The sequence below is a fragment of the Orcinus orca genome, chromosome 11 (assembly GCF_937001465.1).
Source record: "Orcinus orca chromosome 11, mOrcOrc1.1, whole genome shotgun sequence".
In the NCBI taxonomy this organism is placed as follows: domain Eukaryota; kingdom Metazoa; phylum Chordata; class Mammalia; order Artiodactyla; family Delphinidae; genus Orcinus; species Orcinus orca.
In genome coordinates, this window is record NC_064569.1 from 97,698,216 (window position 1) to 97,838,144 (window position 139,929).

A 139,929-nucleotide genomic window follows, 5' to 3' on the forward strand; every position below is an offset into this window, starting at 1 on the left:
CTCAGAGCCCTCTGACCCTTCACTGTCCCTAAACCCAGCCTCCAATTATTCCCCACATGTTGTGGTCTGCAAGCCCTGAAAGTTCATTGTTTTTGTTTTGGGTTTCTTTTTTATTTTAGCTGCACCGAGCAGCATGCATGAGGAATCTCAGTTCCCCCACCAGGGATTGAACCCACACTTCCTGCAGTAGAAGCACAGAGTCTTAATCCCTGGGTCACCAGGGAAGTCCCTGAAAGTTCATTCTTATCTCTTCCTTCCCTCTGCCACGGGCAACTCTGGCCTCGCCCGTTTCAGTAGCTTCCGAATTGGTCTCTGGCTGGGGGTTTTGCTTCAACCATCCTCTGCATCAACCCTCTGCTAAGACCCCTTCAGTGGCTCAGGGTTCCTCGTGCGGGCTCACTGATCTCATGGCCTCACCCGCTCACCTAGTCACACGGGGCAGCCTGCATCCCTGGCTACCCTCCCATCTCCCAGGTGCCTGCGTCCTCCCTGGCTTTCTCCCCTTCCGTCCTGAATCTTCTCCCTCAAGAGAATAAGGGCATCTGTGTCCCTTCATCTCCCGCACCTTCTCCTTCTCCTGCTCCCCTCCCATCTTGCTGGGTTCCTAACTTCAGGGCGTGCACGTTCCCCTGGATCACCAGCTCCTGGAGGGCAAGGCTCTGCCCCTGTGGTCAGTGCATCCCTGCAGGAGGACAGCCCTGGCACCGCTCGGCCAACAGAAACCTTTGCTGATGGGAACTGGAGGAGTTACAGAGTGCTGTGGGGCAATGAGCCAGCCCAAGGGAGGTGGAAAACCCTGTTAACCACACATGTGGACCTAGACTCCCTGGCTCCTCCCCAGCTGACCTCCTCTGATAGTCCTTATCTGCTGGTGAAGGACCCCACCCGGCCTGCTGGGCCCAGTGGGAAACAGCCTTAACTCTTCCCACGCCAAGCCTGGGGCTCGTTCCACCTATGAGCGTCTCCAGAAACCGTTCACGTCCCTCCTAAGTCACCGGGACCTCGGAACTGGTCTCCCTGCCTCTGGCTTTACTCCTTCCCTGCCCACGGGCACACGTCACCCAGAGTCCACTTCGTAGAGCCCGGATCCACCACGTCACCTCCACCTTAAACCCCTTCCCCGCCTTCCAGCCCTTACAGGGCCTGCCTTGTCCTCTTGTCTCTCTCCTCCCTGGAGCTCCCACACTGTCCCCTCTGGTCCTGCTTTTCCCTCGGCCTGAACACCTACCCCTGATTCCATAGCAGGGCTCTTTCCTGTGTCTCCACATCACTCTTAGGGAAACGTCCTGAGCTCCCCTAGGACAGGGTACTATGTGCGGGTATTGCCCACCATACTGCAGGCTTCTAGAGGGCGGGGATAGGTCACAAGTGTTCCCTCAGCCCCAAGCCTGGCTGTGGCTAAAAGCTCAGCAAGTGAAATGACCTATCTGGGCGGCTATCTGATGCACATCGGCTGCGCAAAGGTGGTGGCCCTGGCTGCCTCGCTGCCCCGTGGGGCCCGGGTACGGTCACCAGAGCCGGCTGAGCCCAGGGCTCAAACGTGTAGAACAAAAGGAGGCAGAGTGAGCCCTCGGTCCGTCCCGGCGGCGGCACTGGGGAGCGGAACCACCGCTTCACTCTGAGAGTGAGTGTGACGCGCACCGTGGGAACGGCCGATGGCCCGCGGGCTGGAAGCGGTGACCGCAGAGCCCGAGACGGCGCAGACCTCTGGCGGCGGGCTCCGCAGGCCAGGGGCGGGCGGGGGGCGGGGGCCGGCGCTGGGGCCGCGCCCTCCCGGCCACTCCCCGGGGCGAGCGGCAGCGGCGACCAGGGCGGCTCCCACACGCGCTGCGCCCGCGCCCGGCTGCCGGGGTCCCCGCGCGCCCCATGTCCTCCGCGCCGCTGCGCTCGCCCGCCCTGCGGCCCCACAGGATGAAGAAAGACGAGTCGTTCCTGGGCAAGCTGGGCGGCACGCTGGCGAGGAAGAAGAAGGCCAAGGAGGGTGAGTGCGCCGGCCGCAGGCCTCCTGCCGCGCACGCGCCGCGCCCCGCCCCGCGGACCCAGGCGGGTGGCCGACCGCGCCCGCGCCCGCGCGCATGCCGCCCCGAGTCCCGCCGGGGCCCGACTGAGTGGCAGCCGGGACCACGCGGCCCGAGACCCGCCCGGCCCGCGCAGCGCGCAGCCGTGACCTTCGGGACAGCCCATGACCCTCGCTCGTTCCTCCTCCGAGACCTTTAAACGCCGGCCGGGAACCAGCCGCGAGGCTGGCCACCTCCCTTCCCCGGCGGCTCGTCGAGCCCCTTTGGGGCTCCCGGCGCCATCTAAACGCGCATCGTCAGCTCCTGCTGAGGGCAGGATGTTGAGCAAATGTGGGGCGAGTCCCCGATTCGCGGAGGACAGGCCCGTGCCCACCGCCGCCTGAGTCGCCGTTTCTTGAGCGCCCTTCCCCGCCCAGCTCGTTCAGCCCTTGTGGCCACTCAGTCGATGAGCATTTATTGGGCACCAGTGCCGAGCGGGCAGGGCCCGGGGCGCGCTGGTGTTCGTGGTGCAGTGCTCTGCCCGGGACGCAGCCCCAGCCCCGGGGAGGGGAGAAAGGAAAGGGATGCCGAGCGGGCAGGCCGGAGGCTGCGAGGCCCACCGGCGAGGACTACGGAGCCCCCTCCATTTTTGACTCCGCGTGTCCACGAAAATGATTCTCAAAAACTTCCTACCACGTCTTACCTTCTAAAAGTTTTCTTAGAGTTGTGAGGGGTGCGACTTCCGGCCTCTAGATTGTGTCTTTAAATCCGGCTGTTTCCTGGGCCTCTCCCAGGGCCGCATTACTGAATTTTTCCTTTGTTCTGGCCCAGAGATTCCTCCCCTGGGCCAGATTCCCTGTGGGTAAGAGGGTGAGTTATACTGCTATACTGCGGTGGCTGTGAACAGGCTGGTGGGAGCTGGCCTCAGGCGGGACATTAGACAGGAGAGGATCCGGAGTCAGGGGTGTGCAGTGAGTTCCTTAAACCATGGGTCCCCAACACCCGGGCCGCGGACTGGTACCGGTCCCCGGCCTGTTAGGAACTGGGCCTGGGCCCAGGGCTCAAACGTGGAGAACAAAAGGCAGAGTGAGCCCTGGGTCCGTCCCGGCGGCGGCACTTGATCAGCCTCTCCCCGTCGCTCGCATTAGCGTGTGAACCATCCCTTCCCCCTCCCCGCGGAAAATTGTCTTCCACGAAACGGGTCACTGGTGCCAAAACGTTTGGGGACCGCTGCCTGGAACCACTTGAGCCTGACCTGTGCGTTAGAAAGTCTTCCTGTACCTGGAGGATGAGTGTACCCCCCAGGGACGTGTGTACCCCAAGGACATACTTGCGAGGCACACGTGTCCCCGTATTAATTTCTCCCATTGAGGTGTGTATTCCTAGGGATACCCGTCCGCCCAGGGATATGTGTGTGTGTGTGTGTGTGTGTGTGTGTGTGTGTGTGTGTGTGTGTGTGTGTGTGTGTGTGTGTGTGTGTGTGTGTTTGGGGGGAGGGGTGCCTATGCATTTCCCACCAGGGATGCTGTTACCAAATTAGATGATTCAGTTCCATGAGGGCAGGGCCTTTCACCTTTAGTTTATCAGTGAAAAAATGTTGCCTGCCTTATCGGTAAACAAAGGATGTTGCAGCCTTTGAGCCCCTACAGCCATCCCGGAAGGTGAGCCCTGAGGAAATTCAGGGTGGAAACAAGAACCGCCAAGCCCTCATGCACTGCAGCCACCCCGCCCCCCGCCCCCCCCCCATCGATGCACCCGAGGGGACTCAGGATGAGAGCACAGGATGCTGGCCCCAGGTAGCTGAGGTGCATATCAAAGGAATGATTTCAGTGAGCCCAGACCCTTGCATCTTCCCATACACAGAAAAGTGCTAAATTCTTTGAGATATTTGGTTTTCTTTAATTAACCGTAATCTTTTGATGCTCCGATTACCTGGTCTTTGTTGCGAAAACCTTCTACATATCCTGGTTCCTCCTTTGCCTCTTTGGAGCGGTCCCTCAGAGCTATCTGAGATGCTGTGTCCCGGGCTTAAGTCCTCAGTTTTGTCCACCGAATAAAACATAATTCTCAACTTGCAGGTTGTGCAGTTTTCTCAGTCGACAAGTTGTTCCAAGCAAATGAGCCCCTCCTCTCTGAAACCTGACGTTTAGGATCCAGACTGGTTTGTGTTAATCTCTTTCAAGTCACACCTCCGAAAAGATGGTAAATGGCCTTCACCCTTCCCTCGATCATTCCAGCTGCCTCTGACCTGCGGTCTCACTTGCAGTCCTCGTCACCCTCACCAAAGTCATTTCAGTTCCTCTTTACACCTTACGACAATTATAAACACAAATGTCATACTCTTTCCAATTCATTCATTGCCTGCTGTGAGACCCTAGGAAGAAAAGATAGATAAGGCCCTCGCTTTCATGGAACAGGGAATCAGTCGTAATAAATAAAACAGACCAAACATGCTGTAATGATATGTGCTAGGAGGAAGATGTAACAGTGCAATCACACGGGTGCCCACGGAAGGCCTCAAAGCAGGTGGTGTTTGGGTTGAGACCTGAAGCAACCAGGAAAGCAATCTCTCACAGAATAGCAAGTCATCAGAATGTCCCGGAGATGACAGCTTTTTATAGGTGACATTTAATGTGCTCTTGAAATACGAAGAGCACATTCCTGAACTCATGGACCGGCCCCAAGCTCCAAAGCGACGTGCTTGCCCTTGCCTTCATGAGCTAGCCAGCGCCTAGAAAATCGAGGGCCTAGAAAATCGAATCACAATAGTCAGAGTCATCCTGTGATGAATAAAATAGGCACAGAAACAGCAGGAGAGAGATGCTTGCACAGTACAGCGCCCTCGCTAGTGAAAGCCCCGAGCCCTAACCACTGGACAGCCAGGGAAGTCCCAGCTGTTGTTGCTTTGGTGTGTGAGTTAGCTGGGTCCCCTGCCTCGTTTCTCAAGATTGGGGTGCCTGGCACCCTCAGGGGTCCCCCCATACAAACAGAAGGTCACAAACACGAATTGGGCTCACACGCAGGAGTTCAGGGGGGACTGGCCTTGGAAGGGCTCAGTGGCTTCTGTATGGTCTTGTGGGAAGTGGGGAAGGAGTCAGGAGCGGGAGGCCGAGGTGTGAAGGCTGGAGAATGAGGTCCTCAGTGACTGAGAATTGCCAGTATCCCTGCGGGCCTGTTGCCTTGGCAACCTGCCCTCCCTGCCATTCATGTGGTTCACAGCTGGAGCAGTTCCTGGCCCAGCTCGGGCCCCTGTGGGGAGGCGCTCATTTGCCTGCCAGGGACCCATCAGACGAGGAGGCTTCGAGGTGTGCCGGGCGCTGCCAGCTGCGCAGTGGGTTTCGTTTCCTTTTTGTTAGAAAGTCCACGGTGAACTCAGGAGCGTGGGTGGGGGTCGGGGGAGGATGCTGGGATGAGGTCAGCATTGCCGACAAGTTAGAGATCTGGGGGCACCGGGGGCATTCGCCCCCTCCCGGGTCGGCAGAACTTGTGGCTGTGAGAGGCACGGAGGGACGCGTTGGGGTGAATGTCCTGTCACCTTCCAGGGGAGGTCATGTTAGGAAATGTGTCCTGAGGTTTGGAGGAACCCATGCAGGAAGTGCCCGTGGACTAACGCTGATGTCCTACGGTAGGGAACCAAGTCGTGTCATGTGTCCGGCCCGGTTTAGAAAACGGAACTGTGACGAAGTGTGGGGTGTTGGGAAGAGTGGCAAGGAACCTTGAAAAACCCCAGCGCTCCCCTTAGGAGGCCTGGGGACTGTTAAGAGCCGCTCGTTAAAGTGGTTCGGTTTTACTGGAGCTGCACAGAGCAGGCGCAGAGGAAAACTCCCCACGAGGGCCCCCTGGTGGCCACGGGTGACAGCCCCACAGGTCCAGCGGGCCAGGAGTGGGGCGAGGGGCCGCCCCAGGGACGGATGCCCCAGCTGCTGTGTGAAGTCCTTAGAGGCGGGTGGCCAGCTCTGGGACGGGGAGGCCCTGGATGGAGGGGCGGGATGGGGTCCACTCCACCCATTTGTACGAGAGGCCCCTGCCTGCCCTTGGCCTCCACCCGCTGCCCAGACACCAGTGACCGGCACCGGGCTGCACAGCGCCAAACCTGCCACAGCCGAGCCTGGAGGCTCTGTCCCTCCTGCTTTTCCGAGGAAAGCAAGCATTAAGGACGTTCCTGTTCCCTGATCGCTTTTTTTTGTTTTTGTTTTTGTGGTACGCGGGCCTCTCACTGTTGTGGGACGCGCAGGCTCAGCGGCCATGGCTCACGGGCCCAGCCGCTCCGAGGCATGTGGGATCTTCCCGGACCGGGGCACGAACCCGCGTCCCCTGCATCGGCAGACGGACCCTCAAGCCCTGCGCCACCAGGGAAGCCTTTTTAGTTTTTTGAATTTGATTTAATTTAATTTATTTTTTGTACAGCACGTTCTTGTTAGTTATCTATTTTATACATATTAGTGTATATATGTCAATCCCAATCTCCCAGTTCATCCCCCAACCCTTTCCCCCCTTGATGTCCATAGCTTTTTTTTTTTTCGTAAATATATTTTTTAGAGCAGTTTTTGCTTCTCATTCCCTAATGACTTACGACGTGGAGTGTCTTTTTCTAGGCTCATGTGTCATCTGTGCCTCTTCTTTGGTGAAGTGTCTGTTCAGATCTTTGGCCCATTTTCTAATCAAGTTTGATTTCTTTTAGTTGAATTTTAGGACTTCTTGGCATATTTTGGATACAAAACCTTTGCCAGATGTGTCTTTGGCAAACACCTTCTCCCTCTCTGCAGTTTGTCTTCTGGTTCTCTTGACCCGGCTCGTCTTCCGAGCACTTGACGCAGAAATGGAGGTAAATGAGCAAGGTATTGACTGAAACCTCATAAATTTTTTGGTGTCTAAACAGACACCAGTGGGCTGCGACCTTGAACCGAGGGCTGAAGGTATTAAGTTTCTTTCGTGGGCTTTAAATAACTTCCAGGAGAGAATCTCGGTTTAAACCACAGTGTTAACCCCTGTGCGTTCCCTGCGGTTCTCCCCGTCCTCTCGAGTGACCAGCTGCGTAGACGCCGTGTTGTCCCCAAATACCATCCCACTTCAACCCTGCTCTGTAATGAGAGCACCTGGACAGAGGTGCCTGCAAGGTGGGACTTTTCCCCTCATGTTATTATTTATTCATTTATCTATTTATTGATTATGTATAGGATAAAATAGATCAGTATTTTAAAAAATTTTTATTGAAATATAGTTGATGTACAATGTTGTGTTCAGTGCAGGCGTGCAGCACAGTGACTCAGGTATTCCCCTCATTTTACAGTTGAGGAAACACAACCTTGCCCCGTAGCCACTTCATGGCAGTTTAAACCAGTGGCTCTCAGGTGGGGATGACTTTGCCCCCAGGGGACACTGCCAGTGTCTCATCTTGGCTGGGGTGGGGATGCTAGTGACATCTAGTGCCTGGGGGCCAGGAATGTTGGTAAACATCCCATAGCGCACTGGACAGCCGCACACAATGTCTGATAACAGTGCCGAGGTGGGGAAACCTGGTGTGTCTCTCCTGAGGCGTCTCCAGAGCCAGGAGGAGGTTGACCAGCCTCAGGGCGTGGGGCAGCTCCTCAGGGCCCTCGACCGCCAGGGTCTGGAAATGCCCCCCAGAGCCTCCCCCGCCACCCCGTGAACCCGTTCTCCGCGCGGCGCCTGGGGCTCTCAACTCAGTTTCTCGAGGGGGAGAATCCGCACGGCTACCCCGGACCGGGCACACTAGGCCGGGCACACGTGGCTGGGGCAGCCGGTTCCAGGCAGGTGTGGTCCAAACATGGAGTCACCTGGTGAGTGGGGGTCCTGGGGGGAGATGCGATGTCCTTGGCAGACACCCCTCTCTGGAGATGGAGAGTGAGAAGAAATGGAAAACTTCCGTGAAGGTTCAAAAGAAGTGCAATGAAACCCTCCATAATTGCTTCAGCGCAACCTTGTAAATCAACTGTACTCCAATAGAAATTAAAAAAAAGATAAAACATAATTGTTTCGAGTGGTAGATAGGAAGGAGAAGGTGAAGGCCCACTCGGTCCCGTCCCAGGACGGCAGAGGGAGGAGGTGCCCGTGAGCTCCGAAGACCTAAGGACACAGGGAAAAGAATCTTTGCCTGGCAGGCTGGGGGCTGGTGGCAGGCGGTGACCTGGGCCAGGCCTGTCCTTAGGAGCCTGTGGGTGCTGTGAGGAGGGGGCAGGCCGGTGTGGTGATGGACACCCAGGGGAGACACACATCCGGGATTTGGGGGTTCTGGGTTCTGGCTAGAGGAAGTGGTCCCCCGGTTGCGTGTAAAGACTGGCTAGGAATTAGAAGAGGAGGGGCCCTGGAGGAGACCCCAGCTAGTCCCGCTGGGGAAGTGCAGGCCGTTCAGAGTGGCTGGACTGTGGTGTGGTGTGTGGGCCGTGGTCAGCCTCAGGGCAAGCTGGAGCGGTCACTGGGCCCTGTCATCCCCGCACGTGGGAGCAGTGGGCACCAGTTACCAATCTCAGCTACTTCAGAGAGGCTGGTGTCGAATGGACCGGAGCGGGGTGACCGGCGGGGAAGCAGCTCCAGCGTAGGTGCAGGCAGGGCGGGCTTCCTGGAGGCAGTGTGCTGGGCTGGGAGCAGCAGGATTCCCGAGACGTGAGGAGGCGACAGCTGCAGGGTGAGATGCAGAGGCAGCAACCCAGAGGCCACTCTGAGATGGAAGGAACTGCGTAGAAACAGATTAGATGCGGGCCGGTTCTCCAGGCCCCTGACCCTGATCCCACTTAGTTACTCTTGGGGCCGAGGCACCTGGGGAGGCGTAGAGTTCTGACTGTTTGGGGTGTTTGCATAGAGAACTTTCTGGGGCACATAGAGACTTTGAGGTGATTTCCACATCCTCTTTAAGCAGATCTCAGCACATCCTCCCACTTACTTTTGAAAATAAAAATGGGATAGTATCCTTCTTTGCTGCAAGATGTAGGGAAAGGATTTGTAATGAGTTTGGTCTCCTTTGGCCAGGGAGGTGGGCCTTTTTGGGGATCCTTTGCCTTTCCAGTCCCTCGTTGCTCACGTGATCCCCTTGATGATCTACCCTCAGGAAGTTGACTACCCATCACGGATAAGGTGGGTTGGACTCCTAACTTACAAGAAGGGAAAGAGGGTGGCTGGAAAGAAGGGGAGGGAGGTGAGCAGGTGAGGGACCGGGGCCATGTACACGATGGGTTCTAGAATGTTCTATGGGAAGAGAAGTCAGTGTAGGTCCTATTTGAATCCAGCGGGCTGTGAGGTTCTCTGCAGACCCTGCCGTGTTTCTTGCTGCAAACCCTAAGACATCTTCTTTGAACAGGGCTGCCTCTGTCCTTGGGGGCTGCTCTTGGTCAGAGAGGGAGGTACAGTCTGTCGACTCCTGTAATGCAGTCCTGAGGAAGTCACTGGAAACCACTGTTCTGTTTTCCTGTCTCTGGCTGAGAGGAGGTGGCTTTCAGGGGGCTTGGTGTGGCTTTGTCAAGTTTCCTTTGATTATTATTCTGATTATAATCTTCAAATCCAGCACTTCTCCTTGTTTGTTCCACTGTTGTCCAGATGCACCCGGGGCGTTTCAGAGAGAAACACGTAGGCACGTCAGCGTGTCCCACACTGGGCTGTTTTCCTGGCCATCTACCGAAATCTCTCGGAAACTTTGCTTCAGTAGAGAATGGAAATGGTGACACTGGACCCGGACTGATGACCTTATGTTCCTTACCTTTCAGGAACAGCTAACTCTCTGTGGTCCTCCTAGCATCTTGGTTATACCTACGTGGTCCCAGAGAGTCAGGTCGCCTTGGCAACTTCACACTCGTTAGAGGAGCTCCCCTTTGAATTCCTGTTTCCACCCCATGGAATTAATATTTATCACACATCCCGAAGTTGCTTACCCTCGCGTTCCCTGTCCAGTCGTCAGAATAATTAAGGGATGGTTAGAAGATGTAAGTGGGTAGGCGCCTGTTGTGAGCGGATTTTAAATGCTCTATGTGATTGATTTCTCCCCTGTTGTGGTTGGCAGAGGGCAGGTCCCTTTACCCGGCTGTTTTCTTATTTTCCATCGTAGGAAAGAGGTACCCAAAGAAAGCACATTTTCTCCTTGCATTAGCCGTACACTTGACTTTTTAGGTTTCAGATGAAAAATGGCTTTACTTCCTCTTGAGTATATTTATTATTTTCTGAATTATGTAGAGGCTGAAGAAACATATTAGTAAGTCTAAGAGTACCTTATAAACATATGTTGGCCTAGTGGTGTTCATCTGCTAGTCTGTACTCAGTGCTGTTGGGGTAAAAGAATATAAACACGAACTACAATCAGTTCTAGAAGCTTTTGGTGGCTTTTGCCTCGTTGAGATGCTACTATTTTTTTTTTTAAAGTATAGTTGATTTACAATGTGTTAATTTCTGGTGTTCAGCAAAGTGATTCAGCTATATCTATATATACACACACACACACACACACACATATATATATATATACACACACTTTTTCGGATTCTTTTCCATTATAGGTTATTATAAGATATTAAATATAGTTCCCTATACTATACAGCAGGTCCTTGTTGATTATCTATTTTATATATAGTGGTGGGTATATGTTAATCCCAAACTCCCAATTTATCTCTATTCCCCCCTGCTGCCGCCTTCCTCTTTGGTAACCATAGTTTGTTTTCTATGTCTTCGAGACTCTTTCTGTTTTGTAAATAAAGTTCATTTATATCCTTTTATTTTAGATTCCACGTATAAGCCATACCACCTGGCATTTGTCTTTCTCTGTCTGGCTTATGTCACTTAGTAAGATCATCTCTAGGTCCATCCACGTTGCTGCCAATGGCATTATTTCATTCTTTTTTATGGCTGGAGATGCTGCTTCTTGGTAACATTAAAGGTTAAAAGAAGAAATGGAATGAGCAGCAGATTCCGGCATCGCTGGTCTCTGGGGCTCACGGCACCGAAGTGTCACGTGATCGGCCCTGGGAAGCCAGTGGTCCTTTCGTTTTCTACTTCCTCTGGGTGTCAGGCCGTGGAATCCCCTTTTGCTGCTATGTGTTTCGCCCTCTGAGTGTTAAAGCTTTGGGGCCTCACTTCCTCACTTGTGAGGCGGGGAAACGTGGGGGAGATACCAGCTCTGTGTCTCCGAGCCCACGAGGGCTCGTTGTGTTCCAGAAAGGCAGCATGTCTCTGAGGGAGGCTACACACCGGTGGGTAGAGCCAGGTCTCCGCTCCCATCCCTGCTCTGTGGGTCTGTTACTCCGCCTCTCTCAGCCTCTTTGCCTGTCCAGCCCACGTGGATCACGTGGCACTTAGGTGATGTGGGGATAAAATGTGATGAAGGTCTTATCAGCAATTGAGTGCTCAGTAAGTGTCAGTTATTGATAATGTTGACAAGTGAGATATTGACACAGAGCTGGTCAGTGGTAGGGCAGGGCTGGCAAACCGTTTCCACCAGAGAGCTCGACCGATAATGGCTGCCTGCCCCTGTGTTAAGAAGGATTCTGAGGCTGCATCTGGATGGGGGGGTGGGGGGGAAGAACACTGGGACTAATTAGGCAAGCCTGCCGTGTATATGGAGGGTGAATTGCTGGCTGATTGTCATCCCCAGAATAGAAGCCTCTTCTCGCTCGGGTCCTGTATCATGTCGGCAGCTCTGGCTGCTTCTTTCGCATTGCGTCTCATGAAGGCGCTAGTTGGCGGGTAGTAACAGAGTGACACAAATACTTTAAATTATTTGCATCTGGGGAACGTTGGGATCCTACTTCTTGTCCTGGACCACTGTGACCAGGAAGCACTGTGCACGCTCCCTTGAAGTGTGCACTGCAGAGAAACGGAAGTTCCTGCGTTTGCAGAGCAGCAGGCGTTTGAGCTGGGACGCGGTGGTCCTGGAGTGTGACACCAGCTCAGCAGGCATCCTCGCCTACCTCACCCACCTCGGCCTCTGTCCTTGTCAGCAGCCTGAGGAAGCAGAACATTGGGCAAATCTGAGCAGTTTCTTACGCTTGCCCGTTAGTTAGCAGTTGAATGCTTGCTCGTTAAGCTTAGGCGTTTTGAGATGATGGCCCTTGGTCTGGGTCTTTGAGCCTTTACTTGCTGGTAAAGCAGAGCGGGTCAGGAATGTTGGTTTCCACAAGTGAGACCATCTTAATAGGTGACGCCTGTCATTTTCATAACTTAGGCGTTTTCCTACTTTCATTTGAATAATTACAGTTCCAAAGGATCTAGCTTTTACTCCAATATTAAGTGATTAATAAGTTAAAGAGGGGCGGAACATTTCCTAAGTCCTAGGGCTTGCTCAGACCCAGCACTCCCGGAAGCAGCTGTCTGGTTCGATGGAAGCCCAGCCGCCCTCAGTGTTTGCTGCTTCTCCCATTACCGTGGAGTCTGCTAGAACCATCCAGGCGCTGCTTTAAGTATGTGGACAGAGCATCCTTTGAGCAGGCTGGGGAAGGGGGCACCGTGCTTGTGGTGTTCGAAATGCATTGTTGGTATAAATGGACTTTGAGGGACGTCTTTCCCAAAACCTCACTGGAAGTGTCTTCATCCCTCTATTTTCTCTTGTTTTGAAAATTAGTATTATCTTTCAAAGTAAGACCTGAACGAATCCATACGTGATATATACAAGCTTAATAGATGATCACCTAAGAAGCAGTGAGGGAAAAGTTAAAAGAAAAAACAAAACAAAACCAAACCACCCAGACTGGAGTCTACAGTGGTCGTGCTCCTGGCCAGGGCTTGTTGGCACCCGTGGTGTTCCAGGCACGGCACTAACCTCCACTCGTTTAATCCCCACCCAAAGCCGAGAAGTGGGTACTGCGTGGTTATTCCCATTTTGCAGATGAGCAAACAGAGGCCCAGAGAAGTGAAGTCCTTTGCAGGAGGTCACTCTGCTGGCCGCTGGCCAGCCGCTGGCCGGTGAGATTAAAACCTCGGCAGTCTTTGGTTCTTAATTGCCACCAACCTTGTCAACTGGAACAGTGATTCAGATGCGAGTAGGCTTCCCAGCTGGCTCACAGTAAAGTCATTATCATTCCTGGCATTTGAGATGCACTCAGCCCTGGTGGGAGAAGGTGCTCCCGAGGAGACGAATGAGATCCATTTTGTGCTGAATGGACTCGTTGGCATTTGCAGAAAGAAAACAGAACCCCGGCGACTCGCTGCTGCTCCGGGACCTGGTCCAGGTCCCCGCTGGTCCTCCGTTGGCCGCCCAGCGCTCGGCCAGTCTCCTCCGTCTTCCTTGGCGCGGGGCCCTCACGTGTGCTGTTCCCTCTGCCCCATCGGCTTAAATGTCAGCGTCCAGCAGGTGGGGGCCCTGCGCTGCCCCATCACCCACCACGTCCTGTGCCTTCCTGCCAGAGGTGGTAGGCTCTGTGACTGTCTCCCGCTAGCCTGGGTCCCCCGGCCCGGGGTGTCGACATCTCTTCTCCAGAGATGATAAGAAATGCTCTCAGCCACTTAACGTGGTCTTTGTGTATTTGCTGAGTGAGCAAGAGGCAGTGTGCAGTGGTTACGGCCACTGAACTTGGGACCCGCCTTTGAGGGTTGCAACTCATCCTGCTGCGCTCTGGGGCTTTGACCTGGGGGAAGGTACTACCCTGAGCCTCAGTTTCCTCTTCTGTGAAGAGTACTTAACTCATAGGGTTATTGGGGAATTGAGTGAGTTATTAAATGGAATGATGTAAATTCAGCTGGGCCTGATCAGGCGATAGCATGGGAGAAAATATTCCCATGATTCGGGTACCAATTCCACTTCTGATCACCAGCTGTGATTCTGACACCAATGCCGACGTGTGTGGGTTTTCTGTCCACGCCAAGTGATTCTCTGACTCTAGTATCAATTCGGTTCTGACACTATCTATCCAGAGATGGCATCAGATTCCACAAGTTAAGGACTCAGTCCCACAAGACTGCCCTCCACTTCGGATGCTAATCCCAAGTTCAGGTTATTTACTACCTGTGCTTCTGACCAACTGGGTATAAATCAGAGGTTTCCACGACCCCGTCCTTGGGTTTGATTAATTTGCTAGAGCGGCTCACAGGACTCAGAGAAACATCTTACTCACTAGGTTACCGGTTCATCATAAAAGGATAGAACTCAGGAACAGGCAGCTGGAAGAGATGCACAGGGCGAGGTGTGGGGAAAGGGGCGCCCTACTCACCCAGTACCTCCTTTGTTCACCGACCCAGAGGCTCTCTGAACCGAGTCCTTCTGGGCGTTTATGGAGGCTTCATTCCGTAGGCACGATTGATTAATTCATTGGCCATGAGAGATTGCCCAGATCAATCTCTAGCCCCTCCCTCCCCCTTGGAAGTTTGGGGGAGGGCTGGAAAGTACCAACTCCCTAATCACATGGTTGGTTCCCCTGGCAACCAGCCTCCATCCTTAGGTTACCTAGGGGCTTTCCAAAAGTTACCTCATTCACATAAGACATCTTTATCACTCTCATCACTTAGGAAATGCCTAGGGTTTCAGGAGCTAGGGCCAGGAATTCGGATGAAGATCAAACATATATATTTCTTATTATAAATCGCCATTATCCCAATTTTCAAAATACATGTCTGATAAAGGACTGGTGTCGAGGATATATAAAGGACTCCTTCAACCAATAATAGAAAGACAACACGATAAAAGAATGAAGGTTTGAACAGACGCTCCATCAGAGAAGATGCACACGTGGCCAGCATGCGTCTGGAAAAGCCCTTGGCCTCGGCGTCGTTAGTCGCCTGGGGAATGAACCACAGATTAGAAGCAGGGGCACATACTCCACACCTGCCAGCATGGCTGAAATGATCCCGCCGGGACTCGGCGAGGATGTGGGGGAACTGGAACGCTCATACACGCTGGGGGGAGGGGTTTACGGTGGTGCTATCGCTCAGGAAGTCAGTTCGGTCGTTGCTCGAAAAACTAAACCTACGTACATCCTCCCTGTGACCCAGCAATTCCAGTCTGAGATACTTAGTTAAGAGACATAGAAACCTGTGTCCATACGAAGCCTTGTACCAGAACGTTCATAGCAGCTTTACTCAGGATAACTAAGACCCGGAGACAGCTGCCCATCAACAGGAGAATGGAGAGGTGGGCGGGGCTACTGGGCCTTGAGAAGCAGCAGGTACCAGCACACGCGACACAGTGACTCTCAAAACTGCTGTGCTAGCAACAGAAGCCAGACCCAAGGAGCACGTGCCGCGACTCCGTTCCTCAGGAGGAGCACGTGCCGCGACTCCGTTCCTCAGGCGGAGGAGCACGTGCCGTGACTCCGTGCCTCAGGGGGAGCACGTGCTGTGACTCCGTCAGGAGAAGGAGCTCTCGATGGACGCAGCTAATCTCTGGTGGTCGCCTCTGGAGTGGGATGGGGCCTGGCTGCGGAGGGGGGGGACAGAATCTTATGAAAATGTCCTCTATATATATATTTTTTTTTTTACGGTACGCGGTCCTCTCACTGCTGTGGCCTCTCCCGTTGCGGAGCACAGGCTCCGGACGCGCAGGCTCAGCGGCCATGGCTCACGGGCCCAGCCGCTCCGCGGCATGTGGGATCTTCCCGGACCGGGGCATGAACCCGTGTCCCCTGCATCAGCAGGCGGACTCCCAACCACTGCGCCACCAGGGAAGCCCCTGTCCTCTATCTTGATAGGGGTTTAAGAGACACAGGGGCCTGCATTTGTTAAAACCCCTTGAATGTGCACTTCAATGTATGCAAATTTTAACTAGAAAGAAGAAAAGGATTATAAATAAATACTGTACTCTAGTTAGTGATGTGTATATTTAGGGGGAGAGGTATCCCTGTCTGCAGTTTTCTTTGAAATACATAAGAATTAAAATGGTGTGGCAGGGCCCCAAAGATGTCCACGTCGCAGTACCCAGCGCCTGTGACTGCATCACCTTAACGTGGTACAAAGGACTTAGCAGATGTGATTAAGTGAAGGAAGCTGAGATGGGGAGACGATCCTGGATCATCCAGGTGGGCATAGGGTCCTCACAGCGGGGAGGCAGGAGGTCGGTGTAAGGGAGAGAGGTGTGTCGATGGAAATAGAGGTTGGAGTGATGCAGGGCCTCAAGCCAAGGAACGTTGGCACCTCTAGAAGCTGGAAGAACCAAGAAGCAGATTCCGCCTCCACCCTCCAGAAGGAGCACAGCTCTGCTGACACCTTGATGTTAGCCAATGAAACCTAGTTTGGATTTCTGAGCCCAGAACTATAAGATAATAAATTTATATTGCTTTAAGCCGCTGCATGTGTGGTCATTGGTTAAGGGAGCTGTAGGCAACTAATAGATAGATTCCTGGATAGACAGAGGGATGGATGGGCACATAATGAAACAGTTACAGAAAAATGTTAGTGGTGGACTCCAGGCAGTGGGTGTACAGGCGTTCGCGGTCAGGTTCTTTACATGTTTCTATACGTTTGAAAATTGTAATTGTAAAAATTGGGGAAAATGCCTGGGTTAGGCACGTAATAAGCTCTACATAGGTGTTAGCCGTCATTCTCATCATCGTTACCATTACGGCCACTCCCCACTTTATCCATCAAATACAGAAGAAGTGCAGAAAGAGAAGGCCATGGGCTGGTGGTAACCGGACAGCAATAATAAAATATAATAAGACCATCATGACCTATTTGGATAGTTGCTTCCATTTAAGAAAACTTGAGAGAAGAAATCAAGTGAAGGGATGGGAACTCAGGAGCCAGAGCCCAGTCAGTGTCATTTCTCCCAGTTGGCCGATTGGGTCCAGGTTGCACACAGGTGCAGGGATGGGACGGAAGACGGTGCCCCGGGAACTGCGCCTCCGTCCTCAAACTCCCTGAGCTGCTGCTGCTTCTGAGGATGTCTGCACTTTGTTAGGGCAAGAGAGTGTTTTAGTTAAGTTGATCTAGAAAACATATTATTAGCATAATGAGATTTTAATGATTTGAAATTTTGTTGGAGCCGCACACAATTTCAATCTTACTGTGTGCAGCTCGGCTTGGTTTTGTTTTATTTTTTGCTCAGGCCCCACGGCAAGGACACATTTCTACAATGATTATTTAGCTTTTCTTTCTGAGAGCCCTATGTGCAGACTGCTTTTAATTTTCTTGTTCTGAAAACCCCTCGGAAGAAAAGAATATCCTTTTCGTAAACACTTGGCTGGCTCGATCAGAAGCAGAGTGTGAGTGTTGCCACTGAAGAGATTTATGTTTGTTTAAGGGTTATGCCAGGTCTCTGCTCATTATTCTTGATGGCCAGGAAGCGGAGACGACCCAAATGTCCATCAGCAGCTGAATGGAAACACACAGTGTGGCCTATGCACGCAGTGGAATATTATTTGGCAATAAAAAGGAGCGATGTACTGACACAGGCTGCAACAGGGATCAACCTGGAAAACATGATGCTCAGTGAAGGAAGCCAGACGCAGAAGGCCACATGTTGTGCACCTCTGTTCGTATGGAGCGTCCAGAGTAGGCAAATTCACAGAGACGGAAACTGGACTCGTGATTGACAGGGGCCGTGGGCAGGAGAGACGGGAGTGACTCGTGATGGATCCAGAGTTTCTTTCTGGAGTGATGGAAACGTTCTTAAATGGGTTGTGGTGATGGTTACAAAACTCTGAATATACCAGAAATCATGGAGCTGCACACTTTAAAAGGGCGAATCGCATGGGGTATGAATTCTATCGCAATAAGGCTGTTAAAAAAAATAGTGTCTGGCTGAGAGCCTGAGCTCAGAGCTTGTCCTGCCTCCCTCCAATCACAGATCAGTTTCCCTGCATGTTTCCAAGGTGGGATCCTTAACCTGGGGGGGAGGATGGGGTATCCTCCAGGAAGCACGTTGACTTTTTCTATTTGATTCTGTTTCATTTCGTTAGAGAAATGTGCTGGTCACAGCTTTCAGAACTGATTTTATGACCCACGGGGTCAAGAGGATAATTTTCAAACGTTGCTCTGAGAGATGCAGGGAAGGGGAATGAGTCGGTGGGTGTTAAGGGGCCCGAGTACTTTTGAGGGATTTATCGTTGGCTCTGGTGTTCGGTGCTCCAACCCGGGTTCTCAGCTCTCTGGTTTGTTCATTGTTATTCGTTAATTGTTCAGCCTTCCAGGCACATGGTCATTCATCAGCGCATTTACTGAGCTCCCTCAAGACCAGCTACCGGGGTGGGACGGGCGACCAGTGGAGTGGCCCTTCCCTGGACGCTGGCCCAGCCCTCGTGGTGTTAATGTCCCCCCACCTCGCTCTTGCTGTCCGCTCTTTATTCCCCACTGAATGACCTCGGCCCTCTCGCTGAAAACCAGTTGGCCATCGGCTGTGAGTGTATTTCGGGCTCTATTCTAGTCCATTGGTCTGTGTGTCTAGCCTATGCCATCATCAGACTGTCTGCAGCTTTGTAGTACATTTCCCCCACTTTGTCCTTCTTTCTTTTTCCAGATTGCTTTGCCCATCCAGGGTCCTTTGAGAGTCCGTATGAATCTTAGGGTGGACATTTTGTTTCTGTCGAAATTGCCACTGGGATTTTGACAGGGATTGCATTGAATTTCGAGACTGGGTTGTATCGTTGTCTTAACAGTGTTACGTCTTCCAGGCCATGAACACGGACGTCTTTCAATGTATTTCGGTCTTTCTCCCTTAGCTTCCTTTCGTGGGGTTACGTAGTTCTCAGTGTGCAAGCCTTTGCCTGCTTGGTTAGACGTGTCCCTGGGAGGTCTGTGTCTTTGGATGCTGTTATAGATGGACCTGTTTTGTATGCCGGGGGTTTACCTGAGCTGCAGCCCGAGCAGTGCCTGGGTCCTGCACTTCAGGGCCGCTCTCTCTTGCCCACTCGCCTGGTTCTTGCCACTTTGCTGGGGCCTCACCCTCGTGGTTGGATGTCGTTGACAACCAGGGGAGGTCGTGCCCCTGGCTGCGCTTGGCCGATGGCGGCGGGGATGCGGGGCTGACTGCAGGAGAGGGTGAGCCCAAGTCCCTGGAGGTGGACCAGGTCAACTCTCAAGTGGCTACCTGGCAAGTCTGGTAGAGGCCGGGCGTCCGGGCCCAGAGGATGGTGAAGTCATGAAGCTGAGGCAGGCTGTCTTGGTGACACGTTATCTCCTTATGCAGCCCCTGGGATACACCTGGTTAAAAGAGGGGTGCACAGGGCACTTACCACCCTGGTCGTGTCAGCCGGAGTGGTGTGCTAACAGGACGGTCCTGCAGAATCCCTGGCGGGACCACAGGGTGTTCTCATCGGCGCTGCTGGGGACTGGAAGGCGGAGGCTGAAACCGAGCAGGACCCTGTGGGCTCCTGGGCGCGGAAGCCTTTCTGTACCCACCCCCCGCCCCGTTTCACGTAGGCAAGACTCCAGCCTCCAGGACCTCCCCTGAGTTCCAAAGGGCAGGTTCGAACAGTTGCCAATGAAGGGAGGAGCAGCTAAGAAACCACGTGGGGCGAGACTAACGGGACCAGAGAAGCGCCCTTGATTAGCAACAGGGTTTCGTACCCAGGAAGCCGCGCAGGGTCCTGCTCGCTTTCAAGGCCAGAGTCTGCTGACCGGGCCTCAGGAACCTTATCAGTGAGGGCGGGGGGTGGCGGCCGGATCTCCGATGACCCTGAGGGTTAAGCGAGGTCCTACACGGAAGGCTGGAGCACAGCCCGACCGTAGGGCGGCCTGGCGGGAGCTGTGGTTTCTCTTCCTTCTCATTTTGGTTGCCTCCCCCTCCCCAGCACGCTCCCCAGCACTGCACACTATCGACTCCTCCGTGCTCACAGCAGCGTGTTGGGTGTGTGCATGTTGTGATCCCATTTTGCAGATGAGGAGAAAGGACAAGAGAGGAGGGGGCCCCACGGCTTGTCCGGGAGGAGCTGGGATGCATGCGAGCCTCTGCCCACTCCTCGCTGTGGACGACACCTTGGAAGCTCAGGAGAGCTCCTGGGCCCCCGGGCACTCCAGGGTGTGGTTATAACGACATTTGGGGGAGTGACTGCGAGAGGATGGGCCAGACTTGTGGTTCTTCTGCTGCCTTCTATAGGGACTACTGTGAAAATGCCATGAGTCCTTCCTTCCTTCATTCATTCACTCATGCTTTAGTTGAGCAGCCTTGGGAATAGAGCCTGGAATGTGCCGGCACAGCCCCTGTTCCAGGCGGTCCCAGAACAGACAGACCAGACCCCCCCCCCACCCTCATGCTCCCCAGGGACGAGGGGACCTTAGCACACGTAGTGGGTCCAGTCCTGGCCTGGGGTTGGGGAGGCAGGTGCCCCTGCAGGGGTGGTACTTGGGCTCTGAGCTGGAGGTTGAGTTGCATTTAGCAGGAAGGGTGGGGACAGACAGAGGGAACAGCTCGTGGGAAGGCTGACAGGCGAGTGGGGAAGAAGGTCGTGAGTTGTGCCCCCCCCCCCAAGTTCAGGCTCTGAAGTCCTAACCCCTGCTGCCTCAGTGTGACCTTACTTGGAGGTAGGGTCTCTAAAGAGGTAATTAAGTCAGAGTTAGGTCATAGGGTGGGCCCTCACCCAATGTGAATGATGTCCTTATAAAAAGGGGAAGTCGGGACACAGACGCACATGGAGGGAAGCAATGAGGACACAGGGAGAAGGCAGCCGTCTGCAAGACCAGCAGAGAGCCCTCAGGAGAAACCAGCCCTGGATCTTGGACCTCCAGTCTCCGGACTGTAAGACAATTCACTTCTGTTGTTGAAGCTGCCCAGTCTGTGTACTTCCTTACAGCAGCCCTAGGATAGGAAGACAGTGTCTGGTTGGAACATGGAGGGAGTGGCCAGGATTGTGACGGGCGAGTCCCGGGCCCCTCTCTCCACCGTTGGCAGAGGTGGTACTGTCTGCTCAGCTCGAGGATCAGTGCCAGGCCAGTCACGCACCATGGGGAGGCCTGCTCCGTCCTGGGCCTCTTTCAAGATGTATTTGTTTCTACAGAAGATGCCTGGCAAAGTAGCCAAGTCACGGAGCTTTGCTGCGGCGTGACAGGAGGGCAGCAGGGCTGCTAACCTGGGGGCGTTCGGTGCCGGAGGGGTTGCTGTTTGGAGCAGGGTGTGGCCCTGGTCATGGGTATCCATCTCCCCACTGACACTCAGGGTCCTTCCCGTCCCAGAGATGTGTGAGAGCAGCCTCTTCCGGAAACCCACCAAAGAGAGACAAAACAAAACCTCCAGACCAAGACAAACCAGGTCTGGGGCCTTGCATTTGAATGGGGTGAGACCTAAAAGAAATCCTTTTGACTTCCTTGTGCCAGAGAGGCGCTGGTCAGGATCGTTTCGGTGGTAAGTGACAGAGACGCAGTTGCATGATTTCAAGGCAGAAAGGTTTGGCTTAGGTAAGCGAGCCTTAGAAGAGACAGAAGGGGCTGGTCTGGGGAGGCCTGGCTCAGAGATTGGCCCTGGTGCGACCCTGTCCTGCATGGGTAGCTCACATCCCCCCAGCATCGGGGGCCCCGCCTCCCCTCCCCCACCCCCGAGTCAGGTCACAGGTGCACCCCCAGCATCGTGTCCTATCTTGTGGGTGCCATCCTGTCGCTGGGGCGGGCAGTGGGCTGTGCTTCAGATTGGATGACTCAGCACCGAGGTCTCCAGCTGCAGGTCCAGCTCTCTGGCTCCAAGGCTGTGCCCTGTGCTATGCCTCCTCCCCAAAGAAATCAAATGAGAATTGAGTCTCATTTGCAGATGAGGAAACTGAGGCCCCGAGAGGGGGCGGGAGCGAGGTGTCTTGTCGAATGGGCTTCTCACTGTAGGTCCTGCGTGAGCTCAGTGTACGCAGGTGTCAACATGAAGGCCACCAACCGTGAACGTGATAGATGATCAGTGTGAAAGGGCATCCCTGGGCTTCCCTGGTAGCGCAGTGGTTGAGAGTCCGCCTGCCGATGCAGGGGACACGGGTTCGTGCCCCGGTCCGGGAAGATCCCACATGCCGCGGAGCGGCTGGGCCCGTGAGCCATGGCCGCTGAGCCTGCGCGTCCGGAGCCTGTGCTTCTCAACGGGAGAAGCCACAGCAGTGAGAGGCCCACGTAACGCAAAAAAAAAAAAAAAAAGGGACTCCTTTTCTCCCGCCTTTCCTCATTTCAGGCACTGGCCGAGAATGGAAGGTCCATTTGTCAGGGTAGCTCTGGTCTGATTCAGTTTGGAAGTTGTTCCACACTTTGAACTGGGGTAAAAATCTCCACGCAGGGAAAATGTGAGCAGGGGACACACAGAGTGCAGAGGCCGACTTGATTTCCCCAGCGGTAGACGGCCCTCTGAGGCTGCGCGCCCACGGCTGTGGTGGCCCCGATTGCTTGTACTGTCCTCGGTGTTGGAGTGAGACAAGTGGAAGCACGATTTCGGAGCGCGTTGCAAGGAACTCTGGGGACTGTGGAAACCCTGGAGATTCGAGCTGGAAATCAGACTCACGTTGGTGCTTTGTTTCTATTAAAGGCAGCAGATTTCTGCCCAGGACGCGGACTCAGCGGCCTGGAACGCGGAGCGAGTGGAGCTCAGCGCCTGAGCGGTTGGCACTTGACTCAGCCTCTGCTTGTCTCTGACGGGGATTGGATCTTGATGTTCCCACCGTGAACGAGCCCAGCGCAGAGTTTCACGGGCATGCAAGGCCCTGGCTGTGTGCCCGGCGCTGGCCTTGCCCAAATTCCTTCCTCCTCCTCCCAGCCATTATCCATAGAGGGGTCTGCAAACTTTTATTGCAAAGGGCCAGACAGTGTGGCAACTATTCAACTCTGCCCTTGTAGCCAGCAGGCAGCCGTGGAAATACTAAACCGATGGGCCTGGTCATGTTGCAATAAAGCTTATTTACCAGATTAAGCCAGGGACCAAAACTGGCCATGGTTTGCTGACCCCTGGTCTATGGCATAGATTCTACTCCCTGGATTTGGGGTATGTTTTTAGTCCCTTCTTTCTTTTTTTTTTTAATTAATTAATTTTGGCTGCGTTGGGTCTTAGTTGCAGCATGCAGGATCTTTCGTTGTGGTCTCTTTGTTGTAGCGCACGGGCTTTCTAGTTGTGGCGTGTGGGCTTTCTAGTTGTGGTGTGCGGGCTCAGTAGCCCTGCGGCATGTGGGGGACTTTCCGCCAGGGAAGTCCCTGTTTTTAGTCCTTTCTGCTTTGTTAAACTTATTTAAAAAGAAGTCCCCGGGACTTCCCTGGCGGTCCAGTGGTTAAGACTTTGCCTTCCAATGCAGGGAGTGTGGGTTCGATCCCTGGTCGGGGAGCTAAGATCCCATATGCCTCGTGCCAAAAAACCAAAACATGGAACAGAAGCAATATTGTAACAAGCTTAATAAAGACTTTAAAAATGGTCCACATTAAAAAAAAAAAAAAGAAATCCCCCAACCCCCCTGCCCCACAGCGATGTTCCTCACGCTTTACTCTGTGTGCAGATTGACGGGAAGAGGGTTACGAGAGCTGAGATTGACGGGAAGAGGGATACAAGAGCTGAGATTGATGGGAAGAGGGATACAAGAGCTGGGTCACTTGTCCCCTCTTAGCTCGGTGACCTTGAGCTGGGCTCAGCCCATTCCCTTCTCTGAACAAGGGGATTGATGGCAACGCCTCCCGCACCGATCTCCTGGATTGCTTGAAGAATTACACTCGATAATGTGTGCGAAAGGGCCTTGTGAGCTGTCAGGTGTCTTCGAAGTGTGCACACATGTGTCGCCAGGTGCACGTGTGGAGGAGCACATTGGGCAGAGGCGTGAAAAGAGAATCCGAGGCCGGGGCAGGCGGGGCTTTATTTCTGCTTGTGGCACGCTCACGCCCCTTTCGGGGGCCAGGTGTCTGGCTTTTGCTGTCTAATCTGCGGAATCGAGTCCCCGGCGGCCCGTGTTTCTCCCCCGTGTCGCCGCCTTCGAGCTCCATCTGTGCTGAGTAACGGCCACGCAGGGAGAAGCATAGATCTTCCATGACACTTTAGCCATAAAGGTCCTTCTGTCGGTTAGTAGGAAAGGTCTCGTGTGACAGGTGCCATGTAATCAAAGACACGTGCTTCGTGGCTGCAAGTTCCCTGCTGCAAAATAGATATAATTCTTATGAAGCGAGAGAGATGGCCCAAAAGAGCAGTTCCACCACTTGGGCTGTTTATAGGCGCTGGGGGGATTAATGACAAAGCGGACAGTGTTCTGCTGGCCCAGCTGGAGCTGGATATAGCCTGTGACTCCATCCCTGGGCTTTTGGCCACAGGCTTGACCTGTGCCAGGTCAGCGAGCACGTGAGCAGATGATGGTAGCGCGTGGGCGTGGCCATGCGAGCGTCCAGCTCTACCCCAGCGGGCAAGGGAGACAGGCAGCTACCCGCTTCCCCTCTCAAGGGCAGAAACCCTGTGGGTGGTCAGCTCTGCACTTAATAAATGAAGCTCAGGCCAGGAAGCGCTTCTTTTTTTTTTTTCTCCCCCTGCCCCGGCCACGCCGCGCTGCATGTGGGATCTTAGTTCCCTAACCAGGGATTGAACCTCTGCCCCCTGCAGTGGAAGCTCGGAGTCTTAACCCCTGGACCGCCAGGGAAGTCCCCAGGAAGCACTTTGCTTATGTGAATGTTGTCAGCAGACCAAGAAGGGCCCGGAACGGAGCATGAATGAAGATCTGTGTTATGGGGTTGAATTGTGTCCCTCCAAGAGCTGTTCAGTTCCTAATCCCCGGGGCCTGTGAATGTGACTGTTTTAGGAAATAGGGCCTTTGCAGATGTGATTAAGATGCAAGTAAACATGAGATCGTCCTAGAGTAGGATGGGCCCTAATATGACTGGGACCCTTAGAAGAGGAGGGGGAAAGACAGTCCCACGAGGGGAGGAGGCCGTGTGAGGACAGAGCAAGGTTAGGAGTGATGCGGCCACAAGCCAAGGACCGATGGCCATAGCCAGACACTAGGAAGAGGCAGGAAGGGTCCTCCCCAGGGCCTCCAGGGGGGTACAGCCCTGCCCACACCTTGATCCCAGACTTAAGGCCTCCAGACTGTGAGTGAGAATGTCTGTTGCTTTAAGCCACCCAGTCTGTGGGCGTTTGTTGCAGCAGCCCCAGGACACGAACACAGTCTCAGCTGGCCTCTGACCTTCCAGTTGCCTGGTTCTCCAGCCAGTGCAGCTGTGAGTGAAATTCGAAGGTCGCAGGGAGAAGTCAGGTTAACCTGGAGGCATTGCACGAAAGTCCCTTCGCCTGAGAGGTGGTGTGAATGGGGGCCGGCAGGCCGTGCTTGAGTTGCGCAAATGTTGCTGGGTAGACCCAGGGGAGACGGAGGACTTCAGCCTACTTTCCTCACCCGGTTCCGAGAATGCAGAAAGAATTCCTGTTCCTGCCATCACCCCAGCCCTAAATCCCCCACGCCTTGAAAATATTAAAAGATTGTGTTATGGTTTTCGTTAAGCATTGAAAAGTCAGCCATCTTTGTCTGTAAAGGTCCAGATACTTGAGACTGTGAGCCATCTGGTTTCTATAGAAACGACTCAACTCTGCCCTTGTAGCATGAAAGCCACCATAGACGATACATAAATATACAGGTGTGGGTGTGCGCCAGTAATAGCTCATTTACAAAAGTGGGTGGTGGGCTGGATTTGGCCCACGGCTGCACTTTGCCAATCCCTGGTTTAAACCAACAACGGAAAAAACCCCGTTCTAGTTTCTAGAATGTTCTTACAGAGACGGCCATTTAACGTATGCTGTTCTTGCTACCTGTGCCTTTTACAGGGACCCCCTGAAGTGAGTATCAGAGCGTAATGTGGACATTATGGACCAGCAGCCACAGTTACTTTCCATGTGAGAGGAGGGAGGACCTGGTACCCAGGAGGGACTGGGTGTGTCTTTTCCCAGGCTCCCTCCTTCTTGGGAAATCGGGCGTTAAAAAATAGATCGTGACACAGCCTGACTAGCAGTGGCCCCGAAGTGAAAATAACCCATATGTCCATGGATGGAAGAAATTAAGCAAAATGTGACTTATCCATACAAGGGAATATGACTCAGCCTTAAAAAAGGAGGAAATCCTGACACAGGCGACAACAGAGATGAACCTTGAGGACGTTATGCTGAGTGAAATGAGCCAGTCACAAAAGGACAAAGACTGTGTGATTCCGCTCACGTGAGCACCAAGAAGAGTCAAGTTCATAGACACAGAAAGTAGAGTGGTGGTTGCCAGGGGCTGGGGGGGAGGGGGAGAGGGGAAATGATTGTTCAATGGGGACAGAGTTGGGAAGATGACGCGTTCTGTAGATGGGTGGTGGTGATGGCAGCACAGAAGTGTGAATGGACTTAATGCCACTGAACTGGCCACTTAAAAATGGTAAATGTTATGTATATTTTACCATGATATTTTATTTTATTTTATATTATTTTATTTATGATTTTTTTGGCCACACCGTGAACTTTGCCGAATCTTAGATCCCCGATCAGGGATCGAACCCATGGCCCCTGCAGTGGAAGCGCGGAGTCCTAACCACTGGACCGCCAGGGAAGTCCCTACCGCAGTGTTTTTAAAAATGAAAAAGTATTGTGAAATATATTGCACTTACAAAAGCGTCTGCATGTGTGCAGTGTGAAGTATAATGGAAAAGTACCCACGGTCCTCCCACTTGGCTTAGATAACGCTGTCTGCACCCCTCCCCCTCGGGGCCTCTCCCTCCCAGCAGAGGGGACCCACTGCCTTTAGCACCTGTGCCTTTCCTTGCCGTGTGGTCACACATGCACATGCTCTTCTACGTTTTGGGGCTTTGCCTGACTTTGAACCTTACGTGCCTGGAGCCACTCTGTGCACGCCCCCCAAGACTCTCGAGGTCGCCCAGGGCTCAGCCCAGCTCCGCCCGGCAGCCACGCCGCCCACCTTGGCACGCAGTGTCACATCCCTCCTTGGACCGCTATCACTGTGGAGCTCAGGAGAGGGTGATGCGGTGCCTGGGCTGCACGTGGATTTGCTCCGGCTGAGTTTTGATCTGAGGCAGGGGGGCAGGCGGGGACGGAGCTGACTCTGATGCTCGATGCCCGGCTCCTGGCTCTCCTCCTGATCTCCCCTGGTAAGTTACTGTACCTCTCTGTGCCTTCGCCAGTTTTCCGAAGCGGGTGATGGGACAGCATCAGGGTGTGCGGGTGACCATGTAAGATGCCCAGAGAGGCAGCTGGGTGAGCTCGGGCGGCGGAGTGCTTGTTGGACGGGCCCCATGCTGGTAGTTTCTCTTCTTTTGTTTTTTTTTCCGGCTGTGCCTCTCGGCTTGTGGGATCTTAGTTCCCCGACCAGGGATCGAACTGCGCCCCCTGCATTGGAAGCTCAACCACTGGACAACCAGGGAAGTCCTCTCTTCTCACTTTTTTGCTGCTTGTCTCAACCTGGCAAAAATGCTCGGCTTGTAAGCTCATCGTTCCATTTGAGGGAAAATTAAACACATTTAAGAGCAAATTAAATTAGGGGATTTTGATCGTTAGCTGAGTTAATTATTTTTGGAAAAAATGTAATGTACCAAGCAGGATATAGCACATGGTGGCATGCTCAAATATTTGTTAGAACAAAGGGTAATTTTACAAGTCAATCAAGTCTTATATAATGGGATTATTTGACTCTAAAACTAATGAAGTGGCAGTAGAGCAGTAACGGCTGCTAAAGATCGTCTGTGTGCTTGTAGAATGTCCGGAGACAAGAGAAGACGCTCGTGCTGGATCTCAGCCCAGAGCGAGGCCCAGAGTGAGCTGGCACGCTGTGTCCCAGGAGGGGTGCAAGGGGCATCTATGCCCGTGGTCCGAAGCCTGAATTTTTCAGTACTATGAGCAGACCTGTCTCGGGGCCGCACCTGCCTTAGCCACACTCAGGAGCCAGTGGTAGAACTGGGATGCCGACTTCGTAGGTTTTTTTTTTTAAATTAATTAATTAAATTTATTTATTTTGGGCTGCACGTGGGCTTTTTCTAGTTGCGGCGAGCGGGGACTACTCTTCGTTGCAGTGCGCGGGCTTCTCATTGTGGTGGCTTCTCTTGTTGTGGAGCACGGGCTCTAGGCACGTGGGCTTCAGTAGTTGTGGCGCGTGGGCTCAGTAGTTGCGGCTCACGGGCTCTAGGCACGCGGGCTCCAGTAGTTGTGGCGCACGGGCTTAGTTGCTCCGCGGCATGTGGGATCTTCCCGGACCAGGGCTCGAACCCGTGTCCCCTGCATTGGCAGGTGGATTCTTTTTTTTTTTTTTTGCGGTACTTGGGCCTCTCACTGTTTTGGCATCTCCCGTTACGGAGCACAGGCTCCGGACGCGCAGGCTCAGCGGTCATGGCTCACGGGCCTAGCTGCTCCGCGGCATGTGGGATCTTCCCGGACCGGGGCACAAACCCATGTCCCCTGCATTGGCAGGTGGACTCTCAACCACTGCGCCACCAGGGAAGCCCCTGGCAGGTGGATTCTTAACCACTGCGCCACCAGGGACGTCCCCCTGTCGCTTGGTTTTAAATAGCACTTGTCACTCTCCTTGGGTGTGCTGCTTAGCACGATGCGGGGGGTGGGTATGCTGTCCCAGGTCGCATTTTCCTCCAATGCGACAACTTCTCTACTTGTCATGGGAGGAGACCTTCTTGCTTATGTTCTGAGAAGGTGGAAAGGACGTTCAGAAATGGAAGGTGGCTTCTCGCGTGAGAATTTCATAGCTGGTTGTCACGGGAGCATCTTCAGCTGCAGTGTCTGGGGCGAGAGAAACCGCCTTCAAGGAGAAATTTGTAAACACTGGAGCAGGAGAAGCTTGGGCTGAGCCAGAGGTGAAGGAAATTGGTGGTGAGAAAGGTGGGTGAAGGCGGGAGCTTTGGGGTCCAAACCCTGGGGTTTCAGGGGTGGGTGTGAGTTACGCCCAGTGGGGCTTACTGGGTGAATGTCATCTGGTGACACAGCTGTATTAGACATCCATACCTACCTGGAAGTTGGAATGACCTTGGGTTCTTTGAGCATGGGCCAGGGAGACACAGTTGGATGTCTCTCAAGCAAAGCAGAGGAAGAACTGAACCAGCTGGCCAGAGTGAGCTGCCGAATTTGGTTCATTCCTTCTCAAATACAGTCGTTCCTCTTCTTCATGGCAGCTGTGTTCCCTGGTGATGCTGAGCCTCTGCTCCCGGGCATACACAGAGGGAGGCTTCTGATCCATGGAACCTCGTTTTCTGTGTGTTTCTGTTTAAAGACACCTATTTAATATGTATCGCTGATTCAGTAACGTTGAACTCCAGGCCCCCTGCACTATGACACGTGCCTGAATGAAGGTCATCTGACACATGTGTTTCTTCTAGAAGGCTCATCACAGCATTCTTGCACGTGGGAACACTAGACAGCACTTCCCTACGCTTGGGACCATTTTAAACAGTGAGATCGCCAACAAAAAGCACAAAGATATGCAAAACGTGGCACTAACTGGACCACGAGAAGGATCCTTGTTCATTGTATGCGAGTGGAATAATGTCATCTGGGAACACGGGCATCAGGCACTCAGACTTCTGGCTGCTCTGCTCGCACGTGTCTGCGAATGACCGCGTACGTGCCAGGAGGACTGCTTGGGGGGGTTACGAGTAATTTTGGTGAGTAGGTAGACTCGCAAATACAGAATCCACAAGCAGTGAGGATGGACTGTACCTTATCGGACGAGCATCTGTGTTTCCTCTGGGCCTCTGGGCATCGTGGTTTGGAGGCTGGCAGAGGGGGGTGGCCGGCTGGGAGAGGGCTCTCTGGGGCACGGGGGTCCCAGGGTCAGGCCCCTGCCCACGGGCATGGGGGGGTCCAACACTCTTACAGCTGCCTCTGGTCCGTTCACTTCTCCAAGGCTGCTGTGTGGGGATCCACGCTCAGAAAGGACAGGGTCTCCTTGCTCTACAACAGAAATGAACACAACGTTGAAAATCAACTATACTTCAATTAAAAAAAAAAAAAAGGAAAGGACAGGGTCTGTGCTCTCGAGGACCCGGCCGTAGCTGTTCCTCATCGAGGTGGAACCACCAGCCCCCAAGCTTGTAGCCCCGCCGTCCTGGCCGCTTGGCGACAGTTCAGTCACCGTTGCGGTCCTGTGTGGGGGCGTGTCGCCCGGGCGGCCTTGTCTTCCCAGCCCTGGATTCTCGGATTTCTTTTCCCTTCGTGTGTTTTGAGGAGGGAATAACACATGACCTGGAGCAGAAGGCTGTGTTAGCCGGGCGGGCAGCGCACGGGAAATACCTGTAGACTCGGGCTTGTCGAAAGGCTCAGGGAGGTTCCCCGAGGCTGGCGTTAGCGCTTAGGAGCTCCTGGAGCTTCGGATCCTGAGGCCCTTGGAGGCTGACGGGCATGACCCTGAAGGGGGGCAGACCTCCGGGGCAGGGCTGGCGGGGTCCCTGGCTTGGAGGCGCGCGGCTGGGAAGCATCACTCAGCTTTGCAGCTCATTCTTTCCGTTCGTTTCCCGGGTGTGACCGATTGTACGAGCCGACTGGGGCATTGGCGGAGGAGGAGGGTGGCGTTTATCCGGCTTTCCTTGGGTGGCGCCGGGTGAGTCCCCTGGAGCACCTCTGGGGGCGCCCATCCTGGCCCCCGGGAGGCTTGTCGGAGGCCATCCTCGCTGAGACCGCTAGCAAGAATGCAAATGCTGAGGCAGCCAACATGTGAGTGCCTGCTGTGTACTAGGCAGGTGGCTCCAGTGGGATCACCTGCTTTGAAGTCAACGTCCAGGTCACCCTCTTTCCTGACATCTTTTGTCCTTCAACTTAATGTGTTGTTTTTTAGAACGTAGCACTTGGGGAATTGCCAATACAGTGCCCACGATCGATTCAAACAGAAGCGGGTAGAGAAGCGCCTTCCTTCCGGACAGAAACGTTTCAGTAAAAAGGTGGAACTTGTACTTCTTTGACTTTTCATGGATTGTATTGAAATGGACGTAACCTGCCTGTAACAGGAAGAAACAGTTAAACCTGTCTAGAAAATAAACTTACTGGGACTTCCCTGGTGGCGCAGTGGTTAAGAATCCACCTGCCAATGCAGGGGACATGGGTTCAATCCCTGGTCTGGGAAGATCCCACATGCCGCGGAGCAACTAAGCCCGTGCACCACAACTACTGAGCCTGTGCTCTAGAGCCCGTGAGCCACAACTACTGAAGCCCGCACACCTAGAGCCCGTGCTCTGCGACCAGACAAGCTACTGCAATGAGAAGCCCGCGCACCGCAACGAAGAGTAGCGCCCGCTCGCCACAAGTAGAGAAAGCCCGAGTGCAGCAACAAAGACCCAACACAACCAAAAATAAAAATAAATAAATTTAAAAAAAAAGAAGAAAATAAACTTATGGTTACTGGGGTAAGGGGTTGGGAGGGATAACTCTGGAGATTGGGATGGACATATACACACTACTATATATAAAATAGATAACTAATAAGGACCTACTGTATAGCACAGGAAACTCTACTCAATACTCTGTAATGGCCTATATGGGAAAAGAATCTAAAAAAGAGTGGAGATATGTATAACTGATTCACTTTGCTGTACACCTGAAACTAACACAACACTGTAAGTCAGCTATACCCAATAAAAATTATAAAAAAAAGAAAAAGAAAAAAAAAAACCCCAAAACAGTTAGCCTGTGCTTCTTTTAGTCTGAATTAATTATCTTAGTAATGTGTTGCCTCTGTCCCCTTGCCTGTCTGTGTAGCACGTAGCATCCTCTGAAATACCGTATTTACTTATTGATTGACTTTCTTCCCGCTTTGGAGCTGAGGCCTCTGTCCTCTCGCTGCTGTGCCTGGGCTTGCACAGCGCATGTCTGGGTTGGGGTCCTGACCTCGAGCAGCCTGCTTCACCCCTCCCAGCCTCAGTTTTGTCATCCATTAAGTGGGGATGGTAATAAGAATTCTTTCTGGCTGCCTTAGGGGGCTGTGATGAGGGTCAAATGAATGTGCAGCCCCCTATTTCATTCTGAAAATGGCACATAAGGAGCTGGGTTTTGCCTGCCTGGCCCAGCATCACGGAATCCCCAGTGCCTCGCAGGTAGGAGGCTCTGGACGCGTAGATGGTGAATGAATGAAACGAGAGCTGCCCTGCAGGTACAATTGTCAAAACCTGACTCTTCACGATGACACCGTGGGGCTCCTGATTCTTTTATAATTTTTTAAGCACAGCCGTTTTCCTTTAAAAGCTGGGCAGTTTCCCTTTCGTGACTGACCCTCCGTTGTTCTTGCCCCCCAGGAGCTGGGTGCTGGCTCCGGGCATTTGCTTGGCCGAGCTGGCAGGTGCAGAGGTGCTGAGATGCCCCTGCTCCCGCCCCAGCTGTCCTCTGGGTGCAGACCTCCGCGGGGCACTGGCACTCTCGGACGTGGCTGTCCTGGGTCTTGCTTTCTGAGCGCCCACAGGATACCGTCGTCCTGCTTGAGCTGAAGAGGCGTGTCCTCGGGCACCGTAACGAAGTACCGCAGCCTGGGGGGCTTAAACAGCAGACATCTGTTCGTTCACGGTTCTGGAGGCTGGGCGCGCGAGATCCACGGGCCAGCAGGGCTTAGGGATGGTGTCCCCACTGTGTCCTCAACGTGCTCACATCCCTCTGTACGTGTCTGTGACCTCATCTCCTTTTCTTACAGGGGCACCAGTCGCATGGGTTTAGGGCCCACCTATATGACCTCATTTAACCTTCATCACCTCTTTACAGGCTCTCTCTCCAAACACAGTCATCTTCTGAGGTCCTGGGGGTTAGGACTCCAACAAATGGATTTTGGGGGAACACAGTTCACCCCTAACAAGCTCCTTCATCAGGCGGCCCCAGTAGAGGAACCGTTAGACCACGCTCAGCTTCGGGACCGTATCGGCCTTGGGTTCCTCGCAGCTGCTGCCTCGGGTCCCAGGTATCGACTCTGGATTACGTTGGTTTGCACCAAGTCTGGGGGGATCCCGTGCTGCTGATTCCTTTGCCTGGGCTGGGTTGGGTCCACCGGGCAGCGCTGGGAGCAGGTGGCCATGTCCCGTGACTGCCCGCTGTCCCGAAGCCCCTGCTGGTGGTGGGCCCGCTCCGGGTACCAGCGTCCCTGTTGGGCTCGCATACTCCCTGCTTGAGCAAACCTGGGGATTGGTTGGTCATTCCAGCCACATCTACAGGAAGCATGCATTTCCCCTGGGAGCTGGGGGGATTGCTAATAACTGCCAGAAGTAGGAGCGAGTAGTGCCTCCTACCAGGAACCATACAAATGCATTTAGCCCTGAAGCAACCCCACAGGCTGGTCATTGTTATCAAGCCCATTTTACAGACGAGGGAACCAGGCACAGATGGGTGGCCCAGCCGGGTCACCCAGCTGGTAGGTGACTGGTTCAGCTCTGATGCCAAGCAGTGAGTCCAGCGGCTCCAGGAGTTTTGGGCAAAGGTGGGTGTGGTTCTACTTCTGCACCCTCCCTCCCCATTCTAGGATCTTCCCCTGTCCCCCGACCCTGAGAAGCCAGTGCTACAGGAAGCAGATCTGCCAGTTTGGGTGGCCGCAGCTCCAGTAGGGCTTTGTTTCTGGTATTTGATTTCTGTTGTCGTGGAAACGGGGTGACAAGAGTTCCTCGTTAGCGCTGGTCCTCCCGACGTGGTCGGCATCCAGGAGGTGCGGCGTGGGGACGCGGGCCTGCGTTCTCTTTGGGGTTGGGACAGGGAACCAGGTTGCGTCCACTCTCGGACCCTCCCGTCCACCTGCCCGGCAGCCGGGTCTCCAGGCCCAGGCTGAGATCGAAGCCTTATCGGAGGCCGGGGTCTATTGTTCAGCGTTCTGCTGAGCCAGACAAACACGTCTGAAGTCACACACAGGAATGGATACTCCCTTCCTTCCTTCTTCTTGCCTCGTGGGCTTGTTTCCTGGGGAGCAGCTTGCCGTGAAGCCGTTGGCAGCAAAGATAGAAATAATATTTTGCGGTTAGCAGTGTCTTATCGTGTAAAAACAACCCCGTCCTCCCGGCAGCTTGATCCCCTGTGGCCTTCCTCAGAGTCACCCAAAAGGGGCCTTTCCCTCGAATTGCAAGTCACGGCAGCATCCCTGCCTGCGCCCCTGTGTGACCTGGCGTGTGTCTCCTACGTCTCCCCGCCGATTCCCCGCTGGCCTCAGGCTCACCTGCAGTGACCCGCTTCACCAGTGAGTCCTCCCCGGTTTCTTTCTCATCGTTTGCAGCAGAAGCTAAGCCCGGGCCAGCCCTATTCCCTCTCTGCTTTATGGGCGAAGGTCATTTAGACCAGAATGGACCCTGGGCTGGCCCTTCGACTTTTCCCAGGAAGGTGGCAAGGGTGGATGTGAGGACAGTGGGAAAAGGGGGCCCTGGTATCCCCCTTGGCCCAGATGGACGGGTGCCTGATGTGCAGGATGAAGCATGTTGGGAAGTTCCCAGCACTCTGGTGGGTCATGTGGGTCTTTGCTAGGTTGAGGAAAGGGGTTGGGAGCATCTTCAGGGGCAAGTTGCAATTAAGGTTTTTGTAGGGCTATCTGGTACGATGGATTTCTCTTTAATGACCTTTGGGTTCCATCTTTCCCTTTAAACTGGATGTTCTTGGCCAGCATCTAGCTCTCCTTGTCATCACTGGATAAGAGATTCGTTCTGCCTTTTCTTCGGAGGCAGCGTCAGTGGAAGGGCCTTTGCGTCGAGTGGTCTGCCCTGATGAGCAGCGGTCATGGCAGTTGGCGTGGTTCCTCTGATGCTTGGCTTTCCTGCCTGTGAAATGGGGACAGCGGTACAGCTGATGTGTGCCGAGCTCTCTGGCCCCAGGGTCTATCCCAGTCTCTTTACGTGCTTTGTCTCGTGCAATCCGCGTAACAACTTTATTTTACAGCAGAGGAGACTAAAGCACAGAGAGGCTAACTAACCTGCCCAAGGTCACACAGCAAATGGGAATGGGAGTCGGAGTTTAGTTGGAGCTCTTAACCTCGGCTTTAGGCTTGAAGGCCATCTCCCTGGGACCTGCTGGGGGACAGAGTGAGATGATAGTTATTCAAATGCTCCTGTGCCTCTGACACCAAGACGGCTCCCCCATGTGTGCCTTCCCGTCTGATGGAATATCGGTCACACATCCTCCCTGGGCTGTGCCTGGTGTTTCCTTAAAGAAAGGGACACTGGTGCCCAGGTTTGCAGGTGACCAAGGTAGCCCTTCCTTCAAGGACACAGACTGATTTTTGTCTCGGTCATTCACCTAGGTGTGTGGGGACATTTCTAGGGGAGACATCAGCAGTCGAGGGAGGGGCATAAGGAAACTGAATGCAGGGAGGATCTGAAGCAGCTCTTTGAGGACAATAGACTTTACGATAAAAAGCACAAAGTGATTGAACCAGGCCAAGTGGCCCTTCCTGGGCAGTGCCAGGAGGGGATGGGGGATGAAGGGCCGTGGTGGTTGATGGAGGGGCAGACCCTGTCTGCTCTCCCGGTGCTCTGATGGACTTTGTTCCTCTTTTTTTTTTTTTTTTTTTTTGACCCTGCCTCTTGGCTTGTGGGATCTTCGTTCCCCGACCAGGGATTGAACTTGTGCCCTTGGCAGTGACAGCGCTGAGTCCTACCCCCTGGAACTGCCCTGGACTTTGTGCCTCTTGCATTTTCTTCCCGAGGGGGTGGATTACTGAGTTCTCCACTTTCCCCTGGGAGAAGTGCAAGGTACACGGCACAGTCAAGGATCTGAGAAGTCCTGCAGAAAAAGACACCTGTTTAGCCCTGCTTCACCCAGTATTTCCTCCAGTCCCTTGACCCTGGCTTAATTCACACAAGACCTGTGAACGTCCATGTCTGTGGAACTCACTTGGGGAGATAACGATGGGGACCAAATAAACAGGGAACTTGCTCGTAGATCTACTGCCGTTTTCCCATTTTGCTCAGGTTCTGTTGCACTTCAGAAAACTAATTTAAGAGCTGTGCTGCAGTGTGTTTTCGCCGTCTGAAAAGTACAACTGCTGATGCAAGGAGGAGGTCTGTTAAGTCTTGTCTTTCTCTGTGAAAGCCCGGGGACCCAAGCCGAGGGCTCCCCCTCTTGTGGCTCTGTGGCCGCCCGCCCTCCCCACCCCCCCAGCCTGCTGACCAGCCACCCTGCTCCGTCTTTGTACTCAGAGGTCTTTTCTGGAATAGCTCTCGTCATCTGTGTGTTTTGTCCCCTCCTTCCTGGCTGGTGATGCTGTGTGTGAGGACACAGAAGCTACGCTTGGGCTCAGGTCAGTGAATGTGTATTTGTTCTGGCTGCTCTGCTAGTGAGACCTGCAGGGTAGATCCCAGCTCCATTCCTACTACCCATGGGACCTTGACGGTATCTTTCCAATCGGTAAAATGACAATGACCGAGGCAGCCCACTTGCTCCATCAAGGACCCCTGAGGCCGTCCCCGCCTGCCCAGAGCGAGACTGGGAGAGCCAATCAGCTGCTGCCTCTTCTCTATCACTGCCGCCTGCTGCTTTGTTCTGCCTCCCCTCCCCCTCCCTGCTAATTACCTGCCTAAGGGATCCAAGACTGTAAGAACTTTCTAAGATGTAAGCGTCTGTGACTTCCCCACATCTTTATTTTGTGGAGAGGACTTTGTAGTTGGGTAGATTGGTTCCAGTGGGAATGCCAGCATTTAGCTCCCTCCTTGGCCAAGTCACCTGCACGTCCGGCCTCCGTTCCCTGGTCTGTAGTGGCACCGCTGTCCCCGGCTGTCCCCGGGAGCCTGAGTGGGCTCATATATGAGGATGTGGGGTGGGCAGGCCCTTGACAGAGGCAGACCTCCTTCCTCCCTGGTGCAGGCCCGTGGTCTCCATCCCCACCCTGCAGGCCTTTCTGGGTTGGGGGGCTTCAAGTTAGGCACGAAATGGGACAAGAGAAGGGAACTTGAGAATGAAGAGCTGGTAGTTTGCTGAAAGGGACTTCAGAAGCATCCTCTCTCTTCCCAGCTTGTTAGCCAACGTCCTGCTACAGGACGACGACCCAGGGCAAAAGAACAACTTCCCCTACCCTCTGGGAACGTGAGGATGGAGACTGGCACCCTCTCTCTCTGCCCTGCGGGCCAGGCTCCTTTAAGACTCAACTCCAAGGTTGCCTCCTCCAGGAAGCCTGCCTGGGCTGTCATCCATTCCCTTCTGGGTCCCCAGCATCTTCACGTACCTACATTATTTGTGTCCTGGACACTGAGGCCCTTGGGTCAGGGCCTGTGTCTAAGTCGTTGCCCAGCCAGCCCGGCACCAGGCCTGATACGTTCACTAAGTGGTTGTTGGATGAGTGAATGAACAGGTGCAGACAGAGCCAGATCCCATCATGGTTACACCGGAAAATGTGCATTAAAAAAAAAAAACAAGATTTCTTTTACTGAGTGGAGGAAATTTACATTTACACCTGAAACTAACATAACACTTTTAAAATATGTATTTATTTATTTATTTGTGCCGTGTCGTAGTTGTGGCTCGCCAGCTCCTTAGCAGTGCCATGAGAACTCTTAGTTGCGGCTTGCACGTGGGATCCAGTTCCCCAACCAGGGGTCGAACCTGGGTCCCCTGCATTGGGAGCATGGAGTCTTAACCACTGTGCCACCAGGGAAGTCCCTAACACAACATTGTTAATCAACTATACTCCTATATAAAATAAAACGTTAAAAAAAAAAAGAAAGAATGGATTTAATAACCTTCTACATTTGCATTTTAACACCTAAAACTTGCAACTATTTGTGTATGGTGTCCTTTGTTGAAAAACATAGCTGCTTTAAAAATATAGCCACTAAAAGGGACAAACTTTCAGTTACAAGGCTAATAAGTTCTGGGGATCTAATGTATAGCACGGTAATTATAGTTAATTAACTGTATTACATACTTAAAGCTGCTAAGAGAGTAGATCTTAAATGTTCACACCACAAAAAGAACATTGTAATTATGTGACAGGATGGAGGTGTTAGCTATGGTGGTCATCATTTTGCTATATATAAATGTATCAAATCAACACATTGTTCACCTTGAATGTGTACAATGTTATACGTCAATTATATCTCAATAAGACTGGAAAAAATAAAGTAAAAAAAAAGTGGATTCATATAGCCGCCCCTACTTTCCCCATCCCCTGCCTCTCTGACCTCTCAGTCACCAACTACATATAAAGGGAACCAAGAGACGAAGTGTGTCCCTCCGTTATTTTCTCCAAACAGATGCTTCCATGCAGCTGGGGAAGTGGGACACTCCTTTAAACTTGGGGTACACTTCAACAGAAGCCTTCATCGCTCATAGAAGGCACAGAGGGGGCCCAGGAGGGGAGGGAACATCGCTCTGAAGGGGAGGAAGCAGGTGGGCCCCAGCAGGCTTCGGTCCGGGACAGGCTCAGGGCGCGCCTCCCTCCCCTCCAGCTATGCCGATGACCAGCTCGCACACAGTAGGTCCTCAAAACTCTCACAACGTACTTGCCGAGCACCTGTCGAGGGCCCGTGCCTGGCACTTTACGTGTTCTGTCACGAGTCCACAGCCCTGAGGGAGAGGAGGCATGGTTAGGATACATATTTCACTCGGGATTCAGAGGACATCTGTTGCAGGCCTACTGTGTGTCAGACCCTGAGCTGGGCTTTGAGGGTACAGACAAAGGACCCTGTGCTCGGGGACTGTCTGTTCAAGCTGGAGACTGTTTTTTATTTATTTTTAAAAATTTATTTTATTGCAGTATAGTTGATTCACAATGTCGTGTTAATTTCTGCCAGACAGCAAAGCGATTCAGTTATACATATATATAATAGTTTGCAACTGCTATGCGAAACTCACGATCCCTCCCTCCCCCACCCCACTCCCCCTTGGCAAACACGAGTCTGTTTTCTGTGTCTGTGAGTCTGTTTCTGTTTCGTAGATAAGTTCATTTGTGTCATATTTTGGACTCCACGTATAAGTGATACTATATGGTCAGCCAGCCTCCTGCTGCAGGACGACCCAGGGCAAAAGAACCCACTTCCCCTACCCGCTGGGAACGTGAGGATGGAGACTGCCACCCTCTCCCTCTGCCCTGCGGACCAGGCTCCTTTAAGACTCAACTCCAAGGTTACTCTTTCTGACTTACTTCACTTAGTATGATAATCTCTAGGTCCAACCATGTTGCTGCGAATGGCATTATTTCATTCCTTTTTATGGCTACGTAGTATTCCACTCTATATATACCACATCTTCTTTATCCACTCATCTGTCGATGGACCCTCAGGTTGTCTCCATGTCTTGGCTATTGTGAATAGTGCTGCTGTGAACATAGGGGCGCATGTATCATTTTGAATTATAGTTGTGTCTGAATATATGCCCAGGAGTGGGATTGCTGGATCATATGGTAGCTCTATTTTTAGGTTTTTGAGGAACCTCCATACTGTTTTCCATAGCGGCTGCACCAACTTACATTCCCACCAACGGTGTAGGAGGGTTTCCGAGACAGACAATTTATCAAAACATAAAATAACAGAGTGATGACTTTGGGGCAGGAATGAAGTGGGGTACTGTGCCAGTCACCCAGGGGACTTAGGGGTGGGTGTTTAGGAAGGGCTTCCGGAAGCATGAGAAGGGGCTGGTCGTTCAAAGCTGGGGCGAGGCTTCCGGCAGATGGACCAAAGCAGGAAAGCCCTGGACCTTCGTGTGTCCTCTGTCCCGGGAACACCTGGCTTCTCCATCCCGCCAACGTCCTTCCAGGAATCGACCCCCCAGGTCGTCAGGTAGCAGACTGGTCATTTTCAAATGCTTGCAGGGTCCACAGGCTCTTGCGCCTGGTCATCATTCAAGTCACTAAACACAGTAAATATCAGCCCAGACGTCAGAGTCATCGCCAGGGCTCTGGACCCGGGCAGGCATCTACAGTACACCTGGCGCGGTGAGCACATTAGCAAACCAATGGGGAAAAGGATGCTCATTGCAGGAAATCAATTCCCTTTTGCTGCGTCCAGATACCTCCCTCCCTTCTCCCACGTGTGCCCTGACAGAGAAGGCTGGCCAGGGAAAGAGGCGGGGCTCACTCGGTAGTGAGGATCCAGGTCTAACTACCCATCTGGGTGTGTGACCTTGAGCAAGTTTGCTCCTCCCAGGGCTGGTCTGGCCATCAGTAAAAATGGGGACACCACCTTAAGGGAGGGCTTCTCTGGAGGAAGGGGAGACACCTCCTGCCAACCATGTTTGACAGCATCGCCTCTGAAGGATGCAAGCAGGATGTGCAGGGCGTAGGGCCAGGACCCGGGGCCCGAGCCTGGGACTCCAACTCCCACCACGCAGCTCTGCAGGACAGCCCCCGACTTTCAAGGACGCTGCTGTTTGTACTTATGTCACAACGAGCGGCCTAACAAGCCCAGGTATCTTTTCACCGCTCGTCTAACGACTGCTTCCCCAGCTGTAAAGTTTAACTACCTGCCCATATTCTCTCTGACTTTTAAAGTTGTGAGCAGACCACCTTCCTATCAACGCAAAGAAGCAAGGAAGCCCTGCAGTTCCCCAAACACCTGGGCAAGTTCGTGGCCCCCAGGTGTCCACCTGATGCCTCCCTTCTCATCCCCCAGGAGGACCCCCGCCAGGCCTCGCGAGCCGACTGCAACCTTCTGTGGGTTGCCCCGGCACTCTGGGAGCAGGCAGGTCTGGAAGAGCTCACCGTGCATCATAGGGTGAACTGTATCCCCCAGAAAGACATGTCGAAGTCCTAACTCCTGGTGCCTGTGAATGTGGTCCTATTTGGAAATAGGGTCTTTGCAGAGGTGATCAGGTTGAGATGAGGTCATTAGGGTGGTCACACTGATGACTGGTGTCCTTAAAAGAAGAGGGAGGGAAGACGGCCACGTGAAGACAGAGGCCGAGACGGGAGTCGTGCAGCCACGAGCCAAGGAGCGCCCGGAGCCCCCGGGAGCTGGAAGAGGCGGCAGCATCCTCCCCGGGAGCCTCCAGAGGAACCGCAACCCTGCTGACACCTTGATTTGGGACTTCCGGCCTCCAGACTGTGAGGATACATTTCTGGGACGTCCCTGGCCGTCCAGAGGTTAAGACTCTGTGCTTCCATTGCCGAGGACCCGGGTTCAACCCCTGGTCAGGGAACTAATATCCCACAAGCCACGCTGCACAGCAAAACGAACGAACAAACAAACAGTATGAGAGAATACATCTCTGTGGTGGAAGCCACCCCATCTCTGTGCTTTGTTCCAGCGGCCCCAGGACACTAAGACCCCAGGCTGCTCCAGGAGGGCCCCTGGCTGCACAGGACAGTGGCACCCAGCACGGCGTCGTATCACAACCATCACAGACAGTGACAGGCCCGGCACGGCGGCCAGGCCACCCACGAGCCATCCACGAAGGCGCCGGAGATGGAGGGGAGGGAAAGGGCCGTGAGGCGTTGACCTGCCGTCCCGTGGGGCCGACAGGTCCGTGAGGGTTCCTGACCCGTGTCATCCCCTGAAACGGGGCAGGCACCCTGGCTGTTCTACCTCACGGGCGGCACACACTGCAGGGATTTAAGGGCACGTGCGTGGATCACCGAGCAAACGTGTGTTTCTGACCAGGCCTCTGGCCAGTGTGGGACTCACTGACCCCTCCCACATGGAGCCAGTCCCACAGGGCGAGGTCCCAGTGTCCAAAACGTATCCCGGGCACCACTGCGTGTGGCCCTGAGCACTCGGAGGGCACTTCTGTGTCTCACCAGCCCCCCAGGGTCTCCAGGGCTGAACGAGGTGAACACAGGGCATTTCTGGGCAGACGGGCTGGGTGGGCTCCGGGCAGGCTCACAGGGTGAGGACTGCAGATCGGTGGCAGTGTCTACAAGGACAGGGGTCCTCCTGACTCAGCTGCGTGGAGGCCGTTCCTCCAGGGAGGCTCAGCACTGTCCCCCCTCCGCCCCCCGCTCCCTCTGCAGCGCCCTCTCCAGGCTCTGCCCTCCGGGCCTCAAGGCTCCAACCTTAGGGGGTCTGGGTCCCACCTAGGCTCAACCTCGCATCCCAGGTCAGCACAGCCTGCCCTGCACACCTGCCAGAAAGGCAGCAGGTTGCTCAGGAGCTAGAGGTGAAGGATAAAGAAAGCATGCTCATCCAGACAGTGGAATGTTCTCCAGCACTAAAAAGAAATGAGCTGCCAAGCCACGGAAAGGCACGGAGGGACCCAAGTGCATGTTGCCAAGCGCAGAAGTGAATCTGAGAAGGCTACGCACTGTGTGACTGCAACTCCATGACACTCTAGAAAAGGGAAACCTATGAGGACAGCAAGATCGGGGTCGCCAGGGATTGGGGGAGGGAGGGACGAATAGGGAGAACACAGAGGAACACAGCCGGACCAGCCAAGTGTGAGCCAACACCCTGAGCGGCCCGGACAGCTGCTGCCCGGAGGTTCCACTGACCCGAACACGGGGTCACAGAGCTAAGGTCACAGACCTTTTTCTGTCGGTATGGCTTCCCCAGGTCAACAGAGTGGACCACAGAGCTCAAAACAACAGGGCTTGTCCCAACGGGGCCAGGCTTCCTTTGGTCCATCTGCCGGAAGCCTCGCCCCAGCTTTGAACGACCAGCCCCTTCTCATGCTTCCGGAAGCCCTTCCTAAACACCCACCCCTAAGTCCCCTGGGTGACTGGCACAGTACCCCACGTCATTCCTGCCCCAAAGTCATCACTCTGTTATTTTATGTTTTGATAAATTGTCTGTCTCGGAAACCCTCCTACACCGTTGGTGGGAATGTAAGTTGTGCAGCCGCTATGGAAAACAGTATGGAGGTTCCTCAAAAACCTAAAAATAGAGCTACCATATGATCCAGCAATCCCACTCCTGGGCATATATTCAGACACAACTATAATTCAAAATGATACATGCGCCCCTATGTTCACAGCAGCACTATTCACGATAGCCAAGACATGGAGACAACCTGAGGGTCCATCGACAGATGAGTGGATAAAGAAGATGTGGTATATATAGAGTGGAATACTACGTAGCCATAAAAAGGAATGAAATAATGCCATTCGCAGCAACATGGTTGGACCTAGAGATTATCATACTAAGTGAAGTAAGTCAGAAAGAGTAACCTTGGAGTTGAGTCTTAAAGGAGCCTGGTCCGCAGGGCAGAGGGAGAGGGTGGCAGTCTCCATCCTCACGTTCCCAGCGGGTAGGGGAAGTGGGTTCTTTTGCCCTGGGTCGTCCTGCAGCAGGAGGCTGGCTGACCATATAGTATCACTTATACGTGGAGTCCAAAATATGACACAAATGAACTTATCTACGAAACAGAAACAGACTCACAGACACAGAAAACAGACTCGTGTTTGCCAAGGGGGAGTGGGGTGGGGGAGGGAGGGATCGTGAGTTTCGCATAGCAGTTGCAAACTATTATATATATGTATAACTGAATCGCTTTGCTGTCTGGCAGAAATTAACACGACATTGTGAATCAACTATACTGCAATAAAATAAATTTTTAAAAATAAATAAAAAACAGTCTCCAGCTTGAACAGACAGTCCCCGAGCACAGGGTCCTTTGTCTGTACCCTCAAAGCCCAGCTCAGGGTCTGACACACAGTAGGCCTGCAACAGATGTCCTCTGAATCCCGAGTGAAATATGTATCCTAACCATGCCTCCTCTCCCTCAGGGCTGTGGACTCGTGACAGAACACGTAAAGTGCCAGGCACGGGCCCTCGACAGGTGCTCGGCAAGTACGTTGTGAGAGTTTTGAGGACCTACTGTGTGCGAGCTGGTCATCGGCATAGCTGGAGGGGAGGGAGGCGCGCCCTGAGCCTGTCCCGGACCGAAGCCTGCTGGGGCCCACCTGCTTCCTCCCCTTCAGAGCGATGTTCCCTCCCCTCCTGGGCCCCCTCTGTGCCTTCTATGAGCGATGAAGGCTTCTGTTGAAGTGTACCCCAAGTTTAAAGGAGTGTCCCACTTCCCCAGCTGCATGGAAGCATCTGTTTGGAGAAAATAACGGAGGGACACACTTCGTCTCTTGGTTCCCTTTATATGTAGTTGGTGACTGAGAGGTCAGAGAGGCAGGGGATGGGGAAAGTAGGGGCGGCTATATGAATCCACTTTTTTTTTTACTTTATTTTTTCCAGTCTTATTGAGATATAATTGACGTATAACATTGTACACATTTAAGGTGAACAATGTGTTGATTTGATACATTTATATATAGCAAAATGATGACCACCATAGCTAACACCTCCATCCTGTCACATAATTACAATGTTCTTTTTGTGGTGTGAACATTTAAGATCTACTCTCTTAGCAGCTTTAAGTATGTAATACAGTTAATTAACTATAATTACCGTGCTATACATTAGATCCCCAGAACTTATTAGCCTTGTAACTGAAAGTTTGTCCCTTTTAGTGGCTATATTTTTAAAGCAGCTATGTTTTTCAACAAAGGACACCATACACAAATAGTTGCAAGTTTTAGGTGTTAAAATGCAAATGTAGAAGGTTATTAAATCCATTCTTTCTTTTTTTTTTTAACGTTTTATTTTATATAGGAGTATAGTTGATTAACAATGTTGTGTTAGGGACTTCCCTGGTGGCACAGTGGTTAAGACTCCATGCTCCCAATGCAGGGGACCCAGGTTCGACCCCTGGTTGGGGAACTGGATCCCACGTGCAAGCCGCAACTAAGAGTTCTCATGGCACTGCTAAGGAGCTGGCGAGCCACAACTACGACACGGCACAAATAAATAAATAAATACATATTTTAAAAGTGTTATGTTAGTTTCAGGTGTAAATGTAAATTTCCTCCACTCAGTAAACACAGTGGAACACAGCGTGGCTGAAGAGGTCAAGCCATTGGCACATCCCTGGCTACTCCAGGCCGAGGAGGAGCGTGGTGGGGGTCTGACCCCCTCCCCTCCGACTCAGCCTTCGCCTGAGGTGGCTGGGCTGAGAAGCCCCTGGTGGAGAAGCGACTTCCGATCTTGCCGATCGTGAGGCTGTCCTGCTCTTTTTGCAGCTAACTTAGTACATTTTAGAGGATTCGCCATCATGCAGCCCACCTCCGCGGCTTCACTGTCACGCGAGTGACACGTGGGGACAGTTGTGTTTTCATCCTCGGTGTTGATCGGATGCGTTCTTTGTGCTTCTGCTTCTGCTGCTCGTGGGACCAAGGCTGTGCCGGTTCCAGTAACGGTTGTGCCCTCGGAGCTTAGCCTGGTGCCTTGTGCGGAGCAGGTGCTGCCAGAGAATGTATTGGTTTGCTAATGTGCTGATGTAAGAAATTGCCACAGATTTAGTGGCTAAAACAGCACAAGCCTACTACCTTATAGCTCTGGAGGTCCTAAGTCCTAAAATCCGGGTGTCGGCTGGGCTGCGCTCCCTCGGGAGGCTCCAGGGGAGGATCCTTTTCCTTGTCTTTTCCGGCTTCTAGAGGCTCCTCCATCTTCAAAGACAGCAGCCCTGCATCTTCCAGTCTCTCCCTGCTTGTGTTGTCACGTTGCCTTTTTCTCACTCTGACCCACCCGCATCCCTTTTATAAGGACCTTTGTGATGACACTGGGTCCCCCCAGATAATCCAGGATCGTCTCCCATCGCGAGATCCTTCACTCGATCACATCAGCAAAGTCCCTTTTGTTTGTAAGGACACAGTTTCCAGGAATTGGGACGTGGACATCTTTGGGAGACAGGGGGCATTATTCAGCCTACCACAGAGGCCCCCAAAGAAGTAGAAAAGAGCTCTTAGGAGTTCCAAAAAGAAACCAGAAAGGAACGTTAGAGTTCTGCAACATGCATTCATTCATGCATGAATTCATTTATTCACCATTAACTCGCCAGGTGTCACTGACTGCTTCCTGTGGGCTGCGCCCTGTGCAGGGAGCTGGGGAGACAGGCAGGCCTTTTGCTTGCCCTTACGGAGCTATGGACACGAATCCGGTAGCACAGACGCAAGCGGGCCTCAAACGTGGTAAGGCTGGGAAGGAAGGGAATGGAATGGAACAGAGCGCAGTGGGGGCCGGGGGTCGGGGGGGCTGGGGAACCTGGCTTCGTCCTGGCTGGCAGGGAGGGAGTCTCCACGTGCCTGTGGCTCCCACTTGCTCCTTTGGGGCCCTCCCTCCAAAGGCCCATCCCCGGGAACCCCAGTGGGTGCCGAAGGCCCTTGTACTTTGTTCCCTTGAGTGTCGCATCCATTCTGGGTGGGACCACCAGCCCCAGGGGCACGTGGCTTCAGGCGCCCCCAAAGCCGCCTGCCTTTGGAAGGCACCCCTCTGCCCTGCAGCAGATTCTCTTGTTGAGATGAAACCTTCGCAGGCCATGCCTGGCTCGCATCTCCAGGGGCAGATGGGCCGCTAGAGGGCGCCGTGCTCCTGGCGTTTCCCGCCTGCGGGTCCCAAGTTCTCTCCCGGTGGAGCGTTTGTTTCGGCGCAGGTGCACAGAGAATCGGTTCTTTTTCTTAAAATGACTTAACGATTTAATCTTCTTATTTTCTCAGCAGAGCACAGTTTGGGCTTGCCTGGATACGATGGGACAGTAACGATCAGGCTAATTAATACGAGTTTCACTGCACAGGAAGCAGCCCAACTTGCTTCAGCAGACTTATTTTTCCCACTGCTGTTTCTGTTTTCTCTTATGAAGCACATTTCTCTCTGAGGGTGTTAACCTCATCGGGTGGGTCCTGTTGAGGTTTCTTTGCATCTCCCCATGGGTGGGACACATCACACAGCTCGGCTCCAAGGGGCCGGAACCGTGACCGACAAACACAAGACATCACTGTGACTTTTTTTTATGATTGAAATACAGTTGATTTACAATACTGTGTTGGTTTCAGGCCATTTTCAGCAACATGGATGGACCTAGAGATTATCATACTAAGTGAAGTAAGTCAGACAGAGAAAGACAAATATCATATGATATCACTTATATGTGGAATCTAAAAAAATAATACAGATGAACTTATTTACAAAACAGAAACAGATTCACAGACATAGAAAACAAATTTATGGTTACCAAAGAGGCGGTGGGGGGGAGGATAAATTAGGAGTTTGGGATTAACAGATACACACTACTATATATAAAAGAGATGTGGCTTTTTTTTTTATAATTCTGAGCAGAGGGGAGCAGAGCACCCCTCTGCTCCCACCTTCTGCCTCTTCTAGACTCTTTCTTAAAAAAAATTTATTTATTTATCTTTGGCTGTGTTGGGTCTTCGTAGCTGCGCGGTCTTTCTCTAGCTGCTGCGAGCGGGGGCTACTCTTCGTTGCAGTGCGCGGGCTTCAATAGTTGTAGCACGTGGGCTCAGTAGTTGTGGCTCGCGGGCTCTAGAGCACAGGCTCAGTAGTTGTGGCGCACGGGCTTAGTTGCTCCGCGGCATGTGGGATCTTCCCGGACCAGGGCTCGAACCCGCGTCCCGTGCATTGGCAGGCAGATGCCCCTTTTCTAGACTCTTTTTCCGTTATCATTAACTAATGATAGATTTTCATGACCAGTGACTGAAATTGCTTTCATCTACTCACTTAGAACCAGCACGATTGATTGGTAGAGATGTGGCAGATAGGCCGTTCCCAAACCCAGGGGACAGAGCGCTCACATCAAAGGATCTACCGTCAGGTTAGGACCAATGGGGCCAGGATGCCGTGATTGCCAGGAAGCTGAGCTAAGGGGGCTGAGAAAACCCGAGGGTTCGGGGGACGCTGGCCTCACGAGTGTGATCCAGCTGTTCGTCAGAGGGGTGGGGTAATGCACACGCGCCCGGGGGCTCCAGGAGAGCCCGCTGCATGATGGTGGCCCTCGGGGTTCCCGGCGCGGCCGGTGCCCTTGCATATCCCCGGACAGGCATGTTCTCCTGAGCCGGCCTGATCGGCCCCCTCTGCCTCTGGTGCGGCTGCATTTTAATTTCACTCCAAGTCAGTTAAGCAATGCTCTGAACCTCCTGCAGACTCTGAGCTTCCTGCCTGGACACCGGTCACTGGTCCCATTGATGGCAGCTGGCCTGGCTCTCTGCTGGCCGACTCTGGGGGGCACCTTACACTTTTCAGGATGGGCATGGGGGGCTCGGGTCAGGCTGTGTTGCTGGCCTCGTTACAGTGTCTGTTTTAAATGCTCAGCGACTGGCGAGATGTTTGTGGTGATGTCTGAGCTGTACATTCAGGGTCTTCGACGTTAGATATGCCTGGTTTGCCGTTGGGAGGGTGTGTTTCAACGTCTAGATTCTTTGAGAATTGGTGGCCTGGGGATACGTGGCCCCTTGTCATCCCAGCAGTTAATTAGCGAGGCTGTTTCACCCCTGATGCTGGCAGATAACGCAGGCTTTTGGGATCTGGTTCGATTCTGTTCTGTTCAGGTGAGCACACTTTTCTAGGGTCTCCTCTGTGTGCGGGGCCCACCTCTGGGGGCACAGGGGTGATAGGACTTGAGCTCTGCCTTCTGGGAGTTTATTTATTTATTTTTAAAAGATTTATTTTATTATTTATTTATTTATTTATTTAATTTTTGGCTGCGTTGGGTCTGAGTTGTGGCACGCGGGATCTTCGTTGAGGCATGCGGGATCTTTTGTTGCGGCATGCGGGATCTTTTGTTGCGGCGCACGGGATTCTCTCTAGTGTGGCATGCAGGTTTTCTCTAGTTGTGGCGCTCTGTGGGTTGCAGAGCGTGTGGACTCTGTAGTTTGTGGTACGCAGGCCCTCTAGTTGAGGCACGCGAGCTCAGTAGTTGTGGCGCGCGGGCTTAGATGCCCCGTGGCATGTGGGATCTTAGTTCCCTGACCAGGGATCGAACCTGCGTCCCCTGCATTGGAAGGCGGATTCTTTACCACTGGACCACAAGGGAGGCCCCCTTGTGGGAGTTTATAATCTAGCAGTGAGACATGGCACATCTGCTCGATTGGCAAACGTGGGCGCTCAGGGGCTGTCCGACCCTGCAGCTGGCATGTGCCTGGTGCGCCTGCAAACTTGTCGAGTGACTCTGGGACACCAAGCGCTTCCGGTTACCCAGCACTGGTGCGGGTGGTGGGACAAGAAGGGAGAGACCCAGCATTTACCACGTGACTGCTGCCTGAGGCACCATCTTGTTAAATTAGTTGTCATGACGACAGGTCTGGTTCTAACCCCTCTGCAGAGGAGAGATGGTGAAAGAGGAAGGACTTAAAGCCCAAGGTCACAGGATGTTTCGTAATAGCCCTCCAAAGCCTCCGTTCTCTCCGCTATTCTGTCTGCACCGTCCGCGACCCTGGGCCTAGGGTTTGGAGGAGGGACAGGGCCACGGAAGAGGGGGCGTTTGCAGCTGGCTTTGCCTCCAGGCTCAGGCTCTGGACATGGAGCTCCTGGAGGGGGCGCAGGCTGGCAAAGGCCCGGAGGGGTGACCGAGCCTGGCCCTGAGCTCTGCACTGGAGGAGGGGGTGGGATGCGAGGGGAAGGGTGTGGGTTTTGTTTTGGGAGTGGTGGAATGTCAGGACAGTCCATGGGCAGAGGAGTGACCCCACGGCCTGCTTTCTGGGGACGAAGTCTGGAGACACTGTGGCGGATGGATCGGAGGAGGGTGAGACCAGTAGCAGACACCTGGCTGTCCACAGATCGATCCCCAGTCTCAGGCCCCCGAGGGATTCTTTCCACCTGATGCATTCTGAGAGGTGACTTGAATAAGTTGACCCACTTGCTTTCCGTCTGAAAAACCGACCAAATCATCACTCGTCCCTAAAGGATCAGTCATTCTTTTTAGAGCAAGAAGCCCGGAGCCCCTCCGGTGTCCTGGTTTCTGCTCGCCGGGTGGTTTATTTGGTAAACCCGACATTGAAGGATCACCTAGAAGTCTTTCTTCCTGTTCTCCTTCCCACAGACAATTCGTTTTTCTGTGGTTCTCACATTTTTCTGATCACGCAGGGCAAAGGGGAGGAAAAGGACTGCTTCTGGCCAGAGGGAATCATCTGTTTGATGTTGGCTTCTGAGCCCCAGCCTTTCCATACTTAGACCTAAGCAGTCTTTGGTATTAGGAAGACCCATTGTCTGGGAACCAGGGGGGATCGCTTCCTTCCTGGTGCCCCACCCCCCACCCCGCCCTTGGCCGGCAGGAACTCGCTCCAGTGGGCGAGGTTTGGGAATGTTGCCCCAGAGGCAGCCTGTCCCAGTAAGTCCCTAATTGAAGAGCAGAGTCCTTGCTCTCGAGGCCTCGCCCTCCGCACGGCCCCATTGCAGTAATTGGGCTCTTGGTGACCCACGACTGCCAGGCTAATGGAAGCCTTAATGGAAATGCTCTTGTTCACCCGAGTGGCTGGAGGTGGCATGTTTTGCAAGAACGGCCTGTTCCTAGTGTTTCTGACTTTGTGTCTCTTACCTGAATTCTCTCTTTGGCTCCATTTTGCCTACGTAAACGCATTTACAGTCACTTATTCATTCTGTGAATGTTTGTCGCATGCTTGTCACGTGCTGGGTTTTGATCAGCGTTTGGCCACCCGGCGGGGGCGGGGCATAGGACACACCCCACCACCTGTCGGGGGATAAGGGTTTGTAGCTGTCACGTGCACAGGGAGCTGTGGGAACCCAGAAGAAGGGCCCTAATGCTGCCCAGGGGGTGGGGTTACAGAGAACGCTTTAATGAAGCATCTTGGGGAACGGGTGGAATTGGCTAGATATAATGAAAAGGGCATTTCAGGTGGTGGGGATAGTGGGGGCAAAGGAATGGCCTCGTTGAAAGGTGATGCAGAAGCGTGGGAGCTGCATCTGGGTCGATGAGAGGTGGGGTTTGTTCATCAAGAGTCTTCAGGTACCACTTTGAGGGGTTTGGGTTATACCCTGGAGCCGGTAGGAGCTCTGGGGTGCTCTATCCCAGGGAGTGACAGCCAGCCACTCTGTCTGCAAATGACAGAAAACCCAACTCAAAGTGGATTAAGGACAAAATGGCATTCGTTGGTTCATTTGACAGAAACGTCCAGAGGCTGCCAGCCTCAGGTAAGGCTTGATCCAGCAGACAGCTGGCTTGGCTAAACTCTGTCCTCTTAGCTCTGTGGACCCAGTGCCTTCATTTCCAGATTTTGTGTGCTGGTAAGACGACGGGGCAGCTTCCACCTGCATCCTTTCTGGGTCAAGGCCAGAGGGAAAGAGTGCCTGTCATTCTGCATTCCTAGGAAACTCTCCTTGTTCTGCTGGCTCTAATTGGGCCAAGCCCATCCCTGACTGTATGCTGGAGAGTGCAGTGTGCCCACTGGCTGAGGTCTGGGATGCTGAGTCCTGTCTGACCAGAGGAAGGGCACGTGGATGCTGGCGAGCAGGGACAGCAGAGTCCAGCTGGTCTCCTGCAGAAGGGGAGAGGCTGGCTCGGGGTGGGAAGAGGCCACGGCAGAGTCTGCGGGAGGCCGACTGGCTGTCCTGGTGAGAGATCCCCTGGTTGCCCTAAGGACGGGACACGAGATGCAAAATCTGCAGGGGCTGGTCCTAGGTCTAGCATCTTGGTCCTTACCTTTTTCCTCTTTGCACTTGCGTACATGTTGGTCCTAGAATCAAGTTATCATTTTGCATGAGTCGTTTTGGGTGGTCGGGGCTGTGATGTGTGGTTCCCTCTCCCAGCTTCTCTTTCCCTTTAGGTTGTCACTGTGTCCCCTGAGGCTGGCAGTGCTGCCGGGAAAAGCCCAAGCTCTCCTGCATCCCAGAGCCGTTTCTGCTGTTGAACCCATTCTGCTGGGACGTGGGAACCAGTGCTTTAAACTAGAGGGTCTTGGGAGAAGCCAGGGTGGCCGGTGAACGCATTTAGTTTCACTGCCGAGAGGGCAGCTCTGCATTTGGCTCAAGAGTGATAACAGGGGGCTTCCCTGGTGGCGCAGTGGTTGAGAGTCCGCCTGCCGATGCAGGGGATGCGGGTTCGTGCCCTGGTCCGGGAAGATCCCACATGCCGCAGAGCGGCTGGGCCCGTGAGCCATGGCCGCTGAGCCTGCGCGTCCGGAGCCTGTGCTCCGCAACGGGAGAGGTCACAGCAGTGAGAGGCCCGCGTACCGCAAAAAAAAAAAAAAAAAAAAAAGAGTGATAACAGGGATTCACGGAGAAAGAATGGAATTCTGGATTCTCCCCACAGGCAGGAAGTGGTCTGTGCTTTCCTTTGATCCCCCCAAAAGCTGAGAGATTATGTAGTTTTGGGGGACCGCAGGCCTCAAGGGGGTTGGAGCCATCCCTGACCAGCTGGGCCAGCTTGGGTGTGACTCAGTCTTTTAGGGAAGACCTCACCTGTCGTGGGAGCTTAGCATGATAGCGTGTGAGGTGGGCGCCCAGTCCTTCTTTCTTGAATACCGGAGCCGTGGCGGGTGCTGGCCAGGTTGGGAGTTGTTGAAACGTGGCCCCTGTGTCAATCTCTAAAAGGAGCACAGAGTCGCTTACCAGCTTGGGTTCCAGGAGCAGAGGGGCGTAGGAATGTCTTCTAAGTTGTTGCTACTCAGGTGTGGTCTGTGGGGCAGCATCAACATCACCTGGGGGCTGGTTAATGATGCTGAGTCTTGGACCCTCCCCAGACCTGCTGGGTAAGAATCCGCCCGTTAGCCCCCGGGAGCCTAAGTGCTTTGACGTTTGGAGTCTGGGCTGAGTGTTTAGGAGGAGGAATGGTTAACCAAGGCTCCCAGGCTGGTTCCTGCTGGTGATGGGAGGGGAGATGACAGGGAGGCCCCCATGGTGATGGGGTCGCTCATGGGTGCTGTCCCAGAGCTGGTCCTTTCCTGCCCTACAGGACTCCCATGCTGGGTTCCCTCAGCTCCCCTCACACAACTTCCCCAGGCACACCCAGGCGGCACTGCACTGCCTCAGCATCACCTGAGACAGACGCTACGGATTGAGCTGCTCAGTGAAAGCACGGATGGGCTAAAATGGTCCTGAGGAGAGGCGACTCCTAGGCTCTGAGCTGTGCGGATGCCCCTTGCATTAGAAGCAGCGGTTTTCCTGAACTTGGAGGTGAGGATGGAGTTGCCTGGGGGAGATCAGTGACTCCACGCCGCAAACTCACTGCTTCGGGCGTGGCCCGTGTGGCCCTCTGACTTCCTCTGGGATCTCTGCAGCAGGCACACCGTCTCTCTCCCTGCAGACCCTCCCGCAAGGAAGCCCAGGGTCTGAGGTTTCCAGGCCAAGGCTTCACCTAAGGCAGATAGGGACCATCAGGCCTGGACGGCTCACGGCCTGGGCTCTGAATCCTGCGTCTCTGCCTTTAGAAACCTACGCAGGGGCTGAGTGCCTCAGGCCAGGCTCAGCTCTACCGGCAGCCTCACCTGCTGCCCCCTCTGGCCTCCTTCCCTGTAGAACTGGCTGTCACCTCCCTTGGGTCCCTGCTGTAGAGCATCTATTTGTTGTCTATTCTTTTAACTTTATTTTAATTTTCACAGGTAACATATGAACGCAGTCATGACAAAGCTTTCCCAATCTCCTCCTTTTTTTCCGTCACTCATCCCCCCAGGGGAGATGCTACTCTTGTCATGTTGGGGCACATCCTTTCATTCCTTTTCCTTTGAATTTAGTTGTGTACACATAAAAATACATAGTTCTAAGTTTTCTTTTTTTAAAAAAGTATTTATTTATTTGTTTTTAGGCTGTGCCACAAGACATTACAGGATCTTAGTTCCCCGACCGGGGATCGAACCTGCGTCCCCTGCAGTGGAAGCTCAGAGTTGTAATCACTGGACTGTCACGGAATTCCCAGTTTTGAGTTTTCTGATTCTGTATTTTACATAAATATCCTGCTGTATTATTTGAAACCTGCTTTTTAAAAGTCAACCCCGGGACTTCTCTGGTGGTCCAGTGGTTAAGACTCTGCGCTTCCACTGTAGGGGGCATGGGTTCAATCCCTGGTAGGGGAACTAAGATGCTGTATGCTGTGTAGTCAACACCCTCACATGTATTGCACTTAATTCATTGTACGTTTGTTCCTCACTTCCTGACTTCTCTGTGCCAGGGGTCAGGCCAGGCTGTTGGGTGGAAGTGGCCAGGACACCTCCTTCCATATGTCTGCACCGTGTGCCAGACTCCCCCAGCACCAGGGCCGGCTCTGTCGGCCTCTAGCCAGTGTTCATTAGATCGGCATCCTGTGAAGCCCGAGGCTTCCTGCTGCCTGAACAGGACAGATCTTTAGCCGTCAGCTCATCACGCGGGGTCAGTAATGCCTGTTGACCTCCTTTGCATTTTGCCTTATTGAAATGCTCACATACTTATTTTAGCCTCTCAACTTATTTCATCTCAAGAAATGGCGTGGAATCTCGTGGCCCAGCAGAGCAAACACCATAAATCAGATATTCAGGCTGAGTGACCCTCACAGTCACGGCGCTTTCTTGTTCCCATGGTCTTGTCAGAGCAGTTCAGAATCCCATCTTCCGCCGAGAAATTACCGTGAGTTAAACGTACATAAATATACCGAGCTCGTTACTATGGGCTGGCATCCCCACGGCAAGGCCAGAGTCTCTTCCTCAGTAAAAACATACCAGATCCGCCACTTTAAAGGTTAAGAGGCTCTTTCGTGTATGTTTTGCTACGTGGATCACTGCAAGTAATTTCACTCTTTCCCCACATCCCAGTCAGGAAGGGCAGCTGCTGTGTCCAAGGTGGTTATAGCCCTCCCTGCCTTTTACCCTGGGCAGGATGCGGTCATCCATCCACTGCAATCCCGGGAATCTGGGAGACGGAGCCTGGAGTCTTGACCTCCTGGGAAGGGCCGGGCCTCCCATCTCAAGGCCTTTACAGGGATGATGCGTTTGAATTGTGATTGGTAGGTCGTTTGATCACCTTGTCTTTGGATGTCAGGAAGGGTTGTCCTGCAGCATCACCCCACGGCTGTCCGGTCTGTGGATATCATTGTTGAGATCTTATTTGGGCCCTGTTTTCACTCCACTGAGCTGTGAGATCTTTACATGAAGTACAGTTTGGTTTATTTTTAGAAGAACTGCTCTGTTAAGAAGACCTTCATGGCTGATGAATTTAGTTATTCTGATAAATTGTAACTTCTGCAAAGATGCGATCCCTCTGAGTGCAGATGGGTGGTGGAGATTCACAGAAAGCTCTCCCTTCCCCGGGGAAACCTGGAAAACCTCATTTAGCAGGGATTTTGTCAGGTCCTTCTCGCACACATGGAGTCGATCCCAACTCCCCCTCCCCAGCGCGGGGCGGGGTGGTGGTAGGGGGCCGGGTCTGGGCGCTGTGAACTCACGTGGGGACACTCCTTCCTTTATCCTCCTTTATTTTTCCTGGCAACTCTGAGGGCCACTCCGTTTCTTTGAGTAGGATCAGTTGTAGCTGGAAGTGCGTACGTCTTGAAAAGGGCTGGTTAAGCGTCCACAATTGAGGCAGCTTTGCTGCCGTTGCCAAGTTCTTCTTTCAGCTGTGGAGCCAGGTGGGGACAGCGCGGCTGTTTTCGTTGGGGTTTTCTCTGGTGTTGTCACTGCTTCAGCCTCCAAGGGCCGTGGCTCACCCGCCATGGGGTCTTTTTAATCCTCGCTGAACCCCCTGCAGGTGAGCCCCAGGGAGCTTTCCGCACCCCATCTTTGCCCCCCTCCTGCCCTGGCACCCGTCGCGGAGAGAGAAGACTTTGTGTTTTCCAATCTCTGCTTTCCCTTGCGGGTAGCCTTGCTCTTTTAAAGCAGGCTGCTTTCAGAGTTGTGGTTCCTAATAATGTAAAAAGAAAAAAAAAAACTGTCTGAAAGCCTTTTTTTGAGGGGGAAAGAGCCTGGGCATAAATAAATTAAATATAAATAAATAAGTGAAACCCATACAAAGAAAAGGATTTCAAAAACAAAATCAAGGGTGGAAACTTTGCGCTCGGCCTGGGGTATAAGTGGCAGGCTGTTTGTGAGACGTTTGAGGTTTTAGACTTGGATTCTCTTTCCTCCTTTTTATGCACTTGTCGTTCCAATCAGGAGAGGTGGTGTGTGTTTTAAACCTTGCCCGGTCTCTGGGTGGAGTGATGGAAAGAGAACGGGCTTTGGAAGCACACGCGTCTCCTTCTGTTCGGCAGAAGCTGGGAGCTGACGCTTACGGAGCGAGTACTGCACGCCAGACGTTGTTCGGTGTGTTTGGACTGCGTCAGGCCCAATTTCACAGATGGAAGCTGAGGCACAGAGCAAATACGTAGCTTGCCCAGGATCACCCAGCTTCAGCGGCTGAGCTGGGATCTGAAACCAGCAGACTGGCTCCCAGTCTCTAAGCCCTTCATTGGGCCGCCCCTCAGATATAAAGACCTACTATGTGCAGGAGCTGAGTTAGCACTGGTGTGGGCAGACGGTCCAGGAAAGAGGTAGTTACGGGGCTGGCTGCATGATGTGAGCTGGGCAGAGGGGAGCCTGGGATGGGAGGGGAGTACCCAAGATGGCTTCCTGGAAGAGGCGGCCAGCAAGCTGAGGCTTGAAGGTGGGTAGGACTCAGCTGAGCATAGCGAGTGAAGACCAGGTTGAACTGGGTTCAGTCCTGACTCTAGGACTCATGGTTGGTGTATATCAGATGCCTTCACATCTGATAGACGCTGGCCCAGCATTGACCAAGCCGGGACCAGCCACTCCCTCACAGACTTGTTAGGAGATTAGATGAACAGAAGACAGAGAAGGTGCTGGGCACGTAGTAGGTGCTCAGGAAGCGCTAGTGGCCCTCTCCCGCTGACAGGCAGGGACGTGGGTTAGACTTTTACTGCGACCGGGGGTTGTGAACCGGCGGCCCCCGGCTGGCCCGCAGAACTTGAATCATTGCTCACATTTATAAATTGGGGGATTCTACACAAAACCCAGAATTTCCAGCATTTTTGGAAAAGCTCCTGTGATCTGGCGACCGTGGTCTGCGTAGCCCACTCTGCGCCCCGGGGCTGAGCGAGGCGTGGCTGTCCCCAGAGGGGCACTGGAGCTGTCGCGCGCTCTCCCTGGGTCTCCTCCAGCCTCCCTCCCTCCCGGCACGTACCCACCCCCCTGTCCCCGTGTGGCCCACGGCCCAGAGTGTCACCGCAGGGAGGTGAACCTGGGTGCCTTGGGAACACGTTGGCTGTAGGGTTTAGGGTGGACAAGGGCAGACACTTAGGACCACGATGGCTCCTCGGCCCCAGCACGTCGAGCCCCAGGTCCTCTGAACGCCCACACCCACTGTGCACACCAGGTGCCCCGGATCTTTCTCTGTGACACAGATAGTCGGCATTTCCAGTCATTGACGTGTCTGACTTTCTGGCAAATGGACGAGTACTTTCAAAACCAAGACATTCCTGGGATTAGGGGAAAGCCACTGACCTGGCAGAGTGGGGTGCTCGGGGAGAAGCTGTGGTCCAAGGGGAGCCCCTCCTTCCAGACCCTGGACTGACCCTCAGAAGACCAAAATCAGATTTCAACTGAAGGCTCCTCAGTGAAGGGGCCGTGTCCCTCAGGGAACCCAGGCCGTGAACAATAGCGGAGCTCCAAAGGGGCCTCATTGAACCCCGCTGTGGTTCAGCATGGACGTGGCCGCCACAGAGGGCTTCCGGAACCCCAGCTCTGATCAGTCACCCACAGGCTTTGCATGGAGTCCCAAAGTCCCTTTTTCCAGGATTCCTGCTTCCTCTAGGAAGCCTTCCCTGGTTTTCCCTGGGATGAACTTCACTGATTCCTCAGAAGCCCCTGTGAGGTAGGTACCGCTGCCACCCCCGCGTTCTAGACGGTGAAACTGAGGCTGAGCAAGGTGAAGGGACTTGCCGGAGGCCACATGCCACCACGTGGCACAGAGAGAGCCGAGCCCTGGGCTCGTGGCCACAGACCCTCCTTGTTTTCCTCCGGACTTTATGCTTAACAGGCCTGTGGAATGTGCCGTCTGGGTGGGTCTGTGAGAGCATCTCTCATCTATTAAAGCCAAGAGATCCTAGGCCCTCTTTAGTGTTATCTTTGATGTTGCAAGGGCGGTGTGGAAATTCCTCTGTTTTTATGTGACCCAGTTTCTCTGCTTTGAAAATGTCGTTCCTGTTCTCCTCCCCGCTCCCTGTTTTTGAGACCAGGCAGCAGGGCTCCTGGAAGCATCTCTTCATCTCTGCACCCCACACCCCCATCTGCCACCAGTTGTTCTGGCCCACGGCCCGTGTCCAGGCCAGTGGATGACCCGCGTGGTAGCTCTGGGGCTCCTGGGAGGAGCTACGGGCTCACAGTAAGGACACACCTGCGTGGCTCACCTGTGCCCTGAAGCCCACCTGTGCGACCCTCCACTCATATGAAACCAGGGCCCTTTGTTCTTCCTCGGCCGTGAACATAACCGTGGCAGACGGCCTTGACCGGAAGGGACCTCCCTGGCCTTTCTGTCCTCCTTCTGTGACGCTGGCCCAGGAAACCAGAGAGAGAGAAGCCCACGGCTGCTGCGCACACCCCCTCACACAGTTCACGTACGTGCCTCTAGAATATGCGAGAACTTTTGTGAAAAATCCCCTTTTCCCCTTTCCCTTTTCTGCCTTGGAAAGCCCTTTGCTGGTTAGAAGACTCTTTGTAACTTGTTATATAGTAAAAATAATTGCTGAAATTTGGTCTGAGCGGGACTGAGTGACTGGAGGGGATCTTTGGAATGGGGAGTGGGGCCAGGCGGGGTGCATCTCCAAGTCCTTTGCTCGTGAAGGTGTTAACACGCGTCTGCTTCTTACACAGAGTTAAGCTAAGGATTTGGGGATCAAAAGGTGGCTGTGCGTGGGGTCTGCTCCTGGGATCTGGGGCGGCAGGGAGGCTGTGGCTGTCTCCAGGTGCAGGGCTGGCCTCCAGACTTCAGTATTGTTGGGAGGGATCCATTTTTTCTTCCCTCTTCTTTTAAATTGCGGTAAAATGTACATAACATAAAAGGTACCATTTTAACCCTTTTTAAGTGTACTGGTCGGTGGCATTAAGTTCATTCACGTTGTTGTGTAGCCGTCACCACCCTCCATCTCCAGAACTTTTTCATCTTCCCAAACTGAAGCTCTGTCCCCGTTAAACACCGACTCCCCATAATTTCCCCCTATGTTCAGCCCCTGGCACCCACCATTCTACTTTCTGTCGCTGTGAATTTGACTGTAGGGACCTCCTGCAAGTGGAGTCATACAGGGTTTGCCGTTTTGTGTCTGGCGTATTTCACTTAGTATACCATCCTCAGGATTCATCCATGCCATAGCATGTGTCAGAATTCCCTTCCTTTTTCTGGGTGAATAACATTCCATTGTGTGTATGGACCATATTTATCCGTTCATCCGTCAGTGGACGCTTGGGCCGTTTCTACCTTTTGGCTGTGAATCGTGTAAGTCATTGCTGCTGTCGGGTGTGGGTGTGCAAGAGAGCCCATTTTTTCACAGTCTTGTATCACAGCCTTCCTGATGTTAGAACCCAACGTCCTGGGCCCCACTGCCGTGTTCCTCGTGAGGGACAGAGGGTGGCTTGTCCCCAGAGCTGGGTCTATGGCTGAGTCCAGGGAGCCCACCGTGTGCCCAGCTCCGGCCTCAGAACCTGATGTTCATCGTTTCATTAAGTCCTTCCAGGGGACCCGACGTTTTGAGAAAACAGGCAGAGAGGTTGCCAGGCGTGCCTGGGGTTGGGTCACCCTGTCCCGCCTGTCCCAAGGCCATCACGTCCTGTCCCCTTGCTACTCTGTCCCCTGTCCCCTCAGGTCCCGGAATTGGAGATATTCAAGGTTCGAGGTGACTGCAGTATTGAAAGAGGAAGTAGGTTTCCACCTCTGAGGACGTTTCATTACAGAGGCCTTGAAACTAACACAACGTTGTAATTCAATTACGATTTAAAAAAAATAAAAAGGAAAAAAGAGGAGAAGGAAGGCTGGGCACTTGTCACTGGAGCTCACCGAGGAAGAGGCTGGTTTTGGGGCGTGTGGTCGGGGACTGTCACCCAGCAGTTCTCAGCCAGGGCTGGAAAGGTGCCCAGCGCCCCCTGCACCCACTGGATGGGGGCTGGAGCCTGGAGTCCGATGCAGTTATGGCCGGTGGAAGAAATGCGCCGTTAGCCCCCGATGTCCCGGGGTGGCCCCCGGCCAGTGTAAGTCGAGATGCTTTCCTGGAACGTGTCTAGTGCGGGGGGCGAGGGATCCTTTCTGTACCGTGGCATCCAGGCCGCCCCTCTCATCAGTAGCCAGCCCTGCGGTCCCTGCGACTGTTCAGGGCGCCCTCCTCCCCAGCCCCCGGCACCCTGTCTGCCCTCTAGACACGGTCCTGTGCTCCCAGCTCCAAGTCTCCAGATCCAGTGTGTTAGATTCTGCTGTGTGTTTCACTGCTCCCGACCCTGGGCATTACCTAGCGTCGGGCCAGCCGGATTCTGTCCCGTGAATGTGGCCACGGACGACGGCACTGCCTCGCCTGCTGCGTGCCGGGAGGGTCTTCACACCCAGAGTCCACGGCCGAGGACGTTGCTGTCCAGGAGGGGGAGGGGAGCCCGCCCTTTTCAGGCCCTGTCGCTGTGATCCAAGCTTCGTCCATCTCAGCAGCGCTGGGTGGATCTGGAAGCACCCAGAAGCTTCCATGACATCGTCATGTGTTGCAAAGGGTGGTGAAAACAGCCTGGCCGGGCCTGGTGAGCATCGGGAACTCTCCGGCGTGGGTGAAGAATTGCAGAATGTATTCTTGGTTCGGGGCATTTTTCCTTGGACTCTTTCTGGGCAACCAGCCATTTAGGAATGTTTGTTAAATGCTTAAAAAACAGGAGTTGATTTCTCTCTGTTTCCACTGCCAACATGCGAGGCCACAATATTCCATTTCTACTAACTGGCTTTTTCCTTTCTCTTTCTGCCTGACAGTGAGTGACTTGCAGGAAGAAGGGGAAAATGCCATGAACTTGCCGATGTCCCCTGCCTCGGTGGAGATCCACCCCGAAGACACCCTGCTCGGTATTATCGGTTTCTCCAGCTCCTTGTCGTGGGCGAGTTGAGCTTCCCAGCTTGCGGTTGGTCTGGGAGGGGCTGAAAAGGAGCATTCGTGGCCTTTTGATCAGACTCAGACGTCACATGGGGCTCTCAGCTCAAGGTCACGTTGAGAAAAGTCTGTAGGAAAAAAGCAAGCCTTCCCTTGTAGGCTACTGCCTTTCTGATTGCAAATGTCCGCTTTATTGTGATTTGAGTATGATGAGGCCAACAGATCAGGAGCTGACTGCCACGGCAAAGGTGGTGTGTTAAACTCGCGGTTCCCAAGGCGACAGGGAGGGCAGCAGCCTCGGGCAGGAGGCAGAAGGAGTGACGGGGAAGCGCGGGCAGAAGCCTTTATTGTGGTTGTCACAGGAAGGAGTGAGTGAGGCAGGGTTCATAAGCAGGTTTGGATGGGCTGGGCTGGGTAATTCCAGGGGCCTCTGGGACACAGGGGCTGCCCCGAGTTGTCTGTACCTGGTCCCAGGTGATTAGGGCAGGGGCTGTTGGCTGGGTGTGTAAGAGCCCTGTGTGAGCTCAGTTAGAGAGGTGTCTGGGGGGTGTGGGCTCTGGGTTGGTTGTTTGCACGTGGAAGGCACTCCCAGGGGACACGTTTGCTGTTTTGGGAATCAGCTAGCTCCGAGAGCAGAGTCCCTCTAGGTACCCAAGGCCCCAAGACGTCAAAACATTAGAAAATACACAAAATAAGAAACACGATTAACATACCCCCCATCTCTGCACAAGCCGGAGTGGCCTCCATGCCAGGGGCCTGCTAGGTGGGACCTACCAAGTGGTACCGGCCCTGCACTCACCTCCTCAGGACCGCATCCCAGCCGGCACTGATGAGGTGGTGGCCTGGACACACTTGCCTTAAAGTGTGTTTTGGGATCCGATGGATCTGGAAGGCAGTCTCGGAACATTCCACTTCTTTCCAAACCCTGCCTGGTTCAAAGGGAAGTCCCGGTTGATGCCTCTGTTGTGGTTCCCACGACAAGGCCAGGCCAGCAAGAGCTGATGGGGAAGAAATGCAAACGCACGTCCAGGCGGCCGACCTGCAGCCAAACGCTGGACGGGCTCGGAGGTGCCGCTGGCATCCCCTGCGGCGTCCCCTGCGGCGTCCCCTCCGCTCTAAGAGCGTGACCTTCACTGATGCTCTTCTGTTTTGTCTTCAGTCTGGCTGCAGCCGCTGCCCAGGCAAGTGACCCTCTCCCAGGAGACACTGGGGATGAACACTGTCTGGAAATTACCCCGATTCAGAGCAGGGTTTCTCCCGAACCCACCCCGTGCTGTGGGCATTTGGCACCGGATAATTCTTTTTTTTTTTTTTTTTTTTTTTTTTGCGGTACGCGGGCCTCTCGCTGTTGTGGCCTCTCCCGTTGCGGAGCACAGGCTCCGGACGCGCAGGCTCAGCGGCCATGGCTCACGGGCCCAGCCGCTCCGCGGCATGTGGGATCTTCCCGGACTGGGGCACGAACCCATGTCCCCTGCATTGGCAGGCGGACTCTCAACCACTGCGCCACCAGGGAAGCCCCGGATAATTCTTTATAGTCATTCAAGGTGTTGATCAGCATTCCTGGTCTCCACCCACTAGATTCCCCCGGCCCACTCCCCCTCCCCCTCCCCACCCCACCCCACCCCCCGGCTGGGACAACCAAAAAACGTCTCCAGACATTACAGCGAGTCCCCTGGGATGGGGGTTCGGGGGACTTGATAGCTTCTGGCTGAGAACCCTGCTTTAGACCAGCAGGAGTGCTAGAAAGTAGATTTACTGTAAACGTGTGACGGGCTATTGTTTTGTCAATATGCCTTGAACCTGCTTTTCCCTGGACCCTAAGTCGCCTGTCTTACGTTTTTCTAAATAGCTGCTCTTGGGCTGGGAGTTGGCATTCTTCCGTTTGCTCTGTAAGGTTCTGCTGGCCCCTGAAGCTCTTGTGACCTTGATAAGAACCACCCTGGTTGGGCTTCCCTGGTGGCTCAGTGGTTAAGAATCCACCTGCCAATGCAGGGGACACGGGCTTGATCCCTGGTCTGGGAAGATCCCACATGCCGCGGAGCAACTAAGCCTGTGCGCCACAACTACTGAGCCTGCGCTCTAGAGCCCGTGCTCCACAACAAGAGAAGCCACCACAATGAGAAGCCCGCGCACCGCAGTGAAGAGTAGCCCCCTCTCTCTGCAACTAGAGAAAGCCCATGCGCAGCAATGAAGACCCAACGCAGCCAAAAATAAATAAATTAAATAAATTAAAAAATATATATATATAGAAATATCTCATAAGCAATCACAACAAATAAACTTAAAAAAAAAAGAATTTTTGCTGTTGTGAAGCCTCTGTCACTCAAAGCCATTTCATTCCCACCAACGTGGACAGGGTCCCAGCCGTGGGAGCCTGTATGGGCCCCGGGACCCTGGTCATCTCTGCCTGCACGTCCTAGGGGCCAGAGGTTGTGCTTCTTTTCTGTCCTTTTAACACCCCTGCTCAGTTTTGTTCTGCGACGTGTCTGGTGTCTGTGGGTCTTTCCTCTCTGCCGTCCACTTATTACCACTGTGTCACTCCCTCTGTACAAGCTCACTGGTGCCCGTGGTCCATGGATCGAGGGCAGACACGGAGGGGAAAACAGATAAACAGAAACAGAATATGGATAAACACGCTTTGCTGTGAAACATCCTTTTTTCCCCCTGCTCTTTCTAATATTTTTGTCCGTATCACCTTATGTAGTGGCGAGCTTTCTCGGTGAACGCCAGGTCTTCCCCGGGTTTATTAATGGTGGCTTTTCCACAGATCCGATTCAGGCCTGTGTGCACCCCCCGCCCTCCTGAAAGATGGGGGCGGATGCTCCATTGCACCCTGGGAGGCAGTTCTTCCCGGGCCGTGTGAATGGCTGCAGGGCTGCTCAGTGAGAGGACCACGGGGTCTCTGCTCTCAATTCCCCCCATCTGTGCAAGGGAAGCCGGCTCCCCGCCCCCCACGACGCTAACCCCCCTGTCCTTTGTCCCTGCAGAGGAGAACCAGGAGCGCACGGTGATCGACCCCACCTCCAGGGACGACCCCAGATTCAGAGAGTTGGTCAAGGTGAGGACGAGTGTCCTGGCTGGGATGTTCTTGGGAGGTCAGATCTTGGGGTTCAGGCTCTTGTGGGCCAGAGGAGCAAAGCTGGGGGCTGGTCAAGGGGCCTTACTGCTGCGTTTGGTCAGGGGGTGTGAAGGATGAGGCTGGACGGCCTGGAGCATCTCCCAGGGGCCCAGCCCCACGGGGCCTCTCCGACGGCCGGCTCCCCGTCATGTGCTGGACCCAGTTATGCGGGGACCCTTTTCTTAACACTTGGAATAAGCAGCTGCAGTGAACGCTCACGGTGCCTTGCAGACCGGTTCAAGGCGTTCAAACCCTTTCCGGAGCGAGAGGGGTGGTGTTCAGAGGAAACTCTGAAAAGCGGGCACGTGGGCCCCCTCTGGATCCTCATTGGATGCTGGTGCCCCTGCACTGGGCAGCGGTCAGGTTCTGCAGCGTCTGGACGTGTGGGGACCAGCGAGGCCAGAGGATGGCTGCCTGGTTCCAGAAAGTCAGGGAAGCAAGGCCAGCCCGGGCCGCTGGCTCTGGGCTCCTCCGGGGCCGTGGCGGCTGCGCGTCTCTCCCCACTGGTCTCTCGAGCCTGGCTTAGCGGTGAGGCTTCCTTCATAGAGTTAACCTTTGTCGGAGCGAGCGTGGGTTGCAGTTTGATGCTCTGATCTAAACCACAGCAGGGTGTCAGAGGTAATCCCCGGGCCGGCAAGGGCTCTGACAGCGTCATCACCTGCGAGCCCAGAGGCCAGTGGACCTGGGCTGTGCAGACGCCGTTTAGGGCAGTGCCACACACGTATCCTATGAAAAGGGCTTTTTCAAAAGTTTCTCCACATTAACCGCTGCGGTTGGGCCCAATGAGGGCACGACTGCCTTTTCACGAGGGCTCCTTCAGGATAAACAAAACCTTTGCAAGTTGTAGCTTTTAAAGAACTGAAATGGAAAATGTCTGTTTTCAGGCCCCCCCCCCCATAATGTTGATTCTGAGCATCTTAAACTGCCTAGTTTATTAAGATTTCCTGAACACCCACTTTGTTATTCTGAACAGAAGATTGTCGGTGAGGAAAAGTAACCCTGCACTCCAGCCACTAAAATGTTCTCCACGGGCGATATTTAAGCAGTAGAAGGGGATGCCCTGTTTTTGTCAGGGTTCTCCAGAGAAACAGAATCCACAGGAGATGGGCCTATCTCTCTACCTCTCTATCTCCCTCTCCATCTCTCTCTCTATCTCTCTCTATATATATCTCTTCTGTCTCTCTCTGTCTCTATCTATAGAGACTTATAAGGATTGGCTCACGTGATTATGGAGGCTGAGAAGACCATGATCTGCCCTCTGCAAACTGGGGACCAGGAAAGCTGGTCTGAGGGCCTGAGAGCCCAGGACAGGACTTGCACGTCCCAGGCAAAGAGAGGGCGAGTCCAGCCTTCCTCTACCTTTTGTCCTCTTCAGGCCCTTCCTGGATGGCACGCCACCCACCCACGCTGGCCTGGGCCCTCTGCTTTACTCAGGCCACCGATACAAATGCTAATCTCTTCCCGAGACACCCTCACAGCCACGCCCAGAAAGGATGTTTAATCGGCAGCCTTGGCGTCCCGTCCAGGCCAAGCTGACACGCAAAATCAACCCTCACGTGCCCCGCTCCGATTTTTCCTTCCTCGACACGTAAGCAGAGCTTGAGAGCACGCGAGCATCTTCTCCTTGAAACAAGACCCAGGGGGCCTGGTGTCACCCTCACCTCCATACGGGGACTCCGAGAGAAGTAACTCCCCCGCTCTGAACCAGTGAAGTGGCCGGTCTTGAATGAGTCTGTCCGTTTGATGCCTCCTTCGCTGAGCCCCGGTTGAGGGTCCGGAGCTGTGCTGGGCCCCGGGGCTGCGAGATGAACCGGTCACCTCCCTGCTCTACGGGGTCCAGATCCGCTTCACGCTCCTCCTGGACCCACTCACTCGGCCCTACCCGCCTCTGCCTCAGGAGACGACAGGCATTTTTGGCCTCTACCGGGTGAGGGCCGGGCAGCTGCGTGTCCTCTATCCACCCACACAGAGGGACCACAGCATCTCTGCATCCGGGACCAGCCCGACGGGACCTGCGGAGGCTCTGGCAGCCCCTCCAGCCCCGGATTCCGGGTTCAGATGAACGACCACGTCTGGGGCATGGCGTGTGCCGACTGGAGGGGCTGGGAGTGCAGACGTTGGCATCCTGTGGGGCAGAGCAGGACTGAGGACCCGAGGGAGTGGGAATGCACGCCTCTCCCTTTCTTCCCCGTCGGGCAGTTCTGAGAGCCGTGCTTCCACGGGAAGTTGGCCGTGTGCTGGGCGTCAGCTGGGTTTCCTTCCGAAGCTGCGGGCGGCTCAGGGGCGCACCTGCCTCCCTTCCCTCTCCCCTCACTCTTGCTAGTCTGGGGTTATGGTCCCCCCAAAAGCAGCAGCAGTCAGCTTGGCCCTGGGCTCTCTTTCCTGGGGAACCCAGGTGTGGTGTGCTGAATCATGGCCCCCAAAGATGTCCACGTCCTAGCCTCTGGAACCTGTGACTGTTACCTCCTTATATGGCAAAAGGGACTTTGCAGATGTGATTAAGCTAGGGGTGTGGAGGGAGGGATGACCCTGGATTGTCCGCTGGGCTCACAAGTGTCCTTATAAGAGCGAGGCAGAGAGAGATTTGACCGCAGGTGATGGTGGCAACATGAGGGTGGATACGGGATGCCACGCTGCTGGCTTTGAAAATGTGGGAAGGGGCCACGTGCTAAGGAATGTGGGCTCCCCTAGAACGTGGAAAAGGCCAGGAAGCCTTCCCTAGAGCCTCCGGAAGGAATCAGCCCTCCTGACACCTTGGCACTAACCCAGTGAAACTGGTCTTGGACTTCTGACCTCCAGGACTCTGAGGGAATACCCTGGTGGTTTGGAAGCCCCAAATGAGTGATAATTTGTTACAGCAGCCGGAGAAACCAGTACACCAGGCCGAGTTACCTCCTGTCCCTAAACCGCCGCATCCCTTAGCTGTAGCGGAGGGTCCCCGTCCCCTTGGGAGCAGGGCCGGCCTCGCTGCCTTGCCAGTTCCCAGGAAGGGCCAGCTGCCAGACACACAGAAGTCTGCTCCCATGGCCATCCCGCCAGCCTGGAGCACATACGCCTGGAGATGGGCAATTTCTGGAAGGTTCCCCCTGCCGTCAGACTGCAAGTCGTACCTCGAGGCTGGTGGCTTATCTTCTAAAATAAGCATGAACACAGCAAACAGGGCGGCGCCGTCGGGCGGGCTGTCTGTGGCTTGTTGGTTGCTCTAGTGGCACGTGGAGGGGATGTATGTGAAATACTAGTTCTCACTGACTACAGGGCTTTTGAACAGAGACGCACGCGTGCTGGTGGGGGTCTGGGAGATGCCTGGGCTGAGCGCCAGCTACCCTGGGTGGTTGTTGTTTGTCAGGTAAGGGGGAGGCTCAGCGTATCCCTGAGTCGGGGTTCCCTCACGACAGGGGGCTGTCAGCACCTCCTTTTCTTGGCGTGGGGAGGAACTGGCCCCAGGGCCAGGCAGCCTGTACGCGCAGTCAGGGGTGAGCTGCCCGTGGCCTGCCTGGGGGTGCCGCTGAGCCGGACACCCTTAGACGTGCTCCAGGCTGGCCGCCCTGCTGCCTCACTTCCCGCCCACCCCGCCCCACCCCGCAACTCCAGCGCTCTGGCCCCCGAGCCTCCTTGCCCCTCCCTCCTTGAGCAAGCTGAGCACCTGCCCACCTGGGTGTGAGGTTAGAAAGCCCGTTTCCCCCAAGCCCAACCCCACTTCTGATGCCGGTTGTAAGTGTGGGAGCCCCAAGACGACCCATAGGTTTGATACTTTGCTGAAAGGACTCCAGTTATACTCGCGGTTATGGCTTATTCCGGTGAGAGGACACAGGTTAAAATCAGCCGAGGAGGAAGTGCAGGTTGTTTTGGTGCAGGGTGTGGACCACGTGCAGGCCTGAGCTCGTCAGGGTGAGCTCTGGCTGACATCCCGACCGCTGGCCACGTCCAGTCTTGGGACCAGCGGGACCTTTCTGAGTTGGCACGGTCGGTCCCTCGGCTTTCGTTCTCTGTTCTCCATCATGTGCACTTTGTTGCCTCTTGTCTTGGCCCCTGTCCTGTCTCTCTCTGTAGACTTACCCCCACTGACCCTCCTACCTCAGGACTGTTGGTGTTTAAACATTGTGAGCTGCTCTCTGCTTCCTGTCAAAAACCCTGGCTTTGGCTAAGTCAGGCATTAAGAATGAAGCCGCTCATTGAAACATTCTCTTCGAGTGTCTTCTGTGTGTAACGCAGTGTGTGAGGGGGTGAAGGGGTGGGTGTGATGGGCTGTGGAATCGGCTCCCTGGATTCAAATCCCGGCTCGGATTAAAGCAGAACAGTCGTGCCCGTTTGCCAGCATGAAGGTGATGTCAGATGCCACACGCTTGCTGTCCGGCGGGTGCCGTGCCGGGCGCTGGAACATGGGCACAAACGGGGCAGAGCTGGGGGGGAGGGGCATGGGCAGGTCTGTGGTTCCAGTTTAGAAGTGAGTATCCTGTGGGCTCGGGAGCTGAAAGACTTACCCTGTCTCCTGTATGCAGGTGTTTGTCCTGTGGTCCTTTTCGCTAGCATCCTCCAGGAGTGCCCTGAATCTCTTAACAGGGTGAACAGCTGGTGCCGCCTGGGGAAGATAGCAGTTTACAGATGAGATCCTTTATATTTTTAATGATCTTTGAAAGAGGGAACGGCAGTTCTCGTGCTTTCCAGAGTGAATAGTCAGAGAGGGGCCTCCGCACTTGCGGGTGCGTTGGTCCAAGGCAGGCTGGCCGTGTCGTCACCGGGGAACGCATTTCTCCCCATAAGCAGATTTCGCATCTCATCTCCCAGTTTACTGGACAAGGCTCCTTCAGGTTGTTAAGTTCTGCTTTCTCCCTTCCTTTGCCCCTACAAAGAAACTCAGCTGCACAAAGATGGTCTTCTGGGCAGAAGACGGTGCTATCATCGTTGTGTGGAGATGCCCGGGGACGTGGCTGGCACTGCACCTGCCTGGGATGCTCTCCTGCCGGTTGCAATGAGCCTGCGTCCTCCGTGCACTAAGCCACGGCAAGCCTGTCTGGAAGTGATTGAAACATAACTGTCATAGCTTTGGGGGAGACAGGCTGCAGCTCTTCATGATCATTTAGAAGGAACTCAGGGGGAAGTCATTTTTATTCCGGCTACAGCAAGCTTGTGAAAAGTCTATGCAGAGAGCACTGTGCCAAGGGCGTCATTAATACACGTCCTAGACACGTGCCTGCAGGACTCGGGCTTTGCAAATGAGTACGTCCCTAAAAGTAAGGACGGGTGCTATCTTTAAAAAGTCTTTTGTGAACCAGAAGATTAAGACGGATGACCTGGGCAGTACAAGGACAGGGTGGTTGGCGGTGGCCAGGAGGGGACTGCATCTCCGTGGGGGAGACGGATGACCTGGGCAGTACAAGGACAGGGTGGTTGGCGGTGGCCCGGAGGGGACTGCATCTCCGCGGGGGAGACGGATGACCTGGGCGGTACAAGGACAGGGTGGTTGGCGGTGGCCAGGAGGGGACTGCATCTCCGCGGGGGCAGCAGTGAAACCGGGAGGCGGATTTGCTTTTGCTCCCAGAGCTGACCTCTGTGGCCCACGGCATGAAATGTGATTTTCATCCCCTTCTGTCTGTTGTTTTCGTATTTGGACTTTGACCAGGTCAGAGATCCAGTTTTAGTTTCTTCATAGCAGAAACATCTCTTGTGTGTTTTCCTACAGGACCTTGCTCTGGGCAAGGCAGCCTCTAGAACCAAATGTCTGCATGCCCCAGAGGCTTTTCTAGGTCTGTAGGTAGCCCTGCCGTTGATTTGAGCGCCTTGCGTGGGTCTGTTCCTAGTTTAGCCCCTGCGGTGATGGCCTTGAGTGGGCTGGCGGTCCAGCTGGGGAGACAGACATGTCGAGGGACGGATGAGTATGTTTCCAGGTGGCATGACCGCATTGAAGGAAACTGAAGCGAGAAGCAGGGTGGTTCCTTCTCCGCTCTGTTTTTGGTGGGGTGGTCGGAGTTGGCATTTGAGCGGAGACCTGCTGGTTGGTACCTAGGGCGGCAGCAAGTGCAGAGGCCCCCTGGGATGCCCGTGCTGGCAGGTGTGAAGGCCAGTGAGGGGGGCAGCGTGGCTGGAGCCTAGACAGCAAGGACGAGGGTGATCGGAGGTAAGATCAGAGAGGTGGCAGGGGTGCGAAATGGTGTTTGACTCCCGGGGCTGGTTTGGGGGGGCACAGGGACGTGGGACGACCGGCAAGCAGCTGTGACACCTAACTGCCCATGTGGGGCAGAGACTAGGTCATGTTTCTTTATAGCTCCAATACCTCGGGTGGTGTCCACATATCCTAGGTGCTGCTAGCTAGGCTGAGTAAATCAGAAAGGGGTTTCTGACGCGCAGAGAAGCCATGGGTGGTGACGGTGACATCTGTGTAGATCACTATAGTTGATTAGCACTGGCCAGTAGATCATCTCACCAAGTCCTCAAAATAGCCCAGCAGAGGTAGATGCTAGCACCTGCATTCTAGAGGTCCATTGCTTAATAACAGGTTTATTGAGATAGAATTCCCATACCGTACAGTTCAGTGGTTGTTAGTGTACTCCCAGAGCGGTTGAGCCATCACCTCAATCAGTCAGGGACATTCTCATCACCCCAGAAAGGAACCCCGTAACGACCAGCACCCAGTCCTGTATCGTCCTTCCTGGCCCCCGGCAACCACTTTGTCTCTGAAGAATTATTCCGTCTCTGTAACTCGCATATTCTAGGTAGTTCATAGAAGGGGAATCATATCAGCGCGCGACCTTTGTGTCATCTGGCTTCTTTCGCTTAGCATATAGTGTTTTTAAGATTCATCCATGTTATAGCAGGTGTCCAAACTCCATTCCTGGCGGCGCGGTGGTTAAGAATCCGCCTGCCAGTGCAGGGGACACAGGTTCGATCCCTGGTCTGGGAAGATCCCACATGCCGTGGAGCAACTAAGCCCGTGCACCACAACTACTGAGCCTGAGCTCTTGAGCCGCAACTACTGAGCCCACGTGCCACAACTACTGAAGCCCATGTGCCTAGAGCCCGTGCTCCACAACAAGAGAAGCCACCACGATGAGAAGCCCGCGCATCACAACGAAGAGTAGCCCCCGCGCACGGCAGGAAAGACCCAACACAGCCCCCCAAAAAAAGAACTGCATTCCTTTTCATGGCTGAATAATATTCCATCGTATGGATAGACCACAACGTGCTGATCCGTTCTTTCTCGACGGCATTTGGGTTGTTTCCACATTTTGGTTATTTTGAATAGTGCTGCTATGAACATCCGTGTACAAGGTTTTGTATGAGCTTGTGTTTGCAGTTCTTTTTGGTATATACCTGGGAGTGAAATTGCTGGGTCATATGGTGATTCTGTGCTTAACCTTTTGAGGAACTGCCAGACTGTTTCCGTAGTGGCTGCACCATTTTACATCCCCCGAAGAAGTGTATGGAAATTCTTCCAGTTTCTCTACATCCTTGGCAACACTTATTGTTCGTCTTTTTGATTATAGCTACCCTAGTAGGTATGAAATGATATCTCGTAGTGGTTGTTTTTTGTTTTTTGCGGTACGCGGGCCTCTCACTGTTGTGGCCTCTCCCATTGCGGAGCACAGGCTCCGGACGCGCAGGCTAAGCGGCCATGGCTCACGGGCCCAGCCGCTCCACGGCATGTGGGATCCTCCTGGACCAGGGCACGAACCCGTGTCCCCTGCATCGGCAGGCGGACTCTCAACCACTGCGCCACCAGGGAAGCCCTACCTCCACGTTTTCTAAGAGTTTTATAGTTTTAGTTCCTACACTGAGGTCTGATCCATTTTGAGTTGATTTCTATATATGGTGTAAAGTAAGGGTTCAGTTTTATTCTTTTGCATGTGGGTATCCAGTTGTCCCAGCAGCATTTGTTAAAAAGACTTTTTTCCCCCATCGAATTGTCTTAGCCCCCTTATGGATGTCACTTGGCTGTAATGTGAAGTTTATTTCTGACCTCTCATTTCTGTTTCATTGACCTCTGTGTCCTCCTGCCAGTATCACATGTTTTGATACTCTAGCTTTGTAGGAAAGTTTGAAATCAGGAAGTGTCAGTTCTCCAACTTCGTTCTTCCTTTTCAAGATTGTTTTGGCTTTTGGGGGTCTCTGGACTTTCCATTTGCATGGTGGGATTTGCTTGTCAGTTTCGGCAAAGAAGCCATGTGGATAGCGATTACTTTTTATAAGTGGCATGTATTATTATTTTTTCTAATTACCAAAGTAACATATACTGCTGAAAACCTGGAAGACAGAAAACTCAAACAGAAGGCAGTGGTAATTTTTAAATTCGTGTCCCTCCAGGCTTTTTCTTTTGTGCAGTCAGCTTTTCCTACACAAAATTGGAAATCATTTCCGAGTTGGTAAACGTCTAGGAGCACATTTGGATTGGTACCTTGGGAGAAATTTCTGGAAGTGGAATTGCTGGGTCCCGTAGCACACGCAGGCCCAGTGTGGAGGCTGTTTGGGCGGCAGCTCTGCCCTCCGATGGGCACCGGCCCCTCCTGGCCTCCCTGCCGGGTCCGCACCGGGATAGCGGTTCACTACTCCGCGGCCCGGATCTCGCCACCCCGCCACCAGGCCCGCCTGCCCCACCCCCCAGGCACCTCTTTCTGCTCAGCTGTTTCCTGTCCCGCCCTTGAAGGCCACTTCCTCTGCTCCCGGGGCCGCGCGACCCCTCACGTCAGAATCCTTTGTGGTGGCTCGTGCTCACCATTCATCTCTCTCTGCTGCGTCTCCCGGCTGGACCTGGACTCCCGGAGGACAGGGGACGCGCCTCCTTTGTCCCCACGTCCTGGCACCAGGAAGGCGCTCAGTGACAGCCGTTGAGCTGAGTGTAATACTGCCACTCAGCTCCAGCAGCTGCTGTGAAATCCCTGATGAAAGGCCAAGGTAGCAGATTCCTAGAGCTGTGTGGAATGAAGGGCCCGAGGATCACGGCGCTCCCGCGAGGAGCCTGGCGCTGGTGGCTGGAGAGGTAAAGCTACGGGGCAGGTCTGTCTGTGATCCCGAATCTGCTGTTTTTGGCCGTGTAACCGGGGCCCAGAAGGTGGATGTTGGGGTCTGGAGAGCTAGGTGGGTCTCTGCTCCGTGATGTTGGGGCCTGGACGGGGCAGGCATCCTCGCAGCTGCTTCCAGACCCCCCTCCGTCATCGTACTGCCGACTGGGCCCTGCCACCCCTCCTGGTTCTCCCCTTTGTTCATTGATACCTACAGCCCCTGGCCTGGCGGCTTCCTCTCTGCCCCGCCCCCCCACTCCTGCCGCTCCATCCACCGAGATGCCCGCGTACCAGCTCCTTCCTCAGGCTCCCCCTCTACATCTGCCCGTACCCAGGGTCAGGGTCAGACCTTGCTTCTCCCCAACCCCCTCCCCGTGCCCCTCCGGGGTCCCCACGTCCAGTCCCCACTCCCCCTAGTGCCCACGGTCACTCGTCTCATCCACTGCCCCCTCCCCTCCCGGCCCAGGTGAGAGTCCAGGGCTGGCCCCGCCCCCCCACCTCTCTTGGCCTTGGAAGCCCCACCCCCTGACCTCCCAGGTGGTTCCAGGTGGCTACAGGACCCCTGACACAAGGAAGCTGGGAGGGTGGTGAGAGAGGAGGGTGGGAGCTGGGTGACGGGAGAGGGTGCTGCAAGGTGGGAGAGAAGGCAGCCGGGTGGCGAGGTCCAGCTCCCAGCCTCCCAGGATGCTCGCCCCCCAGGGAGGGAGACGGAGCAGGGCTGCAGCGTGGGGCCAGCTCCATCCTGCCGACCTTTCGGGAATGGCTTCGACAAATCCAGAATGCCGCGGGGCTGAGACGGAGCAGGATTCTGTGGTCCTTCCCCCGACTCCGTGTGCTCTGCCCGCCTTTTGTCAGTGGAGAAACTTTAGCCAAACCTTAAACCAGAGAAGTGAGAAAATGCAGAAACAAAGGAGAGCGGTCTAACGAGACTAAATAATTGTTTAGTCATTAAGCATAGTCAAGGACCTTTAGTTCCTCCCCAAGGGCTACAGATAACATTCTGAGCCGCACGTATCCTGTGAGGTGTCTTATAGATACTGAAACCCCCCGCCAGGTGGAAGAAGTGAACTACCTGATGACCAGACTGTAGCCATGACCTAAGCTGCCACAATTCCAAGAACTGGCCTCAAGGAAATGGGAACAAACTGACCCTGGAACTATAGAGAAATTGTAGTTAAAACAATCAGGATGACGCTGGTCGGACCACCAATGACCAATGTCAAGATGACTTCCAGAGCTGCCTGTGCTGTTTCTGCGTGGAGCCCCGTCCCTCTGTCTATAAAAGCTCGTGCCCCCTGGTTGTCATTGTGGGGGGAGGGAGCCGGCCTTTGGACAGGCATCCACCCTCTCCCACCCCCAGTGGCTGGCACCCAAAATAAAGCCAACTTTCCTTTCCACCATCCTTGCCTCTTCATTGGCTTTTGAGCGGCACGTGGCCGGACCCCGGTTTCGGCTACAGGGCTGCTGTTGAGTGAAGTCCCTTTAATTTACTTTCACTTCTGTTCTCCATGGGATTGTGTGTCTGATTGAATGTTTTCGAGTTAGTGGGAAAATAGAAATTTCACAGAAATTTGCTTTGTGGCCAATTTTGCAGGTGGCATCCGTATCAGAGAGTGACAGAGGATACTCTAGTCTGGTTTGTGTCCTTTTGTTTATCTCTGAGAGGGCCAATCAGTGCCCATTTCCAGGAGGTTATTGGGACCAGTTAGTTAGCTTCATCGGTTTTGCTTGCACAGGGAAACCATGTAATACGGGTATTTTTGATCAAGTCTCTTCAGACATCCGTTTCATCTTGCGGAGAAGTTTCATTTTGCCTTACGCAGCATCAGCCAAATGGAATTTTGTTCAGTGGGAACCCTATTTCTCTGTAGATATTTTCACGATTGAAGCTGTCTTCTTTTATGATATATTACTCAGCGAATTGAAGGGAAACTTGTTGAGAAAAGGCTGGTCTAGAGAAACGAACACGTGTGTCCACATCAAAATTGTACGTCCGTGTTCACAGCAGCGCTGTTGACAACAGCCCCAAAGTGGTGACAACCCAAATGTCCATCGGCTGGGGAATGAATCCGTAAAACGCGTCTCTCCGTACAACGGATTCAGCTGTAAGAAGGAACGAGGTCCTGACACGTGCTACAACTTGGGTGAACCTTGAAAACATCATGATACGTGAAAGAAGCCTGACACAAAAGATCACGTATGACGTGATTCCTTTCGTACGAAGTATCCAGGACGGGCAGATCCATGGAGACGATGGTTTTGTGGTTGAGAGGAGGTGGGGGAGGGTAGACGGGGCGTGACTGCCGACAATACAGGGCTTCCTTGTGGGGTGATGGAAATGTGCTTCAGTGCATTACGGTGACGGTCGCACAACTTTGTCAGTATACTAAACAATTGGGTGGAATGTAAATTCTATCTCAGTAAAGCCTTGAAAACATTAGGGTGCCGCTGGGAGCAGGCTCTCAGAGCTTGTCAGTAACAGCCCCTCGGGATCCCCTTCGGTCCACAGCATTAGGCTCAGGGCTATCAGGGTTGGTTTTAGTGCAGATATTAAGGGAGGGAGGGGGTGGACGTTTTAAGGCTCACCTGTGCTGTCTCGGGCCGTGGGGGGCGGTGTTACTGATGTTTCCTCATTTGATCCGCCCGCCTGCATATGCCATGGTGAACATCATCATTTCCTCCGGCTGAGTTCCCACACGTACCCAAGTCCCCGCTGGGAGGAGGCCAGTCTGCCCATGGTGCCGCCCTCCACCAGTCCTCCTGTGAATCCCACGGGAGCCATGGCAGCCTGGGTGGGAGAAGCGTGCCCATCCCCTCGGGCTCTCCTGGCCCCTGCACTGGGGGTGTCTCGGTGTCCAGCAGCTCTCCGTTCCTGTGCTTGCTCTGGTCCTCGCCTGGGCCCTCCTGGCACCAGCGAGCGAGGCCATAACGCCTGTCCACCCCGCAGGTTCTCATCGACTGGGTCAACGACGTGCTGGTGGGGGAGAGAATCATCGTAAAGCAGCTGGAAGAGGACCTGTACGACGGGCAGGTGCTGCAGAAGCTCCTGGGTGAGTCCACGGGAAGGGCGTGGCCCCAGGCTGGACCACAAGATTCTCTACGTGGCGACATCGGTCACTCGTCCGTAAGCCGCAGCCCTGAGCCCATGGCTCCCAGGTGGGGGCCCCTGGGGCCCCGGGTCACCTGCCCTCTCATCGTCTCTCGGGTGGGGGTCCTGCCGGAGCTCCCAGTCACGGGGCTGCAGTGGGTCATTCACAGTTTCCAGAACCGTCTGTGGCCTCTGCTGTTGGATGCATGTGTACAAGGGGAGCGCGGTGATGGGGCACGAACGGGATGCCGTCTCCTCTCTGGGGCAGCCCTCCCTCCTGGCCTGCGCCCGTCCAGCTGTGAGCACCTCCAGCCTGTGCAGGCCCATCGGGGCCAGGGTGCTGGAGGGGGTGGCCCCCAGCCGCGCCCTTCGGGGGCACGATTTAGATGGGGGGTGGCGGGGGAGTGGCGAGGAGGGAGACTGACTGCGATGCTCTTTTTATGTCTGTCCCTTGTGGACAGAGTTCCTCTGCAAAGCAACATCTGTAGAGCCCTTAGTATGGGGCCGAGCACAGGGCCTGGGGTCAGTAAGGGGTAATGAACAACAACACAACAAAGACAAAGACAGAGAGATGAAGAGTGAAAGCAGGGCTGGTGGGTCCCCCGAGTTCCTCCGAGCACCGGGCACACGGCAACCATGCGTTGACCGAGCGAGTGAAGAAAGCCCTGCTGTTTCCTACCTGCAGGACGTGGGCTCCTTTTATAGGAAGTGCAAAGGCCCTGGATAGGGTCCCCAGATCCCCGTGAGTGTGGCCCGGCGGACTCAGTGTCCCCTCGTCCGTTAGGATAACTCACTTCCTGAAGGTCCCCGGGAGGCCCTGCCCCCAGCATTGGCGGGGTGCAGACCTGCTCCCTGGGCTCTTGCTACGCACGCTCTTCACCCCTTAATGACCCCACAGACCAGCGCTGTCCTGTGCAAGGGTCTTCCCAGCAGACTGCCTGGAGGGCCACTCCTTCCAGCCAGGGGCCAGCACTGGGGCGGGATCATGTTTTGCTCCACAGGGGTGTGCTGGGGAACCCGAGTCAGGCACCCGGAGTTTGGGGGGTGCTGTTGTGGGGGAGAGGTACTGAGGGAAAGCAGACAGGCGGGGCTGGGGCTGGAGAGGGGCATCCTGGGGAGGGCTGGCCCACAGGACGTACCCCTGCAGCTACCCAGATCGTGGCCTGGCCCAGCCTCCGTGTCATTCCTCAGTCCCGGGTCCCTGCGGGCAGTTTGCACACTCAGCACAATGGCTCTTAACAGACGGTCCGATCTTGGAGGGAAACCTGCAGGGTCTTGTCACGTAGACCTGGCTCTGAGGACATGGCGATGGATGTGGCCCACACGTTGTTTTGTCCTTGTTCAGTCAGTCCTCAAAAAGCACGTTAAGCAGGAGAAGATTTTGTGTTTATTTTGGTTATCCCTTCGTTGGTTGAATGAATATCCTTTGGCCTATTGTGTGGCAGGTGTGGAGATGCAGTGGTGACAGGAAGAAGGAAGTCCCCATGCCCCACTGCCGACACCCGTTCTGGCAGAGGGGAGAAAGAGAACTATTGTGTGGTGGTTCAACCTGAAACACAAATAGATGCTCTAAGAGAGGGACAAGTGCTAGGGAGAGAATCAGAGAGGTTCTGGGGCAGCGGGGCTGGGCCGGGTGGAAGGACCGGGCAGTCAGGGGCAGCCCCCCTGGGGAGCTGACATCCAAGCAGGCTTCTGCTCAGTTGTCATGGAAAGAACATTCCAGGCTGAGACTCTGCAGAGAGGAAGAGTCTGCCGTGTTTAAAGGGCAGTGAAAGGTGGCTGCAGGTGGCCGGGGTGGACAGATGGGGCCAGATCACATCCAGTCCTGACAAAGGCTTTTATTCCAAGTGACAGGAAGCCACTAGAGGATTTGAGCAGGGCCGTGACAAGGTCTGAGTTAGCGTTTTAAAAGATTGCTTGGGCTCCTGGGTACAGAATGAATTGGGGGGCGGGTCAGGAGGGGCACCTGGGAGGTTAGTCAGGGTGCTGTCACAGCAGCCCGGGCATCAGAGGAAGTGGCTCGGTCCAGGATGGAAGTGGAGGATGTGTGGGAGGTTAAAGCTGATGGAGGCATGAAGACTGCTGGCCAGGTTTGTGGCCTGAACAGCTGGTGAGTGAGAAAGCCCTTGGGAGTGGCGTGGTGGGCAGGGATGAGGAGGTGGGTGGTGCATCTGCTAAGAGGGCTGATACCCATCCTGCCCGCGTCAGCTGCAGGGTAAGGGTGGAGACCAGCAGTGCAGAGATGGTTAATGCCGTGGGACCGGGTGGCCTCACCCAGAGGGAATGTTCCAAATTCTGTGTTTGGCTGAATGCCGTGGGCCAAGAATTAAATAAATCTCTGTTCATCTAAGCTGAGAACCCCCATCTTAAAATGAACTTCTTTAGTACAAGAATAAATCTGAAATGTTATCAAGATCGTTTAGTAACTGTCACAATTTTATTATTAAAAATGTTGGTTGGGGCTTCCCTGGTGGCGCAGTGGTTGAGAATCCGCCTGCCAATGCAGGGGACATGGGTTCGATCCCTGGTCTGGGAGGATCCCACATGCCGTGGAGCAGCTAGGCCCGTGAGCCACAACTACTGAGCCTGAGCGTCTGGAGCCTGTGCTCCACAGCAAGAGAGGTCGCAACAGTGAGAGGCCCGCGCACGGCGATGAAGAGTGGCCCCCGCTCGCCGCAACTAGAGAAAGCCCTCGTGCAGAAACAAAGACCCAACACACCCAAAAATAAAAAGAATAAAAAAATTTTAAAAATCTTAAAAAAAAAAAATGTTGGTTAGAGCTTTGTTGTTTCCTAGTGTATCATCGGTCCAGCCATTCTCAGCACTGTCAGGTGCTAGATTGCTCTCGAGGTCACTGAACCAGACATTTGTGACGACGGACACTTACTTTCAGCAGAGAAGGACGGAGGAGGCATGGCTCTTAGGCTGGCACTGCCCACAAGGATTCTACTGATGGTGACGCTGCCCTGGGTTATCAGCTTCCCTCCCTCTCTGTGTAAAGACCTAGCTTCCCTCTGACTCCTGGACTTGAAGACTTGGCTGTAGGTGACGATGCTTGCTTATTGAAACAGTCCTTTGAACTGCTGCTTTGCTCACTGCCCAAAGGAGACACTTCCTGATATTTTCAGAAGCAAACATAAGAGCATTGTGCTCACTTAACACTTTTATTTCTGATGCTTTTTACATGGAGCTGTGGCTTCACTCACCCAGTCACTTGAAAACCTTGTATCCCTAAGCCTTAGACCTAGTGCTGTAGTCGTGGAAGTCTGTCTCTCAGGCTCACAAGATCAGCTCTGGATGTGCATCTGCATCTCAGCCTTAGATGCCTGTAGATGACGCCAGTGCCCTCTCTGGAGTAGAGTGTCAGGGGTGTCTTAGAGCCAGGACCCTGTAAGAAGGCCTTGCCTGCTCAAGGCACATCCTTTTGGTCCCCTCTTCAGTTGGCCCCAGCAGATGCGGTACTTGCTCTGCAGTGGCTGTGGTTGTCATTGAGTCCTGCTACGTCCGCTTTGTGATCTGTGAGGTCTAACGAGAGGCTGGCTTTGGCTCAGGCAGCCTTTTTAGCGTGACGTAGTTGCAGTTCCATCCTGTTTGAATATCTTGCATAAGGACTCCTAGATAGGCAATTCTGAAGTCTCTTGTGTGTCATGCTTTGACATACCACTGTTTGAAGAAGAGAACAATGGAAGAGAATATCCAGATATTAACAGAACGTCACTGGTCGTATTAATGATGTGCTGTTACCCTGATGAGATGCATTAGTAACCTACGTGATCCTGGGGCCCAGGGCTGCCAGGAATGATACCGATGGAGGCATTCAGCTCTTTACTTTTCAAAGGCAGAAGCTAAAACGAAATAGGAGATTTTGGCCGAATGCCAGGCCAAAGCTGACTTCTGTGCATCTGTAGAGAGAAGAGGTTTGGGGACTGGGCCCGGGGGGGTGATCAGTGGTCAGAGGAAGGGCCAGCACAGGCATCTGGAGGGTCCAGCCAGGAGGGAGGAGGAGAAGGCAGGAGTGAGGGCGATGAGGACAGAGCACAGACCTCTGGGTTTGGCCAGCTGTGAGTCACTACACTAGTAGGCCCCCTGATGCGCCCCTCTCCTTAAGAGTGGATTCCGGGGGCAGCTGCCAGACCCTCTGCCAGGGCAAGTTTCAGGGGGTGTAACTCTCCTGCATTTGCAGTGTTGTCCAGGTGAGCCACCTGTGGGCAGTGACAACGCCCACGCTGGAGCATTGAGGCAGCTCCCGGGCTGGCTGTTGTCATGCTTCTGACTCATGGCACACGCTTCTCCTCGTGAAAGGCAAGCCCTTCCTTGTGTAGTAAGTGCTCAAGCCCCGCATTCGGCCATCACTCATGTTTTCCAGCCACCGCTGAGAATCCGCCCCATCTTCCTCTGTCCTTTCCATGCTAGGAAGATAGGGGTCCTGGCCACGCCAAAACCCTGAGCTGCCCCTGCAGTCCCATCAGCGGGCAGCGTGATGCTGGCGATGAGGGCGGCCAAGGGCCTCGTTCTCTCCCACTTGGGGGAGTTACCTGAGACGCAGCCACAGGCGGCACCCAGGCACGGCCAGCCTCCTTGGTTTCTGTTATCGGCTGGGTTGCGTCCCCCCCAGAATTCGTAAGACCTCGGGATGTGACTATATTTGGAGACAGAGTCTTTAAAGTTAAAATGAAGTTAGGGTGGGCCCTCAACCCATCAGATTGGTGCCCTTATAAGAAGAGGAGGGCTTCCCTGGTGGCACAGTGGTTAAGACTCCGCCTGCCAATGCAGGGGACACGGGTTTGAGCCCTGGTCCGGGAAGATCCCACATGCTGCAGAGCAACTAAGCCTGTGCGCCACAATGACTGAGCCTGCGCTCTAGAGCCCGCGAGCCACAACTACGAAGCCCACGTGCCACAACTACTGAAGCCCAAGCGCCTAGAGCCGCAACAAGAGAAGCCACCGCAGTGAGAAGCCTGCGCACCACAACGAAGAGTAGCCCCGGCTCGCCGCAACTAGAGAAAGCCCGCGCGCAGCAACAAAGACCCAACACAGCCAAAAAAAAAAGAGGAGACTAGGATGCAGACACACACAGAGGGAGGACCAGCTGAGGATGTCTACAAGCCTAGGAGAGAGGCCTCAGGGGAGACCAACTCTGCTGTCACCTTGATCTTGGACTTCTGACGTCCGGGACTGTGAGAAAGCAAATTTCCACCGTTTAAGCCACCCACCCTGCGGTACTTTGTTACGGCAGCTGTAGCAGGCTGATACCGTTTCCTTCCCTTCTCCGTGCACGCCTCCTCCTCCCCCCGGCGTCATGGCAACCAGGTTTGGCTGGCGGCAGGGACAGCAGAGATGTGCCGGGCTCCCCGTCACTCCCAGCGGGGCGAGGCTCTAGGACCACCTGGCTCTCTGCAACCCTCCTTCCTCCCCCAGGGGCCCCTGCTCCGTCCTGTCGCTGGCTTTTGAGCACCTGGGGACGTGCTGTGTATTTTCGGGGGGGGTGTTCATGTGGGCAGACAGCTGTGGATGATTCCACTAAGACCTATTAGAAACAGATGGGGGGAATCAGAACGCGTAAACAGGAACCATTTCCCTCCTTTGTTGAGCTGCTTTGTTTTGCCGCGAGCACTCCCTGCCCCCCAAGCCGAGGTTCTTCAGGTGTGGCTGACTCCCCACTAGAGCTCTGCTCCCATGTCTGTGCTGCATCTGGTCCTGGGACAGTGCCTGGCGCACAGTAGGTGTTCAGTAACTGTTTTATAAGCGAAGGAATGAATGAATGATTGGACTAACCCTGAGCCCAGCCGATGTTTTTGTGTCATGAGAGGATCCTGAAGGGGGGATATCGAAACTGCTTGTTCTTGTTCTCATCGAGGGAGGGGAGGATGGGGGAGACAGTGTTGACGGAGCAGGGGCCTCCGGAGAAAACGCCTTCCACAGAACTTTGCTGGGGAGTGCTGGCAGCAGCTGTGTGCCGGCGGCTCACAGCGCGTCAGGCTCCGTGCCCAGCACTTTGTCATCACCCTCCCGGTTCCTGATCTCGCCGTGTCCTATGACGTGGCTTCTGTTGTTGTGCAGAGGAGATCTATCGGGGAACCCCGAGTCTTGGAATGAATGAATAGGTGGGACGCCTGGGGAGCCTTCCTCGCCTGCCCCTTAGCGGGTGTGGGGTGAGGCATCCCTCCTGCGCCACTCCGGAGGGGAGTGAAGGCGCACGGGCTGGGGCTGGGATTCAGCTTCAGTCAATGAATCTTGAGCAGATGTGACCGTGCTCGTCAGCTCCTCCAGACTGCTCCCCGCTCACTCTTGGTGAGAAAATTGTCACAGGTCTCTGAATATCTCATAATCCTTCTTACCGTGGGGTCCAGCTGTTAGAGAAAGAAGAATTGGGAGCGAATGAGTGCAGGGAGGCTGAGGCAACCCCTGAGGGCCTTTCTGTTTTCTCACCAAAGTTCTCTTCCCTCTGGGAACCCACTGGCCCAGCCTCTTCACCTCTGGTCCCTTCCCCGCAGGTCACCTCCTTACCTCCCAGCTGCACCTTGAATCATCTTGTTCATTCTCTGTGCCTATGCTGTTCCTGGGTGGGACGCCCACACTTTAATCCTTGAGCTCCCCGCCCCCCTTTCATCCTGGAGTGATTTTCTTTCTTTCTGTTTTTAAAAAAAATTTTATTTATTTTTGGCTGCATTGGGTCTTCGTTGCTGCGCGCAGGCTTTCTCTAGTTGTGGCGAGCGGGGGCTACTCTTTGTTGCGGTGCGCGGGCTTCTTATTGCAGTGGCTTCTCCTGTTGCGGAGCACGGGCTCTAGGCACGCGGGCTTCAGTAGTTGTGGCGCGTGGGTTCAGTAGTTGTGGTGCACAGGCTTAGTTGCCCCACGGCATGTGGGATCTTCCCAGACCAGGGCTCGAACCTGTGTCCCCTGCATTGGCAGGCGGATTCTTAACCACTGCGCCACCAGGGGAAGCCCGCTGGAGTGATGTTCTAAGGAAGAGGAGTGACTCGAAAGTTCAGAGTTCCGTGGCTCAGCATCCTGGCAGTCCCCGCTGTTGGCGATGACCTGCTCCACTTTGCAGCCCCACAGAGGATGGGGAGACCTCCATGTGGCCGGTTGACCAGGCGGCCCTGAGCCCCTCCGGCTTTTCCTGACACTCTGCCTTTTGCCCTTGTCCTTCTTGTTGCAGAAAAACTGGCAGACTGCAAGCTGAACGTGGCCGAGGTGACCCAGTCCGAAATAGGGCAGAAGCAGAAGCTGCAGACAGTGCTTCAGGCGGTGCAGGAGCTGCTGCGGCCCCACGGCCGGGCGCTCCAGTGGACCGTGGACAGTGAGTGGCCGCCGGGATGGGGGAGGGGAGCCCGGCCTCTGAGCTTCCTGCCGTGTCATTCGTCTTCCTGTCTGGCCTTGTGGGGTTTTTTTTTCTTGACATCTTTCTTGGAGTATAATTGCTTTACAATGGTGTGTTAGTTTCCACGGTACAAAAAGGGAATCAGCCATATGCATCCGTATATCCCCATATCCCCTCCCTCTTGCGTCTCCCTCCCACCCCCCATCCCACCCCTCTGGGCGGTCACGGAGCGCCGGACTGATGTCCCTGTGCCGTGCGGCTGCTCCCCACTAGCCATCCGTTTTACGTTTGGTAGCGCGTGTATCCAATCCGCTCACATGCCTGCCCTGAGGGAGGTGGCCAGGAGAGGAGGAGTGTGTCAGTGAGGGACTTAGTCACGCCGGCAGTGCTCTGGTTTCCCCAAGCTTCAGGGCGGAGAGGCACCGTTTCTGGATCAAGAGAGACTTCCAGCGGAAGTCTTCCAGGTTTGGGTTATAAGACGGAAGAAGCTCCGTGGGGTTCTTGGAAGGACTCTCCACCCCGGATACCGATGGCACCAACACCCAGTGAGCTGTGCTACTGGTGACTCACCGATGCGGGTCCTCCGAAGGTGATTCAGGCCGGCCCCCGGTGTATGTCTCAGAGAGCACCGGCGTTGGGAATACGTGGCATCACAGTATTTCCAGGCAGGACATAAACCCAGAAAAGTGAGGCACCGGCCAGGACAGACTGGAAAGGGCTTTGTCCTGCTGCCCTCCCCCAGCACCGTCCCCACGGCAGGGCCGCCCGGAGCGGCTGAGATGCTCTCCCTGCCGCCAAGGGCCCCTGTTCTTGGGTGAGACCAAGGCTGCAGTCAGGTTCACCCCTGGCTTCTTGGCATCGAGACCTAGGACAGACCCAGGCCCACCTCCTGGGTTGCAGGGCTGGGGGAGGGGAATCAGTAAAGCCCTGGACGGCATGATGATAACCGTCCACATCCTAGAGGAGAGCTAGTGGCCGGGGCTGGTAACCAGGGCCCTAGGTGGGGCAGGAGGCACGTCTAACACCCGCAGGCACCGTTTGCCCTGCATAGCCTTCCCTGTGTAGACGGTTGATCGCATAGAGGGAGAACTTTTAAGCACCCGAGGTAATGATGCACATCGTCGTGGTGGGTAAGCGCCCAGGTGACCTTTTTTCCCCAGTCTTTTCGCTTCTCTTGCGCTGACTGTATCCTCCTGCTCATTCCCTCTCTTCACCACCCAGTTCATTCCTCTTACAGACAACATGCTTTTGAAAGTGCTTGCATAAGTCACCTGAGGTCAACAGGAAAGAAAACGTTAGAAGCCAGCACTAATTCACCCAGGCTGTTCATCAGCTGTTCTCCGTTTTTCCATGGGCTGTGCTTCTGCCCGTGGTTTTCCTCTGAGGTCTCATTTTCACTCAGCGTCTTTATTGCCTTCCCCCTCCCGCCCCCTTTTTTCCTTTTTAAATTCAAGTATAGTTGATTTACAATGTTGTGTTAGTTTCAGGTGTACAGCAAAGTGATTCAGTTATACACACATATATATATATATATTTTCAGGTTCTTTTTCCTTATAGGTTATTACAAAATACTGAGTATAGTTCCCCATGCTATACTTGTTGGTTTCACCGCCTTTTAGGTCCTTGTTGGTTTCACCGCCTTTTAACGTGGGCTCGGGGTTCCTGTCTCATGATCTAAAGCAGCCCCTTTCCTCCCTCCCCGACTAGCGATTCACGGGAAGAACCTGGTGGCCATCCTCCACCTCCTCGTGGCCCTGGCCATGCACTTCCGGGCCCCGATCCGCCTTCCCGAACACGTCTCCGTGCAAGTGGTGGTCATACGGGTAAGTATCGCCAGCCCGGCGGTCGGCTTGCCCGCGGCTCTGCCCCAGAGGCTCCGGTGCTCGTTCCTCCTTTAGTTTGCATACTTTCTTCCTTTTCCCGTTAAGAGACTACCCTCTCTTTTTTCCTCTTGACGAAATGTATGCCTTACTCTGGCTTCAGAGTAAATGATGGAGCAGAAACAGTGGCGTTGATCTGAAGAGAGGCAGATTCAAAGGCGTGAGTGCGTGGAGGTTCACTTTTCCACATTTTGCAAAAGAGCATTCATTTCCCTGCAAAGCATTCAGGCCTGTTGAATGAGCTTATTAGTCACTGGAGAGGGCTGAGACCAGCGGAATGAAACAGATACCCCAGTACCCCAATCACAGCCTCTCTCTGTTCCCTCCCAATGACATCCATCATCCCCCATCATGTTTTTGAGGGTCGACTCTCTTGCTCCACTTGGAAAAACGTAACTGGGAGCCAGGGTCCTTCTGATGGAGGTGGAGACACCTTTCTTGTCGATTTCCCCTGCGTTCAGGGGCACAGATCCTGCCTTGGCTTCGTGTGTGCAGTCTTGTCCAGTAAGCATGTATCAAGCACCTGCTGTGTCCCTGTTCCCCTCGCCCTGGTTACCGGGGACACTGGATGAGGAGAGGGTGCTCGGGTCCCAAAGGATCAGCTGTGTCTGCCAGAGCGTCGAGGTTACGCTCGGAACATGGGTGTCTCTCGTGTTTCTGTTCCTGGAGATGTCCGGCTCCACACTCTCCTCTGGTTTTTAAACTTATCAGTCCCGTGGTCTCTGCGGTCTGCAAGGCTCTGGCTGCTCCTGTGTTTTCCGAAGCCGTCTGACCCCTCCGTTTACCCCGGGAGCTTGGCTCTGACCTGATGGGCAGGAATGTTCCTTTCTGGCCTCAGGCGAGGGTTACCTGCCGTTTGGCCCCGTTTGCCTCCTAAAGGGGAATGTTTGTGGTCGGTGGTGGTGTCAGGGACAGGGGACCATTCCTGCCACCCTCAGGATGGTCGGCCGGGAAAGGCTTCCCAAGGACACATGAGCATATGGTTCCCAAACCCATGTACGTCAGACTCTGGGCCCTAGGAACACTCTGCAGCTCAGTAATTGGGGTATTTCCTTTCAGGCCTGCACTTTGGTCCAAGAAAATCTTTGGGGTTTGCAGAACGTTCTACTCGCCCGGGCAAACACTCGCTGGCGCGTCCTTCCTTGACCAAGGTCACAGGAGGACTCTTTGGGCCACTCCCAGAGCGGGATGAAGCGGGGAGGGGAGGCCCCCGGGGACTGGCTGGTCTCAGGTCTTAGAGCTGCCCCTGGCCTGTCCCTCTGCGCCTGGTTATCCAGTTGAGATGGGGAGATGTAAGAAGTGTGTCAGTTCGCGGAGGGATGGAGTGAGGGAAGGGTCGCGTTTGCTACCTGGCAGTGTGGCCTTGGGAAATCACTTGATTTTCCTGAGCTGCAATGCTTTCCTCAAAAAATTGAGATTCTCCTACAGACTTTTAAAATATTCAGCCTTGGGACTTCCCTGGTGGCACAGTGGTTAAGAATCCACCTGCCAATTCAGGGGACATGTTCGATCCCTGGTCTGGGAAGATCCCACATGCCCCGGAGCAACTAAGCCCGTGCACCACAACTACGGAGCCTGCACTCGAGGGCCCACAAGCACAACTACTGAGCCCACGTGCCACAACTACTGAAGCCCGAGTGCCTAGAGCCCGTGCTCCACAACGAGAGAAGCCACCGCAATGAGAAGCCCGCGCCGCCGCAACTAGAGAAAGCCTGCACGCAGCAACGAAGACCCAACGCAGCCAAAAATAAATAAATTAATTAATTAAAAATATTCAGTCTCGTCTGCCCCATACCCAGCCCTGGGCCCGGTATCTAGTGGGTGCCTGATGCACATTTGATGTGCGAATAAGTGGATAAAATGTCTCCGGGCCTCCCCCGCCACCGTCCCCCGTGGGCACTCCTGAGAATCAGCCAGGGTGAGGCCGTGGGAAAGCTGACGGCCCCCGACGCCTGGCTGCTCTTCCTTCACTAGAACCAGTGGTGAGAGTTCCCTGGGAGGCCGAGCTCAGGAAAGCGTGGGGATCTTGGATCTCGAGAGGCGTCCAGGTGGGCTGCCCATCAGGTAGTGAGCTCCCCGTCCCTTGAGGCATTCAAGTAGGGGCTCACGGTGGCGGTTGGGTTAGCAGGCTGCCGCGCTCCACCCTGAGGTCTGGGCACACCACCACCGCCTCCCTCCTCTCCCCCACCATCGTTGCCTCTCGTACCTACCGGGCTCTGGGACAGGTGTGTCGCACACCGTGTTAGTGTCCTGGGGCTGCTGTAACAAAATCCCACAAACTGGGTGACTTAAAACAGATGTTTGTCCTCTCACATAATAGAGGCCTGAAGTCCGAATCAGGGAATCGACAGGGCCCCTCCGCAGGCTCTAGAGGAGGGTCCTTCCTTCCCTCCTCCAGCTTCTGCCGGCTGCCGGCACCCTCGGCTGTCCTGGGCTTGTGGACACATCCCTGCAGTCTCTGTCTTCATCATCACGTGGCCTCTTCCGTCTGGTCCGTGTTCCTATGTCTCTATTTTCTCTTCTTCTGAGGACACCAGTCACTGGGGAGGACCCACCCTAGTCCGTTATGCCCTTATCTGAACTCATTACATCTGCGAAGACCCTATTTCCAAATGAGGCCCCATTCTGAGGCTCTGAATGGACGTGACTTCCGGGGGGACCCTGTTCAACCCAGTGCACGTGTGTCGTTTCATCCGATGCCTCCCTTCTGTTACGTATGTCCCTTCATGCTCTTCGCCTTTCCCAGCTGCAGGGCGTCGAGGAGTTCTTTGGGAGAGGAGATGTTTCTTCTGAGACCTCCCACAGCTGCCAGCTCTCAGAGGGCAGGAGAGCGGGGGGCGGGGGTGGGGCAGGTTCCAGCCGCCAAAGGGTCACCCGTGTGGTCCCCTGCAGTCCATCCCCCGAGCATAGCTCGGGTGTGGTGCCGAACCTTTGTTTAGTTCTCTGTTGTCCCCAGGCTGGCCTCCCGGCCCTGGGGCCATCTGTCCACGGCCTCAGCTGCCCGCCTGCTCTGTCTGTCTGCCCAGGTGTTGATTTATTTGTTCATTTTGGGGTTTTCAGAAGCGGGAAGGCCTGCTGCACTCCAGCCACGTCACGGAGGAGCTGACCACGACCACCGAGTAAGTGGACCCGCTGCTCTGCCCCCAGGCCCTGCTTCAGCCAGGGACCCGCACACACAGGGGCCCGTTTTCCCCTCCATGTTCCTTGACCTTGAGATGGGATTTTATCGCAAGCGTCCACCCTAGCTTTCTATTCTCCGTGCACTTTCTTCAAAGTTTGTTTTGTTTTTGTTTTTGTTTTGCTGATGAAGGGCAAGATAGCAGTTTGGTTTGGTATTTAAATGAGAAATTCTAGATCTTTTATTTCTTCCCCAATAGAAAAATGATCAAATATGTGTGACATAGGCATTAGAACTTATTTACGCTGCCTGAAATCTTCTCTGGAAAGAGACCGGGAATAATAAACAAAGAAAAATGTAACAGCACATTCAGAATCTCTTATAAGGAAGAAAAGGTTGAGGGAAAATTTAAAACGGTGAACTTTCATATGGTAGGTATGCTAAACACTTCAAAGTTTTTAATGTTGGAACTAAGTTATTCTCCAAAGACTTTGGACTGTCACTCCTTATTTTGGAAGGTGAGCTTTAAGAATGTTGAGAGGCGGGTGGGGGAGAGGTGTTTAGAATGGTCCAAGGGAACTGTGGTCCTGATTCATCTAGCCGTCTGTCTTAGCCCCGTCAGGGGGAGGGAGCCACGCCTCTAAACTAGAATCTTCCTTTGATGAGATAGTCCTGAGCCGTCCCTTGCCTCTTCGAGAAGGCCAGAGGGCAATTTTTAAGAAGTCTAAAAGGCTTCAGATCTGTTGAAAATAGCAAATCAGATGGCTCTATTTTGCGTGTGGTTTTTAGGAGGCATACCCTGTGAAGTATCCTTAAAATTCACTGCCTTTGTGCCTCCCGACTAAACCTGTTTCAGATGAAACAGAGCATTAAAAATGGATCGTCTGAGCTCACCCACCTGCTCAGTTCACGGAGTGATTAATTACTGTGTCATGAATTCATGTATGGTCTTTCAAGAAGCGAGCTGACACAGGAAACCGCTCCTGGCGTGGGAGCTGTCAGGTAGATGGGAGAGACGTGCGGCCTGGCGTGCGGCCTGACGTGTGCGCACATCTGTTCCAGGCCCACGGGAGGGGGAGGGGGACGTGGTGCTAAGCCCGGCACGGGGGGCCTCGGGCAGCCCGCTCGGCCCATTCAAGAGCAGGAGGAGGGCGGCTTGGGGGAGTCAGGGGCGCACTGGCATCTTACCCATCATTGTGTGACAAACCACCCAACCCAAGGAGCTTAAAACATCGGTCATTTTATTTGCTGACAGGGGGTCAGCAGTCTTGTGGGTGGTACTGGCCGGTGGGGGCCACTGTCCCTCCCTGTGTCTCTCGTTCTCTGGGCTTCCTCCCCGGTGCCCTCAGGGTCCCCAGAGAGTGAGAGGGCAGCTGCAGGTCCCTGGACCCCCGCATGCTGTGTCCCCACCTTCTGTGGGTCAGAGCAAGTCAGTGGTCACCCTGGATGGGAGGGGGAAGGCAGATGGCCCACCGAAGGGGGCAACGGCCAGGCCCGTGGTGGGGGGCATGTTGGGGGTTGTGCAGCGATGGGAAGAGGCTGTGCTTGGCCTTCCCGGTCTCGCAGAGGGTGAGGGAGCCCTGAGAGGGTGGCGGGGGGGCAGTAGGAGCTCTGTCACCAGAGCCGGCCCCTGGGAGCGTGGCCTCAACGATTCACAGCAGCACTCGGGCAGAGGGCCTGCTTGGACGCCCAGAGGCTGAGAGGACGCAGTTCCCCTCCTTGAGGGCTGGCGGTCTAGCTGTCAAGAGAGGTTGTGTCTGTAGAAATGTGAAACCCAACCCAGGGGCCTTGTGGGAAGTGTCATGTGACCCTCAGGAAATTTCGGGGGCGGGGGAGCACCCCGAAGTCATAGTGGAGAGAGGTTTCCAGCAGAGGCCGACCAGCCTCCTGCCTGGTCTCCCGGGCTCCAGGTTTGCTCTGTCCTATGGGTCACCTCCTCCAGGAAGCCCTCCCGGTTTGCCAAGCAGGAGTGGCTGCCTTCCTTTTAGTTCCTATAGCATCTGCTGTATGTCATATTTCTGGTGCACGCGGGCTGTGTGGAAATGTGGGCTCATGAGTCTCTCTCACCATCAGGTGTCATGCAGGCGGGGCCATGCGGTGTTTATTTCTGTATCTCCGTGGCCTGGCGTCATGCGGGCGGGGCCATGCGGTGTTTATTTCTGTATCTCCGTGGCCTGCACATAGTAGGTGCTCGAGAGACTCTTTGTTAAATGATATGGAGGCAAAGAACTTGAGTCTAGAGGGATTTGGGGATCAAGCAAAGGTCTCTTTGCCTCTCAGGACGCTAGTACACAGAGGGCATTCGTGATCTCAGATCCTCAAGGAGGAACCAGCCGCCTGTCCTTCGTGGTTTCAGCTCTCACCTTGAATCAGGGCCCAGCCTGTGGTTCTCCAGCATCCTTTAGTTTTGTGATTCCTTGGAAGTACATCGTGCTCGTTCCCAGAAATGTGACCTCTGGGTAATCTGCACTCTTGTATTTTAAAGTTTAAACTCAAGGTTTAAACTCATGGTGCTGGAAGACCCGTTTTCTGCTAAAATGCTCTCTGCGTTAACCACTCCCGTGATTAAACAGCCCCCAAATGGCATTAAAGGGGTGGTTTAAATAATCATGGCTATTTGCTGCAGGTCTTGTGCAAACAGTGAGAATCCACATAAGCCCCTCTCGTTTGTAATTAGAGCGGGAGAGAATTTATCACAATGTGACTTACATTTATATAAACAACCCTTCGACTGGGCAGTAGGGGGCTCCGACTTGCCGGTCACCTCCGCCACCTTCTACCGTGCTGCTTATTAAACGGGGTTCTGAGCAGCCCGTCTGATGGTCCTCTCTGTTCTTGTTTGCAGGTTGATGATGGGTCGGTTTGGTAAGTAACCCAGGGGTTGGGGAGAGGGGCTGGGGAGTCTGAGGTCGCCGGGCACTGTGGGGCTGCCCCAGGAAGTCACACAGGGGCAGCAGGGCCCCGGGTGGGTTTTGGCATGTGGTTTGCTTCTCAGAGCTGTGGGAGCCTGGGCGGGGATAAGCAAAGCACGGTGGAGGGAGTGAACCAGGATAAAAGGGGGGGTGGCGATGTCCCAGTGAATACAGAGCATAGTCAGCTAGCCGGAGGGACCTTCCTTATGGGATGTATTTTCGTATATAGTTTTCCACCTTAAAATCTCCAGCTTAACAGACCTTAGAGTCAGGCAGCCTTGGCTCTGGTCCCAGCTGGGTGACCTTTGGCCTGCTCCTTCACCTCTCTGTTCCCCATCTGTGAGATGGGACCTCGGGGTTGTTGAGAGGATTTTGTGAGACAATCAGTGTTCACTCTATTTGGCCCAGGGCCTGACTCTCTCTCTATTCGTGTTGGTTTCTCTATTACTGTTACCGTTAGTAATAATAAACTCTTGCTGTTCTCAAAGAACTGTTCCCTGCCCCGTTAAAGGCCCACGACCCCATCTTCATCTCAGCGAGGGATGGCAAATAAAGGGGCCACTTGTGGCGGTGTATAGGCCCTTAGGGATGGGAAGCCCCAAGCTCTTGGCCGCAGCAAGAAGCAGCCTGTGCCAGGCTCACCGCTTTGGGGAATATTTCAAAACAAGAAGCCCTCCACCCCCCCAGATACCGTGTTCTCCAGGGAGCAGAGAGGGGAGCGTGGCTGTTAGAAGAGAAGTGGAAACCAAATAGAAGTTCCCCCCCCCGTGCCTTGTGAGCCTGCCAGCTGGAGCTGGTCCCTAGCTGCGGGGGCCTCTGGGTGAGGGGTGCACCCCAGAGGCACCCACGGGCTTGGCCACGGGGCCTCTGTGACCTCATGGCGATTATGGGGACGGATGCCAGCGCTGCCCCTCGTGTACAAAGGGGGGATGCAGCTCTTTAGTTCTCAAAGGTCTTGAACCAGAGAAAATGCAGCAATTAAATGTCCTTAAGTAGTTCTTGAGCCGTGCTGGGCAAATTCAGTCTTCACTATTTTTTTGAAGTAGCAATTCAGTTCTTTTTAATGGCTTTATTATTAAAAAACATTTTAAAAGGGAGAGGAAAGGAAACCTCCTGTGTCCAGTTGCTGAGGGTGCAGACAGGGTGGGGAGGGCAGCTCCCAGGGCGGCATGGGGCGCACAGAGTGGGCGACGTGGGCGGCCTGGCCCTGCCCTGGGTCTGGGTGGGGGCCCGTTGGGAGGGGGGCCTGGAGCGCCCTTCTGTCGCTTCCCTGTCCTTTCTGCATGGAGGGGCTCAGAGCCCGTGGGCCCGTAGAGGCCCAGAGGTGACTTGAGCGGGGCCCTGGGAGCATCTTGAAGTGTTGCTTCGTTTTCTGTGTGTTTTCACTTCCCTGGGCGGCATGGGCCTGGTTTGAGGTTTGGGGGGCTCGGGGAGACTCAGTTCAGCTGGGGGCTACGCGCGGCCTCCCGTGCAGAGGGGTGGAAGCTCGGCCAGGAAGGCCCTGGCAGCCCTGAGAAGGGGCCCCTGAGGGTCTGGTGGCCAGGGGGGCGGCTCCTTCTGAGAGCCACCGGAGACGGCGGAGCGTCAGGGGGCTGTTACACCCTGAGAAGCCAAGGAGTCGGGAGTCGTTCTCAGAACTTCCGAGGCCGCCCATGCTTGTGAAATGCAAACAGGTAATTAGTGGGTGACAGGCGACTCATCTGCCCCCGGTTTTGGCTTCTGCTGACACAGGCCCCGAGGCCTCCTGGTTACCCAGATACGCGGCAGCTTCCGCTGGCCCTTCTCCCGCGGCAGCCTTCGGGGCCCCCACGGCCCTGCTGAGGTTGAGGTCGGACCCCATCACCTCCCTCCGGGGTGCTGGTCCCCCGATGGTCCCTCGAGCTGGTTCCTCTGCACCCCTCAATCTTCTCACTGCCCCCAGCTTGCCGCAAGCTAAAGCCGCAGCCCTTGCCGGGGCCTCCCAGACCCCCTTAGACCACCCCTCCTCTCTGCCCTCCTTCCTCCGCCTGCATGTCTGTCACCCACAACAGCACCCCGGGGCTCCCCCTTCCAGCTTTTTTTTTAAAATTTCTTTATTTAATTTTGTTTATTTTTGGCTACGCTGGGTCTTGTTGCTGCGTACAGGCTTTCTCTAGTTGTGGCGAGTGGGGGCTACTCTTCATTGCGGTGTGCGGGCTTCTCATTGCAGTGGCTTCTCTTGTTGCGGAGCGCGGGCTCTAGGCGCGCGGGCTTCGGTAGTTGTGGCACGAGGGCTTAGTTGCTCCTGGCATGTGGGGTCTTCCTGGACCACTGTGCCACCAGGGAAGCCCCCCCTTCCAGCTTTTGTACTCTCAGTAGCCTCGGCCGGAAATGCTCTCCCTCTAGATCCCTCCGTGGCTCACTCCCTCAGCATCTCCAGCTCCACTTACCAGGGAGGCCCTCCCTGACCCCCCCGGCCTGAATCACCATCCGTCCCTGGCTTGCCACCCCCCGCCCACCTGCTTAATGATTTCTTTGTTCGTCTCTTTGCTCACTGGGAGCACTTTGCTTTGCACCCTGCCTGCCAGGCCCAGGGGGTCTGGGCAGTCGGGGACCCTCGCTTGGCCCTTCGCTCTTTCCCTTCACGTGTGGCTCCTTGAGCTGTAAGCATCCTCTGGGCTGGAGCATGTCTTCCCCGAGTGCAGCCCCAGCCCTGGGCTGCACACGTTCCAGAAGCTTCCGAAACAACAGGCAGACCCTCTTTGCTTGGCTAATGTCTGCCCGGGGCAGGGGTTGTGGGGGCGGGTAGCTTCACTAGGAGCCGAGTTCTCGGCCTCGGTGGGCGATGGGGGGTCCACGCTGCACCTCCCCCAGGAGCCCCCCTCCCCCTCCCCGCCTCCTGCTGGCATCACTGTCCTGGCTGAAGTGGATGCGAGGCCCTTCTCTCCCCAGGGGAGCTGGGGAGCTGCAGCCTGATCTCCATGGCAACGGGCTTGCCGGCTGCCTCTCCTCCGCAGGCGCCCCTCCCCCTCCCGGGCTTCAGGAAGTTGGGGAGGAGAGGAGAAGCTTTCTTCCTCTTCTTCCTGGTCTCCTTGTAGCCCCTGGTCTCTCCCCATCGCATCTCCCCGTTTCTGATCACACCGCAGCTGGATCACGCCATTCCTGGTCACCACCCTCCACAGCTGCTCACCCTGTCGATGGACCCAGCCCTCTTAGCCTCCTCCCCTCCGCAGGCCTCACCCTCTGGAACCCACTCTTGGCTTTCTGCTCCCTCTGCCTGGAACGCCCTTGCTCCTTCTCTTGCCCTGGCTCTAACGTCGTGGCTCCCGTGTGAAGCCTTCCTCTGACCCCGGGCCTGTGTCCACGTCCCCAGGCTCAGGTGCCTCAGAGAGCAGGCCGGTCACACGGAAGAGGGAAGTGGCTGGAATATCGAACGATGAAGGGCTGCCCCTCAGCCCCCATGTTGTGTGCGGTGGGGAGTTCTGGGGTCTGGGGCAAACGGGGGAGTCTGTGCCCCCGCTTCCACGGGCGGCTCGTTGATCTGGGAAGAGCGGGGAAGAAGGTTCACTGTTGCCTCAGCTTCCATTTCTTCAAGAGGGTCCAGAAATTCAGAACTTTTGGACAGATCTTCCAATTTAAAAAACTTTGACTCCATCAAAAACCACTTTGTTTGGAGTAAACTAAGCGTCCCTGAAAGTTGACCTTGGGTAGCCCCTGGGGCCCCTGGCTGATTCGGCCGCTTTCTGCATCTTGCAGGCCTTTCTGGTACCCGTGCTTTTGTACTGTCTCCCCCAGCCTGTGCCCCTCCCGGGGGCGGGATGGCTCCCTGTTCACCCCTGTGACTGCGGGGTAGGATGAGAAGGCATCAGTGAACTGAGCATCAGTGACACCTGCCCGGCGGTGGCTTGGCCCTTCATTCACCATCTTGCTTAATTCTTACACTGACGGCGAGCCTCGGGACTGTTTTCACTCGGGCCTCATGGCGGGAAGCGCTTTGCCTATGTCACGGGCACCAGGCTCTCAGCTGTATCTGTTTTCATTCCCAAGGCCACACACACCCGGCCGTGATGCCATTTAGTCCCCCGGGCGCAGGTGAGCGGGGCGCAGGGGCGCTGGCCTCCAGTCCCTGCGATGGCTCCTCTGCCGCCCTGACTCTGCCAACCCAGCTGACGTCAAGGCTGCTCTCCTCCTGGGGGTTTTCTTAAGCTGCATTCAGAGTTTGTGTTTTGCTTTGTAAAGATTTAGCTTTTCTCCCCCGCTCTTAGCAGACTGTCTTTTTGAGTATAATCCGACTTAGAGGATTATAAAAATAATTTACAGCTGCTGCGGTAGGCAAGCTGGATGAGGGAATTCTGCGGGGCCAGGCCTCTTGGTCGCTGTTGGCCTTTAGGTGAAACAGTGGCGTGCCCCTCTCCCAAACGCACTCCCCACCCATGTGTTACACGTGTGTGTGCACACCACACACACCGCACACACACCGCACACACACGCCTTCCTCTTTGCCTCTCACCTTCCTTCCTGCCACCCGCCCCCGAGGCCGAGGAGGCGGCTACCTGGTCTGGGCTGGACCAGGGTGTGAGCCGCCTGCCGGGGCCCTGGCCTGCAGGTGCTGAGGGCATGTCTTTTGGGGCAGCCTCGGGGGAGTGGCTGGGATGCCTCCTTCAGAAGCCCCAGCTCCGGCTCACCGAGTCCCGACCTGCCTGCTCTTTGCCATCTCTCCCTACACCCCTCTCCCTGGGTCAGGCAGCGTTGTCCTGAAGCAGGCCCTGGGTTATCTCTGGTTCTGGGCTCCAGCCCCCTCCAGACACGTGGAGGGGTCTTCCTACCCCAGCGCCCCAGCACTCCATGCTAGCGTTTGGGTCCAAGCCCCAGCAAGTAATAGAGGGCGTCTCTGCTGGCCGAGGTCGTCTGAGCAGATACCACCCACAGGCAGCCTGGGGGGATGGGTGGCTCCTGAGGACAGGAGTGGGGGCCCCAGGGCCTTCCAGATGCCCTCCTCCCCCAGCCCCTCGGGCCTGGCAGCGACTCCCCACAGTGCTGTATCCACCCTGGAGACCTCAGCCCTCCTGCCTGGGCTCCAGGGCACAATGGGCTCTGCCCCCACGTGACCCGCTGTGGCAGCGTCTGGCTAGAACCAGGCCCCCGGCCCCCAGCCAGCCCTGCTCCTGTCTTGTCCACTGAGAGCTATGTTGCCTCGGCCTCCCGTGACCTCACCACTGAAAGCGAAGGGGCTGATCCTGTGTTAATTTGGAGGACATGGTTGAGCCCAGGAGTGGCAGTTAGAGTGGGTCTGGGTCCCTGGCAGAAGGAAGGTCCCTGGGACACGGTGGAACGGGTCACTTCAGGCCCTGCAGGTGCTCCAGCAGAGGTGGACACCCCGGGGGGAATAGCTGGAGAGGGATCCTGAGCAGACTTCCTGGCTCTTTCCTTTGTTCTGAGCACTGGCTGTGGGCCCTTCACTGTTCTGGGGCTGATGACAGTGCAGGGAACAAGTGAGACAGTGATCCGGCCTGCAAGGAGCTGACAGTCCAGCAGATAAAGAAAAATAAAATGTGCTCTCAAGTAGCGAATAGGTGCTATGAAAATTGCACCAGGGTAAGAGGACAGATAGCAGAAGTGGGGTGCTCCTTTAGAAGCAGATGGTCCTGGAAGGCCCCTCAGAGGAGGTGACATCTCAGAGCAACCTATGGCAGTGAGGCTGGTCAACAGCAGGTGCAAAGGCCCTGCGGTGGGCGTGTGATGGAGGAGCAGGGGCAAGCTGGTGGGTGGAGTGAGGTCAGGGAGGGCGAGTGTGTTGCGGGGGGAGGTGATGCTGAGCTCGCTGGACCCTATGGGCCCATGAGAGAGAGAGTGAATTTTATCCTGAGAGTGATGAGACGCTGGTGGATAGTTTTAGTCCGGGCAGGGGTGGGGAAGAAATGATCCATTTACACTTTAAGGGGCTCACTGTGCCTGCGAGGGAGAATGGATGGGAGGGGCTGGGAGTGTAGGAGGGAGACCGATTCAGCAGGAAGTTGTAGCTGCCCACGGCCCCCGGTGAGGGGAGATGGGGCTTGTATGGGGTTGGCAGCCATGACCAGCGGGGGAGGTGGTCAGATTTACTGATAAGATTTACCAGTAAGACAAGGAGTGTGAGGAAAGGGAGAGAGGCAAGGACGCCTCAAGTCCTAGGATGTGATGGGGGCAGCTGTCCAAACGCTACCCCCGTATTGTAGGTTGAAAGATAGAAACCAAGTTAGAAGGACCCTTCAGAGCATCTTTTCCTTGCTTTTGCTTCTCGTCAGCACCCGCCCCTCGGTTCTGGCAGGAATGCAAAGGATTCTGGGCAGGCTGAACATCAGAGGGATTAGAATCTGCCTGGCCCCCGGGCGGGTGGGGATTAGAGCAGCACGGGTGTCTCCTTAAACCCTTCTCTGTGTCTCTGCAGAGCGGGACGCCTTTGACACGCTGTTCGACCACGCCCCGGACAAGCTCAGTGTCGTGAAGAAGGTGAGCTCTCTATCCAGCTGTGTTTCCCTCTGTCCCTGGGCTTTTCTTACGGCATGAACACTCCGTGCAGGGAAGAAGGTGGGCAAATGTTTGAAATCTCTGAAATGTTTGCCACATGGATTGAAGTGTAATTATTCAAAAGCGTAACTGCAGTGCATAAAATTAGCACCTTTTAACTCAGCATCTCTGCTCCTGGGTATCTTCCTGCCCACCCACCCCGCTGCTGTGGAGTGAATTACCCCACCGGCACTGGGGGGTGGTTCATTCCGAATCAAGGCTTTTTTTCAATGTGGAAATGTTTTTCAGCGTGTCAGCTTGCTGGCTCGGGCTGGCCTCGTTACATTGAAGCCGCGTTCACGACGTGCCTGGTAAACGAGCAGGCGTTGCTAGCAGAGCTGTTCTGAGCTGCATTTGGCCCGTCTCTCCCAGACGGGAGCACAGAGGAGAGGCCCTTCCTCAGCCCAGGCAGCCTGCTGGTCGGTCTACGGATGGACAAAACCGGACAAAACCGTGTGAACGAGGCTCTGGAGTCAGGCTGGGGAATAGCGAGCTTCCAAGGGGATCTGCCCGGAAGCCTTGCTCTCCGTCCAAAAGAATCAAGACTCGCTGCACATCGAGTTATCTGAGCATCTGTAGGCCTCTCATTCAGGAAGGCAGCAGTGGGATGGATCTGAGCCTATAAAGTCTGAGCCCTTAACCCTGGGGAGAGAGCTCTCTGTCTTGGACAATTTCCCCACACAGGTTTCTTAATGCAGGACTTCTCAGAGCCTTTAATATGCTGACATGCTTTGCAATTCTCCAAGAGGGGGCTTAGTAGGAAGCATTTTCCAAGCATGTTTGTCCGTAGTGAGATCTGTGTATTTATTTGGGGATAGAACATATTAAATTCCCATGGAACCCATGTTTGGAAAATGTTGGTCCAGGCTGGGACAGTGAGGTTGTTAGTTCTTGAAGCACTTTGCAAAAGGCTGGCAGAACCATCCCAATGGTCCTTCTGGGGCGGAGCTGTCTTAGCATTCTCGGGTCACGAGAGACATACCCTGGGGCCTCAGAGCATGGCCCCCCGACCCGCCCCCGGCCACATCCGACCCCCAGAAACCTGACGGAACGTATTCAGTGGATGCACAAGAAGAGGATTCATACCTGCCACGATCCCCCCTCCGCCCACTTACAGGCTGTGTGACCTGGGCAGATTATAACCCCTTGCGGCAGGTTTCCCATCTGTCAGGACAGAGGCAGACGCTGTGAGAATACGATGCGACCTCCCTGTGCGAGGACCTGGCTCGAAGTAGATAGTTGCTAGGTGGAGTTGAATGTGATGTGGAGTAATGTTGTCTTTCGGTAGATCTGATGCTGATTTATTCTTTGAAAAGGAACGCTGGGGGGACCCCAGCAATGACCAAGACAAAATCCTTTAGTTGCCCGACAGCTTCCTGCTTCCAGTCTGGCCCTTTCCCACTCCCACACTGGGAACTGTTGTGTTCGGGGCTCCCGTCCACCTCTCCAGGTCCCTCCAAGGTCATGCCCTCCTACTCTCTCCCATCCCGCCCACATCCAGCCGCAGCCGGAAGGGGCCGGAGGGTTCGCACGTGTGTACGTGGCCTGGGTGGCTGCTCCGCCCTCTCCCCACACTCTCATCTCCCACTTGGCTCACCCCCCAGCTCAAATGCTACCCCCCTGCGCCACATCTTCCAAGGACCCACGCACTTCTCATCAACACCCCCCGCCCCGCCCCGCCATTGTGTGTTTCACGGGCTTTGCCGTTTCTCTCGATTCTCCGTGGCCTCCGCTGGATGTGTATGTGGAGAATTGTGCCTTGGACTCTTCAGGGTGGGGCTCTGTCTTAGTTACTGTCTCGTGTCTCTAGCAAGAAGCAAAGTGCCTGGCACATGGTAGATTTGGGTGGAATGAAAAAGGGATGACATCATGTCTAGGGTAGGCAGAGGTGGGGTTGGTGTTGAGTTTCCATGAAAGTTGGGTTTGATGACCAAGAAAAGTTACACGTGGCAAGTTTTAAACTTTTGCCAGAGAGGAGAAGCCAGTGGCCCTATGCACATATAAACCAGGGCTCAGAAAATCTCTGGCGTTTCATCCTTTCCTGACACTGTGATGGGTGTGGCCCCAGGCAGCCTTTCTCTCTCAGTCTTTTGTAGTTCAGGGTTACATCTAGCCTACATTTAAGCATTTATCTCCCCCTGACAGTTATATCCTTCTTGAGGGCACTGATTATTCTTCTGTAGGGTTGTTAAATGTGGTATGTGTGTGGATTGCGTGTGTGCACATGGGCTGGGGAACAGAGATGTACGTTTCTTCTCCAGCTGGGATAGATTTAGGCATTATCCCATTAAAACCAAGGGTTATTGTAAGAACATTTCACTTTAAACATGAGCATTTTATTTTAGCAAACAGAGGAGATGATGGAAGCGTTGCATAAAGCCAGTGATGGCAAATGTCACATCTGTCCCCCAACGTGGGAGCTGGATCTCTTGCTCACGGTTCCCGTGTCTCTTTGCTTTGCAGTCTCTCATCACATTTGTGAACAAGCACCTGAACAAGCTGAATTTGGAGGTGACGGAACTAGAGACCCAGGTAAGCTGTGTTCTGGGCTGAAGGACCCTTTGTCCGGTGTCATTTTCAGCCGGCTTTCTGATCCCCGGCGGGCCGTGTGAACAAAGTGTGTTCGTCTAACAAGGAATGCCCATCCCACAGCCTGGAAAGCCCCAGCCCCAGCCATCCTGGCCTTCCTCCAGACCCTCTGTCTTAATTTCTTGGGGCTACCTTAGCTAGTACCTTAAACAACAGACATTTATGTCTTCATAGTTCTGGAGGTCGGAAGTCCCAGATCAAGGTGTCTGCAGGGCTGGTTCCTTCTGAGGCTCTGAGCAGGGATCTGTTCCAGGCTCTCCCCCACCTCCTGGTGGCTTGCTGGTAATTTTTAGCATTCCTTGGGTCATTAGATGTTTTCATCCCGATCTCGGCCTCCTTGTGGGTGTTGTATCCAAATTTTCCCTTTTTGTAAAAACACAGTCACGTTGGATGAAGACCCACCCTAATGACCTCATCTTACCGTGAGGACTTCCGCAAAGACCCTGGTTTTCCAAATAAATTCACGTTCACAGATTCTGGGGGTTAGGATCCCAACACATCTTTTTTGGGGGGGATACAATTCAAGCATAACACCCTCCAAGATGCCATCGCACCTTCACCAAAGAGCCTGTGCGTGTACGGGTCCCTCAGTCTGGAATGTCCCGGCCCCCTCTGCTTCTGCTGTCGGTGGCCGTCCTGCACGCAGCGCAGCGGCTGGCATCTAGCGAGTGCTTGCTGATATCCCTCTAATGGATACGCACAAAGCATTTCTCCTACAGTAAGTATAGAAAGTAGACTTCCCCACCCCCACTCAGAGCGGAAGCACCATCGTGAAAATATGTTTCGAGTGCTCGGCAATCGTTAAAGACAAAATATAATTTTCCCGGGATTAGCTGCGTGCCTGAATTCGGCGTCTTTTGTGTTCTCAGTGCCGATTTCTCTAATGCGCAGCTGATGCTTCTCAGACCCCTGGGCGATGGCATTCATTCCTTTCTCTTTCTTTAACTTTTCTCATTTGCTTTTCTAATTAAAAAAGTAATTCAGGCTCATTGTAGAAATGTCTGAAAATGCAGATAAGCAAAACAAATAAAAGTCATCCGTAATCCCATCACCCAGGGATAGCGGTGCTGGGGATTTTATTCCACGTCATTTCTCTGCACGGATAGCGCATTGTGGGCAGCACGGGTCTGTGTTTGAAAGCCGAATGGTCCGTTTTTAATGTGTATATTTATTTGTGCATTGTTTGAAAACACACTTATTTTTTTATCCGTTTACTAAAACATTGCACATTTATCCTCTGATTATTTGCGGCTTGAAATCGTAACAGTCCAGAAGTGTACTCATTGAAAAGCAACAGTCCTTTTGTGTACTCCCCCTAAACTCTCCCGTCATCCTCTCCAGAGGTAATGGACTACAGTTAATGGTCGGATGTGTATTTTTCTAGATGGTTTGTAGGAGTAAGTGTATTTTTTGAAATGGCAATGGGTCCTCCTGTACAGCTGTTTTGTAAAGTGTTTTTTGTTACTAAATAGTGTGGGCATGTTCTTGTGTGAGTGTGTATGTGTTTCTGTCTAGTCCTTTTTGTGTTGTCTGGTCTGTCTGTCTGTGTTTGTCACTTTTAATAGCTGCCTTCTATTCTGTTCTAAGGCTGTGTTGTGCGTCTAAACCCAGTCCTCATGATGGGACGTTTGCCGATCTTGTACATAGCTGTTCAGCGGGCATCTTTGCACACAGCTGTTTGTGCCCTTGTCTGCTTCCTCAGGATAAACTTCTAGAAGTGGGGTCGTTAGAGCATTTCTCCGTGGTAACACGGAGGGCCCAGGAAGGTTTGCCCGCCTGAAACTCTCATTGGCGCTGTCGAGAACCCACATCCTCGCCAACTCTTTCCGACTGGCACTGCCCAGGTGGGCCTGCACAGCAGTATTAATAGCCAGACATCTTAGGCTGAGACTCTAAACTTCAATTTGCATTGATCTCTATTTACTCAGTATGTCCATTTCTTTTCTATCGCCGCACAATATGAAGTCATATCTTAAAACTATTTTGAACCAGCGGTCCACCAGGAAAGATCACTGGCCGCAGAAATGCAGATTGCTTTCCTTTTGTGGCAAAGGATTCTGGGTATTTTGATAAATATGTTCATCATTAAAGTCTCGATGTCCTGGAAGTCAGAGGCTCAAATTCCTGCTCAGGGTGTGTGCGTGCGTGCGTGTGTGTGTGTGTGTGTGTGTGTGTGTTTTCCTTTCTTTTTAAAACCACTTTTATATTGTGGGCGGCTTCCTAGCTCTGTGATACTGAGCCAGTTCCTCTTTGAACCTCTCCCCACATGTTTAAACTGGAATGGAGAAAATGCATTTGAAAGGTCAGTAATACATGCGCATGAAGACAGCGGCGGCCTCCTGGGGATTTCCGTCTCCTGCAGAGCCGCACCCTGGATGCTGAGTGAGGGCACCCCGTCGGAGGGCCACTGCTCTTGTGCGTGTGAAAACCGAGGGTCCCACTCATTTGCTGATAAGCCGGCCTGCTCCGCCTGGCCCTCGCCCTCCTGGTACCCCATCCCTCCCCTGCCTTCCTTTCTGCGTGACCATCTCTCCCACACTCCTGTGACACGGGGGTCCCAGGGTGGGTTAGAAGATGCCTTGGAGATCAGCAAAGGCTCTCCAGGCATCTTGGCACCTCAACACCCATTCCCCACGCCTCCCGGCAGGTGATGAGGCTGGATTCTTCTGTATCCCTGGAAATGGCTCAGTGTTGGTGAGAGAGCGGTTTTGGGGGTGCGCTGGCTCGGTGTCGCCGGGGAGGGGGCAAGAGCTGCCAGAACATTCCACCAGCACTGTCGGCCAGAACAGGAGCTGAGTAGGTGACGTCTGCATGGCGTGGAAGCGTGAACCTCGTGACGCGCAGGCAAAGGGTCAGTCAGATCACGTTAAACCAGGGTCTGGAACGCTCTGCCCAGGAAGGACCTGCCCGTTCACACGTTATGATCGCGTCTGTCTGCCTTGGGCCGTTCCTTAGCGCCCCCTTCCCCTTCCCGAGGACAGGCTTTCTGATGTTGGAGGCTTGGGATTTTGACTTTTTATCCTCGGCCGCCTGGCTGTGATGGTGGAGGGAGCTGCCGCTGTTGCCTTTAATAAAAACGTCCTCGCTTCTGCAGGTTCTCTTTCTACCACTGCGGTTGCTGGTCTCAGGAAGCCGAAAGCCTCCTGGGTGTCGGCCCCTTGCAGCTGTCCAGCTGTCCTGCGTGGCAGCCTTCTAGCCCAGGGCTGGCCAGTGAAACTTTCTGTAGTGATGGAAACGTTGTATCACTGCACCATCCGACACAGTAGCCACTGGCCACGTGTGGCTGTCAAGCACTTGAAATGGGGCCTGTGTGACTGACGGCCGAAGTTTGTATTTTATTTAAATTTTTTTAAATGGAAACTTAAGAGTTCTGGAGATTGGTTGCACAACAACGTGACTGTACAAAATATGACTGAAATGCACGCTGACAAATGGTTAAAATGGTACATTTCGTGCTATGTACGTTTTACCGAAATAAGCCAACATCATTCAAAAAAGTTTGTAAAGGGACTTCCCTGGTGGTCCAGTGGTTAAGAATCCACCTTCCAATGCAGGGGAAGCGGGTTCAATCCCTGGTCAGGGGAACTAAGATCCCACATGCCGCAACTACTGAGCCCACGCCACAACTAGAGAGAAGCCCGTGTGCCGCAACGAAAGATCCCGCATGCCTCAACGGAGACCCGTTGCAGCCAAATAAATAAATTATTAAGTTAAAAAAAAATTTCGTAAAAAATTTCACTAGGCACATGTGGCCAGTGGCTACCATATTGGACCACACAGTTCCAGAATCTGGAGGCTGAGGTCCTCACGAGTCCTCGATCTGCAGGAGGCCTCAGAGATACCATGTCTGCCCTCTGGGAGGATGGGCGGGTCCTGCCCCCCCTGCCCCGCCCCGGGGGCTGGGGGGTGGGGCTGGTCCATGTCCCAGAGACCAGGCTCCGCCTCCTGAGCCTTGGTCCCCTCCTCCCCTCTAGCAAGTTGTCCTGCCCTCACTGGTCTCCATCACTTTATCTGTAAAAGGCGCAGTTGCTCCCTGTCCTGGCTCATTGGGCGGTGGGCAGCGGAGTGGGGTGAGGGGCCCCGGCAAAGAGCACAGTCTTTGACTCTAGATTCCTGGGCCCCTCCCGTGCATGGGAGGTGGTGCTGGGCCGGGTAGCAGGTTGAGGGGCTGGGGGTGTGGGGTAAGGCTGCAGGCTGCTGATTCGGGCCCAGCTAGGACGGACCCGCGTGCCGGGTGCACGTAGAAGCCCGTCGTCACCGGGGCACGGGAGGGTCTCTTCCTATGCTGCGAATACCGCTAGAAGGAGGAACTCAGGCAGCTGACAAAGCGAGCAAGCAGAACGGGCCAGCAAACCCCAAACCGAAGCCTAGGGCGCCCTGCAGGGTGTGGATTAACCGTGCCCACAGGCCCCTGCTCGCTGCTGGAGCGCTCCCTGCATGCTGGGTGCTCCTTGCTCCACCCCTCCCCCTCCCGCCCCGCAGGGTACCCACGACAACCCAGAGAGTTGGGAGCTAGCGTTATCCCCAAGGTCAGTGGGCTGCTTCTCTCCACGCAGCGGCGCTCCATCCCAAACACACAGGTCGTCACATCCAATCCCGAGCGCGTGCCTTGCACCCTCGTCCTTCACCTGACTGCAGGCTCGCTCTCCTCAGCAAGGGATGGATTTCTTTTTACTTTAAAACGTTTTCCTCCTTTCGAGGGGCTGCAGATCATTCACTGACTCCGTGCGTGGCCCAGAAACATCCCCACGTGTCCCTCTGTAGTTTGCAGATGGCGTGTACCTGGTTCTACTCATGGGGCTTCTGGAAGACTACTTCGTACCCCTGCACAACTTCTACCTGACCCCGGACAGCTTCGATCAGAAGGTACGTGCATGCGTGGTCCCCGTCCCGGGAGTGGCCCGGGATGCGCTCGTCCAAGGACACGGTGTAGAATCCCCCGACCACTCTTTCTGGAGTCCAGCTGCCTTCTCCAAAAAATAAGTACTGCCCAGAAAATGGTATTGCGATTAGACGTGACCCTCAGGAAAGGAAGGAAACCCGTGGGCAGTGCTGACGCATCCAGGTGTCGTGTGCCTCGTTCTCTCCGGGTCTTTCCCCCGGCACGATGCTGGTTTTAATCATTGTGGCCAAAGGTCAGTAGAGTTGCAAATCCCTCCCCTGTTCATGACACGCAGACATTCTGTCTGGTTTTCCTGCCACTTCATGAACTTCCTATATATGCCATCTTAAGTGGCAGCACAAAGTCTATGGAGTGGCTCTGAGGTCACAGTCTCCCTGTTCCCCACTTTTGGGCGATCAACTTGTTTCTTTTTCACTATTAAAACAATAAGGCAGGGAATTCCCTGGTGGCGCAATGGTTAAGAATCCGCCTGCCAATGCACGGGACACAGGTTCGAGCCCTGGTCCAGGAAGATCCCACATGCTGCAGGGCAACTAAGCCCATGCGCCACAACTACTGAACCTGTGCTCTAGAGCCCACGTGCCACAACTACTGAGCCTGTGCACCTAGAGCCCATGCTCCGCAACAAGAGAAGCCACCGCAATGAGAAGCCTGCGCACCACAACGAAGAGTAGCCCCCGCTCGCCGCAACTAGAGAAAGCCCGCGCGCAGCAATGAAGACCCAAACGCAACCAAAAATAAATAATCTATTAAAAAGTATTTAAAAACAAAACAATAAGGCATTGTCTCGAATAGGTACACACAGACATATGTATGTGTGTATATATTTTTTTCATTCCTGTGGATTGTTTTCTAGGAAAATCCCTCAAAGAGGATTGTCCGGGTCAAAGGGCATGACCTTCACATTTGGGATGCCCTTGTGACCAGGTGGTTTGCCTCCTGCCAGGGCTTCCCGAGGTCCAGCCATCCCAGCAGTATTTAGCGCGTTGCTTTTAGAAATTTGGCTCGTGGACTGGCCGTATTGCTTGAACTCGAGAGCATCTGTCATTTTATTTTCCCAAAGCGCTAGACCGTGAGTTGGGGAGACAAACAATGCAAGCAGGTGGCAGCAGTTCAGAGAAACATGGAAGCAGGGCCAGTGTTGATCAATCTGCCCACTTCTGGCACCTCGAGCGCGGTTTGCTCGCGGCCAAATGCCGCTGCCGTCTTGCCTGCTGAGATGGAATCAGAGCAGATCAGCGAGGTCCTGGCAGGTTTGCGTCCGCGGTGAGCGGGGATGCACAGGGCTCTGCGGGGCCGGTCAGGAAGCAAGAAGACAAGACAGTTGGGTGACGGGGCTCATCTTGCATTTCCCGGCCACGTGGCTGGCTGCAGAAACGTTGTTTTGGAGAGCTCTTTTCTTTGTTCAGATGTGTACGAAGGCTGGCAAGAAGGGTGAATTTAGTCAGGCCGTCTGGAGCTGGGCTTCTTTCCAGGACGGGCTTGGTGCAGGGGCAGGGGTGTCCCCTCCCAGCTCGGTCTCCTTCCCTTTGAGACGGGATGAAAGTCTCTGTCAGTCGCTCCCTGGCCTGGGAGGTGTGAGGCCTGTTCGGTCCACCTTTGCCTCTGATCGGGAGCCAGGAAGGGAAGGCTGCCGTAGGGGACCGTGCCCAGCGTGGTGCTGGCCCATCGACCCTCGAGGAGGGGACCCAAGGGCCGCTGGAGCTCTCCTCGGAAGGGGCCTTCTGGAGGGGCCTTCTCTGGCCACGTTAGCCCCCAGCTCCCACCCCTGGATTCTCTGCTTTCCTCCCCACAGGGCGTCGTGGCATCACGCCACCGCTGGGAGGTTCCTCGTGAGCCATGGTGGTTATTAACCTCCAGGTCTTCCCGACCACCTCGCAGGTGGTGGCCTTTCCCCGTTGCACAGACCTGAACCCACTTCAGGCTGGTCCCAGTGCCCGAGCTCCCAGGCACCTCGTCCAAATGTGGCCAGGCAGTGGTGACATGTGCAGAGAGACCGTCACGGAGCATTCCCGGGCCGAGACTGCGAGGCGCTGGGAATCTTTGCAGCAGCTGCAGGAGGCTGAGAGTGAGCAAAATCAGGGATGCGTCGTGGGCTTGTGTTTTTAAACAACTGCACTGGATTTTATTTTTTTATTTTTTAAAATAAATTTATTTATTTGTTTTTTATTTTTGGCTGTATTGGGTCTTTGTTGCTGCACGTGGGCTTTCTCTAGTTGCGGTGAGCAGGGGCTACTCTTCGTTGCGGTGCGCAGTCTTCTCATTGCGGTGGCTTCTCGTTGCGGAGCACGGGCTCTAGGCGTGCGGGCTTCAGTAGTTGTGGCACGCGGTTTCAGTAGTTGTGGCTCGCAGGCTCTAGAGCACAGGCTCAGTAGCTGTGGCACATGGGCTCAGTAGTTGTGGCTCATGGGCTGTAGAGCGCAGGCTCCGTAGTTGTGGCGCACGGGCTTAGTTTCTCCGCAGCATGTGGGATCTTCCCGGACCAGGGCTCGAACCCGTGTTCCTTGCATTGTCAGGCAGATTCTTAACCACTGCACCACCAGGGAAGCCCCCTGTACTGGATTTTAAAAAGACGAGACCAGACGTCTCCAACCCTGGTAGGTTCCTGCAAACAAATGAACGGCCCCTTTGAACTGTCTCAGAGGCATGGGTACCACCGACGGCTTCTTGTTTTAGGCCCACCGTTTGAGCCTTGCTCTGTGCTGGCCACTTTGCTGGGTCCCTTGGGCCTGTCACCTTCTGGAAGATTCCACAGCGTCCCTCTCTCTGGGGGTGGAGTGTGTCCTGGAGACTTGGAGGTTATTCCTAGAAGCAAATCCCTTTGCAGTTTCAAGGCGCTTTCCCTTCTGTCTCCTCGTCTGACTCCCTACCCTGGCGAGGAATCGGGACCTCACACGGGGGCTGGGACCATGGTGGGGGGTGGGTCACAGTCAGCAGGGGCAGAGCTGGAAAAGCCCACTCCTTTTCGGGACCCTCTACTCTTCTCTCACCTGGCCAGGTTTTTGAAAATCCTTTGCATTGCAGAGAGGAAGGACTTAGGGTCCTGCCCGTGGGCTAGCTCGTAGCAGCAGTGTAGGGCCTTGGGGTTCAGCTCGAGGATGGGGGGTGTCACACTCTGGGATCAGGGTCAGGGAGGGACCTCACATCCTCAGCAGGAGCTGTTTGCTGTTCTTTGTGCCCAGTCTGTGGGGCTGGGCTCTGGGGATGCTTCTCTGCCAGGGCAGAGGAGTTGTGTATGGTGAGGCATGGCTCCTAGAGAGAACGGAAGGAGGATGGGGGGCAATTTCCCTGGTGGCGCAGCGGTTGAGAGTCCGCCTGCCGATGCAGGGGACACGGGTTCGTGCCCCGGTCCGGGAAGATCCCACATGCCGTGGAGTGGCTGGGCCCGTGAGCCATGGCCGCTGAGCCTGCGCGTCCGGAGCCTGTGCTCCGCAGCAGGAGAGGCCACAACAGTGAGAGGCCCGCGTACCGCAAAAAAAAAAAAAAAGAAGAAAGTGCTTGGACAGTGCTCTCTGGGCCTCATGGGCCTCATGGACTGAACCACACTCCACACCTGTGCTGGGGGCGGATCCTGCAGGTCTGGTGGGGCCACGGAAGACATCCGTTCCCACGCTGGGCTGACGGTCTAACCTGATTTGTTCCATGTCCCCCTCTTTGCCATCTTGACTCTGTCCCCACTCAGAGCCTGTTGTGTGTGTATGAATTCTGGGATCTGGACGGCTGGCAGCCGATGGCCGAGGAAGCAGGATGCTTTTGGAGACAGGGCCCAGGTTCCGAATCCAGACTTGGGTGGGCTGAGTGCCGGCCCCATCTCCTTGAACCTTGCGCCCTTCTTGGCACGGATGTCCTCATCTGTTTAGCCCCGGGACCTCCTCTGTAAAGTGGGAGATGACAGACCCTCCTGTCCATTTCCCATGCTCGTCGCAGCTCGAGGCCCAGCCCAGTGCAGCCCTCCCTCCCGGCCGGCTCCGGGCACTGCAGGTGGGGCTCTGGAAGCCTGACTCCTGTCTCCCCACCGCCTCTGCACGGCCCGAGAGCCTCTGGTCATGTGCAGCCCTCCCAGCCCGCTCTGGGCCGTGTCCCCCATGCCAGGGCCCGGCTCCTCTTAATGCCAGCAGCCCGTGGCTTCCTTTGCTTCTCTGAGCGCGGCCCGGTGCCACCGTGGCCTGGGTGCTTCCCGGCCGCACCCCAAGCTCTTGCGGGCTTGACTAGCTGAGGGTTATTTTGCCAGATGTCTTTCTCCTGGTTAATTATTAAACCACATGGCAGGTAAACTTGTTACCGTGTTTCTGATTTCATTTGCAGTGAAATCACGAAAATGTTATTGTTCAAAGGGTATTCGATTATGAAGAGCCCTAAAGTCCTTTCTAGCGCTGACACTGGCGAGGTATTTTAGTTTTTGGCCCTCCGCCCCGCACCAGCCTTTGCTCGAAGCAGACGTTTGGCTGCCTGTGATTTGGTTGATCACCGGCATCTCTGTGGTTCAGGTGGACTTTAAACACAGCAGAGAAGGCTCCGTGGCTAACCTCTGCGGCAGCCATTAGCAGAACGCGAGCTTCGAGCATCCTTGCGGGCCGAGGGCTGGAGGGGGAGGTCGTGTGGGGATGCGGATGTGTCCGCCTTTCTGGGGCCGTGCAGGTGAGGGCCAGGACCAGAGCCCAGCTGCAGCCACCAGCGGCCTGACATCAGTTCCAGCAGGGTCCAGTTGCCTGCCCCTTACCGGGGCCACCGCTGTCCTGCCGAGAGCGCAGCTGTCACACTCAGCTCGTTCGAGGCCCTTCTGGCAGACGGGGGGTGGCTGCTTTATGCTGGGGATGGTGCACGGCGCTGGGTACCTTCGGGAGGTGACTTGTCCTTTCTGAGCCTTGGTTGCCTCATCTGTAAAAGGAAGTCACTGTCACTTGTCATCATGTGGATGTGTCGGGACCTGGGGACCCCCAGCCCTGGAGGGCAGGCTTTGTGCCCGCGTCCCTGCATGTCCCAGCTGCCCCCGATCATTGGTGAGGGGAGTGAGGACCACCAGGTGAATGTGTGTTACCCTCAAAAGACCCCCTCACCCTCCCTCTGCCCATCCTGTCGCTCTGCCCAGGACACCCCTGTCCTCGTGGCCGTAGTTATTCCAAAGGCTCCCTCTGTCCACACTTGGTCCCATCCTGTCCTTTTAGAAGGAAAGCAGGGGGCAGCGGGCGGGCCTGGGACCAGCTGTGGCCCTGGTGCTAACTCTGGCTTCCTCCGCAGGTCCACAACGTGTCATTTGCCTTTGAGCTGATGCTGGATGGAGGCCTTAAGAAGCCCAAGGCTCGCCCCGAAGGTAACGCCCTGACCCAGGTCTTAGAGCGGCTGCCCGGCCAGCCATGTGTCTCCCTTCAGGCCCCGCACGTGTGGCTCAAAGGCTGGGCTCTGCCGACCCCAGCTCCACATGTCCCCTGTGCTCAGGGTTTCGGGGACCAAGAGGCCTGCGCTGGCAGAGCCACCAAGGCTGATTCTTTAGTAACCACTTGACTTGGAGGACGTGGCCTCTGCTCCACGGCCTCAGGATTTAATTGCGTCTCCAGGTGCCATTGCTCGGACTAGAGGTGCCGCTTCACGTCTTGAAAGGATATTGGAGGTTTACTGCAGTTTAATGCCTGCCGGGTTGATGTCCTGAGGCCCGGGCGATGCTCGTGAGCAGGGACGTGGCTCGGTCATGCCCCATGAGGTCTGAATGGCAGTGGAGACCCGCAGAGCCCCCCCTCGCTGTCATACCTGGCTCCTATGTTAAATGACCTATACGAGGAATCCCTAATGCAAATGGGCATCTGAATCCTGGGGGCGGGGTGGCTTCCTCCAACACAGCTTCTGATCTGGGGGCCGTGGAATGGATCCTCCAAGTCCCGTCCGTAACAAGTTGCCAGGTGACGCTAGCGCTCCTGGTCCGGGGACCCCACTTTGGGAATCACCGCCCTACAGTGACGGCATGAACTCTGGGTGGGGTGTCCTCTGCACACACACCCCCTGGGAGGCTCAGCGGCCACTGCTGAACACTCATCCGGGGACGGGAATTCCGTCCTGTGACCCGTGATCCCCACAGCCCTCCCCAAGCCCCTGGTCTGAGCTCACAGAGCAAGAGAGCAGAACCAGGTCCCTGACTCCCAGGAGGACAGAGCCCCTTCCCACCAAGCAAGGCGGTTGGGACTTACTGGGCCACACGCTGTGCCTGACCTTGAGGGGGTGGGACAGCAGCTCCCACCTGCCCTGCCCCAGGAGGCCCGTGGTCCTGGCACAGGATGGCCTGTGGGTGTTTGGTCCCCAGTAAATGTCCTCAGTTGTCGTAGACCCTACACCACGCAGACTTGTCCAATGCAAATCCTAGAAGGGATGAAGAAGCATCCTCGCCATCCCAGGTGCTCATCCCACGGGTAGCGGCCCGGGGGCTCTCACGGCAGTCTGCATCTTGGGGGATGGCAGAAGTGCCCCGCTTGGGGACACAGAGGATGTCCCACGTGTCTCCCAAGTGCTTGGGGCACCAAGGCTTGGGGCGCACTCTCTCATGCACCAAACGGGCTCTCTGTTTCCTTCTGCAGATGTGGTGAACCTGGACCTCAAATCCACCCTGCGAGTTCTTTACAACCTGTTCACCAAATACAAGCACCTGGAGTGACGGGCGGGGAGCAGCAGAGACCGCGGCGGGGACGGTGCTTTGGGAGGTGCCCCGGCCTCCCCTCCAAGCCCGCGGTTGTTCCCGCTCCCACCCCACCTCTTTCTGGTTGATACTCTTAACCTCCTTCCCCTGTAATTCTGCAGCGGGCGGCCTCTTTCAAAATGCAGGTTCCAAACACCAGTGCTCGAGTTTGCAGCCAGGCTTCACCTGGGGTGTCCCGGGGTGCTGTCACTTGTTGATCAAAGGATGGAAAAGAAAAAAGCCGGAACCCCTGGGAGGGGGCGCCCGGCGTTCCAGCTGACAGCCGTCAGTCACCACAGGGGATCAGAGAGGGAGCTTTGCGGCCCTGGCAGTGGCTTGTCTGTCCCCGGGGAATCTCCTGGGTAGGGCTCTCCTCGGCAGTGAGGGCTTTTTACTAAAAAGCGTTTTGCAGTTTTACAAACTTCACTCTTAAGTCTCAGAAGCTTTAGCTGTGACCGAGTGTCCACCCACATCCCTGCTTCTCGGCCACTCAGTGCTGTTTTCATTTAGCTTTTGCACAGACATCTGGGACCCAGAGAACCCAGCTGCCACGGTCCGAGGCAGGAAGGATTTCTGAGGCATTTATTTCTTGCTACGGCTGAGTGGGCTGTGTCGGAGTCAGCTCTACAATGCCTCTGGAGTGGCAGCGGCGTTGTAGACACCTTCGGGTAGGAAGTGGCCGGTCCCAGACATCCTGTTTGGGGATGGATGCATTTTTAAAAAGCCTTTAGAAAGCAGGGTGCTTTAGTTGGCTTGGGCCGCCATGACAGAGTGCCACAGACGGGGGCCTTAGACAGCAGACGTTTATTCTCTCACGGTTCTGGAGACTGGAAGTCGAGATCAAGGTGTCATCAGGGTTGGTACCTTCCGAGCGTCTCTCCTTGGCTTGTAGACGCCGTCTTCTCCAGGCATCCTCACGTGTCTCCCCATGTGTCTGTGTCCTAATCTCTTCTTTTAAGGACACCAGGCAGATTGGATTGGGGTCTACCCTAATGACCTCATTTTACCTTAATTACCTCTGTAAAGACCCTGTCACCAAATACTGTCACATTCTCAGGTCCTGGGGGTTAGGACTTCAACATGTGGGCACAGCTCAGCCTGTAACAGGGAGATGTGAAGCGTTCACCTCTCTCCTGCCCGAGTACCAGCTTTCTGGAGCCCTGTCGGCATCCTTTGGGGCACCCTGTTGAAGGAAATGCGATCCCCCGTCTGCGTGCTCTTCAGCCCTCACCCACCTTGGCTCGGGAGAGAAATGGGGACTCATAGGCTGGGTCTGAGGCAGGTCCTATATAGCTGGGTCACCCCCTCCCCCAACCCCTGGCTCCCGAGCTGGGGTTTTCATGACACGCCGCCCACCTGAGTTCACCCAGCATCAGCTCAAATCTCCTGTTTGATTTTCGCCTTCCTGCTGTAGGTCAGAGCTGCTGAGGAAGTCGTTAATATTAAATTGAACACCGGCGCTCAAGACTTAGAAAACCCTTTCATATTCTGCCTCAGCTCAGGCAGCTGCCAGGCTGGGGATGTGTTCAGAAGAGCCGTTTTCCCAGCAGGGGAAAGAAATAATGAAAATGGCATTACGGTGTCTCCTGCGGGATGCAGTGACATTTAAGAACCAACAAAAGAGCCGGGGCTGGAACATTCTGGGCCGCCTTCGTTACACGTGTAGGATCACAGTGACTGCGGCTGGTGGAGACCCATCCACCTGCCTTGTCCACAGGTGGGCCTGGCAAGGGTGCTGCTGCCTCCTGGGGGCCCTGGGGGGGATGACGGAGGTGAGGTTGGGGTTTGGAAAAAAGTCTCGAGGGTCTTCAGCCCAGGTGGGCGGCTCCAGCCTGTTCCACGCCCTGGAGGGGCGGGATTGGTTACTCCGGGGATGGGGATAGGGGTCGGGGTTCAGCGAGCCCACTTCAAGCCCTCTGTGTTTCAAGTAGGAGAGTAACAGGAATGATGAGATATGTGGGAAAAGTATTAACAGGCACTTTTGTGTCATCATGCTGACTGTTTAAGGCCATGCTCCAGCAGAGAATGCAATCTAGTCTCCAAATTATTTTTTTTCAAATTGGTGCAAAGGTGTAGGTGTGCCTTCCGCCCACCCGCGAAGGACCTCCTCGGGCTGTATGCGTCTCGTTTTCCCCCCTTGACTCAGAATTGCAAGTGGGGCCTGGACGGGTGTGGAGGTGAGGGTTGGTGAAGCAGTTTCCAGGCAGAAGTCAGGGTGAACTCTGCGGTAGGGAGACTCCTCTGGGGATCCACCCATCGTCCCTGTTGGTTCGGGGACAGTAGTTGTCAGGACGCGAGTTTCAGGGCCTGGGATGTCCCCTCTGGGGTGCCACAGGCTGGAGCATCTTGGGGTAACGAGCAGGAGACACAGCCTTCTCTTGATTCTCGCCAGGGGCTCCTTGGAATGCAAACGCTTCCCTTTTAGTCCTTAATTGAGGAACGTTCTGGAACCCTTCCTCCTCCACTGACCCCCATTTTCAGTGAATGGTTCCCCCCCGAAGAGGGACCCTTGTCCTCAGGGACTAAGTGACAGCAAGACCGTTGGCGCCTGGGCGGTGACGGGCAAAGGCCGGGAAATGCCTCCTTTTATTGTCCTCAGGGTGGCGTGTCTTTGAAACCCACCCCACTGGTTTTGGGGAGCTTACTTGCAGCTCTGGTTCCCCCGGAACAGCCACACGGCCTCATGCAAGCACTGAGCCCAGAGCCCTACACACCCTAAGGTCCTAACTGGATGTGACACAGAGCTGTGTTGTTTTAAAGCAACCGAATCCTCTTCCCCGATTTGTGTGCCAATATTTTATTGTCCTTTTAATTGTTTTAAGCAGTGTTTACTTTGGATTTCTGGGTATTAAATAAAAGCCACTGAAACGCTGGCTGTGTTGTCGACCTGCTCGTGGGCTGGCGGTGGGAGCCGGCGCGTTCCAGGGGCGCAGCACCCAGACGATGTGCTGTGGTTTATCCCAAAAAAGGCCGCTGCCTCCGTCTGGCTGCCGTGGTTTCTTTCGTGCCTTTAGCTGTCATGGTTGTGCCAGCCCTGTGCTTGGTGCTGGGGCCACAGGATGCCAGCACAGCCCTGCTCCCTGGGAGCTGCCAGCTGGACGAGGAAGGAGCCAGCTCATGCCCTGTGTGGGGAATGGGGCCCCGGGGGGCTGCGACCAAGGGTTTCATGGGCGGGAGCCATGGGGAGAAGAGGGTGGCGGAGTCACAGCTGCGTCTGAGTCATAATAAAGAACAGAGCAGGTGAGTCTGCCCATGCACCTGGTTCCAAACCAGAGCGGGGGATGCCAGCGGCCAGTGGCACGGGCTGGATGAAAGGGCCACTACGGGGAGATGGTCCCCTCCTTACACGTTGGGGCAAGAGACCCTGAGGTGACCCGCAGTGCAGCCAGATCTTGGGGGCTGCACGCTGGCCCTGCTGTAAACCCTCCCCGCAGAAGTTGTGGGATGCGTCAGGTGCATCTAACTTTTCTCTACGAAAGGTTAAAATTGTGACTATGAAAGTATGGACAAGGTCGATGCAGACAGGGCAAGTTGTGGGAAGAAAATAAGACCGTGATATACTGGAGAGATGCAGGTGGGCTGGGAGACTTCGGAGGCAGAGGGATTTGAGCTAGGACCCATGATTCACACCTCCCCCTCCCCCCCGGACCTAGGAGGGACCCGTGGCTCGGTCCAGCAATGGGCTGAGGGCAGCCATGATAGGGTAAAACGTTTAAGTCACATTGTACATCTAAATCCTGTTTCCTTTGCTGACCCTCGGTGTGCCTTTCCACCTGTGCAGGATTCTGATTTGCTACATGTTAGGAATGTAGCTCGAGATTTCCGACCACGTCAGTTGTTTAAATGCACTGACATTGTGCCAGAAAGCCAGGAGTATTCGAAGGGAGTGGGACATGTCATAGGACATAGGAGCCGTCTTAAAGCGTGTCCATGTTGTGGACAATTGAGCATCAGAAAGTATAGCACTCCGAATTCAAAAAAATCCGTACGTTTACAGTGACACTAAACAAGGATGAAGATGAAGACCTCCTTTTTCTTTTCATATATATATTTTTTCAGCTGCACCATGCGGCATGCGGGATCTTAGTTCTCCGACCAGGGATGGAACTCGCGCCCCCTGCATTGGGAGCGCGGAGTCTTAACCACTGGACCGCCAGGGAATTCCACACATACTTTAAATTGTCTGTAGGCTCCACATAAATGGGGCTTTTCTTGGTTCTGGCCCACTACTCTACCCCTTCCTCTAAAAGAGGAAGTCCCTTGTTTAACATTTTATATTTATATAATTTCAGACTTAGAGAAAAGTTGCCAGATTAGTATAAAGAATTCCTATATTTACCCCAATCCCCATAAATGTTAACATTTCACCGTATCTGCTTTATCCTTTCTACTCGATATAGATATAGATGCAGGTATTTAGATATAGGTCAATCTATGTAGATAGAGATCTGTGTATCATCTGTCTATCTATCTAGATAATTATCTATCTTTCCTGAATCTTTGAGAATAAGTCACAGAGGTTATGCCCTTTTATCTCTAAATACTTTGATGTACGTTTCCTAAAAACAAAAACATTCTCTTACATCATTTTAGTACAGGTGTCGTTACCAGGAAATAACATTGATGCAATAGCGTTATCTAATCTATAGGCCTTAATTCTGTTTTTCCAGTTGTCCCGATAATGTCCTTTTCCCCAAAGAAATGCATTTGGAACAGTTCTTCAGTCTCTCTTTGCTCTTCGTGACATTGACGCTGAAGAATACAGGCCAGTTATTTTCTAGAACGTCTCTCAGCTTGCATTTGTCTGATGCTTCCCTCGTGATTAGATTCGGGTTGTGCGTTTTTGGCAGAAGCTACGTGTTCTTCTCAGCTCCTCTTATCAGGAGACATAACACGTTGATCTATCCCATTTCTTGGGATATTTATTTTGATTACTTAGTTAAGATCATGTTTATCATGTTTGTCTACTGAAGATGTACCTCTTCTTTCTAATGATCTCATGGGGGAAGGATTTCTATGGTTATAGGGTTAACTTTCCACCAGAAATAATTAGAAAACTGGGCAAAAATGTAGGAGAAAACTATTTCAGACATTAGACCAGAGGCAGGGCAGGTCTATGAACCTTAAAAAAAGGGGGAGACAAATGAGGTAAACCCTACGATTGCCCAGCCTTCCTGCCTGGACGTTATTCCTGGACGGGGCTGCAGGAGTGGGAGCTCACAGAGAACTCAGTGGTCTCACTGAATTGAGGAGACAGAGATCAGAGTTTGAGGAGGTCAAGGTTAAAAGCAAACTTTAAAAGTATCAGAGTAATTCACAATTAACTGCCTGCCAGAAAAAATGCCAACAGTGTTTAAAGGAATGCAGCGAAATTCTCCCAACAACGTAAAATCCCTAATGTCTACATTCAGTTTAAAAAATTACTAGAAATACGAGGCAGAAGAATGTGACCCATAACCAGGAGAAGGATTAGTCAATAGAAGCAGATCCAGAAATGACAGATGGTGAAGTTAGCATTCTACAAGACAACTGACCTGGGCTCTTGAAAAATATTCATGTCGTGGAAGACCGTTCCAGAGGAAAAGACTCTAAAGAGACATGACAGCCAAAAGCCACCAAGTGGAACCTGTGATCCTGATTGGATCTTGCAGTAAAAAAAAATAAACAAAACCCCTGTAAACTGCATAATAGTAATTGGGGAAATTTGAATATGGATGAAAATATTACTATTTCAGTGTTAATTTTCTTGGGTGTCATAACGGTATGTGTCCCGTAGAAGCATGTCCCTGTTTCTAGGAGATAAATTCTGAAATATTTAGAGATGACGTGTCACAGCCCCTCCCTGCAATTTATTTTTAAATGGTTCAGGAAAAGTGAAAGAAAAGGCAAACGTAGTACAATGTTAAAAAAATAGAACAAGCAACCAAACCTGTATTGAGATTTTGGGATGTAAGTGTCATGTACATACTTTATATCGTTATGTAAGCATAGCTATGATAGTTAACTCTAATATAACTATATAAAGTAATTATAAGTTTCCTATATGAAGTTCAAGTTTAAAAAACCGGTATTGAGAGAGAGAATCATTCTGTGAACTGGGGTCTCAAAAACTGAGACATTACCAGGAAAATATGAACCCAGGAGATGTTCTGCAGGGCGTGTATGTGAGTATGTACACTTTCATGTGCGTGTGTGTGTGTGTGTGTGTGTGTAACTCCGCGAGGAAGGAAGTATGGGTAATCGTTACTGTCCTCTCTGCGGCTGGTCATGGGCTGTAATTATATTTATTTCTCTTCTACTTTTCACTACAGATTTGTTTTACCCTTACCTCCCCCCGCCCACCAACCAGGACTTCAGCTGCTCACTGTTTGTTGTCTTGCAGGGGGACCTCAGTCTTCCTTTCTGAGGGTTCTGAGTCTTTCCTCGTCCTGTCACTATGGGGGGCTGTGGGTTGCCATTCATTTTTAGCACATGACATGACAGTTCTAGGAGGCACCCCAGGGACTCTCCTGGGTTCCAGATCCCCTCCTCCATGCCCCTACTGTGTTGCAGTAACCCTACTTCCCCTTAAAATAATCAGGCTTACATCCCCATCCAACATGGTAACCCTCTTTTTTTTTTTACCCGTTGGCCCAGTGGCAATAGGACACACTCATGGCCAGGTTGTGTTCTTCTGGCAAAAGTGTTCCCCTCTTGGGTACTAAGCCTCTTAACTGGCACAGGCCAAGGTGCTTTCCCCTTGTGGTCAGGGCTGACCCCGAGGGAAGCTCTACTTCTGGATCCTCCCAGCCATCCCTGGCCACAAGCAACTTTACCTCTTCAGCCAGGACGCGAAACAAATCCTATCATTTTCTCGATGTCCCATGATGTGACACAGCAGAGATCTGGTAGATGCTTGTGCATCCAGGCTTACTCTCTCTTCTTGCGTGGAGACTTCTGTGTAAATGAGCCTGAGTGGGTCCGCTGGAAGATGGAGCCCATGTGGTCAACCGCCAGCCTGCCACGGCCAGACCTTTGAATGAGGCCATTCTGGACAACCTGCCACCAGCTGACCACAGAAGCATGAGAGAGCCCAGCAGAGGTCACCCAAGCCAACTCACAGAGTCATACGCTAAATAGAACGGCTGTTGTTTTGAGCTACTAAGTTTTGGGGTGGTTTGTTATGCAGCAAAAACTAACTGATACACCCACCCTGCCTTAGATGAACAAAGGCTGCCCCTTGGCCTCTGCCATGTTGAAGTGACCTCAGTTCCACTGAACTTGGGGGGCCCGTCTCAATGGCAGCTTCTCCCAGCATCATTCCTGGGCTACCAAGGATGGCCACTGATATGTCCTCTGGGTCTTCTCAGGGGAGATGGCCACATGTGACAAATCCACTCAAATATCCTTCCACATTATACCAGGAATATGGCTGTCATCCCATTTTCATTCAGTGGAGGCCAATGCCAAGTCCATTTTCAGTAAGCAGCCTGGCAAGTGGGTTAGAACCACTCCCAGCTGGTCCCACTGGTGCCCCGGGATTCAGACTGCCCAGCATGTGCATCTGTATCAGTGAATGCAGCCCGATCTACAAGTGTGTCTCTTCTTCCCTGGCCCAACACCCTTCCCGTACATGTTTCCCCTTTCTTGCTGACATAAATTAGCAAATGTTTACCATTTTAAAAAAGATATAAACCGCACCCCCCGGGTTTGACTTTGTATCTGCCCTCCAGGACAGGCTGGAACTGACTGTTGTTTAAGTCTGGGGGCTGGGAGGGTGACAGGGATGCTGCGTGAGAAGAGTCAGCTTGTCCTGCAAGGTAGACCTCCATGAGGTCATTACAAAGTTTCCTGGGAGGGGAGAGCCTCTCCCGTCAGCCATGGGGGCAGGGCTGCTCCTGCTGCCGCGATTCAGGCTTGGGTGCTTGGGTTTAACTGCAGGTGACTATTCCATGCTTAGAGTCCCTCTCTTCCCCCAGAGGATGCCCTGCCTTTCACACAGGAAACTTGGCGAGGCTGTGGATTCAGTCTGCAGCACACAGGATTAGATGCTGCATCTGATTTTCAGCTGTATCATCCCTGTAACAGCCCCAAGAGATGGGAATTCTTTTAGGGCCATTATAAGAACTCCCTGGTACTCTAACTAGAAAGGAGTACCAGGTAACCTGGACTGAGGATTTAAAGCCCTGGGACTATTTACTTTTAAGAAACTCTTTGGTATGACAATAAAGAAAAAACTCACCCACGGTTCTTGAATAAACAATGCGTATCATATTGTGTACGGAAGCCACAACGCAGTCTGCCGAAGCTAGGGATTTAATAGGTCCTTAGTTCTGGGCGATTACAGGTAATCGTTTTGCCACCGTGTGCTTTGACCTACTAGATTTCATTCTCTGACGGTTACTAGGTCCTCACTGTCTTGAAATCAACCAGAACTAGTAACCAATTCCAGATCCCCATCCAGGAGGGTACATTGCCTGCAATTATTTCTGGTAACCAATCCTACGTTAATTGGGATTCAGCTGCAGATAACTGGAACCACTTTAGTTGCTGAAGCAGAAGGGAATATAACACAGGAAATCAGGTGATCACAGAGCCACGGCTGTTTGTGGGAGCAGGCTGGCAAGGGGGTCCTCCAGCAGTGACTCAGAATAATACTGCACGCTGGCCACCACCAAGGAGCTCCCAAATGATGGCTGGCTCCAGAGGCACGATCTCGGGGCCAGGTATTTTCTGTTCACCTCTCAGATCCACTCACCACTGTTTTCCACCCTGACCTCATGCATGGACTGTTGCGTCAGTGGGCTTCCTGGCCTCTGACTTCCAGTTGGATTTGACCAATGGGTGGCGCTGGCAGGAAAAAGGCGTTTGGAGAAGAGTGAGGTCAGGGTATTTATCCCTCTGGCTCTGCCCTTCTGCTGGGGGGTTGGCTGCATCCTTTACCAGAAGCCACAGCCCCTCGCCGCGGCCCCTCTTAGCACATGTGTCATTCTCTTCCTGGGCTCTGGAATCCGTTCCTGCCTCTGCCCCCTTAGGCTTTGGAACTGGGACAGCTCCTATACTGCTAGCCTCGGGGTGCGGTGCTATGTCCTCTGGGTTCCCTAAACCCTGCCCCAGCAGTCCCTTTACTAAGTACTCTCCAGCTTCCGCATTTGAGCGTGCCATCTCTTTGCTGCCGGCACCCTGGGCAATGCACCTACTAGAATGCAATCCAGGGCTCAGGAAGCTGCCACCCATGCCACCGTAGCTGCCACCCATGCCACCGTAGCCATGCTGTGCCCACTACACCTGCCCCAGCAAAAGGGGTGTCCAGGCACATCTCCTTCTCACTGCATTTTGTCACGAATCCCGGTCTCGCGTGGGTGCTTCAGAATGGCAGACTAAACCACGCGCCTCTGTGTCTTCCTCTGTAACGTGGGGATATGAAAGCACCTGCCTCTGAGGCTGGGTTCTAGTAAGATTAAAGCCCTGACAGTTAGGCTTGCTTCGTCAGTTACTCAACAGATACTCGCAGCAACATCAGTAATACCTTTTGTCATTTTCATAACATTTCACGAACAGCCACCCTTTCCTGCTTGCACGCTTCTCATCTGCTCTGCCCCCTTTTCTGCAGGATCTGTCTGCAGAGAAGGGGTGGTTAGCTTCCGGTCACCCAGCACTGTCACCTGTCGCTATGGAAACTCGCGACTTCAGCCAGGCTCATGAAGATTCAAGCTGTAGAGACCAGCTTGAGTCTGCCCCGCTGTCCTGGGATCTCTCCTTCTGGAATTCCTCTAGTCCTTTGCACGTTCCTTCTACCTGGAATATTCTTATCCATCTTCTTCAACTGGCAAGCTCTTATACATCCGTCAAAGCCCACTTCCCCTTTGGAAAGACTTCCTGATTGTAGCCATCAATATTTATCCATTGAGCCCCCTTTGTGCCAGGCGTTGCTCTAGGCACTGGGACAAAGGAAACCTTAACGGGGCTGTGGTAAAGAATCATGAGAGGATCTACTCTTTAGATAAGGCAGCTAGGGAAGGCTTCCTGTAGGAGGAGGCACTTAAGCTGATGATAACAGTGCGAACTAAGCCATTTTAGAAGCTGGCGTAGGGGCTTCTAGGCAGAGGGCACAGTGAGTGTGAAGACCCCGAAGAAGGAAGGTATGTGTCAGTGTGGCTGGGAGGGCGTGAGGGCGGGAGAGGATACGAGATGAGGATGGAGGTGTAGCTGGCGGGTCACATGCGCACCTAGGGGCTGAGCTGGGCAGACTGGATTTCTTTTTTTTTTTTAACATCTTGATTGGAGTATAATTGCTTTACAATGGTGTGTCAGTTTCTGCTTTATAACAAAGTGAATCAGTTATATGGATTTCATTTTAAGAGCTATTGGACACCACTGACGGCTTTTGAGCGAGTTGGGCTGTGAAGTGGGTCCTCTGGTCGCCTGTGGAGAGCACCTCCTGGGTGGGAGGTGGGATGCGAGTGGAGCTGGCAACGCGAGTCCAGCTAGTAGAGGCTCCCGCGTGGTCCAGGAGAGAGGCTGGGGGCGGGGAGCTAGAGCTGACAGTCCGCTGATGGTGGGCCTGGGGGAAGCCGACTCCCAGCCTCTGGCCTCAGGAACTGGCTTGGTTTGCGTACCGGGGAGGCGAGAGGGAGAGAAGGAGGTGTGGCTGGGCCCCAGGGGCAGAGCTTTCCGGTGGGGCTGCAGCGGCTTCGCTTTCAGAGCATCAGGCCCTACGGCCCCGGCAAGGAGGAAGCTCTCTGCAGACGCGGCCCGGCAGGCCCGGCAGAAGCCACAGGCCCTGGAGGAAGTGAGCTTCTTGCCCCTGCGGGGCCCCCGCCGCCCTAGGGAACCCGGAAGCTGTTTTGGTTTGGAATCCGGGGACCACTGTTCGCGCTCCGTGGTCTTCGTTTCCTGGCGTGGAGGAAGCAGCCAGGTGAGTCCTCGCCTCTGGGGCTTTCTGCTCGGCCGCCTGAGCTCACACGGAGGGAGGGCTCCGAGGGGCCTCGTGGAAACGGAGCCCAGAGAGCACAGGCTTAGCTGAGCCGCCACCGGGAGGGAGCCTGCAAGGCAGCCCTCTCGCCACCCAGGCTTAGAGGCGGCCGTCCCTCCAGCCCCAGAGGCCCAGACAGCCAGGAGGGCACTGGCCCACCTCTTGTGTAGCCAGGCCAAGAGTCTCCCTTTCCACCCTGTCATCTCCCCTAAGCTTCATCCGATGTGTTGGGGAGAGAAAGGCAAGCCCCAGTCTCCAGATGAAGAAACAGAGGCCCAGGTCAGGGAAGGGGCTGCCCGGGGCTGCTGATGGCTGGAGGCCGCTCCCAGCTCTGCGTCCACTCAGTTGCCTTTGGCGAGCATCGAGTCCAGCCCCTCCTTGTAAGGAAATATCAGGACCAGAGAGGGGAGGGTATTTGCCCAAAGTCACACAGCCAGAATGAGGAGCTGCCAGCCTGGAACCCAATCCCTCAACCCCCAGGCCAAGTTCTTTCCTGTCCTCTGGCCACACCCTGTGAACCGAATCCCCTCCAAAAGGAAGCTTGGGAATACGGGGGATGGAGTTGGCCCAGTGGCTGTGTTCTCCCCGCTCCCACACTTTAGGGCAGGACAGAGCCAGTGCCCCAGTGTCCCCAGGCTGGCTGCCAGCGTGACAGGGTGGCTACAGCCCTGCGAATGCTTCCGTGTCTCCGCAGCTCTGCGCCCTGCCGCTCCAGCCAGGCCTCGCCGGGGCTGGAGCTGACCACCAGCTTCTGCTGCATGAGGGCCCTGCCCCACATGTCCGCTTGGGGTTGGGGGTGCTGGGGAAGACCCAGGGGCAGGAGAGAAAGTGGGAGGGCAGGGCCCTCAGCCGAGCAGGAGAGGAAGTGAGTCCAGGGGACCAGGAAGGAGGTTCTGAATCTGCCGGGCCCGGGGGGAGCCTGGCCCCTGCCCCCGGCAAGGACGAAGAAGGGTACCTGTGGGCTCTGGGAATGCTGGCCCTTCCTGGCGAGCAAAGAGATCCCCAAACCACCACGACAGGCCGGGGTGACAAGCCCCGTTGTGGAGAACCTCGCTTAGAATTGGGGCCAGGCAGGGCCAGGCCACCCCCTGAGAGCCCAACCTGCACCCCAGTCCCGTCCACTCACTCACAGTCTGCGGTGCCTCTCTGTGTCCCCCCGACTCAGGCGCAGGGCCCAGAGAGGACAGGCCTGCCGTCCCCCAACCCCGCGCCCGCAGGAGCTCCTGGTCTGCAGATGTCACCCATCGGTGTGTTCACCGCAACCAACCGTAGCAGCTCCATGCGGCCCGCCCAGATTTCCCCCTGGAGCTCCGCCCGAGGGTGTTCTAGATCCATGAAGCTCTGAGAAGTGGGCTGCTCCCTTGGTCCTACTGCCCAGGGTGGGTGGGCTTCCCGTGTGCTGTAGTGGGGCCATGGGCTGGCCGCCCTGCACCTGACCAAGGACCCCATCTCCCGGCCAAGCCTTTGCCCAGGTCGGGACCTCAGCCGCTGCCTTTCTCCGCACCTGCGTCCTGCAGGAATCGGCTCCGAGCTTCCCTCTCACCAGGGGCCCCGTCCCTTTGCCCAGGCAGCGCGGTGACTTGTCCATCCAAAGTCAGCTCCCACCCTCTCTCTCCCTGTGCCTCCTGGTCTGGAGGAAACGACACACAGAGTGAGTTTAGAGTGACTCGGAGGGTGATGTCCTGTTTCCTGCATCCCCAGGGCCGGCAAGGCAGTGATGGAGCCGGAGTCTCTCTACAACCTGCTGCAGCTCCCCGGGAGGGTGGACCAAGCAGCCGGGGTGACACTCTCACAAGGTGCCGTGCCAGCGGGGGATGGGGGCAGGATCTGCATTGTAAGAACCGAACAAGCCGTGCTGGGTACTGCATTGCTTTGCTAAGTTGTCAGCTGGACACCCGGTTCTGTCCAGTCTCTGCCTCTGCCTCCTGCTTTATACTTGACCCCCTGCTTCTGGAACCTTCCACAGAGTTATCCCTGTCTCCCACATAACCGCACATCTCCAATCAGGATACTGATTGCTGTGTGTGCCCACTCTGGGCTGGGCCTGTGCTGAGAACTTCTTATACACAGCATCTCACCTATTACCCTGAGGATGGGTGTTTTTACCTCCTTTTTACGGACAAGGAAACTGAGGCACAGGGAGTAACGTAGCAGAGCACCAAGTCCAGGGTCGCGGGGCCGACTCCGTTAACTGGCGCTCTCGGTTTATAAGTGGTTTCAGGTTGGAAAGCATCATAAGGAAAATTGCAGTTCGGGTGGTGGGTCTTCGTGATTTGAAAAAATATTTATGTTTCGTTTTAGAGTTGGTTTAGAGATACTTAGAGTTCTGGCAGGCAGAGCTGGAACATGGTATGATTCCGAGTGGCAAGAAATCTGCTCCAGGGAAGGGCCACAGCCACTCACACGCTTGCTCGCTCTCTCCCCAGGCGTCTGTCAAGGGCCCGCCCTCCTCTCGTCAGAACACACGGGGCTGGGTGGTACGCAGAGGTTTTCAGAACGTCTAGACGTCCCCAGCTGGGCCACGTGAACACAGAGGCAATGCATTTTGTGGATTTGGGCAAGGCTGCCCCACTTGGGGGCTCAGTTTCTCACCCCATCCTTTGGGACTCGATTCCAGAGGTCCCCCTTGGCCCTGACCCTTGTGGGTTCTGAGGTTCTTAAACTTGCAGGAGATGCTGAAACAGGTCTTGGGGCTCATAGGACGAGCCAGGCAGCCTCAGTGTCGTGCCCATATGGGGGAGCCAGACAGATGCCGGTGGACTCTGTCCTGGCCCCTTGGAGCCCCGGAATCTGGGCTCATCTGAGCCGTGGCTCCTTCGTATATATGTGAGTAGAGTTGCCAGGTAAACAGAGGATGCCCAGTTAAATGTGAATTCCAGATAGACAAGAAATAGTTTTCGACTTTAAGTATGTTCCCAAAATATAGATGCTGCAGTGTCTGAGGATGAGCTGGTGTTCATGAGGGAAATGTGGGGGGGGAAGGGCATTGGGGGGAGGCTGGAAGAGCATGAGCAAAGGAAGAGAGGTGCAGAGGATGAGGCATGTCCGGGAAATCAATTTCTTTGGATGTTTGGTGCTCAGGGTGTGTGTGTGTGTGTCTGTGTGTGTCTCTGTGTGCGAGTGCGTGTGTATGTATGTGTGCCTGTGTGTTTATGACTGCGTGTGTCTGTGTGTGTGGGTGCACGTGTCTGTGCATCTGTGCGTTTGTACATGTGTGTGCGTGTGTGTGTGTGTGAGAGTGAACTTGTATGCATGTGTGTGTGCATGTGTGTGTGTGCGTGTGAAGCAGCGCGACCGATTTCCTCTTGTGGTCCAGGTGCCAGCTCTGGGGGCGGCCTGCAGGGTCCCCAGGCACATATGCTCATCTCTGCTTCCAGGAGAAAAGAAGAAGTTCCTGCCACCCACTTCCAGGAAGGATCCCAAACTTGAAGAACTGCAAAAGGTGTGGCATCCTTCTCTGAGCCTCTTTCTCTGCAGGAGTCTTCTTGTCTCCCTGGGGTGGGGACCGCAGCCCGCCCCCTCCCCTCCCCGACCTCAGGCTGGTGGGTGGCGATCCCGCCGGCCCCTGGGAGACTTGCTGAGCGGCTGCGTGAGGGATATTTATTGAGCACCGACTGTGCGCCTTTACGTACATGATCCCAGCAAACTTCACGGCATCCTGTCACCTGCATCCCAGGGAGCAGATAGTGAGGCTCGGAGAAGTGACCTGGCCTGTGGGGGACACATAGCTGGCCAGTGACAGAGCTGGGATTTGACCCAGGTTGTTGGCCCCCAATCTCGTGCTCCTTCTCTGGCTCAGCTGCCCAGGGCAGAGGACAGCTGGCGAAGTGGGCAGGTATAGGCATGCATCACCCACTTCTTGGTACTCTTCTTGGCTGTAGGACCAGCTGGACACAGGCTTGGGACCTCCATTTTCCTCTGCCCTACTTCTGTAGTCTCCGTGGGGCCTTTCTGTTGCCTCCTCCAAGGAGGCCTCCTGGCCTGCACCACCTTTGACCCCCTAGAGGATTTGTGGCCCATTTTCCATCCTTTTCTTCTTCCCTCCCATTCTGTCCATCCCCCCATCTACTTTTCCCTCTGCTGCGCCCTGGGACACAGAGGAAAACCTGGCGGCGCGCTGACACTTCATCTTAGTTTGGGTTCCTCCAGAAGCTGATCCTGAACTAAAGATTCAGGTGCAAATATTGAGTTGGGAGGTAATCGCAGGAGACAAGGAAGGGGAGCAGGGACGTAAGACAGGTGGGAAGGAGACACCCAGGGAGGGTGATGGAGCAGGTGATGGTTGTCGGAGCTCAAGCCGGCTGGGAACCGTTGGGAGCCAGTGTGGAGCGGACACCTTGGAGTCTTCCTGCTGGGGCAGAGGAGCTGGGGTGTTTATCCACCAAGTCCCGTGTAGCTCGGGCTGCTCCCTTAAAGGGATGGGGGGCTGCTTCTCTGCACTTCTGACTTCCAGGGACAGCCCTCGGCCTTTGCTGCAGTTTGCGGGAGGGGGCGGGATACCAGCGCCCACGTATTACCAAAACCTTACACAGAACAAACAATAGCCCGTAGTGGTCAGGTCTTCGGGAGCCCGGAGCAGGCCCCTGACTCAGCCTGGGAGATCAGAGCAGGCTTCCCAGAGGAGGTGATGCTTTTCCTGGCCTCGAAGGACAGGTAGGAGTTGGCTGGTGGGAGGAGGGCAGAGCTGAGCCTGGTGAGAGGCCGGGTGAGGAGTGGCCCCGGGCCAGCTGTCACTCGGGGCCCACAGGTGCTGACGGAGTGGATCAATGCTAAGCTCCTGCCCGAGCACATCGTGGTCCGCAGCCTGGAGGAGGATATTTTCGATGGGCTCATCCTGCACCACCTTTTCCGTAAGTGGCTGCTTCCACAGCTGGGCAGTCCCGGAGGGCTGGGTGGTCCCGACTCCCCTGGGGCCAGCCTGGGGCCTGCCCAGTGCCCTCTGCGGTGCCCTTCGCAGATTGGCTGCAGGACAGTCCCACGAGCTACGGCTTCCTGAGCCCTTGCCACGGAGCAGGTGCAGTTCATCCGCAGAACAACTCTGTCCTGTGACTATGCCCGTTTTACAGACCAGGAAACTGAGCTCCGGGAGGCCTGGTACCTTGTCCAAGGTCTCACCGTGAAGAAAGTAGGGGAGCCAGGGGTCTCGGCTTTAACCACTGGGCCACCCTGCCCCACAGGAACGAGGAACGCGTTGATGTGTGGGAGGCTGGGGGTGGGGGGCACAGGAATGGTCAACGTGAGGTCAGCCCGGGACGGGCTCACCCCATCATGCAGCCTGTGTGGCCCATGAGGAAGGGCAGCACCCTGCCTCCCTGGAGGAAGCAGACTAGCTGTGGGTCCCCTGCAGGGGCCCCAACTGTCCCCCCCGGCCAGCTGTTCCCACCCTCTCTCTCCATCTTACTCCTTCCCCTGCCCTCAGAGAAGCTGACTGGAGTCAAGCTGGACGTGGAGGAAATTGCCTTGACCGCGGCTAGCCAGAGACGCAAGCTTGCCGTGGTCCTGGAGGCCGCCAGTCAGAGCCTGCAGGTGGAGGAGCCGCAGGCCCAGTGGAGCGTGGAGAGTGCGTGGGGCCGGTGTCAGGGAGGGTGGGGGGGGGCAGAGCCCCAGCCTCCTACTCGGGCTGCGGGGGGTGCTGCCTTGAAGCACAGCACGAGGGTGATAAAACGCAGCCTTGTCCATAATGCGGCCACTGCTTACTGAGTTCCGAGCATCACACACGCGCCCTCGTCTACCTCGTCAGAGGGGCACTAACCATCCTGCTTCATTAATTTAGCTAAGTTGCATCTGCAGTGCCTGCTCGTAAGAAATGAGAGTGTGCAAAGCCCCACCCCGTTGACCATTTGGTATGGTTTCCTGCCATTCCAACCTCTACATCTTCCGCATTTTCCAGATGAGAAAACTGAGGCCAAGAGACACTGAATAGCTTCACCAAGGTCGGGTGGTGAGGATGTAACGGTTTTCAAACCCGGTTTTTGTTGGGTCCCCTGCCACTACCTTCGCCACATTCAATAACTGATGTTTGTAATGTTGGCCCCGAATCAGGTCGCATTCGCTTAAATCTAACAATTTGTTCACCCAGGGCCCTGCTGTAGGACATCTAGCTGTTTAACAGCACTGCAGTGAACATCTGTGTGTTAAAATCCCCGTCCACAGGGTAGATTGTGCCCTTGGGCTGTACTTGCAGAAGAGGGATGACTGGGGCAAAGTGTGACTATTTTTAGTTCCAAATGTAGATCTCCGGACCTCTGCTCTCCTGAAGGCTGGACACAGAGCTCCTTGGCCTGCAGAGGGTGGTTGTGACGATAAGGAACCCACCACGTGGCCCCAGGTTTGGTCGTCCCCCAGGGCTCTGACCTTGTGCCCCCTCCCCTCCCAGGTATCTTCAACAAGGACCTGCTGGCCACCCTGCATCTCCTCGTGGCCCTGGCCAAGTGCTTCCAGCCGGACCTGTCCCTCCCGACCAATGTCAAGGTGGAGGTGATCATCATGGAGGTAAGGCGCAGGGCGCCGGAGGATGCCTGCCTGCTGGCTGAACATCTCGCGGCCGTATCGCCACACCCTGGATGGGGGCGTGCTGCACGGGGCGGGGGCTGAACTGGGGTGAGTTCCAGGGAGCCATGAGAAACACCAAATCCCATCAGGACAGCAGTGGGGGGTTGGGCTGGAGCTGTGGGCGGGAGATGCTGAGTCCAGTGAGGCCACGGGGAGGTCTGTGTGGGCCGGCCAGTCCCACTTACCCAGCAGACGGCACCTACCTGAGGCATCACGAAGGTCCTGGCTGACGGCAACCACATGGGCCATAAGTGGCCATCTGTTCATGGCCTTTCTGGAGTCTTCTCAACACTGGGCCACAGCCACTGCCCTCTCACTGCGATGGTCTCATCCCTCGACAGATGGGTGTGACGAAGGCTCCAGGGACCTTTCTGGGTTTCTCCACCCATCGGGTGCTCCCTGTCTAGCATGTGCAGGACTTCTGCTGCAGCTGATGCCCCGGGAGTCCATGCTTTCTCTCTCAGACAGACCCCGGGCACCAGAAACAGGCCCCACCTGCTTCCGCTCTCCGCTCTCCCCTCCCCCAGCCCCTGGGTACCTGGGGAGCAGCCGGCTTCCTTTACCCCACCCGACAACACGCTGAGTCCAGCCAAACTCAGGAGAATGCTCTCTTACTTGTTCAAAACAGTTGACTTGAATTCTCCATGGAGCAGTGTCATGGCTTTGTCTACACGTGTGTAAATCAGAGGTGACTTCATTCCTTCATGCATTCACTCCTCATTCATTCACTCACTCATTCACTCATTCACCCACCCACCCACTCACTCATTCATTCATTCACCCACTCATTCATTTGTTATTCAGATGAACACGTGTCCATTGATATCCTGTGAGCCAGGCACTGGGCAGACTTTGGGGATACCTGGGGAACGAGGCAGACGCGGTCCCCATCCTCGTGGGGCTCAAGGCCTGTGGGAAGAAGGACAATTAAGCTGGCCCCAGTGGTGAGGGCTGCCCAGGAGGCCCCCTTGAGGAGCGGATGAGGCAGAGCAAACTGGGTCCCTTGGGGCTGCTTTGGCCACTACAGTCTCCTCTCGTGGCAGGCGTGGTCCTAGAATTTTCTGTGGTTCCCCCTTTCCATCCTCCTTTCTGTTTCCTAGAGCACCAAGAGTGGCCTGAAATCGGAGATGTCGGTGGAGCAACTCACTGAGTGCGGGTGAGGGAGGGACCAGGGGCGGAGCCTGAGGCCGGGGGCGGGGCAGACCTGCCTGACCTGCTTGGGAGGGGCCCTCACTCTGCCCACCGCCCTAATTGCCGCGGGGCCCGCATTGGCCCTCACAGGGCTCGCCCTCCACCCTCCGCAAAGCCCGGCAGAACAGGCAGAGCTGGGGGCGGAAAGGGCTCTGGCCCTCGGTCATGAGGTCACACTGCAGGCACTGGGGGCCAGGAGGGACCCGGAAACTGGGGTCTCTGGACCCCAACCCCAGGCTGGTTTCCTAACACCCGGAGCCGGGTGTTGCCGGGAAGCCTTACCCTCATCCATGGCAGGGAGATTCCGCAGCCGGGCGTGAAACTTCCAACCGGTGCCAGGAGGCAAGGGCGCAGAGGGCTCACTCGTACCACCAGTGTTTAGTGAGCACCTACTGTGTACGGGGTGGGGCTGGGACCTGGAGTGCCCGGGTCAGCCAGCTGTCGGCCTTTCGCCTGTCCGCGCACGCAGGACACCAGAGGTCGATCAGCCAATGAGCTCTCCCCTCTGCCTCGACACCCACCTGTACAGCATGTGCTTCGTGGCAGAGCTGGAAACGCTCACATCGGGACGAGGGCAGGGCACGTGCGCTCCGCAACAAGAGAGCCGCAGAGTCCGGGGGTCTGGGAGAAGCAGGGGGTCCCATTAGGCGTCTCTGAACTGCAGGCCGCAGTTCAACCTTTAGAAGGGCCTTAGCAGTGCGGGACCAGGCTGGCCTACGGACTAAACTCCTGACTGCCTGGGTGGTAAAGGAAACCATCCATGTACCTCGCAGCCCCGACCCAAGCCCTCAACACCCCAGCTGCGTTGTCTCTCCAGGGAGACATGGCCGTCTTGCATTCCTGGACTCCCTTTCGTTGGAGATTGTAACTGGCCCCAGCCAAAGTCCCTCCCTCCTGCCACCTGTAGGCTCACACTTCCGGGCACCTGCCCAGGTCCCTGCCCCGTTCCCTGGGTGGGAGCCCAGCCCTGCTGCAGGCCCCTGGGATGCTTGTTCTGCCCTGTGAGTTGTAGAATCTTGACTGGGTACAGGCAGAATGTTTCTCATCTTTGCAAAGTTGCAAGAGCTGCGGAGGGGCCCTGGCTCTCCCTGCCGGGCGGTATTTCTCCAGACCCTGCCACATGTGGCTGGCTGGCTTCCCCACTTCGCAGCCCACCCCGGTCTGGGCCAAAGGTCTTTCCGGTTTTGGTCTGAGAGTGGGCTCCTTTTGAAGGAAAGTTGTGGATTCTCCTTTCCGGTCTAACACTTACTGAAGGCCTACTGTGTGCAGGGCACTGGGCTGTTTCAGCTCCCTTAACCCATTTTATCCTCAGCAGCCCCAGCTGGGTGAGTTCAGTTCTCTTCTGCTCACAGGCTGGGCAGCCAGCCCCACCTGGACTGAAATCCCAGATCGGCCATGTCTGAGCTGTGTTCCCTTGGGCAAGTCACTCCCCCTCTCTGAGCTTCTTCACGCCTCTGATAAAGGGGGACCCGTGCCTACTTTTTGGGGCTGCTGTGAGAGTTATAGGTGATGTAGGTGAGGGCACCTTCCCCCTCCTGTACGCCCCCAGCCCTGAGGTCCTTCCGGTCTACGGCTCCTGGGTGTTCACTGAGGATGGGGTGGGGGGAAGGGCTCAAACCTCTGCCAGTCGATGACGGTAAGGTCTGTGGTCCAGGCGGTGAGCCGAGCATGGCCAAGGGCGGAGGAAGCAGACCGCTGCTGGTCCCTCCTGCCAGCGGGGCCCGTGCACTCGTCGGCCCAGTTACCCTCCCAAGGTCACCCTGGGAGGAGGGCTTGTCCCCCCCTCGGACCACCACAGCCCCACCCCGACTCTGGGAGGCTAAATGACCTCCCTGTCGCCCAGCCGCTGAGCGGCTCTGCACGGGGCCCTGTCAAGGCTGAAGATTCAGGCTCCGTGTTTGGGGAACTTGAGAGAGAGGGTGCAGTTAGCGGTCACGGGCGCTGCACCCCTTCTCCCTTCATAGCCCTAAAATCACCCTTCTCAGCCTCTGATGAGCTCGGAAATGTCTGTGAGGGCAGCACAGGGACGTGTGCCCCTCCTGGCAGCTGCCCCCGTGCTGAGCCCTGGGTCTCAGGCTGCGCTCTCCACCCCCCAGGGCCACGGTCGGAGGGGCCGCCCGGCTCTCCAGGGAGAGTTCGGCCTACTTGGGGCCCAGAACCTTGCTTCTAGGAGGTGCGCTGGGGCGGAGAGTTTAGCAACAAAGTCAGAGAAAAACCACTCAAAAGCAGTAAAAAGGGAGTGAGAGAAGCCAAACGCTGGAGAGTGCGTGCGGCTCCACTCCATAGACGAGCGGGCAAAATGGAAGGCCAACAGGGCAGACCAGAGCAGCGGCAGCCTTGTGGGGTGCCACGGGATGGGGCAGCACCTTGGGCGTGCTAGGAAAGTTCTGTGCCTTGTTGGGGTGGTGATTACACACGCCTGTGCATGTGTAAACATGCTCCAGCTCTAAAGTTAGGATGTGTGTGTTTTTATTGTGTGTGTAATATGCCCCCCGCAAACTAACACAGCAACCACGAAAAGGACACAGTCCAGACACTTCTAGGTGTGGGAGCCTCAGGGGAAGGTTTGAACCTCGTTTGCCATTTGCTTTTCACGAGGGCCCCGCCTGCTTACAGAGCTGCCAGGGGAAAGCAGCCGGCCAGTTTCTTTGTCAACCTTCCCACTGCCGGGTCTTGTCATATGAAGAGATTACAGGTTTGAGGATGGTCTTTTTAACCATGTGTTTCCTTTTTTCCCCCCTACAATTTTCCCTTTAGCACAGACAAGGACCAACCTTCGAGTGAGTACTTTCCTAATTTAGGGAATCTTTTTCTGCTGGATACGTGTGGAGACAAACGTGTCATGATGACAGGTTGATCATTGGGTGTGCTCACGGTTCCTTTGTGGTCTGCTGTGTGTATCTCGCACCCTCTTGTCCGTTTGTCCCTCCTTCTGTCTGTCCGTCCATGGATCTGGCTGTTCCTTCTTAGGATACCGCTCATATGGGCAGAGAGATTTATAATTCCCATCAGCAGCAGCTATGGAGTGTTCAGTGTGTGGGCTCTGGAGCCAGGCAACCTGGGTTCAAACACTAATTCCCCCATTTATTAGCCACGTGAACTTGGGCAAGTGTCTGAACCGGTCTGTGCCTCAGTTTCCTCATCTGTAAAATGGGATTAATAATGGCACCCACCTCTTAGAATGGTGGTGAGGGTGAAGAGATACCTTGTGAATGTGCTTAGCACAGAGTAAGTGCTTAATAGTGATTGTTCACTAATTTAGCTGCTACTTTTGTGACAGAGATCTTCACCAATCAACTGATTAACCCAGCCTTTCCTTCTTCATTCACTCATTCCTTAGTCAGTCTGCCTGGCCAGTTGGTCATCCATCCATCCTTATACCAATCCATCTATCCATCCATATACCAATCCATTCATCTATTCATCCATCCATTCACCCACCCATCCATCCATCCACCCATTCATCATCCTTCCATCCATCCATCCATCCATCCATCCATCCATCCATCCATCCATCCATCTTAACATTATTTTTCCTCCTTGAACCTTACCCACTTGGGACAAAGAGCTGTATGGGCAAGGGATTCTCACCTGCCGAGGAGGAAATAGCGACCTGTGAGGGGCTTCTGAGAACAGGGGCTGAGAAAGGTTGAGTGGGGAAAGGGAGGAGAGGGGACGCACGAGGGAGGCTGGTCGGATGGCTGTGTGTGCGTGTGTGGAGGGGCAGCCGGAGGACACAGGGGTCGCCCAGGGAGCAGTGTTTGTTAGGGGGCTGCATGAGGCTGGGTCACACAATGAGGGGCAGGGCCACGGAAACGGGCTTCCTTAAAACCATTTCTAGCACGTCCGTCCTGTTCTGGCCTGTGCCATCCGCATGCACATTGGCCTCTGAATTCCTGGCTCCTTCAGGGACACAATTTCACTGACCACAGGCCAAGGGGTCTGGGAGGGACCACAGGTGTTTCCACCATGTTTATTGGTTTATGGGGCATTTTAACGTGCATGATGCTATCTGGTGCTACTTTTCCCCCTTCACTAATGAGGGAACTGAGGCACAGAGAGGTGAAGTGACTCGTTCAGAGTCACACAGCAGCTGATTGGCAGAATTAAGAGGGAAATTCTTCTACTCGTTTGGGTATTCAGTGCCTGTGGCGCATTCTCCCCAGGGGAAGGTGAAGCGCTGCATAGCTGTGAACAGCAGGAATGCAGCTTGTGGGAAAAGGACATTAGTCTGAGGACTTGGCATCTCTGAGGCTGGACCCGTGGCCTGAGCTGCTAAGATGCAGCTCCCTGGGCATGACTCAGCTACTGAGGGCGCTGGTCTTTTGTGCGCTGTAGCAAAGTTCAGACTCTCTGGGAGGGCTGGGTGCCCTTATTCTGCCAATCCACAAACGCTGCGGAGGAGACCGCTGGGCCAAGAGTCAGTGCGGGGCTGGTCCCTGCTCAGCCACCTATGGCAGTTCCCGTGGGCTTGTGGGTGGAGCAGGGAACCAGCAGGAGGCAGGGCAAGTTCCCAGAGGAAGGGATGGTGTCCGCGGCAGGAAAGACGACCATTTATTTAAGTCCTACTGTGTGCCCAGCCACCATCACAAGTGTGTTATCTGCCCCCAGACAGGATATTTACAGTGATCCCACCTAGTAGTCATTATCAGCCGTACTTTACAGAGGAGGAAAACAAGGCACAGAGAGGGGAGGCGATTCTCTCCAGGCCACACAGCCAGGGGAGCAGTGACTCTGACCCAGACCTGTTCTTTAATTCAAGAACCTTGAGATAAAACTACATCTCCCTCGAGACTGGTTATTCTGAGAAACTTTGGTGGAAAAAAGTCCCTGTTTGGCCCAAAGATAATAGCATCGTAATGAGGTGTTTAATGGATCTGTCTGCAGAGGACGTCTTTGATGAATTATTTAAGCTGGCTCCGGAGAAAGTGAACGCTGTGAAAGAGGTAAGAGAGGTCAAAGTTCCAAGAGTACCTCCTGCCACCCGCCCACCCACCGCCCACCCGCCTTGAGTCTGGGGGTGGGAGTGGGGCAAAGGGAAAGGGATCGGGTCCTCACTCTGCAACTGCTGTGCGCCGGGTGCCGTGCGGGGGCCTTTTTGTGACCCCAAGTGGGAAGGTCGCAAAACCGAGCTGGGGACCTGGGGCCTTTGTTCTTCCCTGGGTAGGCCATAGTGAACTTCGTCAACCAGAAGCTGGACCGCCTGGGCCTGTCCGTGCAGAATCTGGACACCCAGGTAGGGACTCAGCTGCAGGGTCTGGGGCAGGGAAGGGGCATGGGGAGGGGGTTCCACAGGGCACTGGGAGCCTGGGCTCATCCTGTGTGGCCTGGCATGTGTCACCTCTTGGAACCTTGGGTCCTCCTCTCCAATGGGGATGTTGCTGGTAGGCGGTATTGCCAATCAGGGGCACGACGGGGATCCTGTGAAGTGGGGATCTCAGGGCTTGTCTACGCTGTTATACTTTTCATTGTAAAATAACCACTTTTCAGCTTTTTTCAAAATTAATCTTGGTCTATCCAACCCCAGGACTCAAAGCACATGAGGTTTCCCTAACTGCATTCGCTCGCAGCGTTTATTAGGTTGTGCCGTGTGCCCGGAGGGGTTGTAGGTGCCGACACAGCCCCGTGTCTGCGGACTCCCTGAGTTGCCCGGCCCACTGTTCTGGGGCAGGAACAGAGTCTTAGGAGGTCAGCCTTCCCCAGTGGGTCGTGGCCTCCACGAGGATGCTGTGCCCTGTGGTTTCCCTCAACACGGTGGGGCGCAGAGAAGCTGTGAAGCTAATTGCCGGCCCAGGGCCTTCAGGGCAGCAACGGAGCCTGCCGCACCCTGGGCGCATTAACTAGGCGTGGTGGTGCAGGCGTCGGGCCACGTGGGTTTTGCTCACACAGCATGACTGGGGGCAGGTGATGAAGTCAGGTCTGGTCACTGGAGCAGCTGATGTCTCAGGCACAGCCTGACATTAGCCAGTGGGGAACGGGGTAGATACACCCCTGTGCCTGGTAGCTAAAGCCGATACAGCCCTCACCATGTGCCCGGCCCTGAGCAAAGTGCTTTGCGTACATTAACTCACTGACTCCTCCCAACAAACTCTTTAGGTGGGAACTGATACTATCCCATTTTACAGATGAGGCCATTAAGCCCAGGGAGGTTAATTAACTTGTCCAAGGTCACACAGTGATTAACTGGTGGACCTGGGATTTGAACCCAGGTCGCTGAGGCCAGAGTTTGTGCTCCATCACCACCTCGCACGGCGGCCATGTGAGAAGTCTGTGTGTGACGTGGTGTGGTGACACTGCAGGGTGGAGATAGCAGATGGGCACCTGTTGCTTCTGGGCTCTGAGGACGCCTCCTCCACCTTAGCTGTGTGGCTTTGGACCTGGACTTCTCTCAACCTCAGGCTCCTCTTTTTTGAAAATGGGTGCAGGGATACCAACCTCAGAGAACTGTGAGTAAGAAATGAGATGATGTGTATTACCTGACACACTGTCTACGCATAATAAACAATACATTTCTGGTTTTATTGTATTTTATGTGGGAATAAACAAGATGAATTCTTAGGTTTACATTCTACCCGTTTCATCTTTATCTCTCCCTTGGTAAAATAATGACATTTGGAGAATAATGGCACATGTGACGATGGTATTTTGACTGCTGGATAAAAGGGGATATTAAAGTCCCTGGTATTTTGGTGGTATTACCAGGGAATATGCCAAACTAATAGCATCAGAACAGACCTAATATGAGGAAATTCCATTAAGGACTTCGCGTGGTGGCTTTTCCTCCAACATTCAATCTTGTGTTTTGTGTCTTTGAAGAGATTGAATACGATTATATTAGCATATGATGTGCTGGTGCTAGGGTGACAGCTTTATCTGTGAACATACAGACAAAACAGACCAATACAAATGTGGCCGCCAGCAAAATGAGCCCGGTGTGCTGTTCTCTGCCTTTTCCTGATGGAATTATTTTATACTTAACTCTGTTTCCGCCTGGGCTTCTGTAGCTCATGGAACAGTATGTGGTTTAAAAAATGATTTGAAGCTATTTTACAGAAGATGTAAAAATAGCTCATTTTATTGAGCACATGCTCTGTGCTAGGCAACCAATAACTGCTTTACACCTGCTGCTGTTTACAACAACTCTGCGAGGTCAGGGTGTCGTCCCCGTTTCTCAAAAAGGAACCTGAGGCTCAGAGAGCTTGTGTGACTTCCGCAGGGTCACACAGCCTGTAAAAGGCAGAGGGGATCCTCCAGGCTATCTGCCTCCCATTCCCTCCTTTGTAGTTTGCAGATGGAGTCATCTTACTCTTGCTGATTGGACAACTGGAAGGCTTCTTCCTGCACTTGAAGGAATTCTATCTCACTCCCAAATCTCCTGCGGAAATGGTAAGTTTTCCAAAGATTTTCCTAGGGGTCTACCTCTAGGTAGACAGATCTAGGAAATTGGCATGATCAGTCATTATTTATTCACTTCCAGGTGAAGTAAGGGTGATGGGAAACTTTGTTTGTCCATATGTCTGCCCATCCATCCACCAGCCTCACCCATAGACCCTCACACCTATCCACTGACTTATTCATTCACTCATCCACGCAATTCATCCACCCATCCACCTGCCCATCCATCCACCCATCCGTCCATCCATCCATCCACCCATCCACCCATCTATCCATCCATCCATCCATACATACATACATCCACCTGCCCATCCATCCATCCATCCATCTGCCCATCCATCCATCCATCTACCTGACCATCTATCCTTCCATCCATGCATCCACCTGCCCATCCATCCATCTACCTGCCCATCTATCCTTCCATCCACCCATCCATCCACCTGCCCATCCATCCATCCATCTACCTGACCATCTATCCTTCCATCCATCTATCCATCCACCACCTGCCCATCCATCCATCTACCTGTCCGCCCACCCATTCACCCATGCACCGGATCCATCATTTTCTGAGGTCCTCTTGGCATCAGGCCCCGTGGGCCATAAAGACAATCCCACACAGCTGCTGCTTTTGAGGACGGCTCGCTCTCCACGCGCTGGGCCCTCAGTGGTGTGCGGTGTTCTAGGGCTGTGATGAAGTGCCCTGGCTCGTGGTGGGTGGGCCGGTGCGGGGCCTGAGAGAAAGCGTGGTTCGCAGGATCTGCAGCAGCCAGGAGAGGCCTTGCGTGAGAGGTGGCCGTGAAATTGCCTAGGGCTGGGTTCGCAGCGTGAACTAGGGAGGGCACCCCCAGGGGAAGGGAACAGAGTCAGCCAAGGCTTGGACGTGGCAGGGCTTCTGGCCCTGTGGGGGTCAGGAGTTCCCATGTGGACCCTGGAGTCTGGGGGGCTGATTGGGAGATGGCTGCGTTAGTCCAGGCGGAGGGCTCTGGTCTCTGCCTGCACCTCAGGCTTTTTGCCCCTAAAATGTGCTCACAGCCCCTGCCCTGCCACCCCTCAGACCACAGGGGCATGTGGTCCCTGGTCCCCCAGGCCCGCCCAGGACCCCAGGCCCGCCCAGGACCCCAGGTGGCCAGCTTCTCTCTGTCTGCACCAGGGTCCCAGGGACGGCTCAGCGGCAACCCAGGGTAGGAGGGCCCCCTTTCACCCCTCCACAGAGAGGGGACACCAGGCAGGGCTGGGTGCCGGTTCCCAGTGCCAGCCTTGGGGAGTTTCTGGGAAAAGGAAAGATTTTGGCCCATGGCCCTGGGGCTGGTTCAAACCTCAAGGCCTGCCTGGGGTTGGGGGGTGAGCCTGTACACCCTTGACCCTGGCCCAGTTCCAGCTTCGATCTCTGCCTGGCCCCCACATATCCGCAGCCCTGTCTGTCCCTGCTTCTGGCTGCAAGCCTGACCTACCCGGTCCCCTGCTGAATGTTCCAGGCCCGCCTTCCCAGCCTGCCTGACCCCCCGCCTGTGCTCCTTACTCGGCCTGGGCCTCTGGCATCTCCAGACCTTCCCCAGGCCGTTCTCTAGGCCCATCCTGCTTCCTGCTTTGCTTCAACCCCTTAGCCGGATGGTCGGCTCTGACCACCTTATCCCCTCTGAGCTCTTGGGCATCCTATGGGGCCCCGAACCATGGCTACTCTCGCATTCTCTTGGAGTTCCTACCTGCCTCCGGCCTCACCTGGCCCTTTACCCCACTTCTCCCTCACTCCATACCCCTGCGAGGGAGGCAGGGCAGGGTTGCATCTCCATTTTACAGAGGGGAAAACAGGCTTTGGGACATGCCCAGGGCCATCCAGCCACTCAGTGGCAGGCCTGACACCAGGACTGGCCACCCAACCCTCAGCCCACATTTCCCCCTTTGCAGCAGGAAGATGCCATCTTTGTGGGCATCATCTCCACCTTCCCAGGAGGCAGGGGGGCTCTTGACTTGAAGATCGATTTGGGGCTCAGATTCCCAAGAGCTGAGAAGCAAACAGGCTAGAGCAGTGTAGTGTTTGTAGCTCTAGTGGTGGTAGAAACAGTGGTCAGCACTTCCTAAGTTCTTGTCCCTCACCAGGCACTGTATTAATCAGCTATTGCCACGAAAATGCTGTGTAACAAACCACCCAAACAACCAGTGGCTTGAAACTGCAATCCTTCATCCTCATGGATCTGCGGGTCGGCCGGGTTCGGCTGCTCTAGGCTTGGCTGGGCTCCGCCACTCGTGCGGGATGGGATGGG

The 139,929-nt window shown here is 54.6% G+C and overlaps 2 protein-coding genes across 12 annotated transcripts in view; both read left to right on the forward strand.

Moving 5' to 3' along the window:
* Positions 1-1,769: 1,769 nt before the first annotated feature.
* On the forward strand, positions 1,770-114,449 carry PARVB (parvin beta). 2 transcript variants are annotated; one of them, XM_004279572.4, is made up of 13 exons: positions 1,774-1,981; positions 60,372-60,461; positions 63,474-63,544; positions 75,545-75,647; positions 82,848-82,988; positions 84,717-84,832; positions 87,950-88,008; positions 90,853-90,872; positions 97,305-97,366; positions 99,887-99,955; positions 104,777-104,878; positions 110,154-110,226; positions 111,479-114,449. In XM_004279572.4, exons 1-13 carry the CDS (start codon positions 1,867-1,869, stop codon positions 111,553-111,555), a joined length of 1,098 nt encoding a protein of 365 aa, XP_004279620.1. In that variant the 5' UTR covers positions 1,774-1,866; the 3' UTR covers positions 111,556-114,449. The 2 variants fall into 2 exon arrangements, with proteins under 2 accessions (XP_033261102.1, XP_004279620.1); XM_033405211.2 differs by lacking the exons at positions 110,154-110,226; positions 111,479-114,449 and adding an exon at positions 106,797-107,039 and having other exon boundaries at positions 1,770-1,981.
* Positions 114,450-121,320: 6,871 nt separating this feature from the next.
* Positions 121,321-139,929, forward strand: part of PARVG (parvin gamma) — a 23,558-nt gene continuing 4,949 nt past the window's right edge. Inside the window, exons 1-13 of one of the 10 annotated variants that reach the window (XM_033405212.2) lie at positions 121,321-121,697; positions 122,260-122,473; positions 124,232-124,326; positions 125,908-125,972; positions 127,278-127,380; positions 127,464-127,544; positions 127,950-128,090; positions 128,907-129,022; positions 130,183-130,238; positions 133,031-133,053; positions 135,161-135,219; positions 135,441-135,509; positions 137,558-137,659. In XM_033405212.2, the coding sequence (XP_033261103.1) occupies positions 124,248-124,326; positions 125,908-125,972; positions 127,278-127,380; positions 127,464-127,544; positions 127,950-128,090; positions 128,907-129,022; positions 130,183-130,238; positions 133,031-133,053; positions 135,161-135,219; positions 135,441-135,509; positions 137,558-137,659 (894 nt within the window). In that variant the 5' untranslated portion in view covers positions 121,321-121,697; positions 122,260-122,473; positions 124,232-124,247. Of the gene's footprint in view, positions 121,698-121,745; positions 122,474-123,787; positions 123,910-124,231; positions 124,327-125,907; positions 125,973-127,277; positions 127,381-127,463; positions 127,545-127,949; positions 128,091-128,906; positions 129,023-130,182; positions 130,239-133,030; positions 133,054-135,137; positions 135,220-135,440; positions 135,510-136,572; positions 136,720-137,557; positions 137,660-139,929 lie in introns of those variants that run through there. The other 9 variants (XM_033405218.2, XM_033405220.2, XM_033405215.2 and 6 more) reach the window with 9 other exon arrangements.

Coding starts and splice junctions, on each gene's coding strand:
- PARVB (XM_033405211.2), top strand. CDS start 1,867: ATGTCCTCCGCGCCGCTGCGCTCGCCCGCCCTGCGGCCCCACAGGATG. Junction 97,367..99,886: donor AGCTCAGTGTCGTGAAGAAG/GTGAGCTCTCTA, acceptor TTTGCTTTGCAG/TCTCTCATCACATTTGTGAA. Junction 99,956..104,776: donor TGACGGAACTAGAGACCCAG/GTAAGCTGTGTT, acceptor GTCCCTCTGTAG/TTTGCAGATGGCGTGTACCT.